Raw genomic sequence first — 144,179 nt, forward strand, 5'->3', positions numbered from 1 at the left:
TATCATTTTTAAGTCATTTTCTAAAAGCTTAAAATAAGAACATGAAAGGGCTGTATGGTCAGAATGTAGTGTGTGTGGTTTTTTTCTTTTAATGCAACAGAACCTTCCAAACTATAAATAACCTAAGTCCCCTGAATGGGCAATATGGAAGTGCTGGAAGTAGGAAGGTGCAGCTATGTGTATGGCATAGTAAGTTGCTGAATGTCTTCACAATCAAAATTATTTCAAATCCTATTAAAGATAAATTGCACATTTAGCATTTACACTTTGAACGTTCAAGGTTGCGATGAGAGAGCTGATATTGAAAGGCAGAGTTAGTAGATTTTCTAGCTGCTTAATTAACGGCCTCACTTGCCTCCAGCACCCTGCATGCCCCCCCACATGAACAAACACAAATCCACGTGCTGCCCAGGCATCTCCATCTTCAGCCAGAGACGAGGAAGGGAGGGGCTCTGCCTGTCAGAAATGAGAGAAGGTGAATGGAAAAGCAGGGACATAATTAAGTTTCTCTCTTTCCTCAGAATTTGGAAGCAGATGGATCCCGGAGGTGCTTTAGAAGAAGAGAGCATTCTTCTTCCCAGGGGAACAAGCTGCATTTGAGGAAGATCTAATACACATGTGTATTTAGGATTTAAATACATTTTGCATATTAACTTTTAAAGAAAAAATGTACTGAAGAGGAAACAAAATGTACTAAATAAGAAAAAAAATGCACTAAAGTATAGTTTCAGGGATGAGGTCACTGTTCCTATTTTTCATAGATGAGCCGGAATCATGGCATGACTTTGGTTTTAATTTTAGGTCCTTAAAACTCCAATGACTTTCTTACAATTGTCTGTGTATAAACAGAAAAACTACTGGGAATGTTAATGGGCAGGACACTAGGGTAAATACATATGAATGCAAATTTTTGCCAGAAAGTTTTGGAAATATAAGAGTTGTTTCTCTTTTTTTTTTTTTTGAGGAAGATTAGCCCTGAGCTAACTACTGCCAATCCTCCTCTTTTTGCTGAGGAAGACTGGCCCTGAGCTAACATCCATGCCCATCTTCCTCTACTTTATAAGTGGGATGCCTGCCACCGCATGGCTTGCCAAGCGGTGCCATGTCCGCACCCGGAATCTGAACCGGTGAACCCCGGGCCGCCGAAGCGGAATGTGCGCACTTAACCACTGCACCACCGGGCCGGCCCGAGAGTTGTTTCTCTTTATGAGTGCTTTTAACCTTTCAAGACCCATTAATTTCATAAACCAATTTGAGCAATTGTTGTTTCTATCACAAATAGATATTTTCTTCATGAATACAAAGACTTCCCCCCCCCCCATTTGTGCCTGAAACTACAACTTAACAACATGCTCAGTAGGACTTGGTTTAAATCTCAGGTCCTAGTCCTAACAAATTCAGAAGCCAGAAAAATTCTACGTTAAAACTGCCAGAATATCTTTCGTTCATTCTATTTTACTTTATTGTTACAATTTAAACAAATTCAGAAATTTGGGGAGTTTCTGGCTACTTGAGTAAGACACACTGCAAACCCACAGGGAACAAACGTAAATGAAAGAAATGCCTGATTCCTGAACTGCTCTGCTCCCAGGAACAGGATCCTTTTCATCCCAAACACTGGTTTCGAATACAGTGTTATCATCTGCTCCAAGGTGGTCCCCTGACACTGGAGCAAGTCAGAATAACTTAATTTCATGGCTTATTTAACAGCAGACAAGCAACTTTAACACAGACTTGAGGTTTAGGTAAATCTGACATTGTCTAGAATCCAAGCTTAAATTTTGTAAAAAGTTTCCAAATAGCAGAAGAAATTAAAACAGAGATACCAGAACTCAAAACGCCATGTAAGACAACAAAAAATATTTCCAGTCCTAACCAAACTGCAACCCTTTCAGTATAGCTTGAGGTATTTTTAAATATTTGTACAAGCTAAATACATTCACAGTTTCCAGAGTTGCTTTTTACTGAAATAGCTTCAAATTCTCACAATATTTGACTTTCAGACATGCTTCCATGTACCCAAGTCTCTGCCCTCAGACTCATGGAAATACCGAACGGCTATTTGGTGGCAGAAAATGGTTCTTGGAGTAATCAGGGCTCTATTTTCCAATTGCTGTGCTATTCTCAGGATGTGATTAAAAAATAAGAAATTTGCAATTCATATAAAAGGGAAAACTGTTTAAAATTCTGAAAGCAAATCCAGTCTGGTGGAGGTATATAAGACATTAAATAACAGAGTCAGAGTCTTTTTTAAAGATTCCAGATGAGTTTGACAGCAGAGAGTTCTGGTTCTCCAGCATTGTCTCCATTTTTTCTCCTCCAGTGGTTTTACTGATCTCTCTTTGCTTCTTACTGTGGATCCACGGGATAAAACAAAGGACAGCACTTCCAATAAGGGGGGGGGATTCCAGCGAGGTAGAATGCCACGTCATAGGAGCCCAGCTCATCACGAAGTAACCCTGGGGAGGGAGAAAACTGTCACCAAGAGAAAACAAGTGTGGCTCTTACGGGTCTCAGATCAGTCACACTGATGCTCTATTCCCTACCTGATAACTTCATCTCAGCAGCACTAGTTCAAACAACATCTCAGATATCAGACATTTTTTAGGAAAGGGGTCTGAAATAAAGCCTTTTCTGGTATGAGGAAGGAAAAGATCTCCTATCTTTAATCTTGTCACAGACTACAGGCCTCTGAGTTTCCATATCAAGATATTACATAGAAAAAAATCTTTGCAACCAAGCTTTGGCTTTCTCAAAACCCTTCAGAGGCCATTCAGGGTATTCTGACACGTAGTGTAAAGGTCCTTATTTCAGCTAAAAGTGGACGGACCACCAGCTGAAACTTCTCTCATACACACATATACCTCAAAATGCCTACATTTCAAACCTTTTTTGGGCCTGTTTATGAAATAAGATGAAACTATTTAAAATTATAACGCAAAATCATGAAAAATTATAACCCAAAATCATGAAAAATTATAAATCTGAGAGTTAGGATGAAAAGTTAGGTTGTTAAATACATTTTGGAGAGACAGTAAGGCATGTCAGCACTTGGAGGAAGAGAGAAGAATATAATGTGTGGCTCTCTAATAGGCCCTTGGGCTCTGCTTCTGAAAACTGTTATTTAGAGAACTTCTTACTTCTAATTTCTCTACCAAAATCCAGATTTTAAAAGTTATCTTAGTGTTTTTAAACTTCTGTAACTTTTACTATACAATATTTCAGTTACTATATATACTTCAGTTATCTGAAACGTCCAGGGAACACAGTGTACTGAATATCTGACTCTGCTGCATAAACAGCTGAGGACTCGTCCAGTGAAGTACCAACACATAAAAAAAAGTATACATTCATTTTGGATAAAAACTAAAATATGCAATATATCTAAATATAGGATTTTCCTCTCTCCTGAATCAGAATGTTCCCTATATAAGCGAACCTTTCATCCTTGTGAACACTACCATGTCTGGCTGTAATGCCGTGATCCCTCGCAGCCTCCTGGTGAGCAGGGGCTTTCTGGCGCCAGTTGCAGTGTGTTCCTCTATCTGCCCTGGAAGTTTCCTGTTACCTCCTTTATTCTTTGTCTGTTATCAGTTACTTCTAGTAGCAAACACCATTCCTACTAAAGTGCTGTGGGCTTGGAAACCCTAAGAAACTGAGCTTGTAAGGTATAAAAGTAATGTGAATAGTGTATTACCTGCGGCAGAAGGGAAGGACTGAGGGTTCTCCTACAGGGAGGCTGTAACCTTCAGAAGAACTTAAATTTTATCTGGTCTGCTCAGTAGTGACTCTGCTTGCTTGATTCATGACTAGGTTCCCAACCGGCAAAGTTGCTAGATATGTGTGGTGCTGGATATGAGAATGAACTGAGCTGAACTTCATGGAGCCCCTCACGTGCCACACACAGATGACGGTACATGAGGTAGTCACCCCCTTGTCTGAGGATTCACTTTCTGCAGTCTCAGTTACCCGTGCTCAACTGTGGTCCAAAAATATCAAATGGAAAATTCCAGAAATAAACAATTTTTAAGTTTTAAATCACCTGCCATTCTGAGTAGCGTGATGAAATCTTGCTCCCTCCTGCCCGGGACATGGATCATCCCTTGTCCAGAGTATCCACACTGTATATGCTACCTGCCCATTAGTCACTTAGAAGCCATTTGGTTATCAGATCAACTATCAAGGTATCACAGTGCTTGTGTTGACATAACTCTTATTTTAGTTAATAATGGCCCCAAGGTATAAGAGTAGTGATGCTGGCAATTCAGACTTGCCAAAGAGAAGCTGTGAAGTGCTTCCTTTAAGTGAAAAGAACATAGTATATATAGGGTTTGGTGCTATCTGCGGTTTCAGGCATCCGCTGGGGGTCTTGGTGCATATCCCCGTGGATAAGAGGGGACTACTGTACATGTAAATGTATTCATAATTTTATCAGATCTTATCATAGTAATTCATACTGTCACCCAAGTAATATTGAACATGAGACATGTCTATACTAAAGGTGAAATTCACATAACATAAAAGTAACCATTTTAGTGGCATTTAGTACATTCATAATGTTGTGCAACCACCACCTCTATCTAGTTCCAAAATATTTTCATCACACCAAAAGGAAACTCCATACCTATTAAGCAGTTACTCCCTCATCTCCCTTCCCTCCAGCCCCTGGCACCCACCAATCTGCCCTCTGTGTCTATGGATTCACCTATTCTGAATACTTCACATAAATGGAATCATACAATATGTGACCTTGGTATCTGGCTTCTTTCACTTAGCATGATGTTCTCAAGGTTCATCCACCTGGTGGCATGTATCAGCACAGTTCATTCCTTTTCATGGCTGAATAATAGTCCATTGTATGGATATACCACATTTTATTTATCCATTCATCTGATGGACACTTGGGTTGTTTCCACTAAATGTTATTTTGCATTATTTCTCAGGAGATATGTTATACAAAGCGTACATATTTAGAAATCTTTCAGAATCTTCATTTCTTTTAAAAAAGAAACCATGTTCCCTTTCCTCCAAAACACATACTAAGTGAAATATAGGAATTGTGAAAGCTTAAAGCCCAGAAGTTTACTAATACACATTTTATTGAGTATTTTAGGTATCAACAAGGATAAGAGAAACTCTTCAGCAAACTTTTTCAACATGCCATCCATAGCGGTCTTATTAAAAATGTTATAGATAAGGCATACAAAAGACCAGTAACCAATAAATCATAATACATTTTACCTATAAGTGAGACTTGGGACCTGCAGTAGAAAATGCTATGAATATAATTACCAGAGAATCATTACATTTACCTGCAATGGGTGGGCCCACAGTCATGGGTATAGACATGAATCCGAGCAGAAATCCAATTGCTTGAGAGACATCCCAGGTGTCAACTAACTCAAAGGCAGTGGGGGCCATAATGGAAATGAAGCATCCATCGAAGAGACCCATGATGAGACATACAGCAATGAGGGCCCCAAAGTCATTACACAGGGGAATCATCATGGACATGAGACCAATGAAGACAAAGGAAAGCACCTAGGACAGACAGCACAATGTCAACTCTGCTCTCAGGAAAAGAGAATGTTACTATTACTGAGCAACATGCTTAGGACTTTTAAGTGGTTATTGTTAGTCACCTCCCCAGCCCAGTGCACCTTGATTTTATATATATAATAACTTCCCATAATCATCGCCCCGAGTTCTCCTAGCACTTTCTCAATATTTCCAGTAAAGGACAAGAAGAAAGTAACTATTTTTATATACTTACTTTCCCTTCCAGCCTGTAAGCTCTTTGAGGTCAGAATCTGTACAGAAGTCATCTTTGAACTAGATATTATAAGGTTTAAGGATCTTATATCTGGTCAGTGCTCAATAAATATTGCCCTTTGAATATCAGTTCAAATTCATTCATCAAAATTTGATTTTTAAGGGGCTGGCCCCGTGGCCGAGTGGTTAAGTTCGCGCGCTCCGCTGCAGGCGGCCCAGTGTTTCGTCGGTTCGAATCCTGGGCGCGGACATGGCACTGCTCGTCAGACCACGCTGAGGCAGCGTCCCACATGCCACAACTAGAGGAACCCACAACGAAGAATACACAACTATGTACTGGGGGGCTTTGGGGAGAAAAAGGAAAAAATAAAATCTTTAAAAAAAAATTTTGATTTTTAAATTTTACCTTTGAAATTATATACACTTTATTGGTATTAGTCCTTTGCAAAATAAAAATATGCCAGCAAGTTCAGTTCTTCATATCACACAGTTTCCAGTTTGGGGAATACAGTGATCTAAGTTTTAGATATTTAAATAATCAATTTAAAACATACTGCCTGCTAATATTCCAGACATGATGAGCATATTCAGACCAAGTGAGAGAGATTAAAATGAGTAACTATGATTTGATATGTATTCAGGGTGGCGAGATGGATTAAAGAACAACACCCAACAGTAGGCTGCCTCCAGGACACAGCTCCAAAAACAAACACAGGCTCAGGGTGAAGGGGTGGAAGATGATACTCCAAGCTAATGGCAAACAAAAGAAAGCAGGTGTTGCAATACTTACAGCAGACAAAGTAGACTTCAAGACAAGACAGGTAAAGACAAACAAAGAGGAGCAGTATGTAATGATGAAAGAGACACTCCACCAAGAAGACCTAACCCTTATAAATATCTATACACTCAACACAGGAGCACCAAAGTACAAAAAGCAACTACTAACCTAAAAGGAGATATTAATAATGATTTGATATGTATGATATAAATATGTACTGAATTTTGATTATTCAGATTCCAATTAAGTTTGACTCTGTCATAGAAAATATATGATGCATAATATGCAATGAAAACAGTAAACATGTAAACATATTCTTCTATAACATGCTAAGAACTAATTTATGTAGTCCATTTTTATTACTTTGATAGTATAAATCAATATTATTATTATCAAAAAATATTCTCAAACATTATGTCTTCTGGTGGTGTATCACAGATACATCCTATTTAAACACCCCAGAGTTAAGGTTGAGAAATATTCTGAGTCATCGTCATTTTAGTGTTAGAGCAGTTAACAGAATCAAACACCCGATGTTGCCTGCCATTTGGCAGCTACTGTGCTACATGCTATGTACTATGCCATGTGAATAAGACCTGGCTCCTAACTTTGGGTTGTGGGAAAATGAACATGTAGAGAAACAAGCACACAGGAAGGATTCTAGATGTTGCCAGAGCTGTATATTCCAAGTATGACGGGTAGGAAAAAAGAAGGAGCAGACAATTCAATAACTTTTTAAGGCAAAGAATTAATTAAAACGAGACAGTTCACTAGTCAGCAGAAGAAATGTTTTAGAAAACAGGTTTTTTAAAGTATGCATAAAATAGCAACTATCGTTTATATAGTGTTTATTAAATGCCAACCATTTGTCTAAGCACCTTAGATGGTGATCCTAACAACAACTTTATGAAGTGGGTACTAATGTTATCCCCATTATAAAGATGAAGATAGTGATGCTGGGAGAGGTTTAGTAACGTGCCCAAAGCACAGATGGAGCCAACATGGAACCCATGGTCTGCATGGGCAGCAACAGGAAGCAGACGGAACTGTTCCTAGAGGGTCCCCTCCAACGACAGTGGGGCTGGAGAGGAAGAGAGAGACCATACAAAGCAGCCATCGGGATCACCATCTTCATCTGTTCTGTTTTTCCGAGGACCCACTAGGCACACCCATGGCATACCAAGCTTGGAAGCACACCTCAGGGCAGCCCCCCACAACCTTAGTGTGCATCAGGATGCCCTGAGGAGCTCCTGAAGATGCAGGGTGTGAGCGCCGAGATCCAGGAATGGTGGTTTTCACAAGCTCCCCAGGTGACTTTACAAGGGGTCCACTGACCCCACAATAAGAAAGATGCTCTTGAAAAGGGTTTCAAACTCCATGTTAGGTCTCTTTGTGACACCATTATACCATATAGCTGAGGAAGTTTTTCTTCTTCATTACTAAAATATGGCTTTATAGTAGAATTATAATTTCTTTAAGACTCTGAGTTGACTATTTGAAAAGTAAGTCTGGCACTTCTGGCACTTCACATTTTCTAAAGAACACAACCTCCCCATTCTGCTGATTTTTTATTTTCTGCTGAAACACCATTTCCTTCAACACAACTTCCAGGAGGCACAAGCATAATTTCTTAGCAGTGGGTGATGATTGGGTTTGCATCCTGGGGGATTGGAAAGAACTAAGGCTCAGAGGGACGAGACCAGGTCCTGGCTCTCTGTGACCTCGAGCAAGTAAAAAGACTTCCTGATGCTTCCCATCTAAACAAAAAGAGGTCTAAAGAGAAATCAAAATGGAGAAAGTGGTGTGAAATTAACAAGTAGGTAAAGATTTAAGGAGTTATTTTTATTGAAAAACTAACCAGACAAACCCTAATATTCTTAATAATAGTTACATTTGAAAACTCTACCTACAAACATAAAAGGAGATAAACATGGAAAGTCATTTGAATGTTTGAAACAATCTGTCATCACACACTCCAGAGAATCCAGCCTAAAACTTTAGGGCCCTATGGGGCCAGATTCAATGGGTTTAATTGGCAAAGCCACAGACCAAACATCCCCAGCACACCACTGTAGCTCTGTGAGGCCAGCTTTCAGGAAGATACCTGCTTCTCTGAACGTGCTTCCTATTCTTTTACTATTTTGTTTGGTGCACATCTCTTCCAAGATAAGAGAACCAGAGTGAACTGTTGGAAGCCCAGCACACTCCTTGGCACAAAGTCAATTTTGCTCAACAAATGAATGGTTTCTTGGACCAGTTTATATAACATGAGACCCAGGCACTTTACTTTTGGTAGTTACCCTGATTTTTCTATCCATTTTTGGCCCCTTCAAAATTTTGTTCTTTGGTCAGTTTTGTAAAAAGAAAATCATTCACTTAAGAGTTTCAAATTTATTACTATATTTTGAGCATATTACTTCTTTTTTTTTTTTTTAAAGATTTTATTTTTTCCTTTCCTCCCAAAGCCCCCCGGTACATAGTTGTATATTCTTCATTGTGGGTCCTTCTAGTTGTGGCATGTGGGACGCTGCCTCAGCGTGGTTTGATGAGCAGTGCCATGTCCGCACCCAGGATTCGAACCAACGAAACACTGGGCCGCCTGCAGCGGAGCATGCGAACTTAACCACTTGGCCACGGGGCCAGCCCTGAGCATATTACTTCTTGATACTTTACCTAACTGCAAGTTCTCCTTTTCTCAATTCAAAATATGTTAATTTATATTCTTTTTCAATTATTTGACAATAGTTCTTACTTAAAATTGTTAAACTTAATGGCAATTATTAAATAAAAATTGTTAGTTATTTAAAAGTAAAATTTCTTGGTTTTCTTTAAGGATTGAGTTCACAGGAGCCAGCCCGGTGGCACAGCAGTTAAGTGTGCATGTTCCGCTTTGGCGGCCCGGGGTTCGCTGGTTCAGATCCCAGGTGTGGACATGGCACCGCTTGGCAAGCCATGCTGTGGTAGGGGTCCCACATATAAAGTAGAGGAAGATGGGCATGGATGTTAGCTCAGGGCCAGTCTTCCTCAGCGAAACGAGGAGGATTGGCAGCAGATGTTAGCTCAGGGCTAATCTTCCTCAAAAAAAAAAAAAAAGAATTGAGTTCACAGAAATATACACATTTATTCTTTAGCATTTCTCAGAAAATAACTAGCTTCTTCTACCTTATTTTTAGCAATGCTAGTGAGAAACGGTGCTCTTTCTCAGCCGCTGTTACTCCCCAAAATGTAGCTAAATTAGGAGGTAAGTAGGCCAAGCTGGTGAGGACCTACCTATTTCTCACATGCAGGGACACTTGAGCCACAAGGAGCCACAAGGTTTAGCAAACTGTTCACAGAGGAGGCTCAGTACTTCCTCATCACTTCCCAAAATAAATATTGATCCACATATCAAATACTGATCTATAGGGGCCGGCCTGGTGGCGCAGCAGTTAAGTGCGCACATTCCATTTCAGAGGCCCAGGGTTGGCCAGTTCAGATCCCAGGTGCGGACATGGCACTGCTTGGCAAGCCATGCTGTGGTAGGCGTCCCACTTACAAAGTAGAGGAAGATGGGAATGAATGTTAGCTCAGGGCCAGTCTTCCTCAGCAAAAAGAGGAGGATTGGCAGTAGTTAGCTCAGGGCTAATCTTCCTCAAAAAAAAAAAATTTTTTTTAATTAAATAATAAAATAAATAAAAAAAAATAGTGATCTGTAGATATTGGACCCCAGTTTGAAAGGTGAGTAAATTTATTATTATATACAATATTTTTTTTCCTCCTCAAACACAGCAGTTCTGGTTGGATTTAAATAAGGGGTTCAAGGGTCCCTAATTCTCTTCTAGGCTCTATCTAGCACTGACATTTAATAAGGCATTGACAGTTGAGGTGTCTTTCTTGCTTTTGTTTCCTTAAAACCATCGGAGGAAATATCTTCTGTCATAACATTATAGGCTGTAGAAGAATAACCCCCTGCTTGAGCTAGTTTACATACCTAAGAACAAAAACATTTTTTTGCTATTGCCTTTCCCGTTTCTATCACAAAGAGAGCATTCTTGGAGAAATGTCACTTTAAGTTTTGCTCAGGAATCTAAGTATAACTCAAGAGGAAAAAGGAGCTGCACCTGAACAAGCAGAAGGCATTTTTCAGAGGCAGACACACAACTGGCCACAGTTAGATTTAAGTGTTGCTCCTGTAAATTTATTCAGTATAAAGTTTCCAGACTTTCAGAGCCTCTGGCTAGGAACCCAGGGCAGAAAGCAGTTGGCAGTAGAGATCTGCTGGTCCATCACCAATTAAAGGGAAGTGTTCAGGCAACAGCTGAGTGGCTGGCTTCTCCTAAAGCACACAGAGGCCACTGTCCTTTTAAAGTGCTTCACAGGGAGTCTGTGCCACTCTCTCCACGGCACATGAGTCCCGCATTTCTGCCTGATGGAGGAACTGGCTCCAGGGCACAGCCCAGGTGAGAAGAGGGCCTCGTGGTCTCATTCCTTGTTCAGGCTGGGGACTGGCTAAGTGCTTGGATACCACTTTGGAAATAGCTTACGTTTAGCAAAGCATATACCTTTATCCCAAGGCATCTTTAGGAAAGTGTAAAATGCTAAAAATGGAATGAAAAAAACCTGGGCGACACTATCACTTCATTCTACCTCAGCCAGAAGAGGAAGCTTACACAGGAAGACAGATAGAAAAGTGATTCATTTTTCTCAGTTACAAAAAAAACTTCTAAATTACAAAAGTAACTCATGAATATATTCTTTACAAAATTCAAACCTTAGAAAAACGTACACAGTAATATATGAAAGTCTCCCTTCAACCCCCTCCCACCCTCAACTCAGGCCCACTTTCCTGGTCAGGAACAACCCAGCGATGTGGTTTGCATCCTCCTAAACCTTCCCTGTGCACACACACATTATCTAGGTTTGTCTGCTTTACATCCATGGATATGATGTCCACACCTCAATGTCCATGTCACAGAGAAATACAACACAATGGGAAATGATCTAAATCCACAGTTCTCAATACTTTGATTATGGACCTATAACTTTCAAACCTTTGAAACACTCTCACACTTCTGAAACAGTTATATATTAAAGACACAAAACTGTAGTAATTTAACGGTGACTAGAAAGACAAGCCTCAAGTTAAGAAAGGTGGTAAGAAGATACGGGACACAGCCTTTCCTCTCCCAATAAAGTACACACTCTGGGGACCTTTGCAAAGATTTTTTTAACCATTGTTTATTCTATTTAATGCAGTTCGTTATCTCTTTGCTCAGCATTTAAAATTGTTAGGCTAAAAATACCTGGAATCCAGCCCTTGATGTAAGTTTAAATTGAGAACTCTTAAGCCAAAGTGTGAGATATACTCCTAAACTCTTTGTTACCTAGAAGGAAAGATCTCTAGTTCCGGATAACCAAGGTCTGCTTTCTTGAGCACTGTTGTAAATCTGGATCTGCCTCAGTATTTAATAGACTATTAAAACATAAAAGCAAGGACTCATCAGTCATCCACTCTCAGCCGGCACTGTACATAAGCTGTCACCATGAATCCCCACCACAGCCCTCTGTTGGTTCTGGAGACAAGTTGATGGCAGGACTAGGGTGAACTCATGTCTCACTCCAGAGCCTGTGCTCTTCTGCTCTGCAGGCTCCCAAACCCAAGATGACTGTGACCAGAAAAGAGACCACGTGGGAGGCCATGAGTGTTTCTGTACCTGGCTGCTACTCAGAAGCGGCTTCAAGAGGACAAGGAGTGGAGACAACTGTCACAGCCCCATGAGGTTGGGCTATAACAGATGAAAGCAGGGAAGTGGTTATATCTGAGAAAACATACCACCAATGAAAGGAAGGAGAGAAAGGTAAGCAGCAGGATTCCAACCCTTAAAGGCCGGGCCCAAAGGCAGCCAGCCAGGGAGGGAGAGAGAAAGAGGAATGAGCAAACAGGCAGAGCTGGAGTTGGTCGCAGCAGAGAAGAAAGAGCCAAGAATCAAAAGCACACTGAATGTTTGGGAGTTGGGGCAGGGGAGCGAGGAAAAAGGAGGGAGAGAGGGAGGGCAGGAAGAAGAAGAAGAGAGTGATTCAAGGAGCAAGTCCAGGAGCTCCCATGGGTTGGGCTTCATGGGCTCCTGAGCCACTGTGTTCACTAGATGGAGCCCAGTTGGTGGCTCCCAGCAGCCACAGGACACACTGAAGGCCTCTTTCCCCTTCACAGGCCTCTCTGAAATGAGTCATCTCACCTGTGACTCAGCATCAGCTATTGGCTGCCACAAAAACTGCACCACATTTGGATGAAAAAAACCAGCTAAGACCTAAACGAAGCCAGGTTGAAGCTAACCTTTCATCCAAAATGAAATTACCGACTTCCAACTGACTGCTGTGTAACTGCCTACCAAACATGGGACATATTAGGAAAGGCTATACTTTCTTTTGTAAATTACACAAAATATGTATTAAAATGTGACCCAAAAATGTTATAAATGACCTGAATGCCCCACCTGTAGTGAGGAAAACTTTCAAAAGTTGTTTTGGAGTAAAATGTTGATGTATAAAATATATCATGACTTCATCCTTAGGCTAGACTTCCATCCTCTCACCTGGACTACTGCACTGACCTCCTAATGGTCTTCCTCCCCTCTTGCACTCTTGCTTCCCTCTCAGTAATCCATCCTCCACACACACAGCAACCACAATGACTTTAAAATGTAAACTCAGACTGCATCATTCTCCCTCAAAGACCCGTTAGACCTAAAGTAATCTCTCTGCATCTTGGCTTTCAAAGCCCTGTATAATCTGGCCCCTCCTAACTTTCCAACCTCTTCCCATGCCACTCTCCTGTCTTCTTGAGTTCCCAAACATGCCTAGCTTTTTCCTGCCTCGAGTCTTGCTCCAGGAACTCAGGGACCATGTCTGTCTTGTTTGTATCACCCCCGCCAGGGTCTAGGCTGGTGCTCTGGGCACAGTAGGCACTCAGAATTTTTTGAATAAATGAGAGGAAGCCCAAAGTCCATAATGCAACAAACGTCCATTAGAGGGCTCCCTTGACACTTGAGAACAAGACCAAATGTTCTGCTAAATGTTCCACAAGGAAATCCACAAGTATTAACAGAAGGGGGAATGATCATAGTACAGGAAATACTTTAAAAAGTAGCACTCTACCAGCTGCCTACACTTCCTTCTAGCTGTGTAGACTGCTTCCCGAGGCTGTCTGCCTGGACCTGTACACACACAGACCCACAGTGAGGTGGCCTCTCTGTTCCTCCAGGTTCACAACTCTAAGAGGACAGAATGATGGTACCTTCCTCAAAGGGCCGGGGTGAGGAGTAGAGGAGATGATGCATGGGGAGCACTTAGTTCATCGTCTGGCCGGTAGAAGTGCTCAATAAATGGTGGCTGGTATTACTTCAAATCAATTGACGGAAGTTACTTTACCTGCAATAAATGCCTCTTCTAATCATTTTCCTGTGCCCGAATTCCACCTCTCCTTCCAGACCCTGTTCAAATACTGCCTCTCATCTATACTGTGAGCAGACACACTCAGTCCCCAGTCCCAAGTCCCCCTTTTGGCTCTCCTTTACCTTCCTTCCACAGCCAAGCTTTTGGGAAAAGTTGTCCTTATTTCCACTTATTCAACTGATCATGATCAGTCTTTTGCAGCTGCCACTCCACTGAAACTACCCTCCGTGGCTAAATCCAATGAAAACCTTTAAGCCTGTAAAGTGCCAGCCCTCTTACTAGCTAGTGACACTGCTGACCATTCCTGCGCCTGAAAACACGCAATGCCCTGCTTTTTCCTACCAATCTGGCCGCTCCCTTTCAGTCTCCCTTGCACACCCCTGGCCCTCCACTCACCCCCTACAGCCCAGGAATGCTAAAGTCCCACTCTTATCCAGATGCTTTCATGACCTTCGAACTCAACCTGTCTTTCCCACAAGCACCACAAACTTAACATGGCAAAATGAACTCATCATCTTACTTTGATTTTACTGTATTACTGATTTTGATAAAACAGTAAAACCATCCACTCTGTTACCCGAGCCGCAAATCTCACCCCAGCTCAGGTGGCTCCAGCAAACTCTCATTCCCTGTATCCCTGCTTCACTCCCTGTTTGATACTAGTATCTCTGCCTTGGTTCTTCCTGCCTAGACTACTTCAATAGTCTCCAACTAGTCTCTCTGCCTCCTCTCTCTCTTTTTTTTAAACAGCTTTATTAAGCTATAAATTCACATACCATAAAATTCATCCATTTAAAGTGAAAAATTCAGTGAGTTTTAGTTCATTAACAAGGCTGTACAACCATCATTATTGTCTAATTTTAGAATATTTATATCACCCCAAAAAGAAACCCCATACCCAGCAGCAGTTACTCCCCATTCCCTCCTCCCTTGGCTCCTTGCAACCACTAATCTACTTTCTGTCTCTATGGAGCTGCCTATTCTGGACATTTCATAAAATTGGAACCATACGATATGTGGCCTTTTGTGATTATCTCACCTCTTGCCTCCTCCTCCACTTCATTCTACCCTTCACAGTTACTGGATTAAGCTTTATAAGATACAACCCATGTCATGTCGCTCTCTTGCTTAAAATCCTTTAATGGCTCCTGGTAGATTTCAGGATAGAGTTCATCCACTTTTGTGCTCTTAAAGGCCCTTCTCAACCTGGCTCCTGCCTACCCACCCCAGCCAATCAACCTATTCTCTTTGTATTCTGCTCAAGCATTCAGTTTCCAAGATATAACATACGATGTTGCACCTCTGTCTCTTTGCCAGTGTGGTTTTCTCTGCTTGGGACACCCTTCTCTGTCTTCCTTATCTATCTAACTACTGCTTACCTCTTAACACCCCACCAGCTCAGGAAGCCTGCTCAGACCCTCACTAGTGATTCAGATGCTTGGCGCCTATGTTTCTATGGCGCCCATCTAGATACCCATCATTCCATGTGCTGCAACACTGTTTTATCTGTCTCCCCATGAGACCATTAACTACTGAGGGCACAGATCCTGTTTTATCTGCAGCATTTAGCACACTGTCTGGCATGGAGGAGTCACTTAAATACTTGTCTAATGAGTGTCAATATGCTCTTGGAATTGGCATTTGTTTAGTGCACACCTCACAACACCCAGGAGGCAATTTGCAATAAAGAAGTTCAAAAGATACACACCCCCTCGAATTTCACAAGATATTGAAAAAGGCACATGACTATGAGAACTATGCCAAAAATAAAACATTCCTCTTAGAAAAAGCAATGGGCAAAAAACATTTTGGTTTGGTGGAGTTCTATGACAAAACAGAGAAGATTGTTGTTTGATCACCAATTTCTCATGTTGAAAACCCAAAACCCGTAACTGATTTTGCCCTTGAAAAATGTGCTTATAGAAGTTAGGTTCTAGAAAATAGTTCTCATTTTTTATGGAAGAATTTATAGAGCCTTAGGCAATAAGGATAATTTTTCTGGGGAAAAAAGGCTTACGACAGTACCTGTAGGTAAACTTTCTTCACGCCAGGCACATAGTCTGCAATCCGGCCGAAGAGCAGCCGTCCAACTCCTGAAGTGATGCCGATGCACATGAGAACCACCTCTTTGTTTTTTCCATTTTCAAATCTTTCATTGACATATTTCATCTGTAGACCAAAGAGAAAGGAGCCACTCTACTAAATATGGTGGGAAACTTGACAAGTTTTGAGACTGTACAAATGCCTTTGTGTCTCTACAATGCTGTGGACTCTCACTCCCTTCCAAATTCAAATATTTATAAAATTTCCTGTGATAATTTTTCAGAAGAGCATATGAAGAAAAGCTAACACGACTTAGCTTGCATAAAAGAAATAGGAATTTGTATAAGATAAGGTTTTGAAGGCAACGTGACCAGGCAGATGTTATATCGGATGACAAAACAGGCAGCTCAGCACCAGCTGTCTGACATGAGCTTTGCTCCCACAGCCCTGCGGTCACAGTTTGCCACGCCTTTCTTAGCAGTTCCATGTTCTCAGTGATCACTTATCTGTGCTGATGGCAAGGAGAAAAAGCATGTCTGTACTCCCACGGCTTTCTCTGAAATCAATGAGATGTTATAACAAAAACAAACAGTTGTTTCAAACAGTCAGACTCACTGCCCCCGACACCAAACACTGGCCTGCATTCTGGAAGCCTGCAAAGCCAATTTCCCAGCAAGCTCAGTGGCCCAGATGTTTCCCACGTGGCACTAGCAGCCTTTCTGTATGACATCTCCTTGAGACTTCCATTCCCCATGTTTAAGCCCATTTCGATATGCCAACACCATAGTATCTATCTTTTCCCTTTCAAAACTGGTAACTGTTCTCCCTAAGATCTGTATTCTCACTCTGGTCCAGAATAATCCTCCTAAATACTGCTTTAATCTCATCAATCCTAAATACTGCTTTAATCTCATCAATTATTCATCAGTTGCCCATTGGCTACATTTATATTCCTTAGTTTGATATTAAAAGCCCTCCATAATCTGTCACTAGTCTATCTTTGTACCTTTATTACCTACTGATCCTTGACTCTAGTAGCAAACTCAAATGTCTAGAGGACCCAGGCAAGTAGCATAAAGGAATAAAACAGACTTACTGGAGAGAGGGAGCATACCCTTCAGTTGATTATTACCATATAGGGCCACTGGTGTTGCCAAGTCTACCTCCCGGCCTCCCTTTTATTTTAAGGAGAAGTCAGAAATCTGGATTTCCCTGTGGAAATGTTGGCGCCTCACTTAAATGTGGAACACTGCATGATCCAACCCCATGCAAGCCAATCATAGCATGCCTGCAAACTGCATTAGGCCGGCTCTGATCTCAGCCTAATGCCATCTGGCCTAGCAGGACAGATTTACTCACAGTGTCGCTTAAACATGTCTGCTATGTCCTCACCTCTCTCTGTTTCTGCTGTCTCTTCTACCTTCTTTGGCTTTCTAAATCTTACCCATTCTTTAAGACTCTGCTTAAATCCCACTTTTCCTGTAAAGCTGTCCTTGACTACCTCAGCCTTACATCCCCTTCTTGTTACTGCCTCAAGTTTTCACTGGCACCTTAAGTGTTGAGTGTTCCTACCCAGCCTTTCTAGCTTCTAACTCTACACATTCTCTTGAGTAAACTCTTCCATGTCAAACTAGACAGAGCTACCTGCCTGTTGCAAAGGCATCTCAAAGTCAGTACGCCCCATGCCAAACTCATCTCCCCTTACAACCTGCCCTGCCTCCATCTCAGTGAGCACGACTACTATTGGCTCAGCTACCCAAGGCAGAAACCGGATAACCATCCTACTCCCTTACTCCCTCTCCCTCTCTTCAAATCCAGTAGTCAACACCAAGTTCTGACCATTTTACCTCCTACGTCTCACTCACACACTTCCTTTGGTCCATGGTCCCTGGGGTTTTAGTTCGGGTTCTTACCACTCCTCACTGGGCTTATCACTGCAGCCCTTCTAACATGCTTCTTGCTTGAGCCCCTACTCCTCAATCTCTAATGAGACCGCCAAATTAAGTTCAAAATTAAAAATAACACTTCTCTGTTTAAGATCCTTCTATGGCTCCCATAGCCTCCAGGGTAAAGCTCAGTCTCTGGTTTGACAGGTAAAGGCTTCCTGCTTTGCTACGCCAGCCCCACTCCAGCTGCCTCCTTATACGCATGGCGTTAACACTGTGCTAATATGGTAGCTACGAGCCACGGTGGGCTGGTGAGCACTTGGACTGGGGCTAATTCAAACTGAGATGTGCTATGAGTATAAAATACACAGCAAATTTAGAAGCCTTAGTGGGAAAAAAGCACGCAAATATCTCATTAATAATTTTAAAATATTGATTCCATGTTGAAAGAGTATTTTGGCTATCTTGATTAAATAAAATATGAAACTAATTTGTGTGGGTTTTTTTTTTTACTATTGCTGAAAAAATAAGACAGATGTTGATGAGGGTGACTTCAAACTGGCTCATTCCTCCAGGCCCTTATCACTCCCCGTCAGGTGAGATTAGACAAGGTAGAAAGAGATGGATTCCAGTTCAATTCTGAAGAAAATGAATAACCTGGTCTAAGGCAGATGGGATATAATTATGTGTATTCATCAGCTTTACTTAGAATCTGAATCCAGACTCTAATATAATAATCCACTTCAGTAAGCACCCAAAGGATCTATTCTAACTTTTTAAAAGACATTCTTTAGTATTCAAAAAAGACTGAATTTATCAGGCATTCTTTTGATGAAACTAAGAACACCTGCCTGCCAAATTGCTATTATCCTTTATTAGTGGTTTATTTTTTCCCCTGCTCTACTTTATAATCCTAAAAAGGAATAATAAGGTGAAATGTTTTGCGTCTTTTGAAAGAGGGTAAATTAGGTAAATTCAAATTATGCCTAAGTGGAAACTTAGTTCTTCAACCATAAGGGGCATTATTTCATTGAACTTTGTTGTTGTCATTTAAATAAAGCAAAAACTTCAGCCTCTCATACCCACTCCCCACCTTCAGCCAAAATCTGCAAACTAAAAAAGTTTTCTTGGTCAGTAAGCAAGGGCATCTGGGGGGCTGGAGAACAGAATCTGGGGCTGCTGGCTCTCTGGGTCCTAGAGGTCGCTCCTCACTGAGCAGTGTGGTCTACTCAGCCTGGCCTCCCATGGTTGCTGTGGACTGTTTTAGGAATCCCTGCCTATCTCTCATGTTCTGGAGACTGGTATGCACTTTAGTTTAGCAGAAAGCATAAATATTGAGCCAAATTGATATTTCTAATAAGGGGTTACACAGATAAAGACATGAAAATGTTGAAGAGATGTTTCCATATTTAACCTAAGTTACTTAAACCAATACAAAGCTTTTGATAGAGGCTACTATCTAAATAGGAAATAACATTTTTTTTTAAAGATTTTATTTTTTCCTTTTTCTCCCCACAGCCCCCCAGTACATAGTTGTATATTCTTCATTGTGGGTCCTTCTAGTTGTGGCATGTGGGACGCTGCCTCAGTGTGGTTTGATAAGCAGTGCCATGTCTGTGCCCAGGATTCGAACCAACGAAATACTGGGCTGCCTGCAGCGGAGCGCGGGAACTTAACCACTCGGCCACGGGGCCAGCCCTGGAAATAACATTTTGTAGAGCAGTTGTTTAAAGTAGACTTTATTTGAATGTATATGTGCCTTTAGGGCAGGAATTAGTCCTTTTTTTGAGGAAGATTATCCCTGAGCTAACATCTACTGCCAATCCTCCTCTTTTTGCTGAGGAAGACTGGCCCTAACATCTGTGCCCATCTTCCTCTACTTTATATGTGGGACGCCTGCCACAGCATGGCTTGACAAGTGGTGCATAGGTCCATGCCCAGGATCCAAACTGGCGAACCGCAGGCCTCGGAAGTGGAGTGCAAGAACTTAACCACTGCGCCACCAAGCCAGACCCAGGAATTAGTCGTTTATTTATGTTCTCAAATATTTATTTACTCCAGAGCTGCACACTTCTTGGGGGTTGCCAGAGCCTGGCTGATTGACAGCTTGAACACTGCCTACTCCTGAAACATTGTCCATCCCTCAAGCAACGACGATTTTCACTAACCACAGAAGCCGTTTTTGGATTGTGTGAAACCCTATTTATTCTTTTGTTATCCAAAGATAGCCAAGAATTTATATCCCAAAATATCTGCTCATTCTGTATCCATGGGTGGAAGAAGGAAAAAAAGGCAAACTACTTCACAGTTTCTCCTTCCTCCTAACCGTCCCCACTTCAAGTAAATGGTGATACAGCCTCTCTCTATGGACGGCATGTTTCTGACCAGCCAACTGAAGGGAGAGTTTCCTCTCCCCTCACCAGATCCCAGGGGCAGATCTCTTTTTAAGAAGTCGAGGGCAGCAGCCTAAGAAAGCATTCATCTCGCTGGATTGGCCTCAGCCCTGCCTTCTCCCCTCCCCACACACGCCCTCCCCACCCTTTCAGGGGAACCACAGTGCCAGACATTTGGAGACATCAGATAGTATTCTTCCACTGAGAATCCAGACTGAGTCCTCTGGCTCTCAGAGAGTCAACTGTGAAGGAAGTCAAATGGGTGGCCATGGTATAAAACCAGCTCCAATAAAGTAAGTGGATTAAAAACTCAACCTTCTCCTAGACAAATGGTTTCACAACAGAAGAATGCCCAATAGAAGGGAATCCCAAATCACTTTATTTACGAATCCCTGTTTGTAACCCTTGAAAGCCCTTGAAGCCCAGTGTGGTACACACCTGCAAAGCAAGGAGGTCAGTGGTCAAAAGGTCCACTAATTACCTATGGTATTGTTTTCTAAGATTGTGTTATTTGGCCACGCCATCATGGTCATTAGCCTCAACTGGCCTTCTCTCTCACCTTTTTAAGGGGATGAGTGGGTTTTGCTTAATGTCTTTTATGTAATGTTTATATCATTTATTACTTACATGAAGCATATGATAAACTTGAGTGCAGACAAGTTAGACAAACATCCTTAGGGAACAGTAGTTAAAGAAAGGGAACCACGGGAGAATTAAAACAAAGATGACTTTGCTTCTGACGGTATACTTGAAGTTAGAGCTGTCTCGAGTACCAAGAGCTAACGAAGGCAGTGTTTCAGGGAGGCCGGGAAAGCAAGGGCAGAAACAGGCCCGAGTGCACTGCAGGCTATGGAACTAACAGAGCTACAGCTGCCTCTGCAGAACCGAGGGGAAAACCAACAATATTTATCATCCACTGCTATCGACGTTACCATGCCCTTTCAGGGATAAAGAGATTCCAGGCACACAGTCATCATCTGTCCTCATTTGTGATGATTTTGATTCCCTGATCCTCTGCCGTTCTTCTTCAGATCAAACTGAAAAGAGGTGTGGGCAACAGGTAGGCACATGCTCATTTTGTCTCTAGGTGCAGAAACTCTTCTGGCCAGGCCAGGGGACCTATATCTTTACATGGTACATCTAAAAACCAGGTAATACAGCTACACAGTATTTTCAGTGACTTTGGAATTCAGAATGATTTCTGCAGCCTCCTCCTTTCCAACAGGGATACTGAGTTCAGAGCACTTTGACTCACTTGCTAGTCACTCCAGCGATGAGCTGCTTCAGCTTGTTGCCAATCATCTGCATGCAGTTTAGAGTAATTTCTAAGAAGATAGTCATTCAACATTTGAAAAGCTGTTCCATAACTCTACAAGACCATTCTGCTTGAATATACCTTTTCAAAGGTAAACTCAAAGAAAAGAGCCTGGTCCCTTTAAAAATTAGACTTACATTTGAAAGGGAGTAGAAAGCCTGCTGGAGTGGTTAATGGATAATCTCAGAATTTGTTGCAAATCAAAACTTTACTCTACCCTTTGACTTCAAAGTAAGATGAACAGAAATCTTTTGAATGGAATGAGGGTTTGTTTTGTTTATTCTTTCTTTTTTAAACACCTGTGTTTTCTCTATCTCTGTTTTTGCTAAGCAAAGGAAAGGAAGTAGGTTAAACAAGCAGGGCATTCCTTTAGGGAATTTTACAGCACTGTACACCAGTAAGCCCAGGGAGGGGATTAAAGGCGGCAGGACATAACTCCAGAGATCTGGGCACATAAAATTAAGCCCTTTACATCATTCAGTATTGAAATAGGACTTTATGGCCATTAAGATAGACATTCATTGATTAGGTCAGCCTCAAACTGTCATTTTAGCTTGTTAAATTTGATCAGCTGTCCTTTGAGAATACAACAGCTCTAAAACATGCTTGAAGTGAAACACAAAATTTCTTCGCTTGCCAACGTTTTTAAGGACTAACATCTTTAGGTATCAATTTACTAATAATATAGTTTGCTGCAACTAAACTCGCGGTGCAGGTACCAACTGCCTCCTCAGCAGCTGACCCAGAGGAGAGCTGACCTTTGGCCTAACAGGACTCTAGGAAGCATGGTAGTTGGTTCTGTTTGTTTTTTTAAACGGCCAATCTTTCCATTGCATCAACATGGGTTTCCATGGTGTCAGTAATCACACCTGGCGCTGTGAAGACACATAAACGTCAGCACCGAGAAAAAAGGAAGGGAGAGTTTCCAGAGTGAACATTATTTAACGGCCACCAGGGAATAGAAAAAGAATTCAGAAGGAAGAAAGATGACTGATGGCTTGAAAAGCCTTGGTCTAATTTTGAAAACATTTTCTAACTCTACAAATTCTTCAAAGCCTTTGTTATCATTCCCTTTCCAGCTTTTTTTTTTTTTTCAGAAAATAATTTCCCTTAGATTAAAATAAATAGTCCATCCTTGACATAGCATTATTAAGGTCAGATTAAGATTTGGCAAAATGTTCTAGAGGAATTATCAATCAAAGCCAATATGGATTTAGATGCCAGTTCAAATAATCCTGAATTTTAGAAGTTAAGATGGACTTCATTTAAAATAGAAATAAATCACTAGGATTTTTAGGTAACTTGGAATTATTTAGTGACCCTGACAATTTCTGTGCCAGATATTTCACAAATTATGAAACATTGTTCTAGTCTTTCATGAACAATGAAGTGTTTAATTTGTTGGTTTAAATTTTTATTCATTCCACCCAAATCCAAATTTGATTCTTTTTTTTTTTTTGAGGAAGATTAGCCCTGAGCTAACATCTGCCGCCAATCCTCCTCTTTTTGCTGAGGAAGACTGGCCCTGAGCTAACATCTGTGCCCATCTTCCTCCACTTTATATGTGGGACGTCTACCACAGCATGACTTCCCAAGCGGTGCCATGTCCACACCCGGGATCCGAACCGGCGAACCCCGGGCCGCTGAAGCAGAATGTGCGCACTTAACCCCTGCGCCACAGGGCTGGCCCCTCAAATTTGATTCTGATAGTTTTTTTCTTGGAGTCTCATTCTTGGCACACAGAGTCACCACTCTCTCAGACCCGTGGCTCCTGGCTGGTTTGGATCAAGACAGTGGACTGTGCACTGTTAGTCAGTGCTGTCTGTGAAGGAGATAGACTGCCTCTACTCTGGGTATCAAGGTGGCTCCGGAGGCCTCAGGCACAGCCCACAGCCCACAGCCTGCCTCCATGACCGACTGACCACTTCAGTATAGCACTCTGAAGATCCATGGGGTTGCAAAAGTTCCAGGAATGGGGGCTCCTGTTTGTGATTAGTGCTGTTTTGAGGCAGCATGTGTTTCCACATTTGCATTTGTTTAAAAAAAAAAAAAAGGATATGCTCTTTTAAACTTACTCTGGATTTATCTGGTGATAAAGTCACCTATTGGCTAAATGTGCATGCAAATAAATAGACAAGTGTGGGTTATGGAGTCTAAGCAATAATTGAATTGCACGAATTTGGAAAAGTAGTCCAAAATGAACAAATGCACTCAACAACTTAAATTTTAGAAATTTAAGATAGACTTCATCTTAAAATAGGAAGGTATAATTTTTCAGAAAGTATTATTTAAACCACTAGGATTTGGGATAACGCTATTACTTATTCAATGACCCAGGCAATAATGTCAATAAGCCAGATATTTTGTAAATTATCAAACTTGGTTCTATTTCATCTTGAACAATGAAAGATGAGTAGACTGTTGGTTTACTGAAATTTTAATTTATTTAGTTTAAGGTTCATCTGAGTTTTGAGAGAAGCAAACTGAGCTTCTTAGTCTTGCCCTTAACTCTCAAGTGAAGAAAAATGGACCCTTCCATGAAAATTTTACCTTCTTCTAAGAGCCCATCAGACTAGTGATGTTTGTTAGAGAACTCCTTTACCAAAATCTTCTGTGCTTCTTTCTCCTCCAGTCTGGTTGAGAAGTCTAAGAATCACCTAATTGCTAACTCCCTAGTCTCACATCAAATTCAAAAATATTTTTTATTTGAACGAAGATTAAAAATTGTTAGGATTAACTTAGATCAGTTTTCTTTCCACTGTTGTCATTTCCACATCCTTTGGAGATTGTCTACCCCAACTTTCTACCCTTACTCAAGACATAAGACTATTTCAGGGCGGGCGCCCCGGGGGATGTGATTAACATTATTTTAAACATGTTCGGTTCTGTCTTGTGATTTTACAGTGTTCATGAGGAAAAAGGCCACACCCCTGGAGGAGGATAGATAAGAAGGCAGAAGGCCTGAGTGGGCTGGATTAAGGCAGGTGGCAGAGCAGAGAGAAAACTTTTGTGGACCGAGAGTAGGAAGGCCTAGGCATAGTAGGAAAAAAGTCTTTGGAGTCAAACATGAGCTCTACTCCTGACTGATCTAAGATCTGGGGCATCAGCTTCCTGATCTCAAACAAATACTACACGTCGGTTCACAATTTTGGTAGTACCATCCCCTTGGGTGTGTTTTGGAAATCTGTGGCGGCTATTTTTATGTTTCTGATATAGTTGTGCCTAAGCATTACCTTTTTTTAATTAACTTTTTTATTTTAATAAAATTTATATCACATAACATTTACCATTTTAACCATTTTGTGTGTGTGTGTGTGTGTAAGGAAGACTGGCCCTGAGCTAACATATATTGCCAAACTTCCTCTTTTTGCTTGAGGAAGATTGTCGCTGAGGTAACATCTGTGTCAATCTTCCTCTATTTTATGTGGGATGCCGCCACAGCATGGCTTGACGAGCGGTGCTAGGTCCGTGCCCAGGATCTGAATCTGCAAACCCCAGGCTGCCAAAGCAGAGCGCACAAACTTAACCACTATGCCACCAGACCAGCCCCCCATTTTAACCATTTTTAAGTGTACAGTTCAGTGGCATTAGGTACATTCACCTTCTTGTGCAACCATCACCACTGTCCATCTCCAGAAATTTTTCATTTTCCCAAACTGAAACTCTATACCCATTAAACAGTAACTCTCCATTTCTTCCCTTCCCCAAGCCTCTGGCAACTCCCATTCTACTTTCTGTCCCTATGAATTGGACTATTCTAGGTACCTCATCTAAGTGGAATCATACAGTATTTGACCTTTTGTGTCTGGCTTATTTCACTTAGCATAATGTCAAGTTTCATCCATCTTATAGCATGTATCTCAAGCATTACCTTTTAAGATACATATTTTTTCAAAAATTACTTCTTTTATTTCTCCTTTATGTTACAGGTGAGTCATTATAGAGTTTTTTAAAAAAAATTATGTGTACAAGTAGGCTTTATGATCTAGGAGGTTTTTTTTTTTGAGGAAGATTAGCCCTGAGCTAACTGCTGCCCATCCTCCTCTTTTTGCTGAGGAAGACTGGCCCTGAGCTAACATCCATGCTCATCTTCCTCTACTTTATATGTGGGACGTCTACCACAGCATGACTTCCCAAGCGGTGCCATGTCTGCACTCAGGATCCAAACCGGCAAACCAAAAGCAGAATGTGCACACTTAACTGCTGTGCCACTGGGCCGGCCCCTGATCTAGGAGTTTTATTTCAGGAGAGAAAAGAAGGCACTGGGTCTGACACACTGTTCTAGATACGTGACAGGGTTGCTGTGAAGGTGAACGGGATGCAAAGGTTAGAAAGCACCTCACAAGGAAGAGGTGGGACAGGGACATGAGGACTAGGATAGGCAATCCTGATCCCAGGATTCAGAGCAGCTGAGAACTGAAGAGTAGTAAGAAGGAAGACACCTGGCAGGGAATTGTGAAAAGTCCGAGGCAGCTCCTGAGAAGTAAGAAACATGTGAAAGAAAGCCTTGTGTTCACATAAGCAGAGATACAATTAAGTAAGACAGGGATGCTTGATATGTTGAGACTATTCTAATGCCTCATACATGCCATAATCAATATATGGCAGCATTCTAAATTCCACAGATGTGTGCATGGGTCAAGAGGAGTGTGGACGTCCGCTAGCCTACTTGCTGGGCTGTGGTCACCCTCAGGCATCTCATTCTTCTGGAAGCATCTGGGAGAATGTACAAAGCATAGGAGGTGTTATCTCACCTCAGCAGGGCTGACTACGTACCTCTTGCTACCCATTTCCATATGTTTAAATTTCTCCACATTGAAACTAGTCTAGGTAAGGATACTCTTATTTCTATTATTTAAGCTTTAAACCACACCTTGTGACTAACTATATGCATGTGACCAGAGAAAGTCTCTAAACCAACTAACTCCTTTCCCTGTAAGATGGAGATAAAACTGTTCTCACCTTCAGTGGTTACATATTGAAGAGCAAAGAAAGAAAGAACATGAGGAATATAAAGTGCTGTTAGAATGAAAAGGAGTCATGAAAAGGGAAATTAGCAGACCTGCTGCTTCACCAGTTCAACCAACCTGTAAGCTCAGCCTGAAATCGGTCAAAAACACAAGCGCCAGGCACAAGCTAGGTGCTGGGGATGGAGCAATGAAGAGGGGGGCTCAGTCCTTTCCTGTGCGAAGTGTCCAGTCTATCTCATCTGCTTCTTTATCATTTCCTGAGGTGTCAGGACACTTCCCACAAAAGTCCCCAATGTATCTTGTAGATAAATCCACAGTTTTCATTCACCAGCCTTTCTCATACTTACATTGAATACATTATACAGTATAAGGGCCTAACAAAAATACACTACTGCTGCTTTTCAATTTAGATATTTATTTCTAAATATATTAATTTATTTCAAATTAGATATTTAAAAATGTTTGTGGATTTCTTTCTCCCCCATAAATTTGTGGTTTGGGGCCTACTTTCTCAGGATAATTTTCATACCTGAATAAACCATGTGTCAGTTCTAAAAACTACTGTTGAATTGTCTATAAATACTTATTTTTGGCTAACTAAATATAATTTGGGACACATGGCAAACTTACTTTGCCTTACTAAAAGAAAAAGCTCTGTTTTAGTTTAATTATTTGTAAATGATTACTTTTCTAGATTACTCACGTATTAATTACGGCCTGTCCCATCATCAAGTTCCTATGCTAGTGTATTACAATTAAAAAAAACCAAACTCAAAAAAACCCCCAACTAGCTTGTTCTGATGAGAACGTTCTGTCGATATTTAACTTCACCATTAATGAGTTACAGGTGGCCAGAGAAGTAAAGATCCTCATTCATCTCACGTAGGGGAATGCTGGTGAATGCTGCCTAAGCACAAACTGATAAATGGGCAAATGTTCACTAACCTGAGTAGTCAAATTGCAGCAGATGTTGAGATCTGCAGGGAAATAAATGCAAGGTTAGAAAAGCAAGAAAAGCATAGACACCATTGAAAAAAATCTGAAAAAAGGGGGGATAAAGTGAAGGAGAGAAGATGTCTAATCATTCACGTAATAACCACATGAGAACTGAGGAATAATAGTATATTATTAAAAGATATAAATAGTGAATAAAATACCTGAAGAAAAAGCAATGCTTGCGTCCTATGCAAGAATTTTTAATTTTCAACATGCAGATTTTAATATAATACATTGGACAAAAAAATTCATTAACTGTTAGCTGGTCTTAAAGATAGAAACTAGAGAAATTCTATGTCACAGGCTTCCTGAGAGCAACAGGAAGCTGCCTTGTTTTTGTATTTTCCAAATACCTAATGCTGCCCTTCACCCACAGAAGGCATTCACTGTCACCTCCTCAAAGCGGTTTCTGGTTTCCCAAACTGAAGTCACCTCCCACCATCAACTTCCATCTCATTTTATTTTCTTCAAAGATAATATTACTATTTGAAAACTACCTTGTTTATTTATGTGTTTACTTATTTATGGAGCTTTGTGAGAGCAGAGACTACATCTGTTCTCACCGCTGTGTCCCCACACCTAGAACACTTGGGAAGCCCAACAGGTGCTCAGTGACTATCAAATGAATGGATGCTTGAATCTGTTCAACTGAGCTGTAATTAAAGGAAGTCACACACATGCAAGGGAAAAAAACCGTGACAATGGATTAACCCATTCTAATTCTATTCTAACAACACCCCTGCCACTTACTGTGCTACCATGAGCAAAATAAAACCTCTCTGATCCTCATAGTTCTTATCTATTAGTAGGAGAACTGGTATCAGTGCTGCTTTCCTCATAAAAGGTTAGCATGAGAGTGGAATCAGAAAATGTATGTATGGCAGAGGAATCCTGAGAAAGAACAAAGCCAGAAGTATCACACTTCCCAATTTCAAAGTATACTACAAAGTTATAGTAATCAAAACAGCATGGTACTGACACAAAAACAGACACGCAGATCAGTAGAACAAAATTGAGAGCCCAAAACCACACATCTATGGACAGCGAATTTTCAACAAGGGAGCCAAGAACATAAAATGGAGAAAGGAAAGTCTTTTCTTTTTTCTTTTTTTTTTAAAGATTTTACTTTTCCTTTTCTCCCCAAAGCCCCCTGGTACATAGTTGTCTATTTTTAGTTGTGGGTCCTTCTAGTTGTAGCATGTGGGATGCCACCTCAGCATGGCCTGATGAGCGATGCCATGTCCACGCCCAGGATTCGAACTGGTGAAACCTTGGGCCACTGAAGTGGAGCACGCAAACTTAACCACTCGGCCATGGCCAGCCCTGGAAAGTCTTTTCAATAAATGATGTTGAGGTAATTGGACAGCCACATGCAAAAGAATGAAAGTAGACCATTATCTTATACCATACACAAAAATTAACTCAAAATGGATCAAAGACTTGAATGTAAGACCTGAAACCATAAAATTCCTCGAAGAAAATATAAGCAGTATACTTTTTGACACTGGTCTTAGCAGCATCCTTTCGAATACCATCTACTTAGGCAAGGGAAACAAAAGAAAAAATAAACAAATGGGACTACATCAGACTAAAGAGCTTCTGCAAGGCAAAGGAAACCATGAACATAACGAAAAGACAACCCACCAACTGGGAAAAATATTTCCAAATCATATATCTGATAAGGGGTTAATATCCAAAATATATAAAGAACTCATACATCTCAATAACAAACAAACAACACAATTAAAAAATGGGCAAAAGATCTGAACAGACACTTTTCCAAAGAAAATAAGACAGATGGCCAACAGGCATATGAAAAGACGTTCAACATCACTAATTATTAGGGAAATGCAAATCAAAACTACAACGAGATATCACCTCATGCCTGTCAGAATGGCTGTAATTAACAAGACAAGAAATAACAAGTGTGGGGGCCGGCCCAGTGGTGCAGTGGTTAAGTGCGCGCATTCCACTTTGGCAGCCCGGGGTTCACCGGTTTGGATCCCGGCTGCAGACATGGCACCACTTGGCAAGCCATGCTGTGGTAGGCATCCTACACATAAAGTGGAGGAAGATGGGCACAGATGTTAGCTTAGGGCCAGTCTTCCTCAGAAAAAAAGAGGAGGATTGGCAGCAGATGTTAGCTCAGGACTAATCTTCCTCAAAAAAAAAAAAAGAAGTAACAAGTGTTGGAGAGGATGTGGAGAAAAGGGAACTCTCATACACTGCTGGTGGGAATGTAAACTGGTGCAGCCACTATGGAAAACACTATGGAGATTCCTCAAAAAATTAAGAATAGAACTACTATATGATCTAGGTATTTCACTTCTGGGTATTTATCCAAAGAACACACAAATATGTAGAGATATGTGCACCCCTATGTTCACTGCAGCATTATTCACAATGGCCAAGACTTGGAAACAACCTAAGTGCCCATCAACAGATGAATGGATTGATAAGTAAATGGCAAGCAATAGGATCTACTGGAGGATATGAGGAAGTGATTTGGCATAAAACTAATTCGGCTTGACCTTGTTTTTCCAAAAGAGCCTGACATGGACATTGAGCATGCATTGTATCTCTGCTTTTAAGCATTTGCTATGTCCCAAAGGCAAGAACAAATGCCCTTAAGATAAAGATGTAACTTCCCCCACACTGGCATTTCCTTAAGGATAAGCATCTCTCTAATTGCTGCGCTCACCTGTGACCTCCCAGCTCAAGAGCACAGACCTGCTACCTGCCGTGTCCATCACTCGCTGTGCCAACATGGCAATCTCATGACTATTGTAAAAGGGACATTCCTAACATATATGACGTATGCTCTTTGTTCCAAGACTGTCTATAATCACTCTGTACACCCCACTTCTTTGGTGACCTTCCTTCACTGGGGAAGGAAGGCCCCAGGCTAGTCCTCAGATCTGGCTCACACTCACCCCAATTTTGATTTATACATTGGTGGTGGACTATTTGCATCGACAGGATAAAGAAGATGTGGCAGGGGCCGGCCCAGTGGCGCAGCAGTTAAGTGCACATGTTCTGCTTCGGCGGCCCGGGGTTCACCAGTTCGGATCCCAGGTGCGGACATGGCACTGCTTGGCACGCCATGCTGTGGTAGGCATCCCATGTATAAAGTGGAGGAAGATGGGCACGGATATTAGCTCAGGGCCAGTCTTCCTCAGCGAAAAGAGGAGGATTGGCAGCAGATGTTAGCTCAGGGCTAATCTTCCTCAAAAAAAAAAAAAAAAGATATATACTACTCGTAAAAAAAGATGAAATCTTGCTATTTGCAACAACATTGATGGACCCTGAGGGTGTTACGCTGAGTGAAATAAGTCAGATGCAGAAAGTTGAATACCATATGATTTCACTCATAAGTAAAAGATAAAAACAACAACAAACACACACATAGATACCGAGATTAGACTGGTGGTTACGAGAGGGAAGTGGGGAGGGCAAAAGGGGTAATAGGGCACATGTGTATGGTGATGGATGGTAATTAGCCTTTGGGTGGTGAACATGCTGTAGTCTACACAGAAATAGAAATAGAATGATGTACACCTGAAATTTATATAAACCAATGTTACCTCAATAAAAAAAAAAGTGTGTCAAGTAAAGAGCTTCATAACCTTTTTTGGAAGTTTACTGGGAATGAATGAAATGAAAATGAATGAATGAATGAAAAAAATATTTTCAGACCACATAACAACAAAAAATACAAGAAATGTATGTAGGGGTTGTGCACGTGTATGTGCACACAGCAAATCTCACTGGATAAATTCTGCCATTTGAATTAATACACTACACAAAGAAATATCCTGTGTCAAAGAAATTTTATAAGCCTGTTTTTGAATGAAAAATAGAAAAAAATAACCTAAATTAGAAAATCTTAGTGAAAAAGCAATGGGATTACTTTTTCCTCTGCAAAGTACCAAAACATTCTGCCTAGCTAATAAATGTCAAAGTAACAATCAACACAATCAGAATAATAAACCAAAACCAAGAATAGAAAAAGAAAGAAAGAAGGGAGGGAGAAAATGAAGCCTTCAGACCCTAGGATTTAGCCTTCAGTGTTTAGCTTTTAGGCTAAAAACAAAATTAAAATGTTAACTCTACCTCTTCAATCTGGTTGTCCCGCCAACAAGACTGAGATAGGACAACTCTTCAGATTATAGAGCTCCACTGTAAATCAACTTAAAAATGTTTCCAAAACTCTGTACTCATCATCCCCAAGGATGGTGACTTGTAATGGATCCCAAGACTTTTATCCTGTCAGAACCTTCCAGTGAGCAGAAAAAAGGCAGCAGGAGACGTCAGCTCAGCAGCCCAGTCCGGGCCCAACATACAGTGACCTTGGTTTACAAGGATCCTACCAGGAGCCTGCATCCTCAGGGCTCTGCCGCACAACAACTGCAACCCTGAGCTCCAAATATTTCCACAAAAGAAAGGCCACAAAGCCAGCACATCTGCTACTTGCAATTTGAAGAACGGGACAGTGTCAAAATGGCAAAGCAGCCTCCTGACTGGGAAACAAACCCTGTGAGTTGACCAGGGTTATGTTAGGTGAGAAAATTTCATTCCTCTAACAATTCTGTTTCTACTATGTACACATTTACATTTTAAGCTCCGATAAGTTTCTATTTATTTTCCATGGATGTTCTTGGACATTACCTCTCGTTCTGCCACTTTTCTAAGCATGTGACTTTTGGCAAGCAACTTGAGCTTTCTGTGCCTTAGTTCCTTTACCGGTCTAAAAAGAAACCCGAGTGCAATCACAGTGACCTGTGCCATCCCTTACAACTTCTAAATTACTGTTATACTTTTTTTGCAGGTATTTAAATATTTTATTTAAAAGCCACACTCTTAAGAAAACCCAGCCACCAGCCTTGCAACCCTGAGCAAGTTGTCTCACCACCCACGTCCTCTCCTGCTAAATGGAAACACTGATCATGCCCATCTCATAGGGTGGCCCCGAGACTCCAATGAGAGAGAATGCTTGTGGGAGCTTCTTGTAAACTAAATGTTAATAAAAGTGTGGGAAATAAATAAATGTTACATTTGTTTAAAAGAAACTTCCAGTTTAAAATATACCCAGGCAGGGCTGTGAGGTCTGGGTCTGTAGCATCTTACGCTTGCCCTGGAGCTTGGATGCGGCGGTGGTTCTTGCCATGATACTCCAGGAACGAATCAGTTCAATCTGACAGGGATGCAGATACATCTCAAGTGCACAACTGCACACCAGCTGCCCATCTGCAATTTTGTCTCCAAATGGTAAGCACTGCCTACCAGTAAAGAAGCTTTTCTCCAATTTGTTAGGAGGGAATATAAACTTCCCAGACAGGTAGGGGGAGCTAGATAGAGATAATAGCGATAGAAAGGGGGAAAGGCAGAGGGGAAAATGGACAGCAGCATGGGCATCTGGGGCTAACACACGAGAGATGTGCAGCCCTCAAACCTCCTTTGGGGGCTAAAGACTCTTCGCTACAGCATGAATAGGAACCAAGGCCTGTTCCCCTTATGCTCTGCAAGCCTTGGAGTTAGTGTCTGTAAGGGCTTCTCCAAAGAGATGCCCGAGAACTTGGAGATAAGGTTAAACTAGCAGCAATGAATCAGACAGCTCTCTCCACCTGCCAGAGCCACCTGGGAAAGGTGGGGTAACAGCCAAGTATGATTCTTTAAGATTTCTATTTCTATTCATCCACTTATACAACAATTTTCATTTTCTAGTTGGTATAAGAATCATGAGAGGACCCTTATCAGCTAATTTAGGTTCCTTAAATTTGAACAAACTTTAATTTGATAGTAATCTAAGGATTTGAGGGATAAGTAAATATCTATATTACAATTCAACTTTGAGATTATTCAAAAGTATATTATATTTTACCAAATAAACCCTGAGATACTTAAAAACAAAATCAAACAAAAACCTGGTGAAATTTACACATTAACAAGAAAGAAGGAACAGCTTTCCAACACACTAACTCTTTAGGGCCTTCTCAGGACACTACTGATCCATGAGTGGCCTCAAAGAGTTAATATGTAAGTCTAAAATTCGAGCAAGTTACTTTTTTCTTTTTTCCTCCCCAAAGCCCCAGTGCATAGTTGTATATCCTAGCTGTAAGTCCTTCTAGTTCTTCTATGTGAGCTGCTGCGTCAGCATGGAAACTGACAAACAGGTGGTGTGATTCCAAGACTGGGACATTAACCCAGGCCATCGAAGCGGTGACAGCACCAAACTTCAACCACTGGCCATCAGGGCCAGTTGAGCAAGTTACTTTTTTCCATTTTCCTATAATAGTACTTACGTCAATTGAATATACGATAGACCTTGCTACAAATTTGTACATCTGTCCATTTTTGTCTTCTGCTATACTTAACGTTTATTGTAGAAAACCAAGTTGAACATAGAACTGTATATTCCTAGGGGGCTATAAAACATCTCTTGAGATACTACATGCCCCATTTATTGGCTTCTATGCCCTGAAATTTCATGTCTAGTTTAAAAATACAACTTGTTTGTTCCCAATTACAACTGATTTTGGTGTCCATTTAACTGCCCAGTCAGCAGGCAAATGATTGTGTCTTTAATCATAGCATCAGGTAAATGAGATCACTCTACCAGACCAAGTTTCTTTTGAGAACAATTACTATCTACCACAAAACCAACACACTGGGCCGGCCCCATGGCCAAGTGGTTGAATTCGTGTGCTCCGCTTCGGCGGCCCAGGGTTTTGCTAGTTCGGATCCTGGGCAAGGACATGGCACCACTCGTCGGGCCATGCTGAGGCGTTGTCCCATATAGCAGAATTAGAAGGACCTGCAACTGGAATACACAACTATGTACCTGGGAGGCTTTGGGGAGAAGAAGAAAGAGGGAAAAAAAAAAAGAAGATTGGCAACAGATGTTAGCCCATGAGCCAATCTTTAAAAAAAAAAAACCGACACACTTATATCATGGAGTTTTTTTTGAAAACAGGCTAATAAACACATATATTGCAGATTTCAACACGAGTCAGTCATCTTCTCTTTGATAAGAGAACTATGTAGGTCTAAAGCTTAAAACTAAAACTTATCCCAACTATCACGTGTTCTGGAGCCAAAGGACACGGGTACTAAATAGCTGCTTTTCAAAGGTGATTAGTGGTGGAGAGACATGAAGCAATTAAAAGTAAATCATCACCCTTATATTAAGGATAGAGCATTTCATGCCACTGAGAAAAGTTAGAACATCACTGCCATTCGTAGGCATTTATCTGTCATCTGACTGACGTGACCCTGTTGTCACTGCTCTACCAAAGCTGTGTAGACTTGTGTTCAGGCTATGGCTCCTGCATCCTCATCCTATTCTTACACACACCACCCAGGGCTCTCTGAGATTTTTAGTTGCTACACAGTAGGGTAGACACCAATTGCCTAGCTTTCCTTGTTAATGAGGATGGCCACCAAGAGTTGCTACTCCCTCCTTCTGTATACTTACAGTAGTGACAGAGACATAGAAATTTCTTCTATTTATCAAGTTATAATTTCAATTATGCATATAAAGCTGTGGTTCAAAGCAAAACACGTCAACTCTTTTCTCCATCAAGAAATGGCATCAGTGCAATTATTCTCAGGTTTGCTAAGTTTGAGCTTATTTGTTAAAATGTGTTTAATGACAATGAATACCATCATGTCCTTTAAGTACAAAACGTAAAAGATCATTATGGCATCAAAGCAGAGAATTTTAAAGATTAAGATGATGAGAAAATGAATCTTGCTTATATAGTGTCACTTTAGACTTATTCATAATATATTTAGTCATTCAACAGATATTTGATCACCCGCTGTGCATCAGGCACTGTGCCAGGTGCTGGGGATCTATCACTGAACAAAACAGAGAAAGATCCTTAGCCTCGTGAGGTTTCCATTCTAGCAGAGGTATACACACAGATGGCAAACAAACATCATGATGAGTAAATTATGGAATACGTTAGGAGGTAGTAAGTGCTATGGGAAAAGAGAAAAAGCAGTGTGAGAGGGCTTGGGAATGCTGTGGAAGGGAGAAGAGGAAGGGAGTTCTAACCAGGTGGTCAGGCTAAGCCTCATTAAAAGGTGAAGAGCAAAGAGGCCAGTGTAGCAGGAGCAAAGTAAGTGATGGGGACAGGGACAAAAGATGAGATCAGAGAGGCAGGAGGGGCCAGATGATGGAGGACCTTTAGGTCACGATAATGACATTAGCTTTTACTCTCAGAGAAAGGAGGCTTTGAAGGATTTTGAGCAGAGTGACTCATGTGTTAAAGGAATACCTGTGGCTTTTGTGTAGAGAACAGCCTGCAAAGGGCAGGGAAAGAAGCAGGGGGCCCAGTTAGGAGGCTACTGCAGTGACCCAGGCAAGGGATGATGGTGGCCTGGTCCAAAGTGTAGCAGAGAGGAGGATGAGAGGTGGTTAGATCTTGGATATGTTTTGAAAGGAGAACCGCCAGGATTTCCAGTCTGGACCAGGAATGTGGTGTCATAGAAAGAAGAGCCAAGGTTGGCTCCAAGGTCTTGGGCCTGATCAACTAGAACGATGGAATTGCCATCTCCCAAGATGAGGATGGCTGGGGGCAGAGCAGGTTTTGAGAGAGTAAGATCAGGACCTCAGGGTTGGACATGTCAAACGTGAAACATTTAGCAGTCATCCAAGTGGAGACATTAAGTAAGCAGTTGGCTTTAAAAGTTTGGTGGAAAATTCAGGAAAGAGGTCTGGGCTAGAAATATAAATTCAGGTCTGGCATATATATGATGCTTGAACTCAGGAGACTGGATGAAAGCACCAGTGGAATGAGTAGATAAAAAGATCAAGGGGCAAAACCCTGGGACACACTGATACTCAGGGTGAGGGTGAAAAAGAAGGAACCAGCAAAGAAACTAAGAAGGAGTGATGGAGAGGAAAAATGAAAACTAAGAGAAACTTATGCTTCTGAAGAAAAACTGGATAACGAGGAACCATAAAAACTTCACCCAAAAAACAAAAAAAAACCTCTCAGGCAAAGGGGGCAATTCAGGAGACGGCCCCATGGCCGAGTGGTTAAGTTCACGTGCTCCTCTTCGGTGACCCAGAGTTTTGCCAGTTCAAGTCCTGGACGTGGACATGACACCGCTCATCAAGCCACACTGAGGCAGCATCCCACATGCCACAACTAGAAGGACCCACAGCTAAAAATACACAACTATGTACCAGGGGACTTTGGGGAGAAAAAGGAAAAATAAAATCTTTTTTTAAAAAAAGGGGGCAATTCATAAAAACTGAAGCAGCTTTTACAAGGAATGGTTATTTAGAAAGTTAGGTCTCACCTAAATTGATCTTATGATTTGTAACCTTACAATGGAGATTATAAGTGGGTAGGCCTGAAAGACAGATCACACAACAGCTTCCAACAAGCAAATGAAATAATTCTTCATTTTTAAAAGTCAACTACTAAAAAGATAAACTTCCAACCTTGTTGTTTTTTTTCCCTGCTTTTTCTCCCCAAATCTCCCCAGACATAGTTGTATATTCTAGTTGTGGGTCCTTCTAGTTGTGGCATGTGGGACGCCATCTCAGCATGCCCTGATGAGTGGTGCCATGTCCGCGCCCAGGATCCAAACTGACAAAACCCTGAGCTTCCGAAGCAGAGCGCATAAACTTAACCACTTGGCCACAGGGCTGGGCCCCCAAACCTTGTTTTGAGAACAAGATTGCCACAGAGCATACACATTCTCTCTCAAATCATCATGTATAGTCTAATTAATAAGTTCTTAGAATTTTTAGCATAACCATGAGAGTACTTCATTATACTTCTGAATCTTCAAAGAAGACCTAGATAAATTAGTTCCCTAGTTGATTAAGGATCTGATTTTAACACCAAATCTCACGCTCAGGGCCCAACTCCAATCCTGTGAAGCTTTTACTAACCACTTCTCCAAGTGGATCATCATCTTTCTCTTTTGACTCTTCTATAGACTACCCCCCAAACCACTCAATTGGCAATCGCATTGTCTTTATCAAAATAACTCATTTTTATACCAGAATTGGATCAATGCTTTACATACATTCTCTCTAATCCTTACAACAACTCTGCAAAATTGTATTTATCCCTATTTTATAGATGAAGAAACTGATGCTTGGAGAGATCATCCAAGGTTATGCAACTAGTAAGGGACAAAACCAGGATTTAAACCCAGATCTGTCTTACTTCAGAGCTTTCCGTTCACCCACTATACATACTGCCTCTTGCACAGAAGTACTATCCTAATAATCATCAGTCACTATCTCTGGGACCCTGGGCAAGTTTTTAAACCTCTCAGAGCCTCAGTCTTCTCATCCATGAAATAAGGAGGATACACCACATTGTTACGAAGATTAAATAAGATAATGCATGTAAAAGTCCATATAATGGTCTTCATTATTACACATATTAGATTTTATGCTCCTTCGGGAGAGGTTCTTATGCCGCTCATGTGATTCCCCTTCAACACCCAATAAAGGGTTTAATATAAATTGAACATTATCTACTAGTCTTGGAAAGATTTCCTAAGGAGCAAAGTGGTGTCCCTTTCCAAGACGCCTGGATTAAGTATCCATAATCCAAACCTTAAGCTACAAGACAGTGACAAAGTCAGTGCACCCATCAGCCTGCACAGCATTTAACTGGTGTTTCCTCTCCAACGTGGCCTTCAGTGCCATAACAGTTTGACAAAGAAAAAAGCCCAAATGAAAAATATGAACACGTTTTGTAAGAAAACATTCCTGGAAGGAGGGAGGACAGAAAGAAGGCCTGGTTTGTTATCAGTTAACAGAGACGGCATTGTTCTGTGTACCCTCTGATTTACAGCCTCCTGATAACAATAGTATCTAAAACACTGTCTAACTCATCACTCACTATGAAATTTGGTCTACTTTAGGAAAAGGCGCAATAAAATATTTACTAAACTTCCTTTACCCCCAGTAAGATGGACATGTCTGGTGGTATATCCAGGGAGGTGTACTAGATTTGCTACCAGGTAAGCACAGTGGATGGGAGTCAACCCCTGCTCTGCTGTTATGTGATTCACTTAACATCTCTGTTAATGACGGATGTTTTCCAGTTTGTAAAACATGGGCTAATACTATTTATTTTGCCTACTTCACAGTTTATTGTGAAGGACAAATGAAATAATATATGTGAAATTAATTTACAAATTACAAATATATTACCAGAAATAGACAATCACCTACCACTTGTCCTTTGGTAAATGTCTGGTATTAGCAAAGCTGAGAGACTGATTTCTCTGGATGTGTTCACCTTGTAGTACCAAAGAAAATTAAAAAAAAAAAAAAAACTATACATCTTTTAAAAGAACATAACAAATGTTTTCTTAACTACAGAAGCTAGGGAAAAAGGTAGTTGGTTAAGTTGATCCTTCCACAGAAAAAATAGCCTCAGATGGTTCAGATATGGCTTCCTAACTAAAAGTGTGAAAATGGACTATCAGGTCCAGATGTAGGTACACACTGCATATGTGGCAGGGCTCACATACTAGGTCATTTCACCTAGCACCTCAGTCTCTGCAAAATGCCAAGTGGCTCAGAGTATGAAAAACTAGTCCTTCTCCTTCTCTCCCCAGTGGTCATCCCAGTTGCTTCCTCAACACCTCTGGCAAAAAGAGGAAAAGGAGAAATGAGAAATCAAAACTATTCTTAGATGCAGGACATGCCTACCATCTCTCTTCGTGTTTCCTTGACCTAAATCCTTTCTGAACTAAGCATGGAACCCACAAAGAGCTGATGATGCAGTTTACTAGCTGACCCCCTGAGCCCAGTAATTCTTTGAATTGTGTCACCAACTTTCACCAAAACTTTTTTTTTTTTGAGGAAGATTAGCCCTGAGCTAACATCCACCACCAATCCTCCTCTTTTTGCTGAGGAAGATTGGCCCTGAGCTAACATTGTGCCCATCTTCCTCTATTTTATATGTGGGATGCCTGCCACAGCATGGCTTGATGAGTGGTGCATAGGTCTGTGCACAGGATCCAAACTGGTGAACCCCGGGCCGCCGAAGCGTAGCATGCAAACTTAACCACTACACCACTGGGCCAGCCTCTAAAACTTTTAAATAAAGAAAAATAGCACGAATGTCCAGAATTAGACTGCAAGCTAGCAAAGATCCAAGTTCACACACATACTATACACACACACACAAAATTTACCCTAGTATCATTTTTGTTTATCATTTATCAACTATATCGAACTAGAAATATATTTTCAGCTACAATAGTAAGAAAAAGGGAAGAAACATAATAAGCACTTCTGAGAAAATTTTGTTAGAGGCAAATACTTTAGACGCTGCTTATTCTTGTTTCAGTATAAAAAGGCTGAAATTTGCCTTTGAAATAAGCAATATATAAATTGCTTGAGCACTTGAAATCCTAATTTTCTATGAAACCCTTGCTCTCTCCCCTCATTTGAAACTTGCTAACATTTCTCAAATAATCCTCTGAATAGAATTCCCATTTTCCCAGAAGTGTCCCACAAGTGGATGTAATGCTTCCTTGTGTCAAGGCCATTGGCTTTTACGATGTAACTAACTTCTGCACCTTTTATTGAAAATTTATTCATTTATTTATTTATTTATTTATTTTAAGGAAGATTAGCCCTGAGCTAACTGCTGTCAATCCTCCTCTTTTCACTGAGGAAGACTGACTCTGAGCTAACATCCATGCCCATCTTCCTCTACTTTATATGTGGGACGCCTACCACAGCATGGTGTGCCAAGCAGTGCCATGTCTGCACCTGGGATCCAAACCCTCAAACCTCGGGCCACCGAAGTGGAACGTGCACACTTAACCGCTGCGCACCAGGCCAGCCCTGAAAAATAACTTATTGATGTTGGCAAAATCATTGCACCGTCTTTGTCCCTGATTATGGGTTGTAAGCCACTTAAAGAAAAAGCGACCTATCAAGTTTTTTGTATTGACGACATTTATTCCAACATTTTAATTTTAGCCTTTCTCTTGTTTTTTAAGTTGTTTTTGTTTTTTAAGTTTGGTTATTTTTTAAATACCCAAAGCACACCATGAAACATATGCTCCGTTTAATGATCTGATGGATGTGTTGGCCTTGTCTTAAGAGACCTTGAATTTCATGAGTCCCTAAATTACAACCAGGATAATGTTTAAGGTCAACTTCAAACTGATCTCTCTTGCTCTTCTAAGAAGTTTTCTGTATGAAATAATAATATCCATTACCAGCAAAGCCAAAGAAGCATACTCACCAAGTGTACATAAGGCACAAAGTATCCAAAAAGTGCAAGTGGTATTCCAACGGCCCACACTGCATAAGCTGTCACCTTGAAGATGGCAAAATTGAAAAATTTTTTTGGAGGACTGAACTTTCTCCTGGAAAAGAGGGAGAATCTGTTGCTTCCTTCGGTTCCACTCTCTTTATCTTTGGCACTGGAAGCAAGAGGTCGGTAGGTGAAGCTAGCCAGAAAGAGAACAAACATGAAGATGGAGAGGATCCTCAGTGTATAAAAGAGGCCCACGCTGTCAGTCAGAACCCTTAAAAGGAAAGGCAGCAAAATTGTAAAGATACTGCTGCCAGCAGTGACAATGCCATTCACCAGTCCAAGGCGCTTCTTGAAATAGTGTCCCAGAATGACCAGTGAAGGCTGGTATGCAAAGGAGCAGCCACAGGCAAATATGATTCCATAGGTAAGGTACAGAGGCTCGATGGAACTGTAAAAAGATGAAAAGCAGCTTTCATTATTTTCATCATGTTCTTGGCAGAATAAAATCTTATCGTGAAATTGGCTTTTAGTTAATCAATGTATCTTCTACAAATAAAAATTAACCAAAAACAGAGGCAAAAAACTTAGTCAAGAATGTAGCATGAAAAATATTTTAATTTAATCTGAATGGTTAATAAAAATGCCTTGAGTATGTGAAAAACAACCATTAAGGTCATAAGGGATTTTGTTCCTCCTCCTCTATCCATGGATTTTGGGTGAACCAGGCAGCACTGGGTAAGAACTGCTGGCTCTCCACAACTCAGAAAGAAAGGATGGTGCCAGGAAGGGCCTCAGGACAAGTGAGAGTGATTAAGCTAACAAACAAAAAAGCTAGTCTCAATAAAAGTTAAAAAAAATTATAAGTTAACTATGAAAACTCATTATTTCATGGAGTTTCCCCAGGTACTTAGTAAGCAATCTATTCAAAGCAAAAGCTGCATTTGATATTTCCTCCCCAAGGTTATGTCAGGAACATTCACAGAGAGAAGCGGCAGGCTTTCATTTTTGCTGGCCTAAGGGCTGCAGACCAACCTTCGCCCTGTATTACGCTGTTCTCAGCGTTATGCAAGATAACAAAAAATCATATTGTGATTGCAGAAAGACTAAATGAAGTGTGTTCATTAGTGATTCTAGTTTGCAAGCTTTAAGGCCATGTATGTCTCAAAAGAATAATAAAGGATTAAGAATTTTATAGTTTAATCAAATAACTATACATTTCTTATGAAAGTAAAGGATTATATCATTAATATTCGTGGAAACAAGGTAATGAGTAAAAGAAAACTGGTTAAAGTTTCTTCTCTTGAAAAATCCAATTCAAAAGGCTATTTATCAGCCATAAAGGCAAACTATTTATCAGAAACCAAGATAGATAAAGTTGATTAGTAACTAAATTTTGGACAATATTGGTCTAGCAATATGCTGAGGTAATCACAAGCACTCTAGAATCTGATCAAGTAAAGGCATGTTGGGGGGCCAGCCCAGTGGCATAGTGGTTAAGTTCACGTGCTCTGCATTGGCAGTCCGGGATTCATAGGTTCAGATCCCAAGCATGGACCTAGCACCGCTCATCAAGGCACACTGTGGCAGCATCCCACATAAAACAGAGGAAAACTGGCACAGATGTTAGCTCAGCAACAGTCTTCCTCGGGCAAAAAGAAGAAGACTGGCAACAGATGTTAGCTCAGGGCCAATCTTCCTCTCACACATACACACAAAAGGCACGTCAGCAATCCCCGCTCTGAGATGCTCTCCCCCTTCTGTTAATCCACAGCTAGCACCACCTTCAATGCAGCCTCAAGAGTTGCTCCTAGGCTTTTCCAGATTAACCTCATCCTCACTCGGACCACCCTTGACTGAATCCTAACTCTTTACTCAATAAACACATATTGAGAACAGTTACTATGTTCCGGGTACTTGGTGATAAAAAATTTTTTTTAATGTGGTTATACCTGACTCATAGTCAGCTTAGTGAAACAAGATATCTACCCCAAATAATAAGAATATAATACAGAACAAGATATAAATAATACTCTGTTCATTCTGCACCAGTTTTCCCACGTAAGCAGTTTTCCAGATAACTGAAACTTACTTAACAATTTTTAAGGAAAAATCTAAGTCTGTTATATATTTCTCAGCCTTCTTCAAAGCACATATTAAAAATAGTATTGGCAACACAGTATCACCATGAACATCAATTTCTGTACAATTTACCACAGTATACTGAAGCTGTCAGTGGAAAACCAGAGAGCCCTGTGTATGAATGGGAACATTCTTTCGCACACAATTTTAAACACTAAGTGCTGGGTGAGATTCTCTTGGTCTCCCTCCTACAAAGGAAAGGCTTTGGGATGTTCACTGCTGCTGAGGCTTTTTCAGTTACTTCTAAAGGCTCACCTCAGTAACAGATGGTTCAAACCGCTGAAGTCCAACCACTGAATAAGTGCAGAGTAATCAGGGAGATACCAACCATGTATGCAAAAAGGATTCCGAGAAGGGGCACTGAGGTGACCTGTGGTTGGTAGAGAAGGCTTCCCAGAAAGGCAGAACTCGGGCGAGAAGAAAAGTGGGTCCACTGTTCAACACCTGGAATTTATACCACATTCCCCCTCACTCTTATAATTACTCTGAAATTTTGGTAGCTTTGATCAGTGCATTAAATAATGAAATTGAATAGAAAATATGAGAACATGTAGCAAGGTCAATATGCTTTCAAATAGTTTTGTTTCAGTTGGGGAGAGAGAGAGAACTGGGTCACAATGTAGAATATATTTCATAATATTTATTTCTCAATGGTAGAAAAAGCTTGAAAAACACTGCTCGCTTTAAGTAGGGTTGTAGGTATGTGTTTTGTCCACCACAGAAGGCAATAGTTACACAGGTTTTCGGCCTCTGAGTCCTTTTTCATCAAGGCCTGAGTGCTGACACATTCAGTAAGTGCCACGGCCACAGGAACTACAACAGGCACCCAGAGGCTCCGAGACCAAAGCAGCTATCTCACGATGCAATAACAAACGATGCTGTATTACTGATAAAAAAGAACTAAAAGTAAATGATCTCACAGAATTACCTAACCAGAATCTTAATCCAAACAAAACTGTTTTTTTCCCTTTAAAAAACAACTTTTGAGAGGAAAAATATCATAAAGGCACTTTAAAGATAGAATATCTATTTTCTACCAAGAAATAAAAATAATTGTTTAGAATCCAAATAAAATTTCTAAGTTAAGTGAAAGAAAGAAGCTCAGTTCAGAGTTGGGGAAGGGGTGTATGTGGTGGGGGGTGGAGGGGTCGAATTAGTGAAACCAAGGATTCTCTTGATCTCCCAAAGTAAAAATAAACAGGGCAAGAAATGTAAGTTGGATTTTTTTTCCTAATGATCACAATAATGCTTTTCAACTAGAGCATGAAGATAGCTAGGGAAGGGAAAGAGGCAGGAAATGAAGATAAACCACTAAAGTAGAGACAGAGGATGGAAATCATCTTCAGAGGTTTTCTTGTTTATCACTCCTCTTAGCCAGAGCTACATATTAACCAGTGTTTCTCTGCCTGGGGATTATTCTGACAATGAGAGGGATTTACTAGTAGAATTGGAGGTGGAAGGAGAGGTGCCTCAAACAGTAATGTGCCCATCAGCTCTTTGCAGTTAGTCCCTCTTCAGTGCACGACATCTTTTAATAGGCACAGGGAAACTGTATTGATATTAAGTTTTATTTTAAGCTGCATTTGACAACTTCATTTTCCTCATGATCTTTTAAATTTGAACATGTTCTTTTTTAAAGAATGTAGACGGGGGCCAGCCTGGTGGCATGGTGGTTGGGTTTGCACACTTGCTTCGATGGCCTGGGGTTCACAGGGTCCAATCCTGGGCATGGACCTACATACCACTCACTGGACCATGCTGTGGTGATGTCATACATACAAAATAGAGGAAGACTGGAACAGATGTTAGCTCATCGACAACCTTCCTCAAGCAAAAAGAGGAAGACTGGCAAGAGATGTGAGCTCATGACCAATCTTCCTCACACACACGCACAGACACAAAATGTAGATGGGAATTCTCTACTTGAGTTGAAATAAATAGCAAAGTTGTTTTTTTTCTAACTCCCCAAACCCCAGTATATAGTTGTATATCCTAGTTATAGGTCCTTCTAGGTCTTCTATGTGGGACACCGCCACAGCATGGCTTGACGAGCAGTGTGTAGGTCCACGTCCAGGATCCAAACTGGCAAGCCCCAGGCTACCGAAGCAGAGCATGGGAATTTAACCACTCAGCCCTGGGGCTGGCCCCAAAAGCAAAGTTTTGATCTCATTAATAAAAATATTTCAAATTGAGCTTATGAACAACTGCTTCAAAACACCACTTACTGTACACTTTGGGCCTCAGACTGAGCTATCTTTAACTAAGGCCATTGCTTTAGACAACTCACTGTTATAACTTGAGTTCTTTTAGGATTTTTATGTGAATAGAAACAAACAAAGGAGAGCCCTTTTGCTTGGCTCCAGGGAACACATATATCCTGATGACCTCTAACTCAGGGGCGGCAAGCAAAAGTATTTAAATTTAAAAGATTCTCAAGCTCTATGAGCTGCTATGGATAACAATATGTAAGTCATACTGCTTAAAGTCTTAAGCAATGAAAAGGAGGATTTTTCTTTGGAAACAGCAAAGTTCCTGAAAGGAAAACTTTGAAGTATCTAATAGTTCTTGAAAAGCAACATGAAGAAACTGAGTACTTACCTTACAAAAGAACTGGACAAGAGTCCAATGAACGCAACAGCAGCACCCACGACGGCTGTTTTCCGACAACCAAATATGTCTGTGAAGACGCTGACTATCGGGCAGCAAAAGAAAATCATCCCCATGGAGAGAGAACTTACCCATGCTGTAAGAGAGTAAAAAGGGACACTATGACATGGTAAACTATATTTGTACTTATCTCACAGTATATAATGCATACTTAGAAAAATATTAATGCAGAAAAGGTACTGTGATGAATGGGAAGAGGATGGGATAAATTAGTAACAAATCTAAATTATAGTTCAAAGGATCAGCCAATACTAAATGTAAACAGCAATTATTTGTGTTTAATAAATTCTTGAAAAGTCTGTAGTCTTAAATAAATCAAACATTCTCCTATGATGCAAACACTATTAATCTCTAATCTGTTATCCATGATTTTAAGCAACTTCTACTCTATGGAAAGAAAATTTACTTAAAAAAGAATAACGAGATACGTTTAGAAATCATGCCTAGGTGGTCAAACTGCAAAGGAATGATGACCACTGAAGACAGGATAGTGGTTAACTCTTGGGGAGAGGAAAGAGAATTATAATCATTTGGACCCAGTAGTTAAGAATTGATCATCTGCATAGACTCTGGGCTTAGTTCTTTTGTTAAGGGAATCCAGTCATACTCTTAGTAGACTAGTTGTTGACCCAGATAATAGTTACTGGGTATTCACTTTACTTATAAAACCATAAATACACTTTATCTTCTTTTCTGAGAGTATGTTATTTTTCACAATAAAAAAAACAGCAAGAATCAGAAGTCATAATTTCCTGTTCTGATGCTGTAAAAATCACAACTGCTGTAAAAAAAAGAAATACTGAGGAAAAATTATCATAATTTGGTACCCAAAGAAATGAGTGATCTCATAGGATATCAAGTCTGTAAATTCTTCTTAAAAAGAATAATAAACTAATGGGGAGTAAGTGACAGTGGGTTCAGAACAAACAGACCTGGCCCAAATCCCCCAGCTCTAACTATAATGCATCCGTGGGCAAGTCATTTCCCCTAAGTCTGTTTGCTTATCTTGAAAGAGGCTCAAACACATACCTTTCCAGAATTATTAAGGATTAGAGAAAATCTATCTAAACCTCAGTATCTAGCACAGAAGCTCTTAATAATTTAGAGTTTTAACAACAACAAGTTGTAGTATAAATTGAAGTAGATGATCTCTAGAGTTCCATTCAGCTCTGGAAGTCTACTAGGCTGTTACTCTATTTCCTCAGCAAAGGAAGTAAGTCCAGACCTTATGCAAATAATTACTTCTTAGTGATGGGGTCCAAATGAAGCTTTACCAGACTAACAATTTCATTTAATTCATTGCCTTCTTACATTTTAAATTACTTTTTAAATTATGTATATTTTAATCAGCCATAGTTCCTTTCTTCCCTTACTGGAAACAAGAGAGACAATAATCTTAAAACACAATGAGGAGATTGTGCCAACAATGTGATCTTGACTTAGGTGTTGGTGGGGGGATTCAGAAGTGGACAGTAGAAAGAAGCGACTGGCCACATGAGCTAGTACCACCCTAGCCCCAGATGTGCAGAGCCGTTCAGGATGGGTCTGCTTAAGGAGAAGTAGGATTTTTTAGTCTACTATCTAATATAAAAATGTCACTGATTTATAATAATTTAATCTCATTCAAAAAAGTTTAGTCATCTATCATGTTTAAGAAACGATCTAAACAATTTAGGCAGACTAGAAGAATAACATCCTAACATCTATTTTTGGATAAAGGCAGTTTTACAATTAAGTAAAAAGACAACACTAATGGACCACATTAAGAAATCCAAGAACATACACTTATATTGCACTTAATGCTGATATAAGTCAAGGCATTTTCAAGAATAAAGACAAGTCTTTATGCATTACTGTCCATTTTGATTTGCTATACCAAATATGAACAATTTTACAGATTTTTATGTCCACCAAACAAGCACTAAATGCAGGATATAATCAAACACAACTTTATTTTTGTCTCAACTATCCTCTTTTTATTTTTGAGGAAGATTAGCTCTGAGCTAACATCCGCTGCCAATCCTCCTCTTTTTGCTGAGGAAGACTGGCCCTGAGCTAACATGTATGCCTATCTTCCTCTACTTTTCATATGTGGGATGCTTGGCACTGCGTGGCTCGATAAGCAGAGCATAGGTCCGCACCCAGGATCCAAACTGGAGAAGCTGGGCTGCCAAAGCAGAGTTCGTGAACTTAACCACTACGCCACCAGCCCAGCCCTCAACTATCCTCTTAAAATTTATGTGGTAGGTAAAAATGTTCCTGTGCCACTGCATGACCACTTGGGCAGACCCACAGGATTCTTCTGGCCAGTGTTAAATAACAGAAAGGCCTATGGCCACTTTAGGTAACAAACCAAGCTTCACTTGGTAATCAAATATATTTTCCCAGCCCCAGCTGGGAAGGGACTGACATGAGCTTTGTCTCTTTGCCATGACCTCCCTCCCTGTCCCTAGCTGTCAGTACTCTCCAAGGTGGGCATGGGATGGGGGGGGAAGGAAGGAAGGAGATTCCAACTTAAGTGGTCCTGCCAAAAAAAGGCCTGTCTGATGTTTGAAGCTGACTCTTTTTTCTCAGATTCACTTCTGTGGGTTCTTCAGAGTCTCACCTCAGAGTTCCTTCTGGCTGTAGCTCCACTGACATGGATAATTCATTCTCCTTCTGGCTTTCTGAGTGTCACTTAAAAGACTCACTGTTGGAGCCTCATTGCCCTTCTGGGCAGTTTACTTGGGCAGGAGTCAAAACAGCTCAGGCTGTCCCCCTTCCTCCAGCAGGCCTGTCTCTGAGCTGTAGGAAACACTCATCTTGCCTTTGCCCTGACAAACCCTGGAGTGTAGGCAAATTCCAACACAGCCACATCTTGGGTAGCTCTTGCTGTGGGAGCGGTTAGCCAGCTACAGTTCTCTCCTTGTTGGATTTCTCAGGGGATTCAGACCCTAGTCCTCTGCACCCCCTAACTGAAGAGAATTCTTTAAATCTCTAAGTGGTCCCTTGAAAGCTCCTCTCACTAGTTATCAAGTGAAAGAGCATGCACCCCCACTTCTCTCATGGGGTGGGGAGAAGCCACAGCATAACCTTCTCAAAGAATCCTCATAAAGTGCTCTTCCTTGACCCATAAGCATCCTCTTTATGGGTTTTAGAGCTTCTAACCAGTTCTTGAACATGAACTATCTCACCTTTGAATTATACACTATTGTCCCTTAGTGTCTCAGCTAAAATTCCAATAGCATATTCTGTTATACTAATAATTAGCAACAGACAAAATTGGGTCTATCTTCTGATCACATTTGAAAAGAAATTAATTCTTGAATGAGTAATTACTTGCCCTTGTAAACTCACAAAATTTCAAGTTTTTGTAAAGTTTTAACATGGCATCCCAAAGAATTCAAGGTCTTAAGGGTTATGAAATACACCAAAAAATAAAATGGGCTGTTATTCTTTCACCTCTTCCAAGTCTGTGTGGTTATTATTAATAATAAAAACTCAACAGGGTTAGCTGTTGAGGTAACAATATATTTGCTGTGCTCAGAGATGACCTCATTTAATCTTCAAAACCCTAAAGGATAGGTACTTTTATTAAGTTCATTTAACAATCGAGAAACTGAAGTACATAGTCGCTAAATCCAGCATGGTAAAACTTTTATTTAAAAAATGCAAACTAGCCCTAGTCCCTCTATGTAATTCAACCAAACACCCCCACAGGGTTTCCTAATATTGTTGAAGAAACAAGTCTTTTTCAACGGAAGCAGTGCTATTTAAATTACGGAATAACAACATTCTCTCTCTTCCTATTAAAAGTGCCTATTATGTTCTAGGCATTATCCTAGGCTGTTGAGAATACAAAAACAACTGAGATTCCTCCACCTTCCACTAATTTTCAGTCTAGTAACCTACATGCAAATAAAGGTCCACTAGAACACCACACAGAATGTGCTAAATGTTTTGAGAGATAGAGATGTCAAAAAATGTAAATTAAAGAAAGGCTTTAGAACATGCTTGTATACTCTAATTGGAATATGTGTGTGTCTTCGATGTTATAGAGAGACACATCCATGAAAACTATGCTGGGAAATCTTTTTAAAAAAATACCAGGAAGCTTTCCAATTTCCCCATCCAGATCCTCCTTGTTTCTTACTCCATACGGAGAACAAATCCTCAGCCTCAGTGTTTGGCCAAATAAAAATGCAAATCACTCCAAGGAAGTGGTTAAGTTTAATATTTAAGAAGATTTTCCTGAGCCAGCCCTGATGGCTTAATGGTTAAAGTTTGGCACTGTCCACTTCGGCAGCACAGGCTCAGTTCCCAGGCGCAGAACCACACCAGTCCTCTGTCAGTAGCCATGCTGCAGCAGCAGTTCACATAGAAGGACTTACAACTAGAATATACAACCATGTACTGGGGTTTTGGGGAGGGAAAAAAAAAGAGGAAGATTGGCAACAGTTGTTAGCTCAGGGTGAATCTTTCCCAGCAAAAAAAAAAAAAAAAAAAAGGAAAAAAGAAAAAGAAGATTTTCCTGCATATTAAGAAAAATAAAGGTGTTGTAATTATGCAGATGTAAATGATGGCAAGGGCAAAGTGTTCATAAATGTTCTTTTGCCCCTTTTTGGTAGCTTGAACCCCCATTTCCACCTGATCTTGGCTTTTTTCAAGACATCTTTGCTCTGTAATATCTCAACATTGGTCTAATAGCCTTAAATGAAATGAAGTGAAACTATATTATACAAAATTGAGATTAAAATGCAAAGTATTATGTAGCAAAGTCCTAACAAGTCTTGGGGCATGGAGCTGTCTGGCAACTACACACAAATTCAAGACTGAGTAGACTGTACTTGCCTTGACCATTTTATTGCCAATCTAAAGGTTATTTGGTAGTTATACTTCACTCAGGAATGGTTTCAAAATTATTTGCTATCAACTTCTATTAATGGCCTCAGGGTGAAGTGGTTAAGCAAACCCTCCTGCAGACAACAATGTTAAAATCTGTGTGGGGAGAAAAAAGTATATTTAACCACATTGGAAAATGCCTAAAAACAGACAAAAGTCAGAGGAGAGTTAACTCTTAAAAAGCTGAAGCTGGAAGAACTGCAAGTTTGTGGGCTGTCTTGAGGGTCAACAAACTATGCAGGCGCTAGGTAGACTGGAAAGGGGACAGACTAAAGAGAAGCAGCAGCTGGAAGCTGTAAGAACTGAGCAGAGGTATCAGCTGCTGCGCATCACAGAGCAAGAGACTTCACAGCTGGAGTCCAGGCACGCTAACTGCCTACTAGGAACAAAAACTCAATGATCCTTGGAAGAACGTAATAGAATCAGAGCTGTTTCAAAATATTATCTGCAATGTCCAAGTTTCAACCTAAAATTACTAGACATGCAAAGAAACAGGTAATCAATATTTATTGACTCTGAATGACCTCAGGTGTTGAATTTAGTAGACAAAGACTTCAAAATGTCTATTATAAATACATTAGAAGTAGTAAAGGACAACCTTTTCAAAGAATAAAAAGTGGTCTCATTGAGTGAACAGATAGAGAATCTCAACAACAAAAAGGAAACTACAAAAAAAAAAAAAGGAAATTCTGGAGGTGAAAATAACTGAAAAATGCATTTGCTAGGTCCAGTAGGGCAGACTGGAGATATAAAATAAAAGAGAATCTAGGAATCTGAAGACAGAAATTACCTGATCCAAAGAACAGAGAGAAAAATAATATTAAACAAAAATGAATATAAAGTCTTAGAGATCTGTGGGACAAAAATCAGGAGGCATAAACATAAGTATAATTGAGGTCCTAGAAGAATGGAGAAGACATAAGAATGGAAAAAAGATATATGAAGAAACAGTGGTCCTCCCAAAATCACAAATTTTATGAAAAACATTAACCTACAGATCTAAGAAGCACAAAGATCCTCAATCAGGACAAACACTAAGCAAACCACTGCTAAGCACATCATAGTTAAAGTTCTGAATGCCAAAATTATGAAAGCAGCCAGAGAAAAAATGACATATTATATCCAGGGAGAACAATGATAACATTATCAGTTTACCTCTCACAAAAACTAAAAATAATGGAGGACAGACGACATTGGAACTGTCATATTCAAACTGCTGAAAGAGGAAAAAGCTGTCAACCAAGAATTCTATATCCAGCTAAACTAGCCTTCAAAAAATGAATGCAAAATAAAGATATTTTCAGACAATAAAAACAAGAGAATTTGTCACTAGGAGATTTCCACTACAAGAAATATTAAAGAAACTTCTTCAGACTGAAGGGAAATGACACCAGCAAGATCCAAGAAATACACACATACACTTCTTCCACATAAGTTCTTTACAAGATATATGATTGTTTAAAGCAAAAATTATAACACTGTATACAGATGTATTACATGTATGATAACAATAGCCTTAGATGGAGGTAGATGAAAATAATCTATTGAAAGGTTCCTGTATTTTACCTGAAGCAATTCTGTATTAACTTAAAATATAGGATAGCTCAAAGATGCATACTGTAATCCCTAGAAAAAGCATTAAAATATAACACAAAGAGATACAGCTAGAAAGCCAATAGAGGAATTAAAATTAATTACTAAAAATTATTTGACTAATGCAAAGGAAGGCAGAAGAGAATGAATAAAAAAACAAAAAGCAAAGAGACAAATAGAAAATAGTAAAATGTAAAATCTAAATATGACCATATCAGTAATTTCATTAAATAAAATAGACTAGGGGCCGGCCTGGTGGTGCAGCAGTTAAGTTTGCATGTTCTGCTTCTCAGCAGCCCAGGGTTCGCCAGTTCAGATCCCGGGTGTGGACATGGCACCGCTTGGCAAAAGCCATGCTATGGTAGGTGTCCCACATATAAAGTAGAGGAAGATGGGCATGGATGTTAGCTCAGGGCCAGTCTTCCTCAGCAAAAAGAGGAGGATTGGCAGTAGTTAGCTCAGGGCTAATCTTCCTCAAATAAATAAATTAATTAATTAAATAAATAAAATAGACTAAAGACTCCAATCAAATGGCAAAGATTGTTTGACTGATAAAAAAGAATCAATTACATTCTCTTTAAAGAGATGTGCTTTAACTACAAATATACTAATAAGTTGAACATAAAAAGATATACCCTGTTAAAAACAACCCTAAGAAGGCCAGAGTGGCTATATTAATATTAGACAAAATAGACTTCAAGACAAAAAGTATTACTAGAAACAAAAAGGGATACTTCATAATGATAAAAGTGTCAATGCATCAGGAAGATGTAACAACTATAAATTCATATACACCTACTAACATAGCTTCAGAATACAGGAAGCAATAAAATTTGATCCCTACCTCACACCATATTGAAAAATTACCTCAAAATGGAGCATAAAACTTAAATGTAAAACTGAAAACTATAAAATGTTTAGAAGAAAACACTGGAGAAAATCTTTGTGACCCTGATTTAGGCAAAGAGTTCTCAGATACAACATCAAAAACACAATCCATACAAGCAAAAAACTGATAAACTAAACTTCATCAAAACTAAGAACTTCTCTTATGGAAGCACTGTTAAGAAAATGAAAAGTAAAGGGGAACAGAATTTGTCACCCCAAAATATGCCTCTTTGGCATGAGGATTATTTTAGGCTGATTATTTGTAAGAAACAACAGACACAGGAGAAGCTCTCTGAAAACCTGAGTAGAAGTTACACTTTTGTAAGAGAAGTTTATTTAAGGGAAATCTCCATTTGTAAGGGTATCTTCCTTTTTGCACCAGAAGAGGGGGATGGCTAAATTTCCAGAAACTTTTATCAAGGGAGAAGGCAGAGACTTAAATCTTCATAGCAACCTTACCCTTATTACTGTGCTTTTCCTGATAACCTCCCATAACTGGCTCCCTGTGACTCCAACCTCTTTTGTCTTTAGCTGGAGATGGTATTTAAGGTGATGGCTTAGGGCATTTCAGGAACTTACTCAGTTTTCCTGGGTATCTCCCATGTATATAGGAGGTATACACGTTATTAAACTTCTGTTTGTTTTTCTCCTGTTCAACTGTCTTTTATTACCAGGGGGTCTCAGCCAAGAACCTAGTAGGGTATAGGGAAAATCATTTTTCCTCTCCTACAAAAGAGAAGTCACAAACTGAGAGAAAAGATTTGCAAATTACATATCTAATAAAGAAATTGTATCTAGATTATATAAAGAATTCTCAAAACTCAATAAAAACCAAGCAACCCCATTAAAAAAGGGGCAAAAGATTTCAACAGTCACTTTACAAAAAAATATATGTAAATGAAAAAATGTTCAATATAATTAGTCATCAGGGAAATGTAAATTAAAATAACAATGAAAAAACACACATACCTATTAGAATGGCTAAAATGAAAAAGACTAATCATACCAAGTATTGGTGAAGATGGAAAGCAAGTGGAACTGTCATACACTGCTACTGGGAACAGAAAATAGTACAGCCACTTTGGAAAACATTTTAGGAGCTTTTTTAAAGTTAAACATACCCCAGTATGACCCAGCCATTCTACTCCTAAGTATTTACTTAACAGAAACAAGAGTATATGTCCATACAAAACTTTATATACAGACGCTTATAGCTGCTTTATTTCTAATAGTCAAAAACTGGAAAGAATCCAAATGTCCAGAACTAAGTGACTGGATAAACAAATTACAGTGTGTTAAAAAAAAGAACAGGCCAAAATGGAGTTACTTATGCTAAGCCCCACCAAGACTTCACACCTAACCTAAATTCAGTTTCAGTCTCTCCCAGGAATCGCATTTTAAACCAATCAGTCTGGAATTTCCTGATCAACACTAGTAAGATAACCTACCTGACAAGACCTTAGGGAAGGCAATCTTCTCTGAAATAATCTACCCTTCTAACTTCATTGTCCCGCCCTCTTTCTGCCTCAAAAACCTTTGATTTTGTACAACTCCTCAGAGCTCCTATTTGCTGGACGGGAGGCAGCCTGATTCATGAATCGCTGAATATATAATAAAGCCAGTTAGATCTCTAAATTTACTCAGGGGTTGATTTTTTGTTGTTTAACAAGTGTATTCATAATGGAATACTACCCAGTAATAAACAGGAGTGAACTACCGATAAATACAACATGGATGAATACCAAAAGAATCCTGCTCAGGGAAAGAAGTCAAACCCAATACATAAGTATGATTCCATTTACAAAAAACTCTAAAAAATAGAAATTAATCTATAGTAACAGGAGGCATATCGGTGTTTACCTGATGGGAGGGAGGGAGCTGGAGGGAAGGATTACAAAGGGGCACAAAGAAACTTTTGGGAGCGATGGATATGTTCATTATCTTGACTGTAGTAATGGTTTCACTGGTATATACATATGACAAAATTCATAAAATTGTATCCTTAAAATACGCAGTTTATTATATGTCAATTATATCTCAATAATGCTGATAAATAATCTCCATGGAAGATTTCAACAACAACAACAAATAGATGTCATAAAAAACAAATATGAAACACAAAGTGACGGAACTAGAGGGAGAACTAAACAAATCCACAATCATAGTTGCATATTTTAGCACACCTCTCTCTGTAAATAGTAGAACAGGCAGACCAAAATAAAATCAGTAAAATAAAGAAGGCTGGATGACTCTACCTACCATCTTAACCTAACTGACATTTATAGAATGCTATACCCAACAACAATTGCAGAAAATTGTTTGCTCTGCCAGGAAAATTGTGAATCACTGACGAGGGTGGGGTGGAGACAGATGGAGGAGAGAACTAACATTTCTACAGTGCCTCCTAATCCATGGAAAGGACCTGGCACAAAATTGTCATTAGATCTTCAGGCAATCCTGTGAAGCAATATCTTCATTTTAAAGGTGGGAAAAAAGAGATAAGAGGTGTTAAGCAACTTGCCAATGTCATGCAAATTTGGTGTGGTGCAAACTAAACATTGCAGGTAGAAACAGGAATAAGAAGACATGCCCAAGAGTTTTCACGCACCCACAGCCAGGCACCACGCCTGAGGTTGTTAATAAAAAATATCCCTCCCTGGAGAAGCTAATCTAGCTAAATTAAGACAAAATCCAAGCTTCAGTCAAGATGACACAGTGAATTCACACTTCCATCCATCATCCTGTGTTCCAAAGACAAAGTAATAACATATTTAGAATATACAAAAAAGAAAAAAAGAAGAAGAAGAAGATACAAAAAAGACCTGGTCATAAGCTACAGATGAGGTGCAAAAAGGGATGGGCTGGGTTAGGCCTGCTTTCTGGGGTCCGGATCTGGAAGCAAGCATTGGCAGCTGTAAAGAGGACTTAAAAGTGTTGCTTGTGAGACATGAAAGGAGAACGAAGCTCATTGTCTGAAGGCCACAACTGGAACTCCCTCACATCTTGTGAAAGGAGGCTGGAGGCGAGAGTGAGCTGAATGGGAATTTAGCAATTTCCATACAGATTAAAGATTTAGAACCCTACAAGCCTCTAGGGGAAGGAGGAGGATGCACACTCAGCCTCATGGTCAGGCCCTGCAACAAGGTCCCCGCTGGCTCTCTGCCTGGGATTTTCAGTGTTACTATGAAGAAACTTAAAAGGCCTGGTTCTAAACTGGGAATTCAGGGAGAGAGGTGGAAGACAGTGCAAACTGTTAGGGAGGAAGGGTGACGATGGAGAGAATCGAACAAACAAAACAATATACTTCTCACTCGGAATGATTCTGTAACTCGAATTCCAAAAACCGACACCAATCCAATGCTGAGAAAGACAGCCAACAAAATCATCAATCAGCAAATACGGTCACTCTGGGTGGAATTAACTCTACAGACCAGTCTAACGACCACTCCAAGGCGCTATGTTTAGAACTTTGAAAGAAATAAAAGGAGGAACAATTTTCATTTGAAAAACAAATTAAGAAACAAATGAGAAAAAACTGAAAGAAGGGCAAGTGCATAAAAAAGAGTACTAATTAGAAATCCTGTATATAAAAAAAAGTCACAAATTAAAAAATTTAGTAGATGGAGAAAATTGTTTATTCCAGATTACACAGCTAAATATGACAAAAAATTAAGGATCTTAAAGGAGAATATTTTGACTTTATGATAGAAAAGTATTTCAAGACATAATCACAAACCATGAAGACCTCATTAAAATTTACAACTTCTATGCAACAAAAGACACTAGAATCAAAGCGAAAAGAGATGAGCCACAGAATGGGAGACCACTGCAGTGCATATAACCAGTGAAGCATTCTCACCTTGCAACTATAAAGACAGCCTATGAGTCAAGAAAAATACAACCCAACAGAAAAATGGGCAAAAGAGTTGGGAGAAAATATACAGAAAAGAAAACCCAATGTCCAATTGACATTTACAAACACGCTCACTAGTAAACAGAAAAATGCAAGCTAAAAAAATAAATCACCACAATTTAGCAAAAATTAAGAAGTCTGACCATACCAAATTTTAGTGAGGCTATGGGGCAATGGGGACTTTTTTATGCATGCCAACATAAATGGGAATAACCATTGTGAACAGCAATTTCACACCATCTAGAAAAACCAAAGATATGCCTACCCCACATTCTAGCAATTCCACTCCCACGTACATACTCCAGAGAAACTTTACACATGTGCACAAGGAGACATGAACAAGACTGTTCACTGAAGCATCGTTTGTAATAGCAAAAACTGCAAAGAACCTAAATGACCATCAGCATTAGAACAAAAAAAGAAACGTAGGTATTTACCACGGACTATGAATTCACACATATGTAATAACAATATAAAACATAATGGGAACAATAAAAACAAATTCAGGATATTGAGTACCTCTAGGAAGGCATGGATGAAGGAGATTAGGAATGGAGAAAGGTAAACAGGGGACTAGAATTGAGTCTGTAACATGTTACATCTTTTAAAAGCTAAGAAAATATTAGGATCTGAGTAGTGGGTATATGGAACATGCCTTTGTTATACTGTTCTCTACATTTTTCTGTTTGAAATACTGAATAGTAAAAAAAGATCTATAAAGTTAGTTTTAAGATCCTCAAAATGTTATTCCAGAGGAGGCAGAACAGTTCTACAAAAAAGGGTCAAAAATAGGGAAAATAATTTCAAACTCCTTCCATTATAAAGCTCACTTTAAAAATGAAAGAGACGATTTTGGCAAAATTGAAATCTTCAACTCCCATATATTCCACTGTTCTGGAATTAGAGCTTCTCTTGTCATTTTATTATTAATAGTTCTTTTAAAACACAAATGAAAATACAATAGAAAGCTCTCTATTAGCCCCCTCCTCCAGCACTTCGGTATACTGATAGCATTTCATGATGCATGCAGATGGGAAAGGCACCTCTTTTGACTACACTTGTAGCCAAAAAAGATGCTCAGGTGCTGGCAGTTAGGATCACAGTTTTGACACTTGCTGTGTCACATACACCTGCCTTAAAACTACAGGTGGTTTGAAGTTATAGTCTATGATTTCATGATGCTGATGGTCTAGCTAACTTGTATCTACAATTCTCAGAAACCTTATTCTCAGATGAAAATACCCAGGTCTTATCTCAATGGTAGGATCAAATCTTGAGATTTCCCTACTTTTTAAAAAATAAACTTTTACTTTATTTATTTATTTTTAATTACTCTCTCTCCCTTATTTTCTTTCTTTCTTTCTTTCTTTTTTGGTGAGGAAGACTGTCCCTGTTGCCAATCTTCCTCTTTTAGCTTGAGGAAGACTTTTGCTGAGCTAACGTCTGGCCAATCTTCCTCTACTTTGTATGTGGGATGCTGCCCTAGCATGGCCTGATGAGCAGTGTATAGGTCCATGTCTAGGATCCAAACCCGCAAACCGTGGGCCACTGAAGCAGAGTGCACAAACTTAACCACTACTCCACCATGCCAGCCACTTTGATTTTAGAAAGTGTTCGATTTACAGAAAAATTGTGAAGATAGTACAGAGAGTGCCCATATACCCCACATCCAGTTTCCCCTATTATTAACATCTCACATTAGTATGGTACATTTGTCACAATTAATGAATCAATACTGACACATTATTCAGTCTATACTAAAGTCCATACTTTATTCAGATTTCCTTAGCTTTTACCTAACGTCCCTTTTCTGCTCTAGGATCCCATCCAGGGTACCACACTATACGATCAGGTATGTCGTAGAATGTCCCTCAATTGGGAATTGTCTGATGTTTTTCTCATGATTAGACTGCAGTTAGGAGTTTTCTTTTGGAAGGAAGACCGCAGAAGTAAAGTGCCATTTCATCACACCATATCAGGAAAACATAGTTCCAACATGACTTACCACTTTTGATATTAACCTTGGTCACCTGGCTGAGGTAGTGTTTATCAGTTTTCCCCACTGTAAAGTTCACCTTTTTTCTCCCCTTTTTCATACTGCATTCCTGGAAGTCACTAAGCAAAGCCCACACTTAAGGAGTGGAGAATTATGTTCTACTTCCTTGAGGGCAAAGTATCTACCTACATAAATTATTTTAAATTCTTCAGCATGGGAGATTTGTCTATTCTCCCACACTTACTTATTTATCCAATCATTTATTTATATCAGTATGAACTCACGGATATTTATTTTATACTGTGACTTATAATCCAGTACTACTTGATTTTATTGGCCAGTGGGAGCTCTTTCATTTGGCTTGACAAATAAAAATGGCAAGCAATAGGATATATTGGAGTACATGAGGAAGCCATTTGGTATAAACCTAATTCGGCCTGACTTTGTTTTTCCAAAAGGGCCTGACTGTGGCTATTGAGCACGCATTGCATATCTGGTTAGACATTTCCTATGGCCAGAACAAAGGCCCTTGAGATAAAGGTGCAACTTCCCCCTACGTTAGCATTTTTCCTTAGGCTAGGAACTGATTGCTGCACTCACCTTTGACCACCCAGCTCACCTGTGACCACTCAGCTGGACACAACAGACTGCCACCCTGCTGTGTTCACTGAGACAGAAGACCTACCTGCTGTTTCCATCAATCTCTGTGCCGACAGAGCAGTCTCGCGACTATTGTAAAAGGGACATTTCAATCCTATGTGAAACATCCTCTCTGGGGGTATATAACCAGTCTGTGCACCCCACTTCTTTGGTGCCCTTTCTTCCTTTGGGAAGAAAGGCCCCGGGTTATAATCCTCAGATTTAAGCTCAGAATAAACTCACCCAAATTTTCATTTATAGATTGGTTATGGATTATTTTCGTCAACAGGCTCCTGTGACCCTTTGACATACTCTAACTATTGTGGAGGAGAGTTATTTGTGGATTGGTTTTTTAGTACTTCCTAGCTTTCTGGTACTATGGGATGCTCCAGGCTCATCTTGTATATTTCCTACCCCAGTCCTAGAATCAGCCATTTCCCAAAGAGCCCTGGTTCCTTCTATCAGAGAACAGTACTATATTAGAAACCAAGACCTAGGTGCTAGGTGTGCTTGTTGCTACACAGGTGTCATTGCTTCTGGGCCCTCTCAGCTGAGAGAGCTAGGAAATACAGGTATGTACCTAACCCACATATCTATAAATATTTTCCATATGTAACCATCTATATCTATACTAAACTAAATATGAATTCACACTGATATCTCCAACTCTAACCCAGTATCACATGAGTCATTCTAGCCTTCTCCCTTGTCTGTAACCTAACATTCCTATAGTGAAAAATCTGGGAAACTCCTACTTTTCACCTCAGAAAGTTACATAAATAAAAGGAGAAATAGGGGCCAGCCCCGTGGCATAGCGGTTAAGTTCACACGTTCCGCGTTGGCAGCCCAGGGTTCGTTGGTTCGGATCCAGGGCGCAGACATGGCACCGCTTGGCAAGCCATGCTGTGGCAGGTGTCCCACATATAAAGTAAAGGAAGATGGGCACGGATGTTAGCTCAGGGCCAGTCTTCCTCAGCAAAAAGAGGAGGATTGGCAGTAGATGTTAGCTCAGGGCTAATCTTCCTCAAAAAAAAAAAAGGAGAAATAAACTTATGCTTCGAGAGGAAATCACTTCTCCAAATAACCATACTTTTCTGTTTTGTTCATAATATCAAGACTCTATAAATAAAGCACTTTAAGGTAATACTAAGTTCACTCAGATATAATGCTTCACTTCCCAATATTTTCCAGGTCATGGCATACACAGAAAATAATAAGACTCACACAGTCTACTGACGTAAAATAGGCAAGGTTGCTCATGCCTGGAGGCGATGGCTCAGGGACTTGGGACTCAGGAGTGCTGAGGGGATCAACACCTACCTATAACCATTCACCTCCCTTGCAAAGCACTGAACTCAAGTAACATGGCTCTACCAACCACAGGGGTTTCTGGGATTGTGTACTATACACTACTCCTAAAATATGAAAAGTAACAAAGTCTGAGGTTAAAAAAATCACAATACAGCATAAACATATCAACTGCTGAGTCTCCAGGGTTCACCTTTAATTTACAGCTCTCAGAAATTCAGAGTAGTTCACACACAGTTTTGAGTTTGGGTTTGGTTTTTTTTTCACTTCTAACCTAGATTCACAGTTCTGGCCCCTAAGGCAAAGCTCCTTGCTCCTCATTTACTAAAATTCAGAGTAATGAGCATTCTCTAACCTTACCATTGTTCAAAGCAGAAGATAAAATCTCTCAGCCCAATGTCCATAAGGCTGTGTGACAGTCATCCAGCTAAATGTGAGTCTTGAACAGGCTTCTCAGTTTCCAGGAGAGGATGCCAACCTGACAGTCCTCTAGTTTGATCTCTAATGGAGATGAGTCCAGTGTAATTCAACAATAAAATATGCACAATATAGGTCCTTATCAAAGCCCTGCTGAAAGCCATGGTATTTACGGAAGATGGTCAAATTGTGGAGTGCACTCTCTGGAGCATCACCCTCAGGTTAGGCCAGCCCTGGAACCTATGAACTCACATCAGCTCACACTGGCCCCTGGCAGAACTGCTTTCAGAGTTGTCTCGATGTCACAGCCTCGGCTTTCAGCAAGAGACACCTGGAGAAACTGCCTGCTAAAATCCATTACCATATCTACCAGGAAGGTAATGCCAATCTTCACTCACTACTGAGGGCTTCCTACAAGAAGCTAGGGGTTAGGAAACACTTTGCTTCCTAAGTAATAGGTACATTTTCTCCTCTTTAACCACCTCCATCATGCTTCCCTTTTCATTTTGGTTGCCAGGAAGCTTAAAGTCAAATCTGTTATTGCATTGTAACAAGACAGGCCCTTACGATTTATGTATCGGCTACTGTTTTCCCCCTGGCCTTAACCACATACCATATATATTCAATGGTTCCTGATTTCTTATTTTCTGTTTCTGTCATACCATTTTATTGGTTTTATCCCTGAAAACAACCTCAAATCCTCTGTGGAATAAGGTAGTATAAATTAATATACATATAATCCTATTATTACTATAGTTGTTTAAACTCTGCAGTAATAACAGGATTAATGGCCTATAGCGGGAAACTTAGTTAAGGGGAAAATTTTTTACTAAATTCTTATATAAAATATTGAAAATAGTTTCCAAAACAGAGAGGAAATAAACAACTATACTCCTCTAAACATCATTTTCTCATAAGACTCAATGACATACTTTTAAATTCCGGGCCATCAAGAAAAATACCTTCTGAATTAGATCCCCTTCAAACATCCATTTTCCCTACACCCATGTCCGTGCACCTCTTCTCCCTCATGGTGAACCTCTGTCTTTCTTCTTGACTATACAAACTGAACCATGTGGGTAATGGCTATGCCAAAAATTAAAATCATAACTAATAATGGCCAGTAAGAACACTAAAAATATACTCAGAGCAAGCATCTCGTCTTTGTAACATTTACTGAGCACCTACCAGATGGCAGACAGTATGTGGGGCACTTTACCTATACCACTTCATTCAATCTTCAAAGCAACTCCAGGAGATAGACAATATCCTTACATTACATTATTGGAAGCAGCCAAAGGTCAGAGATTAAGTGATTTGCCTAAGGGTGCCCAGCTATTAAGTGGAAGCCTCTAGATTTATACTGCCTGGTCCAAAGCTCTGCTCTGTCTACTCCTTCACCCCTTGTAAACAAACATACTGCTTTTATAACCTCTTGTAAGTGCACCTAAGCTGGGGAAGCTTTTAAAGAACAAGTTAGTAACCCTTTCAACAGGATAATAAGGACCCAATAAAGCTCCTTAAAATGCCCTTCTATGGAGGAATATGCTAGAACCAAGCTCTTCCAGAAATGTTCCATCATATTGGCTGTCAGTGTTCTCTCCCTCTGAGCTTCTCCAGCACTTACCATGGTGCCACTGTCACTGACCCAAGGTTCTTTACCATGTTTAATGTCTTTTTACACACACACACACACACACCCCTGGTCTAAGTCTCTTAAATGCCATCATTATGCCTTATACATGCTTTCCCCTCTTCTATTCTTCATCTCATAGTAGATACTCAAAACATACCAAGTATATGAATGAATGGGAACATTCAATCCTTGAAGGGAAGTTACTGCTGGACATAGATCTCTCTATCCTTCTCGAAGAGGAGTAGATCCAAATCCACCTCCTCTGTCCACAGTAAGCTGTTCCTCCCTTACTCCGGCAGCATGCTTTCTGAAAAGCCAGAAAAGAATACTTGCATGTACAATTAAAACTACTTACAGTATGGTATCAGTTGTTGCTAGAATACTTCTCTCACAATGAAATAGCCCTAATTAGTCATTAAGACTTTCCCTGAATTTCTTAGTCCAGCCTTGTTCTGCTGTAAGATTCACAGGACTAAGCCAAGACTTAAAAGGAAACATGAGTTCTATTTATCAAATTTGTACACGACACATTCATTCATACAACAAAAATTTATTGCATGCCTATAACATACATGCAGGTACTGTTCTAAAAGCTGAGTAGACAGCAGTGAAAACAGACACACATCCCCGCCCTCATGGAGTTGCCATCCTAGTTGGGGACAAAAAGCTAGGAAGAATGGTTCATATGCTAATTGGCAAAATCAGAACTCAAAATCTCTAAGAAAAGGAGACTCAAAGCAACAAAATCAAATCTAACAGAGAAAAGATATAGCATTTTACACAAAGAGTCCAGGAAATTAGATGGACACATATGAATGGGAAGGGGATACATAGCTTTACTCACACAATAAACATGTATTGAGTCTAGACTCTGCTGAGGACTGGGGATCTCAATCCCTAACCTCAAGAAGCTCATGTGCAAGAGAGACAGACAAAGACAGAGCAGTGTACAGCGTGAAAACTGACCAAGGTGTGAACCATGTATTATGGGACCACTTAGGAGGGGTGCCCACCCCAGACGTGGGAGGGAAGGAGCTGTCAGACACTCTTTCCTCAGGGTAGCACTCAAACTTACGTGAAGGATGAACAGGCCCTAATCAGGCAAGGAAGGAGGAAAGAGGAGGCAGAAACACTCCCTGTAGAGGGAAGAGCATGTACAAAATTAATATCTGTAAGTGGTTATCTAAGGGTGCAGCCAGAATCACAACGCAGCCTTGTCTGCCATCCCAAGAAATATGCTTTATCCTTTATTTTATTTTATTTTTTTAAAGATTGGCACCTGAGCTAACAACTGTTGCCAATCTTCTTTTTTTTTTCCTTTGCTGCTTTTTCTCCCCAAATCCCCTCAGTACATAGTCGTATATTTCAGTTGTGGGACCTTCTAGTTGTGGCATGTAGGACACCGCCTCAACATAGCCTGACAAGCAGTGCCATGTCTGCGCCCAGGATCCAAACCGGTGAAAACCTTGGGCCGCAGAAGCGGAGTGTGTGAACTTAACCACTCGGCCACGGGGCCAGGTCCTTGCTCTATCCTTTAGATGTTAAGGAGTCATCACTAGGTTTTAACCCAGAAATTACACGATCGGATGGTATTTTAGAAACTTCACTCTGCCACCATTTTGGAGAGTGAACTATCCAGGGGGGAGCCTGAGAGGGATGCAGTTGGAAGGCTGCTACAAGTGACAAACGACAATGGTCCCAATTCAGAAGTAGCAGAGTATCCAAAGGGACAGACTGGAGAGATGTGAGTGATGGACTCAACAGAACTTATCATTTATTAGATATAAAAAAATGAAGGAAGTGGCAATAAGGTTGACTCTTACAAGATCTGGCTATGTGACAAAGTGGGGGAAGAGCAGAGGCAGAGTCTAAGAATAAAGAAAACGAATCAGTTTGGGGAGTGGGGAAAGCAGAAGATGGTGAATTTGTTTGAAAATGCCAGCAACTTACTCACTATGCCTGAGTGTAAGGCAAGTTTCTTTTCCCAAAATTATTCCTCAGGGAAGAAGTAGTTGCTTTATATTAAATTCTCTTTCAAAGGTTTCCATATCATGGGGCACTCTCTCAATTTCTGTATTTTGAACAAATTATTATTGGGGAAGACAAATAAGCCAGAAACTACCTCTACTGTTGCTGGGTTTGGATGCTACTAGAGGTCACCTGATGGATGGACTTGGTTAAAAAGGAACAAAGAAATTTAACACAGATTCATAATTTTCCTGGGAGCATACCTCACACTGGCATGTTTGGATGTTACAAATTTCAAAAGGCAATATGGTGCGTACGCACTTATGTTGTCGAGATCATAAATATGCACCCACAGGACAAACTCATCTGTCCTAATGTTGTGCGAGTTAAGACTTGCCACAGGGAACTTTCCACATTCCCTGGCCTCTTGTTTCCCTCAGGAGCTTTCCCTGGAGGCAACTCAAGGCTTGTCTCCACCCCCCTAGAGACTACTCCTGGGGAAGATGACTTTCTGACTGGTGCTGTTGGTAGAAGGAATGGAGCATGCTCAGTTAGCCCCTTCTGGGCTCTTCTCTTCCTTAGTAAGTGGCCTGTCCTCAGGAGGTCCAAATTCTCTGAGCATCCATGACAAAAGCTTACAGGGTCAAGCCTGCAGGAGAGATTTACAGCTAACCAGTTCACCTGTAACTGCCACACCAGCCCCGTCCTTTAAATGCAGAGGGAGATATGAGATGGCCATAGATCATAATGATATTGAAGATTATGACAGCTGGAGTTGATTTAAAAGTCACTATGTGCCAGACACTCCAGATGCTTCATGTGTACTAAGTCACGCAATATTCACAGCAATCCTAGGAGGTAGATTATTCTTGAGGAAACTGAGGCACCAAGATTAAAAAACTTGCCCCAAATCACAAAAATCCAGTGGTTGGTGAGGCTAGAATTGGAGCCCAGAGCCCTCACTATGCTATACTGCTTTGAAGTGATTTAACCAAAAATTGTAATATGGGCTATATTAAGAAGCTGAGAAAAGGGATAGTATAAAAGAGTTCAATCTTCATCTTCCACAGAGGGAAGTCTGTAGATAAGTTTGAAACTTCAAAATATAGCCATATAAGCATTTTGTTTAGAAATATGAAGAGTTGGAAGCAGCTGCCTTTGGAGCAGGGTGCCCAGGGTGAGGGGAGTGTGACAGGGGAATGCGGCTTTTTATTATAAGCCTCAGAGAACTTTATCTTTTATGCTCTATACATATGTGACTTTGATAATCATAAAAATTAATTTTAGAAAGAAAACTGATACCAACTTTATTAGAATGAATCAGGACATATAACCAAGTCCCTGCTTTTAAAAAATCATACAATCCCATTATGATGAAATAACTTAAAACTTCACAGCAAACAGCCTAAGCCAAGAATGACACCAACAGGAATAGAGTCGTGATGGCAGTGTGGCCTGGCTCAAGACTTGAGAATTCTGATCCAAATTCCCAGGAATAGAATGAATCTGTGGGTCAGATATTAAAGATAGAGGTAGGTTCCCCAAGCTCAGTTACAACACAGCTTCTCCTGATTGGGGTGGAGGAAGATTAAAAAAAAAAAAAGTCTTATGCTTATAACTAGTTTTGTCTGACCTAGAATCCTAGTTCAATTGCTAAGTGGCCAGAACATCAGACCCTTGAAGGCATAAAGCCAACTAACCCTCCCTTAACAATGAGAATATTCGCAATGTGAAGAGAAAATGGAATGTTAAAGTAACAGCTACAGAGCAAACTGAAGAAGGGTCCCGACTATGAACAGGGCCCCCTGCCAGGCACTGTCAGTTCTGCCGAAGAAGGTAAAACTCGGGCCAGCCTAAGGAGAGGACGACCATTATTCCAAAAACGTCCTTTGAGAGATTTTGGAGCATTTAAAAGTGATTTAAAATAATAAAGCTTCATCTTGCTATTTAATACTTAATAGCAGCATGTGTTGTTTTAAAAAGTAAAAAGGAATATTATACCTCATGGAGCTCAGAGTGATAAAGTCACTGCAGACAGCTCCAATATCCCCATTCCCTTCAAGAGGGAAGAAAGAACTGTTAACTCCATTCAAAGGGGTTTATCAGAGTACAACTAAGTTAGGGAGGGCTGGGACAAACTCCGAGGGAACATTTCCAGTTAATCTCAAACTGTCATACCTCCTGTAGCCCAGCACAGAACTATGTATACATTTCCTATAGTTTCATGCTAAGTAACACTGATGGAGTGCTTTATATGCATTACTCATTGAATCCTTTCAACAACCGTGATTCATGTACCCTTATTATCCTTGTACAGATAAGGAAACTGAGGCAAAGAATGGTTAAACAACTTGCCCAAGGCCACAAAGATACACAGTGGAGGAAGGGAACTCAGACAGTCTGGAGGCTGTGTTCTTAACAACTACATATGACCCACCAGAAGCAGCCCAACTTCTGTAAAGAGCCACAGCAAACCTCTGGAGACACACTGGAGCACTTCCTCCTAAAACTGTCATGCAGAAACAAGCCTTGATATTCTCATGGTGCGGAGGTTTTTTTGTTTTTTGGTTTTTTGCTGAGGAAGATTGGCCCTGAGCTAACATCTGCTGCCAATCTTCCTCTTTTTGCTTGAGGAAGATTCGCCGTGATCTAACATCTGTGCCGATCTGCCTCTGTTTTGTATGTGGGATGCCACCACAGCATGGCTTGATGAGCAGCATGAAGGTCTGTGCCCAGGATCTGAACCCATGAACCCTGGGCTGCCAAAGCAGAGTGCGCAAACTTAACCACTGTGCTACCAAGCTGCCCCTAGTCTTGATACTGTAAGAAAGCAACAACCCAGACACACGTTTCTACCTAAAGGTGGATTTCTATCTCAGTGAATCCAGTGCCTCCTTGCCGTGTCCTAAGTACCACTAAACTAAGATGTTCTGATAACAGCATTCCTAGCCATAAGTAATTCTTCCAGGGAGTTACCTACTATTGAATAGCAGGAAACTAAGAGAGAACATTTAAACTGCCAGGGTCAACCATAAACTGCATATGTAGGCAAGTTCCAAGCCAAGCCTCTCACTCACATTCCTCCTTATCAGTGGATATTGGACCCAGATCATCTTTTATACAGAAGAATTTATTAAGATAAGTTGAGTTGATGAATAACTGAGAAAGAAAACAGCTTAAAAGAAAGACAGGAAGGACACCAAAACCATTCAATCTTTGCTCCACTCTACTATATTCTAGAAATCTCAGTCTTCTTGCCAAAGCATGAAGGGAAAGATTGATTTATCTTAGCCAAATCAAAATTATATTGCTGTTCTGTTTAATTTCAAAATCAAATTTAAATAACAGGCATCTATTGAAAGTATAACAGTGAAAAGGTAGACTGGTGATCAAGTCAGGTCTAAAGATGCACGTGATGTGACCAGCAGCCTTCCTTACACCCCACAGGAAGGAGCCCTGCCCTGGACCCCTGCAGATCACAGACGCAGACTCTCTTCTGCCTTATTAAAAAATATGTGGCCGCTCAGCACTGACATGGTGAGACTTGTAACTCTAAATACCAGCTCGTGTTCAGGCCTCAGAGAAGCACATCTCCACATCTGTTATCCTACATTCACAAAACAAAAGGGGATCTCATCTAAATGCCATGAAGTTGTGGCTATGCCACTGCCAAACTCAGAGACTGGCACAGCCAAGGACATGAGCAGCAGAAGCACATAGGTAAGAGAAGAACAAATTAACTTATCAAAGCCTTCCTCTAAGAGAGCGTGAATGCAATGGATTTTTACATGGTGAAGTTTCACTTCCAAGTAGTGCTGAGTGTTCATTTTCTTGCTTTTCTTCTTGTGCCAACTTACGGTTCTGGAGCACTCACTAATTAGCCTGGTATTCACAGTCAATGCACACACAGAAACACTTTGCAGTATTAAACAACTCACATTACTCTTAAATACATACATATGTTGGTGGACCTAAGATGAGTGAAACATGACTGAGTGCTTATATTGGGAATTAATAGACACTGAAAGCTAGAACAGTTTTGGCTTTATAAAACTACTTAATAAGATTTTATTAAATTTCAAAAGTAAATAAAATTCAGCTATAAGTATTTTGTGCTTAAAAATTAAAATTCTTGATTTATAGTCTGTATTTTTGCCTTTTGATATTTTTCTCATGTAACTATTTTAATGAGATAAAATTCACATACTAGAAAATTTGACCTTTTAAAATATCCAAGTCAGTGGTTTTAGTATATTCAAACTTGTGCAATCATCATCATCTAATTACAGAACATTTTCTCACCCCAAAAAGAAACCCTGTACCCATTAGCAGTCATTCTTATTCCTCCCTCCCCGCAGTCCCTGACAACCACTAATCTACTTTCTATCTTTATGGAATTACCTATTCTGGACATTTTATATAAATGGAAGCATACAATATGTGGCCTTTTGTGTCCAGCTTCTTTCACTTAGTATAATGTTTTCAAGTTCATCCAAGTCGTAGCATGTATGAGTACTTCATTCCTTTTTTTGTCGCTAACATTTCATTTATGGATATACCACATTTTGTTTATCCATTCATTCACCAACAGACATTTGAGTTCTTCCTACTTTCGGCTATTATGAATAATGCCACCATGAACATTTGTGTACAAGGTTCTGTGTGCCCATATCTTTTCAATTGGATAGAACTGCTGCACCATAAGGTAACTTTCTGAATAACTGCCAGACTATTTTCCAAAGTGGTTGTGCCATTTTACATTCCCTCCAGTAATGTATGAAGGTTCCAGTTTTTCCACATCCTTGTCAACATTTGTTATTGTTCGTCTTTTTTATTATAGCTACCCTAGTGGGAGTGAAATGGCATTTTGCTGTGATTTCTATTTTGCATGTCCTTAATGACTAATGATGCTGAGCATCTCTGTAAATGCTCCTTGGCCATCTCTGCATCTTTTTTGGAGAAAGGTCTATTCAAATTCTTTGCCCATTTTTTTTTTATTGAGTTAATGATAGGTCATTCGTGTTGTAGGTGCACCACTTCACCCTTTGTGCCCACCCCCCACCCCACCTTTCCCCAGGTATCCACTAAACTGTTCTTAGTCCATAATTTTAAATTCCTCATATGAGTGGAGTCATACACAGATTATCCTTCTCTCGCTGGCGTATTTCACTTAACATAATTCCCTCAAGGTCCATCCATGTTATTGCAAATGGAATGATTTTGTTCTGTTTTACAGCTGAGTAGTATTCCATTGTATATATGTACCACATTTTCTTTATCCATTCGTCTGTTGCTGGGCGCTTAGGTTGCTTCCATGTCTTGGCTATTGTAAATAATGCTGCAATAAACATTGGGGTGCATAGGACTTTGGGATTGCTGACTTCAAGCTCTTTGGATAAATACCCAGTAGTGGGATGGCTGGATCGTATGGTAGTTCTATTTTTAATTTTTTGAGGAATCTCCATACTGTTTTCCATAGTGGCTGCATCAGTTTGCATTCCCACCAGCAGTGTATGAGGGTTCCTTTTTCTCCACAACCTCTCCAACATTTGTTACTATTAGTTTTAGATATTTTTGTCATTCTAACGGGTGTAAGGTGATATCTTAGTGTAGTTTTGATTCGCATTTCCCTGATGATCAGCGATGATGAGCATCTTTTCATGTGCCTATTGCTAATTCTTTGCCCATTTTTAAACTGTGTTACTTATCTTTCTATTGTTGCGTTGTAAGAGTTCTTTATATATTCTGGATACTAGTGCTTTAAGATGTATGATTTGCAAAAAATTTTCTCCCTCTCTGTACATTCTCTTTTCACTTTCTTTTTTTTTTTTTAAAGATTTTTTTAATTTAATTTAATTTTTTTCCTTTTTTCTCCCCAAAGCCCCCCGGTACATAGTTGTATATTCTTCGTTGTGGGTCCTTCTAGTTGTGATATGTGGGACGCCACCTCAGCATGGTTCGATGAGCAGTGCCATGTCTGCACCCAGGATTTGAACCAACGAAACACTGGGCCGCCTGCAGCAGAGCGTGCTAACTTAACCACTCGGCCACGGGGCCAGCCCCCTCTTTTCACTTTCTTGATGGTGTCCTTGGAAGCAGAAACATTTTTAATTTTGATGAAGCTCAATTTATCTACTTTTTTCTTTTGTTTCTTGTGCTTCTGATGTCATATTTAAGAAACCACTGCCTAATCCAAGGTCACGAAGATTTACACCTATGTTTTCTTCTAAGAGTTTTATAGTTTTAGCTCTTATATTTGGATCTTGGGTCATTTGGAATTAATTTTTGTATATGGTGTGAGATAAGAGCCCACTGCATTCTTCATCATGTGGCTATCCAGTTGTGGCAGCACCATTAATTTAAAAGACTGTTCTTTCCCCCATTCAATTGTCTCGACTTGCTTTTTTATCTTAATAATCTTAATATCTTAATAATTTTTAATATTTAGTGTTCAGAATTAACCTTCAAACTATACAAGTATGTTTTGCACTTTTCTCTACATAGGTATATATTTCACAGCAAAAGGAAGAGGAAAATGAACAGGAAAAATCTTCTCAGAAGGTCACAATATGTGATTGTGAATCTTCCAACTAAACTTGGTGTAAAGTATGGGTGAAAGAGAGTGAGTCCCCTCACTTTGTTTACACATGAATTCAGCTTGTGGAGGATGTGAGTTGAGCCACACATCTCTCCAGGACACTGACTCCCTGAGGCAAGTAGGGACCCTCTACATACATCAGCTCCAGGACTGTCAGAAGAGCTGGGAAAGAACATCCAAACAGTACCCCGGCACAGGGCCAAGGGCTTTCCATATACATACGTCATTTAATCCTTGCAGCAACTCTGAGAGACAAGAAGTACTAACTCCATTTCACTGGTAGGAAAGGTGAAGCTCACAAAGATTAAATAAGTCTCCAAAAGGCCACAGAGCTAGTTAGGAGAGGGCTGGCTCAAGGCCAGTTCACTGAAGATTCACTCATCAAATATACCAAATGTACTGATTTATCAATGGTGGAGGAAAGATCTAAGAACTGGAAAAACAAGCGAACCATCATGATGCATACGACAACGAGGCTAGGGGTTCAAAGACCAGATACTAGTCTCAGCTCCTTGACATCACACACCTGGCTGCCTGAAACACGCTCCTGCCATCCTGACTACTCCATTTACTTATTCATTCCAACTCTTAATAAATAATACAACTTTTCTGAGTTCTCCAAGTTTTCTACAAGGTTAGTGTATTACTTTTATAATTAGAAAAAAAGCATTTGTTTTATTTTATGTTTATATAATGCTTACCATAAAACAGACACAATTCTAAGTGTTTTATAAATATCAACCCATTTAATTCTTGTAACAGCCCTATAAGGAGGACATTATTAGTATCCCCCCCTTTTTTTTTCTGAGGAAGATTAGCCCTGAGCTAACTACTGCTGATCCCCCTCTCTTTGCTGAGGAAGACTGGCCCTGAGCTAACATCCATGCCCCTCTTCCTCTACTTTATAGGTAGGACGCCTACCACAGCATGGCGTGCCAAGCGGTGCCATGTCCGCACCCGGGATCCAAACCGGTGAACCCCAGGCTGCCGAGAAGCGGAATGTGTGAACTTAACCACTGCGCCACTTGGCCGGCCCCTATTATCCCCTTTTTACCTAAGGAGACCAAGGTCCAGAGAGATTAAGCCACTTGCCCAGGATTACATAGCTAGTAAGTAACCCAGCCAGGATTCAAACATAGGCAGTTGGGATGGTGCTCTTGATACTGTACAATGCTGCCTATCTACTAAAAACCAGATTATCCTGGTGGGAAAAAGCTACTCTATTATCCTATTGGATTTGATCAGAGCAGAGATGGGCAGATGAGAGCATGGATGATGGCTAAATGGAACCCAAGACCAGGAGCCAGGGAGAAGAGGAGGGAGGGTGTGCACTTGCAGAAACAAAGGTCCCTGGTAAAGCGCAGCAGCAAACACGAGTGGCCTTTCCGTCTGGCAAGGCTGGAGCCTCCCTGAGGGCAGATGTAATGCCTTCCAGGCCAGGAGGCGGCTCTACCCACACACAGCAGCATGTCAGTGCTGAGAGGTCATTCAACTGGAGCACCCATAAAAAGTCAGAGACCACCAAAAAAAGAATGCCTTGGGGAAAGATGCTTCTTTCTAGGCATATATGTGTTATACATACATACATACATATATATATATATATATATATATATATATATATGTAATATACATACATTATATGTAAACACAAAGGAAATGGCCACACTTCAGTGTCAAGTTCACTGAAGACTGTCACACAAACAAGTTTTTTTTTTTTAAAGATTGGCACCTGAGCTAACAACTGTTGCCAATCTTTTTTTTTCTTTCTTTTTTCTCCCCAAATCCCCCCAGCACATAGTTGTATATTTTTAGCTGTGGGTCCTTCCAGTTGTGGCATGTGGGACGCCGCCTCAACGTGGCCTGATGAGCAGTGCCATGTCTGCATCCAGGATCTGAACCGGCAAAACCCTGGGCCACTGCAGCGCGAACTTAACCACTGGGTCACAGGGCCGGCCCCAACAAGTTTCCATAGTAAAGAAACTCTTTACGTGAATTTAACAAGAAGACCTGCTCCCTGTGAAATGTCACTGTACTGACTCCACTGTGGTGGCATTTCATTTAGAATATCTTCCCCCTGACACACATATACACTCTAGTACCAATGTTTGTCTCACATTTTTATGACAAAAGTAGGAGGGGGAAACGTCTAAGAGCAAACAATGAAGTGTGTTAAAGCAAACTCCATATTCTGATACGATGATGTGTCTCAATTAAATATTCAGTTCATAACTCAAATGAAGGCTTCCTTGAAGTGTGATGGCCTAAACTTAACATAAAACCTGATTTTGGAATTCTAGTTTGTGTAAATTATTACTTTCCCAGGGATTCACCATATAAAATGACCTCAATCAGATTAAACCCAACGTGCCAAAGCTAAAGAAAAAAATTACTTTGAATTTTACTTATCTTATGAAGGCGAAAAGAGGAAACAAGAATCTCTATCAATTTTCTCAGGCCTTCTCCAAACAGGTTTAACAGGATTTCTACTTTGTCCCATTGCCTTTCACAAATTACCTCTTATCACATCCAGAGACCCAAGAGAACAAAGGCAATTTGGATGGGGGAGCTATCAGTAAAGATCTTGAATATGGGATTCCATCCTCAGGGCGTTTGGCTTTAGACCACAGAGGCCTTTGAATACCAACTGGCTAGTCTATAGTTACACAAATTTGAAACTTAAAAACCACTTTGAATTAAAATACAGAATAACAGCTTTATCTCTAAAATAGCATTTGTCAAGTACTTTGTTCTTCCGCTCTGATAAAACTGGTTTTATAACCAAGCATATAACTAAGTAATTATTAAAGTCACTGGAAAGAGCACAACATTGGTAATTCTGACAAATTCTGAGGCACTGCCTACTCACTGAAGCAAACTCTCAGTTAAAGCACTGCATCAGGTGGGGTCTGCTTTTCCTCTTTTCCACCACTGAACTCAACCACCTTGTTCGTTCCACATCGGTTCCAAATCACTGTATTTTTCCATTTCCTCCCAGCTTTCTGGGAAGCCTGACAGACTGCATGGAAAGATGAAGGCTTTCCAAGGTCCAAGTACACAGCTGCTCCTTCCAAGGCCAGCTCCTAACTGATATGGCTGCCTGGTAGGCATCAGCCCAATCAATTATTAATGCCCCGTAGCCTTTTCACACTCCGTTCTTTGCCCTTTCACTGGAGAGACGTAATCCTTAATTTTAAAATCCTTTGTAACATAATGTTAAATGAAAAGTTAATACTCGGTAACTATGTACAAATTATACACAAATAAACACAGAAACTGAAGGGAATGAAAAAATAAAAACAGCTAATTTGTTGGGATAAAGATTTTTCTTGACTTATAAATTATTATTAATATTATTATTATTATATTGTTTGTACAATAAAAAAACAGTGAAGAGGTAATAATCACAATCTGTCACTGGTAAGCCCCCTTCTATAATGGACAACACATCCTCTTTCGAAGAGACAGAGGTATCATTTCTGTCCTCAATAAACAGCCTTCCTCAATGCATTTCACTTAAAGTGGTATACAGGTGGAGCTCTTCGGAACACAAAGATTTACTGTATGGTGCTATGGAATTAACTTCTGTTCTATTTCTTCTTAAAACCAAGTGGTATTGTCTTGATCAGCTACTCTACTTTCTCCAATAGAAGAGCACCACCCCCCCTTCTTATCAGACCACTACATAACCAATAAATAACTGTTAAATATACGCATGTGAAGGAGCAATTAAGAGCATAGTCTCCAGTCTAGAATTAAGCATAACTTTGAGCCCTGGCTTCAATTACCTGCTCTGGGACCACAAGCAGATTAACTAACCTCTCTGTGCTTCATTTTCCTCATAGGTAAAATGAGAAGGACCACAGCACCCACCTTGGAGGGTTTAAGGATTAGTAGAATAATGCAAGTGAAAGAGCTTATAACTAGCCCTCAATAAGCATGCAGTAAATGTGAGCTACTATAATAATTATACATGATGATTATCACAGCTAAACTGACAGAATGATTCAAAGAAACAAACTTCCCTGAGAAGAAAACACAAGGGTATCTATCACTGCCCCTTTTGGCCTCAGTGGAGATGAGAAAAGCTACTAACAGTCTCAGGCTCGAGTCAAGGCGGCAGCATGGGGTTGCGCTGCAGGGATTCACCATGAACCTGGGAGAGACAGGGCCCAGACCATGCAGGGGCACCCACGCCACCTCAAGGAGCCACAATTTCAACAGCATCCTCATCTCTGTGCACAACGGGATCTTCCTTTTCCCCTTCACTCCCATCTCCCTCTTTCCTAATCTCTATTTTATATCCAGCGTTCAGAAATAGCCTCTTTACCCTCTTCCCCCACTCTGTCTCCACCCTCCATGCCTTTTTAGACTGTTGGAGAAACAGATACGTTGATAGATAACAAGAACCATAGTGTCACTTGAGAGATGAGCGCTGTGAGAACACCTGATAAGAGCACCCATTATCAGACGAGGAGCACCCCAGCAGGAACACTACGCAGTGCTCCAACTGCTCACCAGCCACACGCTAGTTTACGACACAGAAGACTCTAACTATAGGAAGAAAGAAAGGTTTCATCTACACCTCTGTTTCCTTCACAGCACCTGGCCTAGCGCTTGCCCCAAACTGGACAGATCCCCCGCTGCTCAAAACTCACACTTAGCAGAAACTCAAGCTCTGTACCCTGGCCTAGCAGCCCTACACAGTCCAGCCACTCCACCTCGCCACACTGGACAGTCTTCCTGTCCTGTGCCATCCTTATCCTGTCTCTCAGCCTTTGCACCCGTGTCTTCCTCCTCTGGGAGGCCGTTCCTCCAGATCTTCAATAGCTATGGCCACTCGGGTCTCAGATCAAATGCCACTTTCTCCAACAGGACTTCCCAACTAAGAACGCCCTTCTCAAGCACTCTCCCATTCTATTTTACTCAAAGTCCTTGTCACTCCATGAAATTCTTATTGACTCATTTACCATTTCTACCACTAAAATGAAAGCTCTATTAGAGTAAGAATCCTATCTGTCTAGTTCGCTACCACGTCCCTGACGCTTAACCCAGTGACTAGCACATAGAAGGGGCTCTCAATTTGCATTGAATTAAATAAATGAGTAATAACCTCTGAAGACGACAATGCTACCTAACATTTACTGACTGCCTACTATATACCGTCACTGTTCTAAACACTTTCTAGTCGTTATCTCATTTAAACTCTCCAACAACCTTATAAGACCCCCCCCATTTTACAGATTAGAATACAAGGTTTGGAGAGATTAACTTTCTGTAAGGTCACCAAGGTAGTAACTGGCAGAGCCAGGATTCTGGTCTGATTCATAAAAGAATATGTAAGAATATAAAAACCTATATTCTTAACCACAGTGCTACAGTATCTCCAAGTCAGATTTCTTTATTTGTAATCTGCTAATAACCATGTCATCTCACTTCACCTGACAGGTTTATTGTGAGGAGCAAATACACACACAAAAAAAAACAGATTAAAAAGTACAAAGTGCTATGCAGATGTATTACAATATCCTAAAACAGTTATGGACTGCCTAACATGAATCTAACTAGGTCAAAAAGAAATGCAGTAAGCAATAAAATTCTTTAATCTCACACCTCACCTCTGGCAGCTGTCAGTAGCAGTGTGAATCTGACACACCATGTAGTCATATTTCAACCTAAATCAATGCAAGTTCTACCCACCTATTCTTCAGCCACAACTGCATAAGTATGAAGCATGTGAAGAAGCTAACCAAAGGATTAGCATCAAAAAGAGGACCTATAAATACCAAGAAAATACTCTTGGTGAGGTCAGCTTTACCTTTATAATCAAACACCAGTACAACTGGCTCCTCATTCATCACATGGAAAAAAATGAAGATAATACCCAATATGGAACACTATTTTTAACAGTCTGCAAAATGTTAACACAGTCGGCCTTCCATACTTGCATGTTTTGGATCTGTAGTTACTGAGGGCAGCCTGTATTCACTGTACTACACCATTTTATATAAGGGACTCGAGCATGTGCAGGTTTTGGTAACTGCAGGGGTTCCTGGAACCAATCCCTGGTGGATACTGAGGGACAACTGTTATCCCTTATTCTAGGACTTGAAGATAATTCCCACTATAATAGTAAGTGGTTCTCAACTGTAAATCTAAAAATAAGGCAATATTATAATTCTGAATTTAGGAAAATATTACATAGAAACATATACCATAAAAAATGCACGTGCCTGAGTTTGAACAAAGCCACCACTGATTCAAGCTACTAACTGCCGTGTTTGTCTTCACTAAGAATTTGTAATGTACACCAGTATACAACAGCATTCAGCATAGAGCAGGAGAAGGAACCCAGAGTTTGGAGATCAAAGATCTACGTTTGCATCCTAGGTTTTCCGGGTACATCTTGCTTGATATAGTCAATCTGAGCTTCAGTTTCCTCATCTGTACATTTGAGGATAATAATAATAATAACAATACCACCATCCCTCATGTTGGTCAAGTGAGGATTAAAGGTGTTATTTAAAAAACATCAGAAAATGTAAAGCAGTAAACAGACTTTACATTTTTTATACAGCAATTGACAGCGATTCTAACAGCAAATACATAGTATAAATATAAACTCTTATTGATATTCAGGAATGAAGAGAGTCGTAAGAAATACTCATTTAACCATATACATATCCAAGAAATTACACTCCCTTATTTAGACTGTCTAGAAAAACTTAACAGTGGCAAAGGGATTTCAAGGGCAGTTTGATGAGACATGGAGAGAGTAGTTTTTTGGTGAACTCATCAAGTCAGGTAGTTTTTCAATGAGTCTCAATCATAACATCTTTCTGTAAATGTGTCCCAGTTTTCTAGAACATGCCTTTCCAGAAATTTCACAGGAGGTAAGTGATAACCACTCCATGCCTATACACACTTATCAAAACATACTACCATTTTTACAAAAGTTCGACTCAAACTACTCCCATTAGCCCTGGAGATGAACTAATAAATTATCTGTAATTTAATAATACTGCTTTTAATGTTGATAACATGAGCTTTAGTATGGTTAGTTTTAGAAGCAGAAAGATCTTTGGATTAAAATAAGTCTATGCAGATTTCACAATCTATTTAGATCTAGCCGAGGAATTTAGAAACAAAAAGACTAATTCAGGGTTAAAAATAATTTTATTAATAAAATTTAAGATATTTTAATATTTTCCTAATTGTATTTTGTCTTCGCAGTAGAATAGTACTACGGTTAAAGTATGGCTATCGTTAATGAACTGTGCCATTTAGCCATCAGCACTTATGAGTCTAACTAATTAACTGTGAGGAACATTTCCAGATACGATACAATGAACTTGAACTCTGACAGCCTCTGACAGCTTTTTTTTTTTTGAGAAAGATTAGCCCTGAGCTAACATCTGCTGCCAATCCTCCTCTTTTTGCTGAGGCAGATTGGCCTTGAGCTAACATCCATGCCCATCTTCCTCCACTTTATACGTGGGACGCCTACCACAGCATGGCTTGCCGGGCAGTGCCATGACCACACCCAGGATCCAAACCAGTGAACCCCAGGCCGCCGAAGTGGAACGTGCGAACTTAACTGCTGCGCCACCGGGCAGGCTCCCGACAGTTATTAATGGATGAAAGTGCAGAGGTAGGAAAAACAAACAGTTGATAAACAGAGTTTATACACATTTTTTTCCTACAGAAAGTCTATAAAAAACATTTTCTATTTCATGTTTCAGAGATTAATTTTTACATCATACTAAAGACCACATTAAAAATTATTACCTCTGCCAATCTCACAAAATAACCTAAGCAAAAATAAAGTTTTAGGGATGCAATGAAGGAAAAGCATTCTATTGGGGAAAATAAAAAACTTAAAAACATTTTTTTTGGAACTGTAAGTACAAAGGTCCACTTCTCAGCCATCAACCAACCCCAAATAATCAGGATCAGAAAAAGCAGATAAAAGGCCTTAACTTAAGAAGAGTTGGAAGCACAGGATCCTTTGTATTTCTCTGGCCAACCCCACCACGCAAAGTTTACTTACTTTGTGGCAACTAAAAGCCCACTGCTAATCAAGAACCCCTCTAGCTTACATTTTAGGATGAAATCATCCTGGATTTAGAACAATTTTCTCTTGGGACCTAAGAGTGCTTGATTTGCCCTTTCTTTTTTTTTTTTTAAAGATTGGTACCTGAGCTAACATCTGTTGCCAATCTTTTTTTTTCTCCTTCTTCTCCCCAAGGCCCCCAAAGTACACAGTTGTATATTCTAGTTGTAGGTCCTTCTGGCTCTGCTATGTGGGATGCCGCCTCAGCATGGCCTGAGGAGCACTGCTAGGTCCGTGCCCAGGAGCCGAACTGGTGAAACCCTGGGCCACTGAAGCGGAGCACGCGAACCCAACCACTCAGCCACAGGCTGGCCCCTTAGTTTGTTCTTAACGCAGCCTCTCAAAACACCTGGAGCCCATGGCCCTTTCCCACTCTGACTGGCTAACTTTCCTGCTGCTTCTGATGCAGTACTGACTCCTAACTCTGGGACTTCTTGGAGATTTAAAAAGGAAAAAAATGGCAGAAGTGGTGGGACTTTAAGCCAGTGTCTCCCTGATGTAACATAACACAAACTCTACTGCTCTTTTTCTGATGAATACTGGGCACTTCTTTCAGGGCCTCTAGGTGGGAAAGGACACTTTGAACGGAGAGTCACAGAAGTTAGTATTAAGGAGGACAAAGACTCAAACCCAGCACCCCCGGGAAACCATCCCTGATGAGGGGCTCCGATTCACACTCCTATTTGCCCCTTAGATCTATATCAGAATATTCAGGAACTTTTATGGGTTATTAGTCTATTGGAACACAATGGAATCAGACAAGGTTACTGTCACCTCCTGGCTCTGGGGCTCAAACAGTGAACCAAATAACTGAGGGAGTAGCGAGTCTCAGCCAGTAGGTCTTCTCATAATTTGGTCCTCATTAAATTAGACACTGAAGAAGGAGGCTAAAATCAGACAGAGATCCTTCTCCAGAGGGAGCCATAGTCTCAGAGCTACACTAAGACATACCTGAGCGCGGACATGAATTACACAAGTAAATAAATAATTGGTCCAGTAAGCAATGAGAGGCTAAAAAGGAAAGGATTCTTTTACGCTGTAGTAATCTGAAGAGACTTTCTTGCAAGCATTAAAACATCCTGGGCCTCTACATTGGGATTATCAGGCACAGTTGCACACTAGAAAATTATATTTGACAGGGGAGGCAAGAGTAAGTAAGGAGAAGAAACAAAAATCCAAAAGCAAAGTCACTGTGGAACCAGGCAGAGATCAGTCTGATAGAATGAAGACAGGTGGGAGGGACTGGCTAGAGTCCGAGGAAGAGCCTGATGATAAAAACATACATGGGGTAATTCAATCCAGATCACACCAGGCTCCAAGAGCATGCTGATCTTTTCAGAAGGAAAGTTAATATGCAACATGTGAGTGAAAGGCAAGTGTAAAAATATTGTGCCATAAACAGGTGAGGCAATGTTTATTTTCTAAATGTAATGATTCTCAGTAATGATGAATTTACTGGTAGTAAATAAAACACCAACAGCAGTATCTAGTGATTATGCTCAGCTCCCCTCTCCCAGGAGATGGGTGACGGTTGGCAAGTGAGGGTGAACTCCAACCGTAAACAACAACGTAAAACAGAGCCCATCAGTTCTCTCCGGGGAAGCAGGAAGCAGGAGCTGTGCTGAGTTTGATAAGAACTTGATAAGAACCTGGCAACGAGAGCCCTTACCTCAACCAGGTGCTAGGTATGCATGGAGGAGCTGCGCCTGAAGGATCTCAGTTGTGCCCTGGAAGCTTTAAAGAGCACAGCTAGATGAAAGGCCAGGGCTCCTCCCCAGCCAGCCCACTGTGGAGAAAGGAGTTCTCACTGGTGGACAGTCCAACAAACATTGACACTTCTCTTCCCTGGAAAAACGTTGACCCAGGCCAGCCAGAACCTGAACTCCTTTCTGATAGTTAGTATATTGGGTTCCATCTTCAAAATCCCAATCCTTCTTCATCTATGCAGCTGAAGTGGGTTTCTAGGGAGTGCTGAGACGGGGACTAGACTAAAGCCAAGGAGTAGAGTTAGGGGCAGGTCACACAAGAGTAAGACACAGAGGCTGTTGATGAGGGGAATGGATGAATGAAGGGCCATATCTATCAAGGCTGGGGGACTCAAAAGCAACAATAAGGGTGTCACAGTCAAAAAGCCCATGGGCTCCCAAACTCAGAAACCAGAAAGCTGACAGGCACAAGGACAGGAAAGAAACTCTGTTTGGAGCAGAAATCATTCCTGGCATTACATGCTCACATAAAACCACACACTTAGTATAGTAAAGATGTGCTCTGGGCCAGCCCCAATGGCCTAGTGGTTAAGTTCAGTACACGCTGCTTCGGTGGCCCAGGTTCGGATCCCAGGCCCAGAACTACACCACTCATCTATTAGTGGCCATGCTGTGGCAGAGGCCCACATAAAACAGAAAAAAGGGGATGATTGGCAATGGATGTTAGCTCAGGGCAAATCTTCCTCAGAAAAAAAACCAAAGATATGTTCTGGCAGAATGTACTGTATATAGTGAGACCATAGAATATTTAGTGGCATCACTTCTCTGACCAAAAGGTCACAGGCCCACTTTATCACATATCAGATTTCATGCATGTTGGTTTGATCCAACTATGAAGAAAGCTTATCTTTCTATTTGAAACAAATCAACAGAGGCCACTGACTGACACTGTGTAGTCACAGTAAAGAAAAATAAAAATGTTTAATTATTAACATGAATTTTACCATTATTTTTATGCTGTACAATGCCAGTTTTAAATGCAAATATAAGAGCATTTAACACGTATGCAAAATCACTGAAATGACACAATTTGTATTTCATAGCTCATGCCCAGAGGGTACCTCAAGTCACACAGAAGAAACAAATTCAAGCTAGAGTCCACAAAGTTGGAAAGAGAAGAGAGGGTGCCCCCAGGCATGTAGCCAACCCAAGGGAGCACTCCTTTGGACACAAGGATACTCATGGGTAAAGTATAGACCCTTACAGATGGGGGAGTCCTGCAAGTATACGCTCAGGCCTGATGACTGCCAGGTTTTCTCTTCGGACCACACAGTGTGCTGCCAGCCTGGGACGGAGTTGGCTACCACCACTCCTCACAACACTGCAAGACATAGGCACTTGGCCCCAACCCTCCCTAAGTCTGTATCCAGGTCCCAACAGGAGGTGAAGGGTGACAGAGAACATGGGCCTCCTCCTCCCCAACATAACCAAGTCACCACCCCAGGTGAAGAGCGGCAATGGACATGGGGCAGTGATTGAGACAACCCTAATATTTTGTTCACGTACTAATAATCAGCACTATGACATGATGTCCATCTTCTTTTTAAAAAGGCTGTCACATAATCTACAGTGCCTGTTGGCTCACAGCATAAGTTAAAGTCATCGAGACCAACGTTTAAAGTGGTCCACAGATAGGTGCAGGTCTATGAACTATTTATTACCAGCTCACGACAAGATAACGAAAGAAACTGAGAGTGTTTAGAAATGTTTACGGCAATTTGAAAGGAAAATTTTATGTCTGATAAATCTAATAATCTAAAATACAAATACAAAATCAATATGTAACTGCTTCCTTTTTCTTTTTTAGTAATTCTGGACTGGATATATGCACACAATAACAGATTCCAACTGGCATTTTACTTTCCTTCCATTTAAGGTATAAAATTTATATTGTGTAGAAACTCATAACTATAGAAAAGCATACCTGAAAATGCAAAGGCTGCCAGAGTTATCAAGCCCTAAACTAGTTCATAAGCTAAGTAAAATCTCTAAAACAGTGACCTGTAGGAAAACTGCCATTTATCAACTAACCTCTGATTTAGGGGCCCATTTTTGTGTGCTTGTGTATATTTTAAAACAATGTTGATGAGCACTTTTCACACAATGTGTACACTAATAATTATAAGTAGACCCAGAGGAAATGTCTTGATTATTTTTCCAAGAATCTGAGACAGTATTATACACAGAAAAAGGAGAAATGGAAAAAAATGCTTCATGAAACCCAAACTAAGGATGTTGGAAGAACAATCAGCATGTTTCTCTGAATACCAGTGTGATTCTGCAATGTGAAGACATGTGCAAATCAGCTTTTATGGAAATAGACACAGGCATTACATTTATGAGCTCATTTGCTACATTTCTAAATATTTTAAGTTAATTTCTATGATAGATGTCCCCGTTAATACTACTTAATGGTTTAAACCAACTTCACATTTAAAAACTGTACCTAATCAGCTTTAAAAGAAATTCCTTTATCACAGAAATTATGAGTTTGGATCCATAAAATATTTGAAGGAAGACATCCAATAATAAAGCCCAGAATTCCTACCAGCACTATGGTTTCCAAACCAGTAAGTTTATAGTGTTCTTCTGCAGTGTTGTTTAGTTTCCAAAATTCCAAGTCCTCGGTAAGGCCTGGGTATGATCAAGTTTCAGACAACATTAAACATCTTCACCATAACTCTTCTTTGATGTTTTCCTTTGAGAGCCAGAGATAACAGCCCATGGCACAGAGAGGTTGGTAGCAATTAAGTCCAAAATAAATGTGTCCTGTTTTATTTGGTTTACTCACTCCATTATACCAAGAAGTGAAAACCTGCCTCTTCCTTTCTTATATTGCTCTACTGATATCCTAAGCACATTTGTGGATTTGATTATGAAATCTAAATATAATACAAAATATTCACAATTCATCTGCCATTACATCATAGTTTCAAAATGCCCCAAATGAAAACAAATGGCAGCAATAACAAAAAACCCACCATGAACAAGGACAAAGAGTAAATGACCAACTGGGGAAAATATTTGTAACTGACACCACTGACAAATGGCTGATTTATTCAATAAATTAGAAATGCTTACAAATCAATTAAAAATGTTAACATTCCAGTAGAAAAATAGACAAAGGATATAACAGAGAGTTCACAAAAAGAAAATACAAATAAGTGACTCTTTATACACAAGAGATCTCCCACCTGACCCATAATAAGAGAAATGCAAGTTATAAGGAAATGACATTCTTTCTGTCACAGATTGTCAAAAAGTGTTAACACACTGTGTTGGTGAAGTTGAGGGTAAATTGCACATTCTCATGTACCACTCTTGGGAATGTAAAGTGGCACCACCTCTATGGAGACAAAAATTTTTAATTTTTATTAAAATTAAAAATATATACCAAAAAGGACATTATTGGGTCAAATGACAAAATTGGAACAGACAGTATAAAATAAAGAAATGTATCCACATTCAATTTATTGAAGTTATAACTTATCAGGGTTTTACAAAAGAATATCCTTATTTTCATGAAATACATACTTAAGCATTTAGGGAGAAAGGGCCATAATATACTCAACTTATTCTTAAATGATTTGGAAAATTCTTTTTTCTCAAACATACATGTGTGTGTATATATGTATATACACAAGAGAGAGCAAGCGCACATGATAAAGCAAATGGAGTAAAATGTTAACAAGAGGTGACAAAGGATTTACAGGTATTCTTTATACTAATCTCATTCTTTCAACTATTTCTAAATTAAAAAGCTTTTAAAAGTGTGAAAAAGTGCACATATCCTTTGACCCAGAACTTTCACTTTTAGGAATGTATCTACAAATTTACCAACACGTTAACTTAATTTATATGTATAAAAATATTCATTATAATATTGTTCATAAAAGCAAAAGATTGGAAGCCACCTATGGTCCATCAATGGAAACCAGTTAATTATGGTACATCCATACAATGAAACTTTGCAGAGTTGCACTATATAATCTAGTAGCCATCAGCCACATGTGGTTATTGAGCGCTTGAAAATTAAACAAATCTGATATTCAGTTCAATTATTGGGAAACTTTAAAGTATGTGTGGAACAACTGTGTACCATGTGAATCTACTTTTTCCAACTGTACATTTTAAGAAATCTAAACCTAGATACGAAATATCTCAGGCTCAAGCACCCAAATTGAAATGTGCTATAAATGTAAAACACATAAAGAATTTCAAAGACTTAATATGAAACAAAAAGAATGCAGGAGCCAGCCCTGATGGCCTAGCAGTTAAAGTCCGGTGCTCTCACCACTTCAGCGGCTCAGGTTTGCTTCCTGGGTGTGGATCCACACCACTTGTCTGTCAGCAGCCATGCCGTGGTGGTGGCTCACATAGAAGAACTAGTAGGACTTACAACTAGAATATACAACTATGTACTGGGGCTTTGGGGAGGGGGTAAAAAAGAGAAGAAGATTGTCAACAGATGTAAGCTCAGGGCAAATCTTTTCTGGCAAAAAAATAAAAAAAAGAATGCAAAATATCTCACTAGTAATTTTTTACATTGATTAGTGAAATAATAGCATTGAGATATATTAGGTTAACTAAAATATATTATTAAAGTTAATTTTACTGGCTTCTACTTTTTTAAATATGGTTACTAAAAGACCTTGATTTACATAGCATATGGCTTGCCTTATAGTTCAACTGCATAGAGCAGCGGTCAACAGGCAATCACCTGCAGGCCAAATCTGGCCTGCTGACTGTTTTTGTATAGCTCACAAGCTAAAAATAGTTTTTACATTTCTAAATGGTTGAAAAAAAAATCTAAGGAAGTATACGTCACAGTAAATGAAAATTATCTAAAATTCAAATGTTAGTGTCCAATCAGGTTTTACTGAAACTCAGTGATACCCATTCACTTACATGTTGCGTATGGTGCTTTCATGCTGTAACAGCAGAGCTGAGCAGTGGTGAGAGAGACTGTCTGGTCTACACTAAAATATTTACTATATGGCTCTTTACAGAGAGCATTTGCCAACTGTTGCTACAGAGGATTAAAAAGAACGAGACATCTCTATATGGTCTGATTGGGCCCACTTCTAAAATATATAATTAAGTTTAAAAAATAACATTGATTATTTATTACTTTTACCCTGTTTACTTCCAAGTAGGATTTCAGGGGATCTTTTTTTTTAAATTATTTTATTGAGGTCACATTGGTTTATAACATTGTGTAAATTTCAGGTGTACATTATTATATTTTGGCTTCTGTATAGACTGCATCCTGTTCACCATTAAAAATCTAGTTTCCATCCACCACCATATGTGCCCCTTTACCCCTTTCACCCTCCCCCACCCTCTTCCCCTCTGGTAACCACCAATCTGTTCTCCTTACCTATGTGTTTGTTTATCTTCCACATATGAGTGAAATTATACAGCATTCGTCTCTCTCTGTCTGACTTATTTTGCTTAGCATAATACTTGAAGGGAACTATGTTTGTGTCAGTATTATTAAGTTCAGACCTCTTGTAAGAACTCCCGTGCTGGTCTGGCGAAGGTGATAAGGTGTGTTCAGAAGACTCGGCACATGGTTGCCAAGGACAGTCCCCTTAAACTTAGCTTCACTGAACCACATTTGGCTTCAGAGTCACGGCAAAGTCCCACCCCTGTCTTTTTCAGCATGACACCCTCCAGTAATTGTGCTTGCCTGTGGTCCTGCTCCTGTTTGGATTATTCTCATTCCTTGGGATCCTGTAGTATCTTGTGAATAGGGATGAGGACATTTCCTTAGTTAGATCTGAACCAGCCTCTCTGCTTGTGTGGGTCAGGAGAGGAAGGTAAAATAAAGTGCTGATACCTATTCTCAACTGCTTTGAGCCCTTCACAACTTCCTTCCTAGTGGTCCACTGTCAGCAAACACCCACTATGGGAGCCAGACAGGACTGAGTGAATGAGTAAAAAGAGGTTTAAAGCTACCACAGCTTTCATGAAATTTATTGACCAGGTTGTACTTTGTCTTTTACCATTTGCATCAGTTTTTTCCATTCTAATTACATTTCCAAAAATTAGAGTAGATTGTCAACAAGAAGCCCCATAAGGCGAATGGTCTGAATAATAAAGTTCATATGTAAATATTTTACCTTGAGTAAGCAACATGAATTTATTTTATTATTTACATTTCTTCAACTACATGGCATATTTTTTAATGTTTATTGTACATCTTCTTTGGTGAATTATCTGTTCGTGTCTTTTACCTATTTTTGCTTGGGATAGCAGTCTCTGTAAAAACTATAACTTAGGGGCCAGCTCCATGGCCGAGAGGGTAAGTTCGTGAAGTTCGCGCACTACACTTCGGTGGCCCAGGGTTTCACCAGTTCAGATCCTGGGCACAGACATGGCACCGCTCATCAGGCCATGTTGAGGCAGCGTCCCACATGCCACAACTAGAAGAACCCACAACTAAAACAAATAATAAACAACTATATACTGGGGGGTTTTGGGGAGAAAAAAGCAGAAAAAAAAAAGAAGATTGGCAACAGTTGTTAGCTCAGGTGCCAATCTTTAAAACAAAAAAAACCCCTATAACTTAAGATGATAATGACATCAAGTCCAATGTTTCATCCTGAAAAAACAGCCCTTAAAATGTCAACAGTTTGGCTCTGCTCTTCCTTTCCCTCCTTCCCTCCTTGCAGGACAATAGAAAGGGCACTGGATTTGGAGTCCTAACACATGGGTTCATTGCTGAGTCCCTGGGACTTAATTATTTACCTGTAAAGTGAAGGGACTGGATTAATTGGTCAGCAAGGCCCTAGAGGTCTAAAATTCTTTTAGTCTATTAGTCTTTTTCTGTTTTCTCCCCAGTCATCATCAGCCCCATTCTACCTATGATGGCGAGATGATTTAACTGTGAGTTAATTATGGGACTTTTTTTTTTTGGTAGCCATAAGTCAATGCTGATGTGAAAATCAAAAAGAAGTTTAGAGAAAAGAAATGGTCCTTCACGTCCTTAAAAGATTTCTATATAAATGATAAAATTAGTTAAGATTCTACCATCTCAGGGTCAGACTTTGGCTCTGTTGAGATGTTAATGGCATTATTGCAAACAAATAGCTTCAAAGCAAATAACTAAATATTGACTAACACAAACGCAGTCCAAAAATTTCGTTGATTTGGTGGTACAAAAGAATAAGCCAGTCACATCGGCTTTGATCTGCCCACTTTTTTTTACCAATCCTCTTCAATACTCTGATTTCCACACAGCTGCACTAGGCCAACTTTCTTCTAAAAGACAAAATTAAATAATCAATATGTGCATTGCTAAAGCAATCCTGGTTTAAAATGTTTTAGTTTTATCTTCAAAAGGGCCGCTACTTTTAGTTTTCTAGTATCCCTCATCCTTCTATCTGTCATTTTCTTAAAGAGAAATTCAAGTTTTTCTTTAAAAGATCTGGTCCCCCCAAAAACAAGGACAAAATTTTTTACAAACGGTGAGGGGAGAAATCCACTCAAAATTCTACCATTCTAATGCAACTTTTTTTTGTTGTCTTCCATATTCCCTTCATCTTTCTTCACATTCGTGCACATTTTTAGAGTCATAATCATGTGTTACGCCCTGCTCTTTTCACCATCAAACATCTTCCATGTTGCTAGGAGCAATCATTATCATTTATAGTTGCAACATAATCCATAAAGTAGATTGCCATCATTTATTTAACCATTTCTGTATTGGGGGGCACTTAAGTTGACTCCAAAGTTTTACTTTGTCATAGTAATGGTATAGTGAAGATCTTTATGCATATAGCTTTTTTTTCTTATGAGTAGTTAGGCAAGATCCTAGGGAATGAGATTCTGGTTCAAGTGACTAAATTTGGATTTTTCTTTAGATTTTGCCAAATTATTTTTTTAATCTAACAGTAAGTACTATTAAATACCTAAGTGAGATACTAACATAATATTATGGGACACGAGAAATATTCCTTTTTCATGGAAGTAGGAGATGAAGGGTCTCTAAAGGTAGTGTGATACGACAAATATCCCTTTCAGCCCCTGGATTCCTCACTGCTTAGGGCATAATAAGCAAACACCCTATGTACAGACCTTCCATCTGGTGGTAGGAGGGCAAAACTGACACATTCTTTTTAGGTTTCAGTAAGACGGTAAAAAAAGTTCATAAGCTTCATGACTATTTTAAAAGTGTCTATCAGATTTCCAGACATGATAGTACTTATTTTTCTTCAACTTGTACAATAATTCTTTTTCTCAAGACTTAACCCCTCTCTAGACACCATATGACTAAGAAAAAATAAATGAGGAAGCAACCAGAGAAATGGTTTCAAAGAAACAAATAATGAAAACATTTTTCTTACTACTTATTAATAGCAAGAAATAATGCCAGCCAATCCTATTCATTCTGTGACATTATATCATTAAGTACTTTCGCCTCTTTTTATCATTACTAAGACAACACATGACACATCTTTTAATTTACATAAAAATGGAGATGTAGAAAGCCCCTCACCTTCCAACAATAACAGAAACTCCACTGCTTCGGTATGATAAACATAGGAAGAAGTGTGAAAGAACACAAAATCAACTACTACCAGAAAATAAAATAGGATCTACTATTTTTGCAGGCTTTTGCAACTTGCTTTTTATGTAGCTTTTAAATATATAATTTTTATTATGAAATATTTACAGCATACAGAAAATTATAGGAACTCACCAGTCAACCTTGTTTAATCTTAAGTTTCTGCAATATTTGCTTTAGATTTTTAAAAATAAATTATAGGGGCAACCCCATGGGCGAGTGTTTGGGTTCATGTGCTCCGCTTCCACAGTCCAGGGTTTTGCTGGTTTGGATCCTGAGCGCGGACCTAGCACCTCTCATCAGGGCATGCTGAGTCAGTGTCCCACATAGCACAACTAGAAAGACCTACAACTAGAATATACAACCATGTACTGGGGGGCTTTGGAGAGAAGAAGAAAAAAAGAAGACTGGCAAGAGATGTTAGCTCAGGGCCAATCTTTAAAAAAAAAGCAAAAATAAAAATAAATTATAGAGTTGAAGCCTTTGATGTGGCCCCGTCCTCTATTCCCCTCCCTCCCTTCATAGACGAAGACCACTTCCCTAATTGGCTATACATACATGATTTCTATGCATGTTTTATATTTTTATTACATAAGTATGTTTCAATATAATATATTTACCTTATTTCTTCAATTCTATGATGCCTCTTTTGTTCACATTATAACATCTCAAAAACTGGGATGCATCTCACAAACCATAATGAAGCATTATATCACAATTTCATCTGCAGGTTTTCCCCTCTTCTCAGTGTACATAAAATAATGGTGCATCTTAGCATCAGTAATGTTTTAGATTCTATGAAATGGGGCAGTATTGTTTTACATGGTTTTTTAAATAAAATGTAAATAGAATCATTAAACATTCTACAACTTCATATTTTCACACCATACTATGTTGTCTTTTTTTTGAGGAAGACGGGCCCTGAGCTAACATCTGTGCCCATCTTCCTCTTCTTTATAAGTGGGACGCCTACCACAGCATGGCTTGCCAAGTCGTGCCATGTCCACACCTGGGATCCAAACCCACAAACCCCAGGCCACCAAAGCGGAACACGCGAACTTAACCGCTGTGCCACCAGGCCAGCCCCACTACACTATGATCTTGAGGTTTAACGATGTTGTTACATGTATGCAACATCTTTAAATGTCTTGATTCACCATTACACACCACAGAATTAGGAGTCCTTTAGGTAAGGAGGAAGCCCTGCGCTGGCTAGTGGAAACAGTCACAATTATGTTCAAATGTGTGAGCTTGACTAAAATAAAGGAATAACAAACAAGATGGAAATAAGAAAAAAAGGAAGAAAGGAGAGAAACAGAAAAAGCTGCTTGCTTGATTTGCAAGTAGCTGGGGAGAGCAGACGTCTGAATAACTAAACCTGTTGACTCTGGAATAAAAATGATGACAGGAGGAACTGTTTCCTGGAAATCTGGGCTGTTGCTACTCCAGCGCCCAGCCAGAGATGCAACCTGCTCATGTCAGCCAAGAAGGCACTAAGACCCCAGATCCTCCTTTACAAAGCCAACTCCTCTCACTCAAAGCGCGCTGAACACCAGCATCATCACAGGGCAGGCCACCGTGATGGAGAGACAAACAAGCAGCATTTACACAACCAAGACTGCAGCCTGAGTCTTTGCTTCCTCTGATTCTGCTCCTCCCTGCCCCACCACCTCCCCTCATCTCTCCTCTGCCCTCTCTCCCTGCTCACTGATATTCCTCTATTACCTTAGTTGAGGAAGTCCACTTCAAAGACCTATGTCCATTGTCTCTCTGTCTGTTCTCCTACTACTCACACATCACACAATGAAAAGCCATAGTAACCACTCAGTCCTAGATTTTGCTGACGGTACAGAAGAAAATTTCCATTATTGGTTCCTAAAACCAAAGTTCAGTTTTAGCTTATTGAGAGTTAAAAGGGGCAAGAGAATGATAGAACTAGAACTCCTGACAGCTTTTTCTTTTCTCTTTCCATATGATCCAAAAATACTTCGCTGGGGGCAGATTTTATTTTTTTTAAAAAGGCCTCAGTGGGTTTTTCTACAAACACACACACAGAGCCATTACCTTTCAGAATCAGAGGACGTGTTGTGATTTTTCTTATAGGGATATATTATATTGTAAATTAATTATTATATGTGTATTTTGCCGCTTTACCTCCATGTAACCATAGGCCATTGAAAAAAATACTACTTTCATATCAGCTAATGGAGAAATGCCCATATTTAAACATATTTCTTAAATAATTAAAAGTATTACTGAATTTGTTAATAAACTGTAAGAGAGAAATAGAATTCCTAAATTATTTAATTTATTAATAAACTATCTTTTTATCTCTAACAAAGGTAATGTTTTAAACTCTAGTGTATTTTATTTAATAGAGGGTAATAGAATCAAACAGCTCCAAAAAATTTTACTGGTTTTCTTTCTCCAAAACATTACTGTAAGGCATAAAATCCACTGGTGTTTTGGAGCATTATACAACTAAAGTTCTTGTTACCTGCTGATATATTTGAAGTGTGTTTGAACATAAATTATTGGAACATTCTTTTAACTCTCAAATTTGATTAACTCACTTGCTGTCAAGTGATCCTAATTAACCTACAGCCTTCCAGCTTTGAGATTATTGCTGCCAATTCTGTACAGTCTGCTCTAATACCCTCCAAGGTGAAATTACAACTATAAACCCTTTTTGACTTTTACTAATTAACTAGACACTGGAATGTGCCATGCCCTATAATCTGTATTAATGTGTGAATACAAGGTTTGCCTATTTCATACAAGGCATTCAGAAAGAACTTATTAAACAAACAAATTCTTCCAGTGAAGGACTGATTTGTTCAAAAACTTCACTGAATGCCAGTCTGTGCCAAGCACTGTGCTGGAGAGTACAGATATAACTGTAAATACAACAGACATAGATAGCCCCTGCACTCATGGACCTTATGTGTCTAGTAGGGAAGACATATGTTAACAAATAATTACAACCAAATAGTGAGAAAAGTAATGCCATAATTTGTGTCTTGCACAGCACCTGCCAAAGTTAAGCTCAGTACATACTGTTACCAATACCTCAATTTCAAAAATACAAATACTGTATCCAGTAAAGAACAATGTTGAATTTACAGATCAGGAGTGATACAAGGGGAAGAAAAGAGATGACAAAGCCTTGCTTCAAATTAAAACTGTAGTATAGTGGTGAGGTGTACAGCATTGTGAATGTACTTGATGCCACTGAATTATTTACTTAAACATGGTTAAAATGGGGGCCGGGCCAGTGGCATAACAGTTGGGTTCACGTGCTCCACTTCAGCAGCCCTGGGTTCACCAGTTCGGGTCCCAGGCGCAGATCTATACACTGCTTGTCAAGCCATGCTGTGGCAGGCATCCCATATAGAAAGTGGAGGAAGATGGGCACGGACGTTAGATCAGGGCCAATCTTCCTCAGCAAAAAAGAGGAGGGTTGGCAGTGGATGTTAGCTTAGGGATAATCTTCCTAAAAAAAAAAAAGGTTAAAATGATAGCTTTTATGTTATAAATATTTTACTACAATATAAAAATATTGTAAAAAAATACATCCAGTTTACCAAAGACTTAAAACCCATGAGTACTTTCCAGTCTCAGAATGGGGTATAAAAAGGTGGAGAGGAGAGGAAGCCACACAACACCCAGCTGAAAACAGAAAGAAAATGTGAAATTACTTTGCTCCATTCTCTTCTAACCTTACATCAAGTGTCCAGGTCACCTTTCCTGCTCACATATCAGCCTGCAGAGCACAGCTGGAAAAAAAATCCACAATCTTAGAAACTGGTTTCACTGCAAATTCACAGTTTTCAGTCTTGATGGAGTTCTCAAACTGTTATGAATCCTTTTCCTTATCACGAATCAGCTCCCAAACCTTTGCCGTGCTCTTCGGATCTGCTTCTCAACCCCACATGCCACACTTAAATAACTTCTCCCTAGAGAAAACAAAGGCCCCCTCAGCTTCCAGATCCTCACCAACCCTCCCTCCACTTGCTCCATTCTTACTTTCTTCTCTCCAGGCCCTTACTACACGGCACCTCTGGCAAACCCCCACCACCTGCTGTGCTCTGGATTGCCTGTCTCTGAGCTGCTCATGACCCTTATTCCATCAATTAGCCAATTGGTAACTTCACCTTCTCCCTCTCTACAGGCTCCTTCTCCTCAGCTCCTCCCATCTTTAAAACAATTAATTATTACCCTCCCTTGACCCTATTTCTCTTCTAGCTACCACCCTATTTCTCCCCTTGATGTCACTTCCTCACTTCCTAGCCTGCACCCCCTGTCTACCTTGTAGTCACTGCTCCACACACTATAATCAGGCCCCACTCCCTGCACACCCAGGCCAATGAAGGTACCCTGGCTGAAGTCATCAGTGATTTCACTGACTCATTTCAATGGACCCTCTTCAGTCTTTTTTAAAAATAGTAAATCTTAGGGGCAGGCTTGGTGGCATAGAGGTTAAGTTCACACACTCCCCTTTGGCAGCCTGGGGTTCACGGGTTCAGATCCCAGGCACGGATCTATGCACTGCTCATCAAGCCATGCTGTGGTAGCGTCCCACATACAAAACAGAAGACGACTAGCAGAAGATGTTAGCTCAGGAACAATCTTCCTCAAGCAAAAAGAAGAAGATTGGAGACAGCTGTTAGCTCAGGGCCAATCTTCCTCACCAAAAAAAAAAGAAAAAGAAAAAAAAAATTTTAGCCTTATTTGACTCTCTTGATGGACAGTACCACCATTCACCCAATCACCCATATGAAAACCTATCTTTCCAGAGTCCTCCCACTCTATTTCACCTCCTCATTCAGTAACAATTTCTTTTAATTAAAAAAAATACATAGTATTACCCTCTTGTGAAATTAAAAATACAGATAAGCATATAAAATTAAATTAAAATAAAAACAAGGTACACAGGAGAAATGAAAGTGTATGTCTACACAAAGACTTGCACACAAATGTTCACAGAAGCACTATTCATAACAGGTAAAAACTTGAAGCAACCCAAATGTTCATCAACATGTGAATGGATAAAAAATTAGGTATAGGAATGGAATACTACTCAGCAATAAAAAGAGAAGAACTGCTAATACACACAACAAGATGGGTCAATCTTGAAAGCATCAAGCTGAGTGAAAATCAGACACAAAACACTGTATGATTCCACTTACAGAAAATTTCAGAAAAAGCAAAACTATAGTGATGGAAAGCAGATCAATGGCTGCCAGGAGCCGAGGTGTAGGGGAATACTGCACAGGAGATCAAGGGAACATCTTGGGGTGACGGAAACGCTCCACATCACGAGCGTAACGGTGGTTGATGACTGTATACATTTGTCAGAACTCATCAAATTGTAGGCTTAAAATTGGTGAATTTTATCATATGTAAACTATCCCTCACTAAAGTTGACCTTTAAAAATTAAAGTGAGTCTTCTAAAATGCGTCCTAGTTTAGATTTCTAAATCTGCATTTGTATTCTAAAGTCCTAAGTTGTATTTTAGCTCTAAGGTAATTCAATCCCAAAAATAGCATATGTAGTGTTTCTCACAATGACAGACATCCTTCTCTACTGATTGGCAGCAATACATAGCAGAATTATGTTTTATTTCCAGAAACCTTATCAAGGCAACAATTGATAATGTAAGTAGGTGAATTTTGTTATTATTAAAACGGTAGGATTTTGTTTTGTTTTGTTTTTTAAAGATTTTATTTTTCCTTTTTCCCCCCAAAGCCTCCCAGTATACAGTTGTCTATTTTCTTTTAGTTGTGGGTCCTTCTAGTTGCGGCATGTGGGATGCCACCTCAGCATGGCTTGATGAGCGGTGCCATATCCGCACCCAGGATCCAAAGTGGCAAAACTCTGCGCCACCAAAGCAGAGCGCACGAACTTCACCACTCCGCCACAGGGCCAGCCCCGAAAATGACAGGATTTTGATTGTGATAAATAAGTAGTATGTCTCTGATTCCACCTGCATTGCAACCTCATTTGCTCTCAAATATAAAGATTCTTTGAGAATCTCCTGAATGAAGACCTCAAACTCCAAAAGGTAGACACTGGTCTGCCTTTGAAACACTGTCCTCATGTGGAAAACACAAGGCAAGGACTTCCTCCTTTTTTTTTTCCTTGGAATTTAAATGTACATTTTTCTTTATTCCCACTCACACCCATACCATCTAATAAATACAGTATTTAAACAATGTTGACTCCTTCAAAATATTTATTTATTTAATGCATAAATAAATAGAATCGCTGTCACCCAAAGACTCACTTCCTAAACAATCTATATTCAAACCTATTCTATGGTGTTATTAACTTGCCTAATTCTAGTAACCAAAAACACATGAACAGGTTGCAAGCCTTTACCTGTTAAGGCTGCTCTGTTAATCCTCAGCTGGGATAAGGCTTTGAATGCCTACCTGAAAATCACAAGGTATTGTATTAATGTACTTTCTCTGTGGGTCCACATGCAGTTTCCAGAGTTATAGAATGATCATGCTACACCACAGGGGAGAAAAGGTTGAAGGCAGCTGGTTTCCCCTCACTTATTGTTAGACTTAGAAAAGCTGATCAATTTTGACAGTTCTACTAACTCACTCACTCGCTTTCCAAAAAACTAAGGATATTTCCAGCTACATAGAGTAATTATCCAAAGATTAGTGACCAATGATTAATTTATCCTCTTAAGTGACCATAAATAATGGGGAATACATTGCCTTGATGTTTTTCCATAACCCATTCTCAGTTGCCACCAGACACCCAAAGTCATCATAATGAATTAGAGGTAGAAGACAGATTAATTGAACTAAGCATTAATTTGTACCCAATGTTTTTCCAAAAAGAGTAATAGTCTGCCTTTTGATTTAAACGGCTCAGCATGTGTTTCCTAGTCAGTTACAAAAACCAACTACCACATATACAAAACTAATTATTATAACTTACACACAACAAACACTAAGTTACAGGAAACAATGTGTTTTGAAGTCAATACCAAAACATACATGGCTCTTTTGCCATCCCTGACCTTGGCTCTCAGCAAGTCTCTGTGTCTGGTGTCTTTGTGTCTGTGATGGCATGGGATTTAAAAGGCTATATGGCTTCTGCTTCTCAAACTCTGAGGAAACAATGCTTCAGCTGGACTTTTTTCCTCCTCTCTCCATAATTGTTAGATATCAAATTTACTCGTGAGTGAGCCAGTACTTCCGTTCATCCCAACAAGCACAACAACACACAAGCATGGCCCAAATACTGCCCTCACCCCTGCCAACTGCTAATACAGACCTCCTAAATGAAGCCAAATGATATTAAAAGACGAAACAGTTACTGCAAGAGGAAGGGTGTCTGGACTTGCAAAAAAAGGCAGATATCCTCTTCCTGCACAACTATCGATTCCCTTTTCTCCACCTCTGCCTTTACTGGTTCTGCCTCCAGGGTCACTGCACTTCCAGCACCTGCAGCTGGGCTTCAATCACAAGACAGCAATTCAGGACGTGAGAGTTTACAGCGCAGCACGTGAGTGAGCACACACGCCCGCATACAGGCACCGTGCCAACCTGCTCAGTAACAACAGTGTCTGACATATCTGTAGTGCTTTATGCGTTTAAAAGCACTTGACATTCCATTATCTTACTTGAGTCCCACTGCTAAGCTGTGTGACAGGAAACTAAGGCAAAACACATCTGTGTGTAGCCAGTGCCCACTTATTTTCTCAACTAGGACCGAGTCTGTTCCTGGCCAGTGAGCACAAGGTGACACCTCCTCCTCCCCCTGTCAAACCTCAGATGTCTAGCGTGAGCGTGCAAAAAAGCAAGTCATGTTTTTTAACAAACTGTACAATATTCCACCCCAGTGCTAGTCAACAGAGAACGTAATTTCATTTATTCTAGTTTTCTAGTACCTTTCCTACACAACATTTTAGAGTAAGCCTACATTCAAAAGTTAGCCGTTTTCATTATGAGTTGTGAACAAAGCAGCTGACTCAGTTACTAAACTCTGCAAAGACTGATCTACAAGATAATACCATCTACCTGTTGAACGAGTTTTCTACCACTGTCAATACTTTCAATTTAGAGGCTGGCCCCGTGGCCAAGTGGCTGGGTTCACAGGCTCCACTTTGGCGGCCCAGAGTTTTTCTCCAGTTCGGATCCTGGGGGCAGACATGACACCACTCCTCAGGCCATGCTGAGGCAGTGTCCCACACAGCACAACCAGAAGGATCTACAACTAGAATATACAACTATGTACTGGAGGGCTTTGGGGAGAAGAAGGAAAAATAAAAAAATAAAATCTTAAAAGAAAATACTTTAAATTTGAAGTACATAAATTAATTGGAATTATTCTAAGCTATTTGCACAGTCTCTTTGTCTAGAACATCTTGAAAATAAGACTTTCAGGGCCGGCCCCCTGGCTGAGGGGTTAAGTTCATGCACTCTGCTTTGGTGGCCCAGGGTTTGGCCAGTTCGGATCCTGGGCGCAGACCTGGCACTGCTCATCCGGCCATGCTGAGGCAACGTCCCACATAACACAACCAGAAGGACCTACAACTAGAACATAGAACTAAGTACTGGGGGGCTTTGGGGAGAAGAAGAAAAAAAAAAGAAGACTGGCAACAGATGTTAGCTCAAGTGCCAATCTTTAAAAACAAAAAAGACTTACAGATTGGCTTAATTACATCATGAAGGAAAGAGTAAATGCCAATAGTCTTAGAGGCTGTGTTAAAAGGAAAAAATAACTAAGTCTTAGGACTAAATTTTAGAAATATTTAAGACAATGATAGTAAAAATACAATTCTGACCTTTGGAAAGTTGCAAATCTAAATTAGAGAAATCTAAATGCTGGAAAGATTTTTTTTTTTTCTTTGAGGAAGATTAGCCCTGAGCTAACATCTGCCACCAATCCTCCTCTTTTTGCTGAGGAAGACTGGCCCTGAGCTAACATGTGTGCCCACTTCCTCTACTTTATACATAGGACACCTGCCACAGCATGGCTTGACAAGTGGTGCTAGGTCTGCACCTGTGATCCGAACCGGCAAACCCCAGGCCACGGAAGCAGAACATGCAAACTTAACCGTTGTGCCACTGGGCCAGCCCATGGGAAGATTTTTAAGGAATGAAGTTTTGTTACTTTTAAAGATGATGATTTCAATGGAAACTAACTAAACTACCTAGAAGCAGCCCCAGGGTATGCCTGAGACAGAATTTCTGGCTTTCTGTTGTTACATCGTGCTCCTCTTAGAGACGTATGTTCTTTCTAAAGCTCTACCCCTGGCTTCAGCTTCACTCTGAGGCTTCAGGTTTGCATTTTCAGTTATGTGCCTGACATCATCCTCTCATCATAGAGGATGCCTATTGGCATTTAACACTCTACATGTCTAACAGCTGTGTCAGACTTTCCCTGTCAACTCATCCTCCTCATGCCCCTGGTCCTGACAACAGCACCATCCAGGAGTGTCTAGGTAACTAGTAGGGCCCAGGACAAAATGAAAATGTGGGGATCCCAGCTCAAAAAGTATTAAAATGCATGGGGCCGGCCCAGTGGCGTAGCAGTTAATTTCGCACGTTCCGTTTCTCAGTGGCCAGGGGTCCACCGGTTTGGATCCCGGGTACGGATATGGCACCGCTTGGCATGCCATGCTGTGGTAGGCGTCCCACATATGGGGTAGAGGAAGAGAGGAAGACGGGCACGGATGTTAGCTCAGGGTGAGGCTTCCTCGGCAAAAAGGAGGAGGACTGGTGGTAGTTAGCTCAGGGCTAATCTTCCTCAAAAAAAAAAAGAAAAAAGAAAGTATTAAAAAGCAGGCTCCAGATGCAGGCATCTCTGTTTACGTATCACCGTCCACACCCACCATTTGCCAAAATTCCCCCAGTCTGTCCTTTGAAATGTCTCATCTGTCCCTTCCTTTACCTTTACCTTCCCTATTACCACTTCTGTACCTCAAATCTCACCCAGCTCTCAGCCAAGGACTTTGTAATTGACGTTCCTCCTATTTCACTCCCTCTGCAACCCAGTCACATCTTTCTGAGGCATACGTCAGAAACCTTTGCTATCTCCCCATTGCCTGTCTATTAAATAATGTCCAAACCTCTTAACTCGGGATTCAAAGTCTCCATTCCTCAGCTCCATCATTCTTTTCCAGCCTATCTTCTGTGACTTTCCACTTTACGTCCTTGGCTCTAGCCAAACCAAACTCTTTGTCACTCACTTAATAAGTCCAGTGTGTAGCTGGGTATAAAGAACCTGGGACCTGAAGCCAGACTTAAGTTCAAATCCAGCCCCACCACTTCCCAGCCTCGGTTGCCCATCTAAAACACGAGGATCACAACAGCAGTTACATCAGAGGATTACTGGATAGATAAAACAAGACAATATAAAATACACAGTAAAGCACAGTATGACATTCGTTGTTAGACTGCCTCCTAGCCTTTGCCAGGCCTTGTACCTTCACCTGGTATATCTTTTTCTGCTAAATCTGCTGAGGAAAGTGTACCAATCCTTTAAAGCCTAACCCAAAAGCTTCCTCCAAGAAGCCTTCCCACATCAGCTCAGTCAGAAGTCATTTTGCCTTCCTCTAAAATTCTCTGTCTTGTTACACTGCATTTGGCATGTGTAGCATGTTGCTGTAGAATTATTTATGCCATATCATTTTGTCTCCCCTCATAACCTCCCAAGAGTATGGAATAGGTCAAATTCATTTGTTTCTTGCATGGCCCCTAGCACATAGTTTGTGCTCAATAAGTTAAATGTTTTCTATATCTCTTTTAGAAATAAGTAAAAGCAAAAAGTAATTTTAAACACACATACACCCAAATTAATTAATTAAAGCTATTTTCAACAGAATTAGCTGGGTCCAGAGGAGGTTGAGGCAAGGCAACAACACAGAGAGAGAAGACACCAGGCTGCCTTGCAGACTTGAAGGGTGAGTTGTCACCTGGAAGAGTCAGGAAGTCCTCATGGCCAAGTGTCCTGATGGTTAATTTACATCCCCACTCTCAAGCCCCAAGAAAGGCCTTGATCAACATCTGGGCTAAGAGAGCAGAGGAAAGGGGACAAGGGTGTGCTCCACCTGCCAAGGTATGTCACCTGAGAATCTAAGGGCTAGGATAACCTCAGGCCTTCCTCATATTCCCACCTGTGATAAGAAAGTTTTACTCTAATATTCACTGGTATGTTTCCACTTGTATTCCCAGATATTATATAAAATTGCCAAGCCATTTGCTGCTTCTGAAGGGCTCAAAAACTGGGAAAACACACAGCCCTAAAAGCAATAAAATACGATTTAAAACTAATTTTTAAAAATACCATTGGCACTTATCAAATTAGCAAATATTAATAAAAATAAAACCTAACATTGGTAAGGCTTTCAGGAAGCCAGTGTATTATTGCTGGTGAACAGTAAACTAGTTCAAGTTCTCTAAAGAACAATCTGGCAATGTGTAACAAGTGTCATAAAGTTGTTCATACCCTTTGAACCAGTAATCGTACTTTTGGATGTACACCCCAAGGAAGCAATCCAAAGGAGAAAAAAAAATTTGTTCAGGGGCCGGCCTGGTGGTGCAGCAGTTAAGTGCGCACGTTCCGCTTTGGCGGCCCGGGGTTCACCAGTTCAGATCCCAGGTGCGGACATGGCACCACTTGGCAAGCCATGCTGTGGTAGGCATCCCACATATAAAGTAGAGGAAGATGGGCACGGATGTGAGCTCAGGGCCAGTCTTCCTCAGCCAAAAGAGGAGGATTGGCAGATGTTAGTTCAGGGCTAATCTTCCTTAAAAAAAGAAAAAAATTTGTTCAAAGATGTATATAGATATGCTACTTACATTGCGTAAGACTGTCTGACATTCAAACACCCAGCAAAGGAAGCCTGGTTGAGTAACTAGGGTAGACCAGTATATGGTAGAATACCACACTTACTGAAAACATTACATAGGTACATTACGTGATATGAAGAGCATTCAATGAGAAACAGAAAACAAAAGTAAATATTTATGTATAAATCTACAATTTCTTATTTGTAATTCTGAAATCCCAAATCTAAAGTTTTTTCTAAGATGGTATCAACACTCACTTGGAAGCAAAACATGATCTGAACTGATATGAGGCTATTTATGTCCTCCACGTGTCCCACTTACTCTGAATAGCTATATATTTTGCTGCATAAATATCAGTGTATTTGATTACAGGGTGCTGCCTCAGACTCCCCTGGGGGATGTTAAAAAATATAGGTGTATGGACCTGGTTACTTTTTTTAAATCAAAAAAAATCTGAATCTCAAAACATATATGGCCCCAAGAGTTTCAGATAAGGGATTATGGCCCTGTACTGATGACATCTATACACACATGACAACATGCATATGTATGCATAAGTTGAAAATTTAAAGTAAAAGAGTTAAAGCTTGATATTCCTTGGCTTCGTTGAAAAAAGTGCTTGAAAGGAGTGTGTTCTTTCAGGAAGGCTCCTTATAATGCTTCATCTGTAGGAATGTGTGAAAAACACAAATAACTCTAGATAAAACAAATCCCTCTCCAAATAATTACAAATTCTAAACTAATAAAACTGAACTTACTACAATTTCTTTTTTCATTAGATACAGGTAGATTTCTGTAGACAATTTCACAGCATTTCTGGAAAAGGGTCAGTCTTCAGTCCCACTGAGTATCATCCACAGATACAAGTTTATTGAAAGAAATAATACACTCTCATGTTTTAAAAAGAATCTTCTAGGTGGCCCTTAAACATACTGATAGAAAATTTACATCACTAAAAAGCATTACTTCAAATCTTTTAGTTTAAATAAACATTTAAAATATAATCATTTTTTTATCCAGGCAAGGACCCTCTGAGATTTTTTTCTGGTGGCCAGCAACAAAATGTGGGGAAATGGTCTATTTGCCTTTGACCCACATACAAGCAGCCTGTGTACCAGAAACACATAAGAACCACCAAAATAAGATGATTTTAGGTTAAACGCTATTTATCAACTCTGGATTTAATGTTTCCTATGTAGTTATGCATACAAACACAATCATGAGTCTATTATCTCTTCCGAGCCTTCTCTATCACTTTTACACCCCGAAAAAGAAAAGTACCAGCCAGAGTCTGGCTGGGGCTCAGGGCGGTTAGCACTGCATGGTCTAGCTCTTAATGATTGTCCCTTTGATGTTAAATACCTCCGTTTTGATCCAAAAACAAAATGCAGCCAAATAACCTGATCTTATTTAAAATCAGGTCCCTTTATTAGTTCCAGCCTATTCCATAATTAACATTTTTCTCTGAGTACAAGGAGACAAAACATAATACCTACAACTGAAACTCCATAAATCTATCATTTATCCCTACAAAACAGTTTCTTAGGACAAGTTTACTATTACAGTTATGAAAGTTAATATTTCTAATGCTAATGGTGAGTTTTTTATAATATTAATATTTTTACCATTATAAAAGCAACACTTATTCAACGTAGAAAAATTAGAAGCTATATAGACAAACCATCAGAAAGTAAAAAACCCAAAAACCTGGCATTCAGGGATAACTACGGAGTTGGGGGCATTGCTGCCAAGGTTTGGGTATTACATTATGACAGGACAACAATGACAACTTTCTGCCCCCCCATTTGCACTAAAACATCAATGAACTTTGTGGAATGTTGTTGTTTAAACATCCATTGACAAATGCGAATCCTCTGAGATGCTGCCATTCAACACTGGAACATGAAGTCAAAACTAATAAAAAGGATAATTAAGCAAGATGAAAAGGTTTTCGCTATTAAAAACAGTTACCAGACTAACCCACCCGACTTGGCATTAACACCTATCTAACCAGAAAAGTCAATAAATATCTCCACTTAATGAGTAGGGGTTTTCTATTTTTATAAAACGTATCTCACAATTGGTTTTTGGAGCCAGTCTAAGTTTGTCACAAGAATAAATTTGACTTTCTGAACACAAACAGAATACTGTTGATACAATTTACTCTTTAGCAAAAAATGTGTAATAGCTAAACTGCAGACCAGTGCATCTTTCCCTTTTATCCACTAATTTCACTTAGATTTAATTATCTAGTGATGTAAAAGCCTTGAACTGAGTTTAAATGCTTCTCAAGCAGGGGGACTGCAGGAGGAATGCAGCACAGTTCCCCCTCACCAGGAGGAGCTATCAGAAGTTCCAGGGAGGCATAGTTTCAAAAACCATATTCAAGGGGCTGGGCCCGTGGCCGAGCGGTTGGTTCACGCGTTCCACTTCAGCGGCCCAGGGTTCACTGGTTCGGATCCCGGGCGCAGACCTACACACTGCTCATCAAGATACGCTGCGGCAGCGTCCCACGGAGAACTAGAATGACCTACAACTAGGATATACAGCTAGGTACTGGGGCTTTGGGGAGAAAAACAAAAAAGCATATTCAATATCATAATTTTGAGTTTAAGAAACAAAAAAAGAATCCTAATTATTTCCATAATACAACTAAAAGTAAAGTGACAAAATCTTAGTTGGTGGATAAATACAGAAGCATGGCTTTATATTCTGAATATTAGGGATTCTCACTCAAAAGGTAAACTATCCTTGGAGGTATGTATCAAAATTTTCAAGGACTATGAAACTGTTATGTTTATCAAGAGGGAACAAAGGGGGTTAGAAACACTGCTTTGGTCCACAAACATTATTTCACATATATCCCCATAATTAAAAAGGAAAAAAACTTCCAACTTGGGAATAAAGCAAATCAGTTCCTCAGCTCTTTAGTTCTAGCTCTGTTCACAAGGTGGGGAATTATCTTTGCTGTTAATGCTAACCTTAGCAAAGAAGGTAAGATCGTGCATACTCAGTACATGTACATTTGAAAGCACTGTTTTCTCCATCACTCCAGTGTCAGTGGGGCTGGCTCTTGTGTGGTGGGTCTGTCCAGCTCCCAGAGAATGCTGGAAGTGCTCCTTCTGAATCACTGCCAATAAAAACACCCACAGTTCCTGCGTGGGTGGCACCAGGCTAGGCAGGTACACACAGCTGTGGTGAGCTGACTGTTCCAGTAGTGTCTGGGGTTTAGTTTGTTTTTGTTAAGGTTTGTTTGCTTAATTTGAATGAGATCAGATCTGTAGTTAGTTTGTAATAACACTAAATGGAATGCTATTCCAAAAACAACTTCAAAGGATTTGTGATAACTTGTGTAGAGACACTATTAAGGTTCTAGAGAACATATAGGTAAATATGCAGAAAATAGTTAAAAGGGGAAAAAAAGGCAGGGTTCTACATTTCAGGACAACTTTGACCTAAGTACAAACTTTTACCCAGCTAAAAAAAGATGCTCCTAAATTCAACATAATGGATGTGAACACTGATATCATGTGGCCCAACTCTAAACTGTGCAAGCTGCAACTTCCTTATCTATAAATGGAGGTAATGACACACTACAAGGCTACTCTAAAAGATAAAATTAAGTAATGTATATGAAAGCCCTTTCTTTATGGTAAACCATGCAAATTATCACTTAAGCAAATATGTATCATCTTTAAAATGCCTTTCACAGAATGCTAGATTAGACTAGGTTGAAATTAGTTCTCTGTCTTCCACTTCAAGCTTAATTCATAGCTCATTTGAATTCATGCTACCCCCAAAACATTCTGAGGGCATCAAAAATCTAACAACAGTTGCATAAAATCATTTTGTCCCACCATTGTGACAAAAGGAATAAAATGGCCAGCCACTTCATCAGAATCTTACAAGGACTAACGAGCACAGTGAAGAGAAGAGTGGTACAGATAAAGGCACGGACACAAAACGCAGCAGAACAAATTCCAGAAAGTGCAAAGGACCCTCAGCTTTCTGGAACATAAAGAGCAAGAAGAGAGCATGGTAAGAGTGAGGCTAGAAGGTCAGGTGAGGGTCAAGCTTGAAAGCCTTCGGCGTAAGGAGTTCGACATTTTCCTAGAAGTAATGGGTATCACTGACAGCTTTGCAACAGAAAAATGATGCAGTCCAATGTTTAGAAAAATCACTCAGGTGCATAACAAAGGCCAGGTAGACAAGAGAAAGGGTATGACAACAGTTGAGGCCAAGAGTAATGAAGGCACAAATTAAGAGACAGCAGTAAAGGAAAAGAAGGGATTGGTTTATGAGGTATTAAGAAAGTAAACACAAAAGGACTTTGTCTAATGTAATAATATAGGTAAGGAAAGGGGAGAAATAAAGAATTAAGATGAATTCCAGGTTTCTAACTTAAGCACCAGAGATGTCATGCACTGAGAGAATTCAGAAGATATGTTATGTCTATTTGCAGGTGGGCTGTTGTTTTTCGGTGATAAGTGAAGATTATATGGGGCGGCTAAAAACTGAGTTCATTTTAGTTGAGTACGATGCATCCAAATGGAACTGACCAGAAACAGTAAGTATGGGTCTTGAACACAGAGAAAAGATTTCAAACTAAGAACCCCAAGATAGGGGCTTGAGCCACAGGGTGTATGAGACACCCAAGGAAGGCAGGAAAAGTGAAGCAAGGACATGGCCTGGGACTAAGCCTCAAGGAACCGCACCATGGATTCAATAAGGACCGCATAAAAAGATCCAGCAAGTCACACCAAGAGCACAGAGGACAATTTATTCTAAAAGACACCTCAAAAGCTCTCCTGACATAATTCTGTTATGCTTTTATTTTAGGTTGATTTGGTCCTTTTGGCAGTTAATTTTATTGATAAAAATCCCATGATAAAACACCACAGGAATACTAATATTGTTATATTTAATTAAAATTCACAATACACTATTCACACTATTCAGTCTTGCTCTGAATTCACAAACATTCTGGAAATGGAATATGAAATGCTCATACCACACTCATTTCTTTATTATTCCAAAATCCTGGAACCGTTTTTATGTCCTAATGACTTATTTTAGCAGGCAGTTTAGATGAATTTACATGGAATATAAGGTTGGATCTTTTAAGATGGAGGAGAACGAAGGAAATTCAAGCATAACAGCTGCCATAAGTGAGTTCTCTTAGCTTTTCAACCTCTCTTCCGGTGCAAACAAGGTCAGGTATTTATCTTACAGTGAAAGATGGACAGGACCATGAACCTGATCATTCATTCACTGTAACCAGCTCCACAAAGAACCATTACTAAAAACTTTCCTAAGATTTAGAGATGGTTATACAGACAGCTTTCCACACACACACAAAAAGCCCTTAGCATAAAGGCCAGACATAGCAGATCAGTTGTGAACTACAGCCAAAACCTCCTGTGTTAAGTTTAGGTGTAACATACAACTACAGTATGTAGATAGCAGCATAACTGTAAACGTGGAGACTTTTTCTAAAAAAAAACTTTCAGGAAGCACTAACTGACTTGAAGTTTCAGAGGTGCTGGTAAGACTATATGGAGAGGTGCTGCAAGATGCATTCATCGCTACATGCTATTAAAAATCCTACTTTATGATTACATCTGAAGAGCAATCTACCTCCACACAGGGAAGGCAGAGTTGCGTTAAAGATTGCAGCCAAAGAGCATCCCTTTGGGGACCTTTCTGATAGTCCATTTTTCTTTAAAACTAGTGAATTTTTTTTTTATTGAGTTAATAGGTTACACTCTTGTGAAATTTCAGTTGTACATTAATGTTTGTCATTCGTGTTGTAGGTGCACCACTTCACACTTTGTGCTCACCCCCCACCCCACCTTTCCCCTGGTATCCACTAAACTGTTGTCTTAGTCCACATTTTTAAATTTTTCATATGAGGGGAGTCATACACAGATTATCCTTCTCTAGCTGGCTTATTTCACTTAACATAATTCCCTCAAGGTCCATCCATGTTATTGCAAATGGAATGATTTTGTTCTGTTTTGCAGCTGAGTAGTATTCCATTGTATATATGTACCACATTTTCTTTATCCATTCGTCTGTTGATGGGCACTTGGGTTGCTTCCATGTCTTGGCTATTGTAAATAATGCTGCAATGAACATTGGGGTGCATGGGACTTTTGGGATTGCTGACTTCAAGCTCTTTGGATAGATACCCAGTAGTGGGATGGCTGGATCGTATGGTAGTTCTATTTTTAATATTTTGAGGAATCTCCATACTGTTTTCCATAGTGGCTGTACTAGTTTGCATTCCCACCAGCAGTATATGAGGGTTCCTTTTTCTCCACAACCTCTCCAACATTTGCTACTATTAGTTTTAGATATTTTTGTCATTCTAATGGGTATAAGGTGACATTTTAGTGTAGTTTTGATTTGCATTTCCCTGATGATCAGCGATGATGAGCATCTTTTCATGTGCCTATTGGCCATCCGTATATCTTCTTTGGAGAAATATCTGTTCATGTCTCCTGCCCATTTTTTGATTGGGTTGTTTGATTTTCTGTTGTTGAGTTGTGAGAGTTCTTTATATATTATGGATATTAAGCCTTTGTCAGATATATGACTTGCAAATATTTTTTCCCAGTTAGTGGGTTGTTTTTTTGTTTCAATCCTGTTTTCATTTGCCTTGAAGAAGCTCTTTAGTCTGATGAAGTCCATTTGTTTTTCTATTGTTTCCCTTGTCTGAGAAGACATGGTGTCCGAAAAGATCCTTTTAATACTGATGTCACAGAGTGTACTGCCTACGTTTTCTTCTCGAAGCCTTATGGTTTCAGGTCTCAGCTTTAGGTCTTTGATCCATTTTGAGTTTATTTTGGTGAATGGTGAAAAAGAATGGTCAATTTTCATTCTTTTACATATGGCTTTCCAGTTTTCCCAGCACCATTTGTTGAAAAGACTTTCTTTTCTCCTTTGTATGCCCTCAGCTCCTTTGTCGAAGATAAGCTCTCCAAAGATGTGTGGTTTTATTTCTGGGCTTTCAATTCTGTTCCATTGATGTGTGCACCTGTTTTTGTACCAGTACCATGCTGTTTTGATTACTGCAGCTTTGTAGTATGTTTTGAAGTCAGGGATTGTGATGCCTCCCATTTTGTTCTTTTTTCTCAGGATTGCTTTAGCAATTCGGGGTCTTTTGTTGCCCCATATGCATTTTAGGATTCTTTGTTCCATTTCTGTAAAGAATGTCATTGGGATTCTGATTGGGATAGCGTTGAATCTGTAGATTGCTTTAAGTAGAACGGACATTTTAACTATGTTTATTCTTCCAATCCATGTACATGAAATGTCTTTCCATCTCCTTATGTCGTCATCCAATTCTCTCAGAAAGGCCTTGTAATTTTCATTATATAGGTCCTTCACTTGCTCAGTTAAATTTACCCGGAGGTATTTTATTCTTTTTGTTGTGATTGTGAATGGTATTGCATTCTTGATAAAACTAGTGAATTTTTAATACCTTGATTTGTCCTTTAAATATCCAAGAGATGAGGACAACGTGCAGTGTTTCCCAAACTTATTTAACCATAGACCTCTACTTTAAAGAAAGGCTATTAAGGAGCACATTTTGGTAATTACTGAGAGAAGCAGAAGTCTTCCTGATAAAGCCTCTGGACCACGAAGACGTAATTTCTTCAAAAGGATACCACAAACTACCCTAAAAACTGATTCTGAAAACATAGTTGTTTTAAACAGATATTTTTAAAGAGCCAATATACCACTGAAATATATTTCTTTCTCCAGGAAGAAAGCAGGTGAGTAAACTAGATTAATATCCTAGTAAGATTCCAGAGAGCGTCCACAGCACTGCATCAAGAAGATAAAAGAACCCTAGGCTCTTAATCAGGTCCATGGAGGAGCTAAAAATGGCGCTTCCAATATCTTGCAAAGTTAAAGCAAAGTTGCAATTTCTAAGAGAAAACAACGTTCAGTTTATTGTACTATGTGTTTTAGTTTTCCCAAAAGTGTCTGATTCTCCTCCACCCAGGCAAGAAGCTGCACATATGAACAGGTAAAAACTTGACCAAAAAGAGACAACTCAAGCTCAGCCTGCTCCCTCTGACCGACAGGACTGCCGCAGCAGTAGGAGCGAGGCATATCTGAGTACCATGTCACTGGCAGCCAGGATAACATAGCGGGGCTGTGATGCACTCAACATTTTTCATTGCTTCTACTGCCTAACTTGGAGTTCAGCTTGCTTGCCCTTTCCAAAGTCTTAATTTCACAAAGTGAGATTTATTACCATGGAGAAAGAAGCCATCAAACATCTTTCCCAGCCCCCACCATTGCCTGGAATTTCCTTAGAATTTCAGCCGTATGGAATAAGATTGAGTCCCAGTATGTTGAAAATGTCAGAGAGAAGTATTCTGTCTTTTTTACTTATTTGCATCCCACAGCAGATCGAAGGCTCTTTGGGAACAGCAGACTTTGTCCCTTCAGTTACCATCCATCTTCAGCGCCCAGCATAGAGGCTGTCACATATTTGGTAAGCATTGTAGAATGAATGAGGAGTAACATTAAGACATGTGAACTCACTTATATCTTAGTATGAATGAATTTCTTCAGGCCCTTTCCTGAGAAGTTTTGGGTGGATCATCAGTTACTAAGAAGAGTTAAGTGAGCCCTGCAGAGGCGAGGTGAGCCTGGGAAAGGTTCCTCTCCACTTCTGCCTGGAAACACTGCCCTGCTTTGGATCAGTCATCGTGGTTCCTCAAAGGAAACCCCAGACTTCTGCCCGAATGCCATAGGCAGTTATGTTGTTTCTCCAGGGAAGTCGCTCTATGCTTCAAAAATCTATTTTAGTGAGACATCAACAATTGCCAATTGTGTTTTGGTTTGTATTGTTTTGTTTTTGGGGAAGAAGATTTGCCCTGAGCAAACATATTTTGCCAATCCTCCTCTTTTTTTGTTTGAGGAAGATTAGCTCTCAGCTAACATCTGTGCCAAGCTTCCTCTACTTTGTATGTGGGATGACTCCATAGTGTGGCCGATGAGTGGAGTAGGTCCACATCTGGGATCAGAACCCACAAACCCCGGGCCCCCAAAGCAGAGCACATGGAACTTTAACCACTCGGCCACATGGCTGGCCCGGCAATTGTTTATTGACAGCAAAGTAAGATGAAGAAACAGGGTCCCTAATCTTTCAGACTTCTTTTCTAACCCCAGAAATTCAGGTATAGCACTCAATCAATTGCTAATATTGAATTAATCAACAACATAAAGAACACAGGATTAGCAGACAGGCTTATCTGGCCAATGCAATATGATCAATCGTTAAAAATCCAGCTTCTGGAGTCAGACAAACCTGAGGTTGAATCCTGGCTCCACTGCTTACTTAAATTCTGTAAGCCTGAGTTTCCACATCTGAAAAGAAAGATATTACATAAAGCCTATCTCACAGGGTTGCAGGAAGGTTTAAATAGGACTGCCTGTAAAGTGCTTAGCACTGGGCCCGGCACATAGGAAGTTCTCAAGAAATATGAACCAGGGGCCGGCCCCGTGGCCGAGTGGTTAAGTTCGAGTGCTCCGCTTTGGCGGCCCAGGGTTTCACTGGTTTGGGTCCTGGGCGTGGACATGGCGCCACTCACCAGGCCATGCTGAGGCGGCATCCCAAATGCCACAACTAGAGGGACCCACAAGTAAAATATACAACTATGTACTGAGGGAACTTGGGGAGAAGCAGCAGGAAAAAAAAAAAGAGAAGATTGGTAACACTTGTTAGCTCAGGCACCAATCTTTAAAATAAATAAATAAACAAAAGAAACGTGAACCATCATTTGGAAACTTAGGTTCCCATTCCATTACCACCTCCCTGTGTATCCTTGAGCTACTCACTATGAAGAAGCTAATGAAAACATGCAGACAGAATTAACTGCCCTCTAACGCCAGGATTATCAATCAAGAATAAGGTAATAGAAAATGGACCAAAACTTTGACAAAGAAAAGCCTTAAACAATTCCAGATATTTTTTGCGTTGTACTTGAAGCTTGCACATGTTTGATCACAGATGACTCAGCATTAGAATATCAAAGTGAAAAAGCCTGAACAAACTTCAAAGCAGGTATTTTCAAATACTTCAGTGCCTGTTATAGATGATGGACTTTATGAAACACCCGTGTGGGCAGCAGTGGGAAGCACAGATATCTCAACATTAACTGGCTTAAAGACTATCTTGTCACCCTTTTTGCACAAATGAGGTTAAATCTGTTTTCTTCCTCAGACCTAAAATGTGTCTGCTGCACATGTCTTACACAGCATCCAAGTAAAGGCCATTGTTCGCTCTAGCTGCTGGATTGTACGAGCCCGTCACAAGTGCATAGGGCTCCTTTGTAGGACTTAGATAAAGGGCACCCAGAGCACAGGCTGGTTTTCAGACTCCACTTACCCCGAGTTGGGCACCTTTGAGCAAGGGCACACCCATACATGGCAGTCATGCAGATAAGCACAAAGATCTTCAGTATTCAATTGGCCTACCTGTATAACTGCTGATACGATTTATATGATATACATCCACGCCTATACAAACATAACTGAAAGCTGTCAAGGATTTAGCAGTAAAGTAAATGGAGAAAGATTTTCATCAAAACTGAAAATATGCAGTTTCAAAAAGTTCAAGAGAACAGGTTCCCATCCCTTCCCTCCCCTTCAGCTACCCAGTACTGGGACACTATAGCCAAGAGGAACTTTGGAGATGGAAGGTAGGTAGAGGCTTCAACACTGCAAACTCTGCTCCCTGGCAAAACGATGGTCTTTCTCCAGCAGTTGCTCACTCTCTCTCTCAAAAAAAAGGAAGGAAGGAAGGAGGAAAAAAAAACCCACAGACACCAATGGATTTACTCATCTGAGTTTGCAAAAACAATGGTAAACAAAAGACTGTTGTCTTGTTGCTTTGACTGCATTAAGAATCTGTAATCCCAGGCAAGAATACTGCTAGATGCCGAAGAATATGCTAAATGCTGCAGGACCTAGTCATAAAATGTTAACTCTGTCAATCTGGCCTCCTTGAGCTTTTCCCTCCCAGATACCTGACACTCATACAGAAAACGCACAAAATTATTTTTGTTTACTATTGTATATGCATATCTATCCTGCTAAACTTTCCAATGGCTGCCTTCCTTAAAAAGTAAGCATATGATATTACATTTTTAACGCTTTCAAACGTAGCCCTGTGACCTGCATAACACAGCAGCTTCAAGAGCTATTTATGGAACAGAAATTCCAGGTTAAATATGGTACCTTATTCAATACATGCGCAAAGAGACAATGTACCAGAATATTCATTGCAGCATTCTTTATAGCAAGTGTGGAAGTAACCTAAATGTCTATTAAAGGGAGAATGCATAAATAAAGTATATATAATATGGTCATACAACAGAAAACCACGAGTTAAAATGTAAAGAATTTAAGCTACCAGCTCAAATTCAGGTATTATGTGAATAAATCACAGACATAACACAGAGTAGAAGAGCCAATTGCAGAATGATACATATAGTACAATACTATTTACACAAGGTTTTAAAACTCTGAATATTACCTCTGCCTTAGAATTTGTTATAACAGTCTTGCATATTCCTTGTACACACGCTAAAGACCTAAGGAACATTCACTCTAAGAATAATAGAAAATTAAGGTTAAAAAAAAGACTATTAATCATATAAAGTTCCCCAAATGGCAGGAAGGGAGCCTGATTTATCATGGAAATCACTTAGCCCTTTAAGTTATGTGTGTTCTGTCTCCATTCTGCTACTCACCAAAACACATTATTTCACCAAGCTTCAGTGGTCGCACCTGAATGGGGTCGACCATGCCTGCCTCGCAGGATGAAGTGAACTAATGTACGTAAACGAGTTACACAGAAGGTCTTGGACTTGTTTTTTGCCTCATTAGTCAACAGATCGTGTAATAACGCTCTACCGGGGAAAAAATGTTGAGTCTGCACCTTTTTCACTGGCATATGGTTAAATATGACAAAGAACCCAGCAGGAAAGGGCAACCCCTCACTTTCCTTTTCCCAGCCCCTAACCCGGCTGCCTCCTACGCTTTCCAAGTTTAGCACAAAGTGCACCTCGCGCCCCCCCCCCCCCCCAAAAAAAACACGAAACCGTGGCTCTTGCAGGGCTCCCTTCGGAACTCCCGTGACCTTGGCATATTAAATCTCTTGCACCTCGCCAACCCGGCGGCCCCCCAACACATACACCCCTCTGCAGCCCCAGAGGCAGACGAACAAAAACCCAACCGTCACGGTCACGAAACAGACCGTAAAAATGACAGTGCGGTGTCGCTGGGTTTGGAAGGTTCCGTCCGTTTTCAAAAATTAAGAGGAAAGTCTGCTGTAGACTCTCAGCGCCTCCTCTGCAGAGAGAAAAGCAGGAAGATCAAGGCAAATAAGTTCTGCGACTTGTTTCCAAACACACAGTCCCTGCATCTGGAGTCCACAGAGAGACAGGCACCCCGAGGCCCCGGGAGCGGCAGGCTGCGGGCGCCCCGGCGCAGACCCACCTCTCCCGCGCCCCCGCCCCGGGCACCCACCGCGCGCCCGGACGGCGCGCACACTCCGCACGCGGGATGCGCTCGGGGCCCCGCGCCCGCCTCCCGGGGCCGCCCGCGGCCGGCGCCGCCGCTCACCTGTCTTAAAGACCATCAGGTCATCGTCCGTGGAGCCCAGGGTCTTCAGCATGGACACGAAGAGCACCCCGCAGGAGTTCTGGATGCCGAACACCGACCCGTTACACCACATGGCCGCCAGCATCACCAACCAGCCGCGGCCGCCTTCAGGAGGCTGAGGGGGCTCGGCGCCCGCCGGCCCCGCCAGATCTAACTCCACCTTCTCGGCGGCCGCCTCGGGGCCGGGCGGCTGCGTCTCGCTCGGCCCCCGCTCGGCGGCGGGCTCCTCCTGAGAGGTCACCATAGCCCGAGGCGGCCACCTCGGGCGCCGGGGGAGCAGCGCGAGGGACGCGGGCTCCCGGCGGGCGCGCGGAGGAGCTGCGAGCGCCGGGCCGGCGGGCTAGCGCGGCGGAGGCGAGGGCGGTGGAGCCCCCGGCGGGCGGGCGGCGCGAGGCGCAGGCGGCGGCGAGCGCCTCAGGAACAATCCCCGGGCCTCCAGGCGCTCAGCCCGACCGAGCGGGCGGCGGCGGCGGGCTCTTAAAGACGCCCCCCGCCCCCCGCTGGGGGTGTGGCCGCAGACGCTGAGGTGACGGGGTTTGCGAGAGTGGAGGCGGGGCCGCCTCCCCCACACACCCCCGCGGCGCCGCGACCCAGTGCGGGCGAGTGACTGCGCGCGCGCCCGCCACGGGGCCTCCTCCTGGCCGGCTGGGCCCGCGGAGGTGGGTACCCAGCCTCCACGTGTTATCGGCGAGGGCGCGTCTCCTCCAGGTGCAGGCCACGTGGGTCATCGGGACAGCAGGACGGGAACTTCTCTAGCCTCAGCCCACTGACACAGCGTGCCGGCCAAACTGACGTTGTCTCTTTGTTTTGTTCCTGTTTTGTTTTTTGACATTCACCTCTTATTACTAATGATAATATGTAAGATACGTTATGCCACCTGCTTACTTACAAAGCGAGTCGGAAGGATCAGAGGCCTTATTTAATTACCTTATTTCTTCTGCATTATTATACAATTTCCTATGAATCTTTGGCACATTGAAGATGCTCATTTGGGAAGACACAGACTGTTGTCTTCAAATAACGTGTTTGACGACAGCTAGAAAGCATTCCTTTTAAACTACAGCATAGTTTGCGCTTTAAACGAAAGCTAACACCTGTATTCAACTCCTCCGGTTCCCTAAAGCTTGGAGCAACCATGTAAAAGAAAGAAAGAGTAGCTAGCTGTGCAATATTGAGCACAATTCTTAATTTCGCAGTTACTCAGATCTTTCGCTTTAGAGTCAAAATTATGCTAGTTATTTTATGTGCCCACCCCTGTGATGGAATAAACAGATGAGCGTGACTGATCACGTTTCTGCCCCTACCAGTTCATAAACGAGTAGAAAGAAGTCCTGGGATAGAGTAGTAGGCTCAGATGATAAGTAGAAGTGGGATTGTAGCATTAAATTCTCATCAAAACACTAGAGAAGTGCTCCTACAGCGAGGAGACTTTGAACTGAGCCCTGAATCATGCAGGGAACTTCAGTGGGCAAAGACGGGGAGAGCATTTTAGGTAGAGAAAATAGCGTGGGAAAGCAGGGCGTGCTTGAGGAACAGGGAACAAAGCTCAGATGTATACAATATGTCTTAGGGATTATGGGATTAAAAGAGTAAACTCAGGATAGTCACCCACGTGCACAAAAATGAATGTACAAGGATGTTATGCCAGGGGCCAGTCCGGTGGTGCAGCGGTTAAGTTCGCACGTTCCACTTCGGTGGCCCAGGGTTCACCAGTTAGAATCCCGGGTGCGGACATAGCACCGCTTGGCACGCCATGCTGTGGTAGGCGTCCCATGTATAAAGTAGAGAAAGATGGGCACGATGTTAGCTCAGGGCCAGGCTTCCTCAGCAAAAAAGAGGAGGACTGGCAGTAGTTAGCTCAGAGCTAAGCTTTCTCAAAAAAAGAAAAAAAAAAAAGGATGTTATGCCAGCATTGTTGGAAATAAGGAAAAAGTGGAAGCAAAAATGTGCATCAGTAGAGGATTGATTCAATTCACACTGTATAACCTCTAAAAGGTATGATGTCCGCCTCTATTGACTTTGAAAGTTGGCTACAACATTTTATTGGGCAAAGAAAGCACATTACAAAAAAAAGGGATGGATTATAACCCAAAATATAAAATAAATATCTGTGAGTTGATACTGATATAAGTAAGTGATTAAGTACATAAATGGGATCGGGGAGAATAGACAAATCTCTCCTGCAGACAAATTCCCAGTGATTTGTGTAGATACTCCAGCCTCAAGGAGGTGAAGGACAACGCCTCACTCTTTAAGTGTGGACTGTGCATAGTGGCTTCCTTCCAAAGGGTACAGTATGAAAAAGGGAAAGCAGAGTGGCCCCTAGACTGAAGAAACTGGCAAATACCACTTCAGCCAGATGGTCAGGTGTGTATCCCTCATACGATGAGAAGAAAATGGCACTTTACCTCTGTGGTTTTCCTCCCCAAAACCCATAATCCCAGTCTCATCATGAAAAAAATCAGACATATCCCAATTGAGGGACATTCTACAATGCCTCACCAGTATTTCTCAATACTGTCAAGGTCATCAACACGGAAAATCTGAGAAACTGTCACCACCGAGAAGAACTGAAAGAGACATAATTAAATGTAATGTGATATCCTGGCCTGGATCCTGGAACAGTAAAAGGATGTTAGGTAAAAACTAAGGAAATCTGACTAAAATATGGACTTTAGGTAATTATTAGTATTAGCTCATTCATTGTAACAAATGCGGCATACTAATTAAGATGTTAATAATAGGAGAAACTGGATGAAGGGATATGGGACCTCTGTTCTAGCCTTGCAATTTTTTAATAAATCTAAAACTGCTCTAAAAATAAGCTTTATTTTTAAAAGAATATATGTATCATGATGCCATTCTTGTAAAAATGTATATATGTGTGCATAAAATGTATTAATAGAATACATTTATTTTTAAAGTTTCATTTTATATGTAACTGTTATGTATAATATTTGTACAACGAGCCTATGAAATGGTATCTTTGAATGTATAGCTCATTCTCAAAATTCTTTTCTATTTATGTGTCAACATGATTTCTAAGTGTTATGTACTGTACACTGTTTTCAGATTAACGTTTGACACTTTTCAGAGGAGACTGGTTTAGGAGCAGCTTGGATTTAAAGGATTAAGGAATCAATACCCACAAAGCATTTAGCACAGTGCCTGGCACACAGCACGCTCTTAGGAAATGTTAGCAGTTATTCTTACTATTGATGACGTCGATGTTGTTTTCTAATGACTCCCTGTCACTACTGTTTTATTGGAATCAAAATATATAATTCAAACATTTTTATAAATACAACCTTTAATCACAAATATATCAGGTTGGGGAATTAAAATATAAAAACTTTTAAATTTAGGAACTTAGACATCCTTGACCTCAACGATTATATTTATTCATCAAACAGAAATTTTTTATTTTCCACCAGTTCCTCTTTCCCCAACTCAGAAAAGGCACCACTTACAAAATCGGATACAAAATCTCTCTGTCATCGCTAACTTGATCTTTATGGTAAGGTTGGCTCAGTCACTCCAGGGTGAAGTATTCTTCCAGATTATGGTCTGAGTGAAGGATGTATGCTCAAGTTTACTAATAAAAACTGAAGTTTCTGTCCAGTTCCACTCGGGTTACTCGAGGGATTGGCTTTGCTTCCACCTCCACTGCTTTCCTTTGCTTTTCTCAAATTTCTAAGTCCATGAAAGAAAAGATGTTACGACGTGAAATGAAATAATAAAACGACAGCACTTTGAAAACTATAAAGTTCCTTAAACATTAAAATTAAAGTGTTACTTTAGGTTTCTCTGCTCCGTGAAAACGATTTTCTGGACCCCAAATTGGATTCTGGGCTGAATATCTTCTTATTAAATCAGCCAAGTTTGTGTTTGCTTTTTCTTTCTTTTTTTTTTTTGAGGAAGATTAGCCCTGAGCTGACATCTGCCGCCAAACCTCCTTGTTTTGCTGAGGAAGACTGGCCCTGAGCTGACATCCATGCCCATCTTCCTCTACTTTATATGTGGGACGCCTACCACAGCATGGCTTGCCAAGCAGTGGCATGTCCACACCTGGGATCCGAACCAGTGAACCCTGGGCTGCCGGAGCAGAACGTGTGAAGTGAACTGCTGCGCCACCAGGCTGGCTCCTGTGTTTGCATTTTTGTTTTGCTAATATTAAAGGGAAAAAAATTAAATCAGATTTTTTGTTAGAATGTTTTTTAAAAGAAAGTGTTTACTTCTAAATGCCAATAAGCTATTGAATGAAACAAAGTTTTGGGTGCCAAGAGAAACTACATTCTATTTCTATGTCTACACCTGCCACTAACTTATACTGTGTTACTGGATTGACCTCTTGCTTCACCTTCTCATCTGAAAATATAAAACTATTTATATATAACTACCTCATAGTGATGGTATGGTCTTTAATGAGTTTCTATTTAAGTGCTTTGAGATTATGAGATGAAAGGATTTATAAAATATAAAAAGATAAAACAACAACAAAACACGTAGATATAGAGATTAGACTGGTGGTTCCCAGAGGGGAAAAGGGCAGGGCGGGGAGGGCAGGAAAAATAAATTTAAAAAACAAAGTTGAAAATAAAAGATATGTGTTCCTTAGGTCTGAGTGCCAACAGTAGCTTTACATTTGTGTAAGCCTTTTCCTCTGTAGTTTGTATTTAAACTTATTATTTATTAACTAAAATATCCTTACTTGACTCCTTACTCTATTTAGAAAAGCTGATGTTTCCTATTTAGGACAGTCTCATTTTTTAGCTAAATATTAACACTTTTCTGCCTTCCAGGAAATTTTCTCCATCTAGTCCAGTTCAGCATAGATGCTCATTAAACATTTGAGTTAAATTGAATATACCAAATACTAAACTGCTAAATTATGTGGTTATGGATTTCAAGTTATGCTCTATGTAATCTAATACATGATACTTGTCTTGCTACCATTTTAATTAATGTTTTAAATTAAGTGGCCAACAAGTAGCTTTATATTACCTTAGTGGCTATGGACAAATTCTAAAGCATAATCTGTCTGTGTCTCTAGTCTCCAAAGCATAAAATAGGAATAGTATTATAATAGTGAGTGTTTGCTAGACAGCTGGAGTGCTACTGAACTATATGACAAAATAAAATTGAAACACACATGCACATACACTCGTGACCTGGAAACCTTAATTGTGAATGCTTTGGTTACAAACACATGCACAGGGGTTCTTCAGCATTGACTTGTACAAATGGTAAATGAGGAATTTGTTGTGAAAATCTGCACTTTAGAAATGAGACTGAATTAACTCTCTGACTTCCACCCCCTCACCTCTTTCAGAAATCTCCTCAACCAGCTGCTCCCCTGGTATTCCCTTTAATCCTGCCACGTCCAGGCTGACAAGCTGGGGCTCCTTTGATATAACTCTTCCCTACTTGCCCCAAATACAGTTTTGCCATCTCTAGCTCCAGAAGGTCTTCTGACTGGCCCCCAACTCTCCATCTAGCTGCTGGTTCCCTAACGGTATTTTATCGTTACTCATGGGCCATCATAATGACTTCCTAACTAGTCTTGCTGCCAAAAACTCTGCCTCCACCAATTCCCCGTCCACCATGTCGCTGCCCAAACTCTGTTCTCCAGACTTAAGGTCTGCTCCTCACTTCAGGAACCGATATAAACACCTCCATGCCTACCTCCCTGCAGACCCCAATTTTGAAATGACCTCCTTTCCCCTTTTCTGAATAGTGAAATCGTACTCTGTCTTCAAGATTTAACTCTAAAACAGGAGTCACCTCTGCAAAGCCTTTATCGGTTCTTCCTCTGGGCTTCCATGTTTTGTCTATTGCAGTTTTCACAGTCAGCAGAGGGGTTTTCAGTCACCTTAACTGGAGTAAGAATTTTCAGACCGGTCAGATGGTGTCTCGCGAAGCTTTGAACCACAGCACCAAGCACAGTGTAGGTGTGCGACAAATGTTTGTTGAACCAGATTGAATCGAATTCAAAAAAACTTTTTAAAGAATCACAAAGCATGAAATCGAGGACAGCAAGTTTGGTCCCATAATTTTCAGGTGGAAATTTTTCAATATTTTTTAAACAACATGGGTTTGTTTCCCATGCTTATTATAGCACATATGATAAAAACAATAAAGTTAAAATAATTTACTACCACACCATTCAGATAACCTTTCTTAACCTTTAATATTTTTTACTATTTATATATTTATAGGGGATAGAGCATCAGTTTTGCAAATACCTTTGTAGCATATTTCCCCAATAAAATATGGTATGGTATCACCAAAAAAATTCAGTGACTCTTTCAACCCCTAATGAAAGTTGCCCCATCTAAGATAATAACTGAAACATAAAGAAGCCTGAGGAGAGGCAGATGCCCAATGGGCAGCTAGAGTTACTTACTAAATAGGGCTTCTTATTAAATGTCACTCAGATTTGTACGTCAACGAAGTTATTTACCAATTACCACGTTATGAATCTTCGGGATCACTCACAAAGCCACAGGTCTACTATATTTCCTTCCAGTCTTTTTTTCTTCTGTGCATTTTAAACAAAATCAGAATCATAGTGTTATGGCTAAATTGTGTTCCCCCCACCCCCAAAATTCATATATTGAAGCCGTAATCATCAGTACCTTAGAAGGTGACTGTATTTGGAGATAAGGCCTATAAAAGAGTAATTAAGTTAGAATGAGGCCATGAGAGTGGGCCCTAAACCAATCTAACTGGTATCCTTATAAGAAGAAGAGATTAGGATAAACAGAGAGACAACAGGGAAATGCCATGTGAAGATAAAGGAGGAAGACAAGTCATCTGCAAGACAAGGAGAGAGGCCTCAGAAGAAACCAAGCCTGCTGACACCTTGATCTTGGACTTCTTGCCTCCAGATTTCTGCTATTTGAGCCACCCAGACTGTGACATTTTGTTATGCCAGCCCTAGCAAACTAACACATCATAAAGCACGATTTTGTATCCTGTGCTTTTTGCACTTAACCCTTCGCATCATAAATAATTTCATATGTTATTAAATATTCTTCAAAAACATGATGTTTAGTGGCTATAAAGGATTCTACTATAGAGATAGACCATAATTTATTTAATCAGTTCCTATCATTGCACACATAAGTTAGTTCAGGTTTTTTGCCATTATAAATAATTCTTTTTTTTCTAAAGATTGGCACCTGGGCTAACAACTGTTGCCAATCTTTTTTTTTTTTTTTCTGCTTTATCTCCCCAAACTCCCCCTGTACACAGTTGTATATCTTGGTTGCAGGTCCTTCTAGTTGTGGGATGTGGGACGCCGCCTCAACGTGGCCTGATGAGCAGTGCCAGGTCCGCACCCAGGATCCGAACCCGGGTTGCGGCAGCGGAGCGCGCGAACTTAACCACTTGGCCACGGAGCCGGCCCCAAATAATTCTGCAATAAACATCCTTACACACAAATCTTTGTCTGCATCCCCAATAATTTTTTAGGATTGAGTTCTGGATGTGGGATTACTGGTGAAAAGCATACGAATACTTTAAGGTGCTTAACACATTGCTAAATTTGAAAGCAACTTTGTTAATTTACTCTCCCACCAGTGCTATACAAGAATGTCCGTATTAGTGCACCTCAGGAAGAACTGAATAATGTGATTAGTTTTAAATCCTGCCAATTTAGTATCAAAATGAAATCTCATTGTTAGCTTATTTTTCAAATCTTTGGTTATAAGCAAGATAGAGCATATTTATTAGACCATCTGTATATTCTTTTTTTATAAATTGTCTCTTGATAGTCATTCTTCACATTTCCAATAGGGAAACTGATGATTTTCCTATTGATGTTTATTGATATTTCTCCGTATGGGTCCCATGCACTTCTTGTTAGGATTATTCTCAGGCATTTCATTATCATGTTGTTGTTGCTGCTAATGTTGTCACTGTTTTTGTGAAGAAATTTTTTTCCATGAGAACTTCTAACTGGTTATTGCTAATATAGTAAAAAGCAATTAAGATTTTACATAGCTGTTGGACCCCACCACTCTAGCATATTATATTTTTGAGAAATCTGGAGAAAGTTAAATACAGCATTTCAATTATAATTAAATGGTTAGTCTTACTTTGGTCTAACTCTGACAGTGAAGCGTGCTTTACTAGATTAAGATAATTAATACAAGCCTAATAAAAAACTTACTTTTTTTTTTTTTTGAGGAAGATTAGCCCTGAGCTAACTACTGCCAATCCTCCTCTTTTTCCTGAGGAAGACTGGCCCTGAGCTAACATCCATGCCCATCTTCCTCTACTTTATACGTGGGACGCCTACCACAGCATGGCTTGCCAAGCAGCGCCATGTCCGCAACCGGGATCAGAACTGGCGAATCCTGGGCCCCCGAGAAGTGGAATGTGCGAACTTAACCACTATGCCACCAGGCCAGCCCCAACTTTTACCATTTTATAGCTTATGGTAGATCCTAATTCTACACCTTAAACGGATAAGTTTTCACTGTGTGTACATATTTACCCATTTTACATTTCTAATTGAAAATAACTTCAATATTTCCTTTTTTCTAATTCAATGACTTCTGCCTTCAAATATTTTGTTTTTATATGAAGCGTCTTTAAAAGCAAAATATTGTGCATCCGTGTTTATACTGTCGATTGTCCCGCCAGCCTTCTCAAACCTTGTGCTGTGGTAATTCTGCAGGACAGGGCAGAGACTAGCCCGGGGCCCCCCAGACACTGCTCAGGCTAGAATCTGGACACCTCTTCCCTGGTGAGTTTGAGTCTGGTCTTCAGCTCTTTGTGCTCCAGAATTAAATTATTTCCCCTCACAAGGGCCATTTGGCCTCTAGGAAATGATTCAATCAAAGCAAATCCACAATAAAACTAATTGAGAAACTGGGATATAGTTTTTTGATGCAATTTCATATACTTTCAGGGCAACTTGAATATTCTTGTGGGTTGCACAGTGCCTTATTTTCCCAAGGGGAAAACTCTGTGTATCAAAACCTATTACTATCAAAAGGCTATTAGAGGATCCTAAACTAGGTTAAGAAGGTTGAAAAATCTTCAGAGGAAATGTCTCCAAACTATGCTACCTTGATGCCCCCTAATTCCACTCCAGAAGGCACAGGCTATTGTGGCAAGAGCTCTTAAATCAGAAGATGAGCTTCTGTTACTTCACCACCTGTGTGACCTTGGCCCAATCACTTGCTTTCAAGAGCCTAGCTGCGGGTCAGTGCTGGAGACCCAAGCACAGTACCACAGCGTCTAACCCCAATCCATGCATCCCACACTCCATCCTTCCATTCTGACAGCATTGCCTCAGGCATGCTGCAGTGTGTCTCAGATATATTTTTGTATCACTGAAGAGGTTTGGGGAAACCCATTTAGTAGCATTGTCTTTGCAAATATTCTGGAATGAGAACTGCAGGTTACTTAGCTTCGTTTGCCAATAGTAACATTGTCCAACCCTATCTCAAATTTTAGGATTGTGTCCTGTTGGTGGCTCGTGGCTTCCCATGCTTTGTCCATCTATACCAAGTATTCCTACAGCATGGCTGTTCAACAAAGATCTGTCAAGTGCAGCGTCCCACCTTTAGCACAGGCATTACTAATGTTTGTTGAAGGGTACTGAATGGAATTAAATTTAGTTTCATGAGAAGAAAAAATACACTTGATAATTTAAATTTGCTAACAATAATCCCTTTCCACATGGTACAATCGAATTTAAGAGGGTTTTTAAGGAAGGAGATTTGAGCTCAAGTCCTGACTTGACCCCTCACAAGCTGCCAACCCAGGGTCACAGGACTGTTGAGGAGATGAAGTGGGATGATGACCAGAAGTGCTCTGTAACCTGTGCCTCACTGTGGAGGGGCTGATGTCATTACTGTTGCAGGAAGAATGTCCTTAGTTATAAATATTCCTTGAAATTTTGTATTCATGGAATCATGCAATATTACCTCTAGAGATGGGATCTTATTATTTTGTTCAACTTTCTGCTTAAAGTAAGAACTCTTCTAAAGCATCATAATGAAACCAAATGGTCTACAATGTGTGAGAAACTGTGTCCATCATGTAAAATCTCACAAGGTGTCATGGAATCAGTCTTGTTTAACAATCTGGCTCAGCCCTCCTCACCTTCTGAGGAGCTATGCATGTCACAGGATCAATACAAACACTGCCTGGTTGGGTTGGGGGTTTGGGATGGCATCATGGAAACTTGTTCTCCCAAATCACCGTGGAGGTGATTCCCTAAGGAGTGCCTTCTGCAGACACGGGGAAACCAAAAACACCAGGCAGAAGGAACCTCAGGAATCATGAATCCCTGTGTTTTAAAAACCTATTTTACTGTGTGACCCACAGTTGGAAACACATTTGATGTCGTAACCCAATACACACACACTCACACACAAATTGGCACAAAAGTTTAACAAAACAGTTACTAAGTATAATGGCACATTCTGATCTATTTTATTTCATTAAAAAAAAAAAAACCTTCTCTTGAATACTCTAACTTGATTCAAAATCTACCAATGAATTTTGATTTGAGGATTAAAAAACACTGATCCAGTCCAATGTACCCATCTTACAAATGAAGAAACTGAGGCTGGGAAAAAGGCAATGACTGTGTTTTGACTATTCCACAAACCCACTTATATCTACAGCATGACAGTAACAAGATCCCAAGCTTCCTGATCCTCCTCGTAGCCTTCCTTCAGAACCTCCTAACACTTCTCCTGTCTTCGTGTATAGAGACATATTTCCTAGTTCTATTTTAAAAGCAAGATATCAGTCCTCTTCTCTTTTCCCAGTGACCCATCAACATGGGCCGCCTTCGCATCAGAACTGTGAAGAAGGCGGCCTGGGTCATCATTGAGAAGTACCACATACACCTGGGCAACAACTTCCACACCAACAAGCACATGTACAAGGAAATAGCTATTATTCCCAGCAAAAAGCTCTGCAACAAGGTCGCAGGCCATGTCACATGTCTGACGAAGCAGATTCAGAGAGGCCCCGTGAGAAGTGTCTCCATCAAGCTGCAGGAGGAGGAGAGAGAAAGGAGAGATCATTATGTTCCTGAGATCTCAGCCCTGGGTCAGGAGACCACTGAAGTGGGTCCTGACACTAAGGAAACGCTGAAACTCTTGGACTTTGGCAGTCTGTCCAAACTGCAGTTCACTCAGACTACAGTTGGGATGAATTTCAAAACACCACGTGGAGCTGTTCGAATCTTTCTGCTGTGCTGTAATACTTTTGATAAACCTTGGATAACAGCAAGAACAACAATGAAGATATCAGTCCTCGACGAGAGAGGGGTGAGGCGGGCCTTCTTTCCCCTCCATATGCCCTGGATACCCCCCCATTGCTGTGGCTGCAGTTAGCGGCCCCTAGAAGCTCTTCTTCCAAAGGCCTAACATAGCGTTGACCACAGAAGAGAGCACCCTACTGGGGCAATACTGGTGTTTTTTTCCCTCTTCTCTTATGTTTGTGGGGAATTTTTCCTTGGATTAGTCAGCCAACCCTGGGAAGGGTTACCTGAAAGGCTGGCCTCAGGAAGTTAAGATAAAGGATAGTTCCTTTCCATAGAGAGAGATAGGATGTGGGGAGAATCTTGCAGAAAACTGGTCCATGACTAACTCTGGTTGATCAAGAGCTGTTTGGGACAATATGGTAGTATTGATGGAAATATACGGCCAAAGTTGTGAGAACCCATCCCTTGGAACTAGCTGTGATGGACTTCAGAAAAGCAAAGAAGACCTATTTCCCTGAGGGCAGATAGCTTCTTCTGCCCTCTTTCCCTGAGACCACCCCATTTCCTCACTCTGCTCCCCTTTGCCTCACCTGGATGAGGGTCTATTTTTCAATCAATAAGCTCCTGATGAGATGGGCACTATTTTATATACAAAATAAGATAGAAAGAATTATTGCCTGGCCTTAGTTATTTAAAGAAGTCAGGAAACAAAATCAAGAGAGTCTTTTTTAGAGAGAAAGCACAAATAAACAAAATCAGAAATGAAAGAGGAGAAATAACAACAGACTCTGCAGAAATACAACAGATTATAAGAGAATACTATGAAAAACTATATGCCAATGAAATGGATAACCTAGAGGAAACGGATAAATTCTTGGACTCCTACAATCTCCCAAAGCTTAGTCAAGAAGAAGCAGACAATTTGAACAGACCAATCACAAGGAAAGAGATTGAAACAGCAATCAAAAGCATCCCAAAGAATGAAACCCCAGGACTAGATGGCTTTCCTGGGGAATTCTACCAAACTTTCAGAGAGGATTTAATACCTATCCTTTTCAAGCTATTCCAAAAGATTAGGGAGGATGGAACACTACCTAACACATTCTATGAGGCCAACATCATGCTGATACCAAAGCCTGACAAGGACAGCACAAAAAAAGAGAACTACAGGCCAATATTGCTGATGAACATAGATGCAAAAATTCTCAACAAAATTTTGGCAACCCGAATTCAGCAATTCATCAAAAGGATCATACATCATGATCAAGTGGGATTCATACCAGGGACACAGGGATGGTTCAACATCCACAAATCAATCAACGTGATACACCATATCAACAAATTGAGGAATAAGAACCACATGATCATCTCAATAGATGCAGAGAAAGCATTTGACAAGATCCAACAGCCATTTATGATAAAAATTCTGAACAAAATGGGGATAGAAGGGAACTATCTCAACATAATAAAGGCCATATATGACAAACCCACAGCCAACATCATACTCAATGGGCAAAAACTGAGCGCCATCCCCCTGAAAACAGGAATGAGACAAGGATGCCCTCTATCACCACTCTTATTTAATATAGTACTGGAGGTCCTAGCCAGAGCAATCAGTCAAGAAAAAGGAATAAAAGGAATCCAAATAGGGAGGGAAGAAGTGAAACTCTCGCTGTTTGCAGACGACATGATCTTATATACAGAAAACCCCAAAGAATCCATTGGAAAACTTTTAGAAGTAATCAACAACTACAGCAAAGTTGCAGGGTATAAAATCAATTTACATAAATCAGTAGCATTTCTATACTCTAATAATGAACTAACAGAAAAAGAACTCAAAAACACAATACCATTCACAATCGCAACAAAAAGAATAAAATACCTTGGGGTAAATTTAACTAAGGAAGTGAAAGACCTATACAATGAAAATTGCAAGGCTTTTCTGCAAGAATTGGATGATGACATAAAGAGATGGAAAGACATTTCATGCACACGGATTGGAAGAATAAACATAGTTAAAATGTCCATTCTACCTAAAGCAATCTACAGATTCAATGCCATCCCAATCAGAATCCCAATGACATTCTTTACAGAAATGGAACAAAAAATCCTAAAATTCATATGGGGCAACAAAAGACCCCGAATTGCTAAAGCAATCCTGAGAAAAAAGAACAAAATGGGAGGCATCACAATCCCTGACTTTGAAACATACTACAAAGCTACAGTAATCAAAACAGCATGGGACTGGTACAAAAACAGGTACACACATCAATGGAACAGAATTGAAAGCCCAGAAATAAAACCACACATCTGTGGACAGCTAATCTTCGACAAAGGAGCTGAGGGCATACAAGGGAGAAAAGAAAGTCTTTTCAACAAATGGTGCTGGGAAAACTGGAAAGCCATATGTAAAAGAATGAAAATTGACCATTCTTTTTCACCATTCACCAAAATAAACTCAAAATGGATCAAAGACCTAAAGCTGAGACCTGAAACCATAAGGCTTCTAGAAGAAAATGTAGGCAGTACACTCTTTGACATCAGTATTAAAAGGATCTTTTCGGACACCATGTCTTCTCAGACAAGGGAAACAATAGAAAAAATAAACAAATGGACTTCATCAGACTAAAGAGCTTCTTCAAGGCAAGGGAAAACAGGAGTGAAACAAAAAGACAACTCACTAACTGGGAAAAAATATTTGCAAGTCATACATCTGACAAAGGCTTAATATCCATAATATATAAAGAACTCACACAACTCAATAACAAAAAATTAAACAACCCAATCAAAAAATGGGCAGGAGACATGAACAGATATTTCTCCAAAGAAGATATACAGATGGCCAATAGGCACATGAAAAGATGCTCATCATCGCTGATCATCAGGGAAATGCAAATCAAAACTACACTAAGATATCACCTTATACCCATTGGAATGACAAAAATAACTAAAACAAATAGTAACAAATGTTGGAGAGGTTGTGGAGAAAAAGGAACCCTCATTTACTGCCGGTGGGAATGCAAACTAGTGCAGCCACTATGGAAAACAGTATGGAGATTCCTCAAAAAATTAAAAATAGAACTACCGTATGATCCAGCTATCCCACTACTGGGTATCTATCCAAAGAGCTGGAAGTCAGCAATTCCAAAAGTCCCATGCACCCCAATGTTCATTGCAGCATTATTTACAATAGCCAAGATATGGAAGCAACCTAAGTGCCCATCAACAGATAAAAGGATAAAGAAGATATGGTATATATATACAATGGAATACTACTCAGCTGTGAAAAAGAACAAAATTGTCCCCTCTGCAACAACATGGATAGACCTCGAGGGAATTATGTTAAGTGAAATAAGCCAGATAGAGAAGGACAATCTCTGTATGACTCCACTCATATGAGGAATTTAAACATGTGGACAAAGAGAACAGATTAGTAGCTACCAGGCAAAAGGGGGTGTGGGGGGTGGACACAAAGGGTGAAGGGTTGCACCTACAATATGACTGACAAACAATAATGTACAACTGAAATTTCACAAGATTGTAACCTATCATTAACTCAACAAAAAATTTAAAAAAAAAAAAGAAAAGAAAAAGCCTGGGAAAGTCACAAATATGTGGAGATTAAACAACATGCTACTGAACAACCACTAAATCAATGAAGAAATCAAAAGAAAAATAAAAAAATACCTGGAAGCGAATGAAAATGAAAACACATCATACCAACTCGTATGGGATGCAGGAAAAATGATCCTAAGAGGGAAATTCATTGCAATACAGGCCTACCTCAACAAATAAAAAAAATCTCAAATAAGTAATCTTAAACTACAGCTAACAGAGCTGAAAAAAGAAGAACAAACTCACTCCAAGGTCAGCAGAAGAAGGGAAATAGTAAAAATTAGAGCAGAAATAAATGAAATAGAGACTGAAAAAACAATAGAAAGAATCAATGAAACTAACAGCTGGTTCTTTGAGAAAAATAAAATTGATAAACTGTTAGCCAAACTCACTAAGAAAAAAAGAGAGAAGCCTCAAATAAACAAAATTAAAAATTAAAGAGGAGAAATTACAACAGATACCACAGAAATACAAAGGATTATAAGAGAATACTATGAAAAACTATATGCCAACAAACCAGGTAACCTAGAAGAAATAGATAAATTCTTAGACTCATACGACATCCCAACTGAATCTTGAAGAAATAGAGAATATGAATAGACCAATTACAAGTAAAGAGATTGAAACAGTAATCAAAAACCTGCCAAAAAATAAACTGTATTGTAAGAGGCATAACATCTACAATTGTGGGGCCAGCCCAGTGGCACAGTGGTTAAGCTTGCATGTTCTGCTTCAGTGGCCTGGGGTTCACCGGTTCATATCCCAGGTTGTGGGCATGGCACCACGTGGCAAGCCATGCTGTGGTAGGTGTCCCACATATAAAGTAGAGGAAGATGGGCATGGATGTTAGCTCAGGGCCAGTCTTCCTCAGCAAAAAGAGGAGGATTCGCAGATGTTAGCTCAGGGCTAATCTTCCTCAGAAAATAAATAAATAAATAAATAAAAATCCATCTACAATTGTGCTGTTCAATGTGATAGCCATGAGCCATGTGCAGCTATTTATGTTTAAATAAATAAATTAAATTAAATTAAAAATTCAGTTCCTCATTTTCTTTTTTAAAGATTGACGCCTGAGCTAACAGCTGTTGCCAATCTTCTCTTCTTTTTTTTTCCTGCTTTTTCTCCCGAAATCCCCCCATTACACAGCTGTATATTTTTTTTGGTTGTGGGTCCTTCTAGCTGTGGCACGTGGGATGCCGCCTCAACATGGCCTGATCAGTGGTGCTATGTCCGCACCCAGGATTCAAACCAGTGAAACCCTGGGCCACTGAAGTGGAGTGTGCAAACTTAACCACTCAGCCCCGGGGCCAGCCTCTCAGTTCCTCATTTTTGATAGTCACATTCAGATGCTTAACAACTACATGTGGCTGGTGACTACCATATTAGACAGCACAGATATAGAACATTTGCATCATAACAGAAAGTTCTATTAGATAGTGCTGAGCTAATAAATAAGGTAACAGTACTTCTCTGCTCTGGTGCATTCAGTCAGTCCTGGGCATGACTCTTCAAACGAAACATAGACAAACAGAAAGATAAAATTCAGAAGAGGATAACCACAAAACTAAAAGACATCATTTGAGGAATAGTTCAAAGGATTAGAGATATATATTATAGGGCCTGCCTGGTGGTGCAGCAGTTATGCGCGCATGTTCTGCTTCGGTGGCCCAGAGTTTGCCAGTTAGGATCCCGGGTGCAGACACGGCACCGATTGGCATGCCATGCTGTGGTAGGCGTCCCACGTATAAAGTAGAGGAAGATGGGCACAGATGTTAGCTCAGGATCAGCCTTCCTCAGCAAAATGAGGAGAATTGGCAACAGTTAGCTCAGGGCTAATCTTCCTCAAAAAAAGAAAAGATATTTAGCCTAGAGAAGAGGAAAATTCATTGTAAATGTGAAGATTACTTTCAAATATCGAAGGACTGTCATGGAGAAAGAATTAGTATTGTTCCATGTGACTTAAGGGATAGAATTAAACCCATGGGTCAGAGTTAGAGGAAAAAAGATTCTAGCTCAACAGAGGGAAGAACTTCTTCGACATCAGAGCTGACCAAAGGCGGAATGGATTGCCTCATACAGGAAGGAGCGCTCCGTTCTGGGGATGTTCAAGCAAAGGCTGAGGACATGCTTGACACACAGGGATTTAAAACAACAAGAACAGCAACAACAAAAAATGTGCAGAAGAAAGGAAGTTATTTGTCAAGTATATCAAGGAGGAGGTATGAATTCAAACATGAGTGGAGAGTTGTACTCGGTGATGAAACCCCTTCAACTCTGAGGACCTCTGACTCCTCCAATTGGTTTTCAGCCACTGGGTCAGAAGTTCTGGAGAGCTCAGGTGAAGTAGGGAAATTGTCTGGACTATTTTGAGCAAGATCAAGTGGAAACTCAAGAATACAACAGGGTGAGAGAGAGTTCCAGAGAAAAAGAGAGGAAGATGAATAAGGAGGATGATTAAGCAATTCCACAGGAATTACATGGAGCAGAGGAACAAAAAAGGTGTAGGAAGAAAGAGAGATCTTGAGAAAGACAAACAGAAGTAAGAATTGGGATGAGGAGAAAGAATGGGACATGTGGGAGGTTTGTGATAAAAGGCACAAATAGAAGCTTCAATTTTGACTCTCCCTGACTCAGAAAGTGACCTGAGAAGCTCTTTATAAGACAGTTTTCTTTTGCTTAAATAGGAGTAGAGAAAATAAGAATGGGCTATGTAACCAGAGAGCTTGATAGAAGGAGAGACAAAAACAGGTGAACATGATAAACACAGAACATGACAAACCTTTTGAAATACCAAATGGAAAATATTTGACAACCCACAGAGCAAAAAGGATTTCTTCTGCCACCTATCCACCCTCCAGTCCTTCAATAGCGTAGTAAAAAATAATAGATTAGAACCATTTTGAAAGGAAGATTGCATTCGTTTCCTATTACTGCTGTTACCAGTAATTTGTACCACAAATTTAGTGGCTCAAAACAAGACAAATTGATTTTCTTATGGTTTGGAGATCAAAAGTCTGAAATGAGTCTTACTGGGCTAAAATCAAGATGTCATTTGGCCTGGTGCCTTCTGGAGACTCCAAGGCAAAATCTGTCCCTTGCCTCTTCCAACTTCTCAAGGCTGCCGGTATTCCTTGGCTCATGGCTATACCACTCCAATCTTTGGTTTCTGCGATCATATCTCCTTTTCTGACTCTGACACTCTTGATCCTTGTGATTTCTTTGGGCCCATCCAAGTAACCCAGAATAATCTCCCCATTCAAAATGCTTAACTCAATCACATTTGTGAAGTTCCTTTTGCCGTGTAAGGTAACATATTCACAGGATCTGAGGATTCAGATGTGGACTTCTTTGGGAGGTCATTATTCTGGCTACCAAAAGGATAGTAAGCATTTGCTTTTCATAGTTAGAAATATGGTGTGAAAGTATTCAAAGCTGAGGGGACTGGCCCAGCGTTTGTAGGACATCTGCTCTTAGGGAGCATGATGGTAGAACAAGCAATGAATGAGGACTCAGGGAACCTGGGTTCTAGTCCTACCACTGCCATTAGCTAGGTGAATGACCTTGAGCAAGTCACTCCCACTTCTCTGGAATTCTCCTTACCTGTTAAATAAACTCTATCATTCTCTGATGGGGAATTGTTGAATCAATGCTCTTGGCCTATTCTTTCTTTCTTGTGATAAAAAGCATAAATCTTACCTAAAAGTTAGCAGTTCATTCGTTGTCGCATTAAGAAAATTTTTCTCTTGGTAGCCAAATGGTCCAGGCTTCCAGACAAACTCTGGGGCGCTTCCTGAAGCATGCCATTTAGTCTCTGTAGTGGTGTCTGTCTGCACTGTGTGTGTGTCAATCGAATCTTTTCAGAGAACAGTATTCTGAAGTTAAGGTAAGATCTATGAACTCTATGTGAGTGCAACATCCTAGGCTTGTTCTCTCAAATAATATTTGAAACTGTGATTAAACACATATATTCACTTAGCCAACAAACATTCATTGAGTACCTAATAGGAGCCAAGTACTATGCCAGGTTGATTCCTAGCAAGCTTGCTTCTGAGTATAATAAAGACTATTTGGAGCCGGCTCCGTGGCCGACTGGTGAAGTTTGTGCGCTCTGCTGCGGCGGCCCAGGGTTCAGATCCTGGGCGCAGACATGGCACCGCTCGTCAGGCCACGTTGAGGTGGCATCCCACATCCCACAACTAGAAGGACCTACAACTAAGATATACAACTGTGTACGGGGCGGGAGTGGGGTGGGGTGGGGTGAGGGGTTTGGGGAGATAAAGCAGGAAAAAAAAAAAAAGATTGGCAACAGTTGTTAGCCCAGGTGCCAATCTTTAAAAAAAAAAAGAGGAAGATTGGCAACAGTTGTTTGTTAGCCCAGGTGCCAATCTTAAAAAAAAAAGACTATTATACCTAATAGCTTGAACAGAACACTTGAACATGACCAGTCAGCAAACAATTCTATAAACATTTATGAAGACTAAGCACAAGAAATAAGGAACTCAAATTCTCTGACCTCAAGTAAAACTACACAAATATAAGGCAACATATGAAACATGACTTAAGTTCAGGCTTTTTTTCCAAAGTTTTAATTTTCCTTTGTATTTATACCTTCTAAAACAAGTGCCACCCTCCACCTCGAGCCCTTTCTACATGCTGCTCCTCCTAGAACAGGAATGTGAAAGCAGAAGTTTTGATCTTAGGTTCTGAGTATTTTTCCTGTTACAAATAGTATAGGCCCATTTTTTAATTTTAAAAAAGTATGTGTGCAGTTTTTCCCTATAAGATGGGTTTTTTCTCTTTTTCATTTATCTGCTTTTCTAATTTTTCAATAATGAACATTTATTTATCATATAATGAAATATGTCAAAATGTTTTAATGGAAAATAGATCCTTACCACTTATGAGGAATTTACCCTCAAGGTAATCTCTCGTTAGAAATCTTAGACATACTAGTCAATTCACAATAGGAGCACATGCCTATACCACCTGATAGCTTCAAGTAATAATTGTAGTCGTAAACACTTATGAGATTGTAAGATTAAATTTTGACTCCTCTCCAACCCATTTTGGAACTTGGGGAATTGTTAAACTTCTCTGCACTGTGGTTTCTGGCCACATTTCAATCTGGGATTTCTTCCCTGACCTGGCACAAATTGAGTGATAAGGGCTTTGATGGTCAAACAGCCTTTGAAAACTTTCTATTTATCATATTTATATCCACTAGTGGTCACTTTATGATATAAAAACTTGAGGGAGTTAATTTGGCATAATTATTGTAAATCTCTCAAAACTAGTAAGTCTCAACACTTGACAAGCTAATTAATTTCCAAATTAGATACCAAATCCTCATTGCAGGTTCCTGAAAGTCAGCAGGACGAAGACAGGTGCTGACGTAAGCACCAGCGTAAGGTTATAATTTAACCAGTGGTTCCCATTTGAGATGGCCACATTCCTACGCAGAAAAGGAAATGTTTGTTCTACAGTTTTATCTGTTTTCTTACATGGGGTTTGAAGAGATTTAAAACTGAGAAGCAGTAATGTATTATTCTAACTCTAGCTACTTTCTTTCACAAACTCCAGGATGAAGTTCAATTCACAGATAAAGCATTCAAAGGTGGTAGTCTGATGATATGGTTGTACATACTCCTTTACTCAACCCCACAGAGAGTAAGTCGCCCAAGGTCACAGGATGACGAGAAGAGGAGGGTTTGGAACATTGAGTTCCCAGTCTCTGGAATAATCAAGGAGCCCCATTTGGTGTTTTACTGAATCACACAGAACTCCTTTTTAGTTTTCATGCCCAACAGTCTCCAGTTCTCACATATTATAGCTTATTTTTTCAGTCCCATTCCTTATTCATCATTCAACAACCATTTTTGAGCACCTGCTCGAGTCCAGCCACTGTATTAAGTGTTGGAAGAATAAGCAACACATTGCAGTGTCGAGCCATTCACAAGCCACTTTCACAAACGCCATATCATTTGGCCATGTAATGTGAGCTATTTAAAGTCAAGAACGAGCACTCATTCATCCTTGCATCATCTGGGACTGAGTTTGGTACCTGCTCAATGCACCAAATGTTTGTTGAATGGATGCATAAATATAGGAGAGAATAAAAGAGTGTGTGAATATAGAAAGCCTCATATCCCTGGTCTATGCTATTTTTTGTCTTCATAGGATTGTCAAACATTCGCTTTTCTCCTTAACTCTTTTTTCCTCTGGAAAAGCTTTCTGGTTCCTCCTTATTTTTCACTCCTCTGTAGAGCGCCTCCTAATGATGCTCAGAGGAAACACCTGGGCTCTCCAGAAGTCCCTAAACCTGCTGCCTCTGTCCCTTGGCTGGGACCCTTGCCATTGGCTGCCAACAATCTCTGGGTGAGGGGACACTGTGGGTCGGCCCCATTCTGGCCTCTTGTTGAAACTGCCCAACTCTTCATGAAGAGTTTGGCAACTGGATTATGATATAAATTTTGTCACTCCTCTTACTGCTATTGTAGAATACTTTTAATTGGGATAAAAGCTATGTAACTAGGTTTTCCTTGTTAGATTGGAAATCAAGAAAGCAACATGTCAAAAAACCTAGAAAACAGCAGTGGAAACCAGAAGCTGAACTGATGTGCATTTAGTGCTCAGAGTCGGGGCAACAGGTAGAATCAGGAAATGGTTGGTGTCCAAGGATTGCTAAAAATAGTTCAAGCAATTTTCTACCAGCCTCACAAAGGGAAAGGGTTTTTTCTCCTATTTTTTTTTTAAGTACCTTCCAGATGAACCAAAAATCTAAAACTTTTCAGATCATCACCTTGAAAACAGCCCCAAAGACAGACAAGACTCCAAGAAGGCAAAACCTACCTTTCCCACCTAAAGTGGCAATTTGCCAGTTCCTTCCTGCACTCAGTCAACAACTACCTACTAAACATCTATTTGTCAGGCACTCTTGGGGATACAGTGGTTAAAAAAAGAAAAGGCGGGGGCCAGCCCAGTGGTGCAGTGGTTAAGTGTGCACGTTCCACTTTGGTGGCCCGGGTTCGCCGGTTCGGATCCTGGGTGCGGGCATGGCACTGCTTGGCAAACCATGCTGTGGTAGGCGTCCCACATATAAAGCAGAGGAAGATGGGCACAGATGTTAGCTCAGGGCCAGTCTTCCTCAGCAAAAAGAGGAGGATTGGCAGCAGATGTCAGCTCAGGGCTAATCTTCCTCAAAAAAATAAATAAATAAATAAATAAATAAAAGGCAGACAAGGACACTGCTGGGTGGTCAGGGAAGATGACACTTCAACTCAGTTCTGAAGGACGAGAGGGAACAGCACATGCAGAGCTCCTAAGGCAAAAGGTTCTGGTCTGCTCTCCCAGCCAAGAGACCAGAGAGGGAGAGGGTATGAGATGAGATCTGAAATGGAGGCAGGAGCCAGATGAAGCCGGGCCTGACGTTGGAGGAGGCAGTTGAGTTTTATTCTGAGTTTGACGGACAGCCGTAAGAGAAGTGGAGGGGCAGGCTCTGATGTGTTTTTATCTGTGCCACACACAGCGGCAGGAAGAAGGTTAAGGTGAAATGATCCCCTGAAGTGGCCCAAAGTGAGCGCCCTCTTTGCCTCATGCATTTGGACCCTGCTTTGGAGGGTGACTTACGCGAATGTACGTTTTGTACTTTACTAAACAATTCCCTTTCAATAAGGACCGTGCTAGGTTTTACCCAGATTATCACGCTAAATCTTCATGAAAACTTTATGTCAAAACCATCTGCAAGTCTCGGACAACAGTCTTCAAAGACCTCCCTAACCCAGGTCACCGACCGCGTTGTCCTTTGTTGGGATGACATTCCCGTAATGCAGTGGGAGGACAGTCGAGATGAGGGTCTGCTTCCACGACATCTTTTACCACCAAGGCAAATAAATATGCTGAAAGATTTTGATCGAGAGTAAAAGTTTCTTCTTCACTCAGGACACATTTATGGTCACTAGAGATATGAAACCGGTAGAATATAGCCCCAATCCTTGCCCTTAGTCAAGTAGGACAGAGTCCAGTGAGAGCTCATGTCTGTTGCCCCTTTTTAAGCGCTCGCTCTCCACCTGTACTCTTCATGGATTTCTGTGATAGATAACGGAAGAGAGGGCCAGCCGGTGAGCCACACGGGAAGAGGGAGAATTGTGTCATTCGGGCAGCTAACACCCTGTAAACGCACCCCAGAACCACTAGGCATGAGATCAGGTGAAGGCTGACATCAAGGCTGGCCTCTGGATAAACAAGGCTGGCCGGGGTGGTGGCCATGAGCCTGGGCTTTGGCATCGTAAAGGCCAGGGCTCGGTGGCACGTTCTGCCACTGACTAGCAGGGCAACTCTGGGCAAATTATTTAACTCTTAGTTTCTCAATTAACTGTTAATTTCTCTAATTTCTTAAGTCCTAATTTCTCACCTGTAAAGTGAGAAAACTAGTACCTACCTCACTCGGTTGCGGTTGCTGCAAGGACTAGAGGGAAGTGGTATGTGAAGCACCCAGCTCAGAGTCTGACATTTTGTTTAATAATTGATGACTATCATTGCCCGGAGAGCACCAGAAGAGACCTGCATGTGGAGAGGAGGAGGCTGACCCACTGCTGCACTGCGGAGGCACAGGAGGGGGGATGGGCTGGCAGAGCCTGGGCTCATACAGCCACACAGAAAGTGAAATTCATGCTTCCTACTCCACCTTGTGCATATGTAAGCCTCAGTGCAGAGGGGAGGTAAGCAGCGTATTGCCACTGTTAGAAGAGCTGCCCTCTCAGTACCTTCCCCGCCTTTCCCTGCCCAAATTGTCACTAGTGCTGCTCGTTGAAGGTGGTGACGGTAGCAGTGGCAACATCCACAGGGAGACCCTGGGAGACAAGGTCTGTTTACTCGTTCTGATAAGTTGCTATCTCCCTCAGCCCATGTGGCCCACTCTATTCATCCGGCCACGCTAAGGAAATGGACACCTTAACTGGGCCTAGGGGAACAGAGTGTGGCCCAGAACCAGCGGACTTTATAGTCTTTACACATGCCACAAATAGTTATTGAATGTCTGTGATGTGCGATGTCTGTGATGTCACCCTGCTCCGAATCTGGAAGATACGAGGATACCAACAGCGCAGGTACAAACAGAACACTAGGGCTTAGGGGAACGAGGGAGGGAGGAGTGACTGCATCCCAGTGAGGAGTCTGAGGATGCTCCATGAATCAGGTGGCTTCTGAGAGAATAGCAAGAGGGACGTGTAGACCACAGAGACTATTTTTCAAGCAGCTTAGCTAATTAGAGAGAGAGAAAGAGAAAGAGAGAGAGAGAAAGAGAGAGAAGGCATCAGCTAGAGAGAAACAGGGGATCAGAGAGAGGAGGTTGTGTGTTTTAAGACAGGAGTGACATGAGCACGGGTGTGGGCTGAGGGGGAGAGCAGAGATGGCTGAAGGGGCAAGCTCCCAAAGGGGCTGTGAGGGGCTGGACCAGCCTGAGCAGAGAGGGCAGCTCATCCTATGACATGGGGAGAGGAGATGAGGTTAACTGTAAATGTAAGTAAAATAGACGGGGAACGGGTTGTTCAGGTCTTTGAAGCTTCGGGGCTCAATTTTCTCAATGAAGCAGAGAGTCAATTTCTGAGACTGAAGGAGAGTTGGGTGCAGCTTGGGGAGAGAGGTGAAGCTCTGCAAGAGTCACTGAAGACTTCTGATTTTCATGGAGGGCCTGGCTGCAGTTGCAGACAGGTTTAGTCGTGGCCATAGTCCTCACGGGTTTGCAGTTTCTTTTAGCAAATGACAGAAGCCTGTGTGTCCCATGGAGGGAGGCTGATTGTAGACTGAGCAACAGAATGTCTGAGGAAGGGGTGGAAAGGTTCAGGTCATCAACTCTGTGGTCAAGGCTGGGGTCAGAAGTCACCAGAGGACTGACATACCCGGACAAAGTAGGGAGACAGTAAGACTGGAGATCCCCATGAGGGGAAAGAGGAAGTGGGAAGAGTGAGACTGTGATAGCTGGAAAAACTGTACTGGGTTGAACAATGTCCTCCAAAAGTTCATGTCCACCGGGAACCTCAGGAGGTGAACTTATTTAGAAATAGGGTCTTTGCAGATGCAATTAGATAAGATGAAATCATACTGCATTAGGGCAGGCCCTAAATCCAATGACTGGTGTCCTTATAAGAAAACAGAGACGCAGAGATACACACAGAGAGGATAATGCCCTATAAAGACAGAGGCAGAGACTGGAGTGATCTGTCTAGGAACTAAGGAATACCAAGGATTGCTGGCAACCTTCAGAAGCTAGGGCTCCCAGAAGGAATGCACCCTGCTGACACCTTGATTTTGGACTTCTAGCCTCCAGAACCATGAGACAATAAGTTTCTGTTGTTCTAAGGCCCTTGGTTTGTGGTATTTGTTATGGTAACCCTAGGAAACTAATACAGACAGGAAGAAGGTCATGGTTGGAGAGCTGGGGTTGAAAGATGGCAGGGTGCCCACTTCCACTTTTGTGCTCCATCTCAGCAGTGAGGATTAAGAGGGTTGGTAGATGCTAGAGAGATCCTGTGAGGTGGACTTGGTGGGACTTGGCAACTCATTAGATCATGGGCTGACGAGGGAGAGAGAATGTGCACAAAGTGGCCAAGATGAGTCCAAGGTTTCACAGCCAGTAAAGGAGAGACCACCTACCTCCTGATCTCCTTATTCTGTGAATGGCAGTACCATTCTCCCAGAGAAGAAGACGCAGTGTGAGAAGATACGGGTATCTTGGTGTCTTCTCTGTCCCCACTCTGTCCACGTAATGATCTCCCTCTAGAGGAGTGTGGACAGCAGCTGCCTTCAGGAAGTCCTGGGCCTGATTTTCCTCCGGTCAGCAGGGGCTGAGGCTCCAGGGAAGCTGGTTACCTGTACTCAGGGATTACCTCCTCCCCTGTTTCTAGATCACATCCAGGGCTGCTCCTACTTCTCATCTCTGCTGCATAAGGACCCATCCTTAACATTGTGTTATGTCTGACTCTGACAGCAATGTGTTGTTGTTATTCTTTTCTGTTTCTAAGTAGACTCCTTGGTCTACATTCCTGGCATAGAAACAAAGAGCTGGTTGAAGCTAATACCTTGTTCTAACAGAGCCCTAGAGATCAAAGCCAGAGGATCCGGGTGGGCAACTCTCTTCCAAGAGCCCGAAAGGCATCTTCCTTCCAGCACAGTTTTGAGACTCCTCTTTCCTGTTTGCTCACATGATTCTTAGCTGTAAGAGAATTCTCTTGCTCCAGTTGCAGCCTGATGCCCAGAAAGAATTCATGCTTATTTATTAAACCTTTACAAAGAATGGAGTTGAATAGGATGAAAATTAAGAAGAGAATCAAACCAAAGGCTTAAATGTTTTATTATGCATACCATCACCCACAGAGCCCAGGTCTCCCGATTAAGAGATAAAGGGCAAAGGGCTGGAGGGGGAGTACCAGGAAAACTGGTAAAAGGGAAGGTTTTTTTGCTAAAGGCTCCTCTGTCCGCAGCTCTGTGTCACCCAGTGATCTGACAACATATGAGGGCCAGTATAACAGAGTAGGAGCACAGAAGAAACACAAACCTTTCATTAATTCATTCAACGTTTTGAGCACCTACTGTGGGCTGGGCGTTGTTCAAGGAATGTTCTGGGTATATAAGGAAGAAGAATATACAACCCCTGTTCTTGTGTAGTGGTGAGGGTTAAAGATTAAGGCCTGTCCACGCCCACAGAGGAGGGAGTTGCAGACACCATCTGGGGAAGCTGGGAAGGCTTTAGGGAGGAGGTGATAATTCCGGTAATTCTGCAGGGATGAGTAGGAGATCGATAAGTGTTAGAAACAGTATAGACTAAGTACAGAGTTGTGAAGCAAGATTTTGTTCAAAGAACATTAAGAAGCTGAAGGCTGGTGTAATTTAGGCAGTGGCAGGGGCTGCGGCCAGAGGGGCAGGCTAGGAAGATGGTATGAAGAACCTTTTCTATCACATAAGAAATCATGTGAATGGAGCTCTGCTGGGAGTCTCTAAGACGGAAAGCTGCTTGGTGAGGTTTCCATTCTGAAAAGATAGATTGGACTCAAGGCTGGGAGACCAAGGATGAAGGGTAACGGGCAAGGGTGTGGAGAGAAGAGGAGACCAGCAGAAGAGAGGCAGAGGAGAGAGGTGTGGGGGACAGGAATTGGCCACCCCAAGATATGTCTCTTTGGCATGAGGATTATTTGGGCCTGGTTACTTTTAAAAACTGCAGACATGAGAGAAACTGGAAAGTAGAATTTATTCACCCTTTGTTAAGAGACATTTACATTTGTAAGGGAAATCTCCATCTGTAAAGGTGTCTCCCTCTCTGTACCTGGAAGGAGGGGGGATGACCTTATCTCTAGAAACTCTTATCAATGCAGAAGGCAAGGACGTAAATCTACATAATAACCTTACTCTTGTTTACTGTGCTTTTCTGGTAATCTCCCACTACTGACTCCCCTTACCCCCAACATCCTCCTTTCCCTTTAGCTGAGGGTTGCATTTAAGGTGAGAGCTTCCACCCTTTTGGCGAGTTACTCAGTTTTTCTGGGTCTCTCCCACGTACATACGTTATAAATCTTTGTTTGATTTTCTCCTGTTATTCTGTCTCATGTGAATTTAATTTGTAGCTTGGCCAGCAGAAGGACCTAGGGTGGGTAGAGGAAATGTCTTCTTCCCCTACAGAGTCAAGGTTGCTGGCTGGGTGACAGGGTGGGTGGCAGTACTCTCAACAGAGAGAGGAGCACGAGGTGGGCAGCAGGTGTGGCAGGGGAACCACACGTTCACCTCAAACCTGTTTAATATACATCAGAGCTCTTCAGGAGAAGAGACTCATGAGGCAGTTGACAATACATAGAGCAGAAGGTCGGGATTTTTAGCACAGGTGGAGATGCACCCACAGGTGACAGTCAAACTGGACACTACCAGATGTATAGGAGGTAGGTGTGAAATTATGAGCTACAAACTGGAAAGAACTTAGAGGAGTTGGTGATCCAAGAGATGGGAGCACAGTAGATGGAGAAAGCTTTAAGGAGTAGGTACACCCAGCCAGGAACACCTGACTCTCTCACTGGACAAACGTCCGTGGTGAAGGTGAAGAAAATCCCTCAGGTGGAAGGAGCTGAGACCCTTCTTGTCTTTTTCTTTGTTGGACTTTGCCCACTGCCTCTCAGCCTCATCTCTAGTCCAAATCTAACCCTTCAAGCCACAAGGGGAGTCAAGACCATGTGGATGGATTAGTCTTCTTCTGGACACTTCAGTTGCTGCAACCAGGGAAGGAAAAGCAATTTATTTTCTTTTTGTTATAAGGTTTGTTTATTTTTTTTCACCATGATGAAATAAAAGGTATAATAAAAGAAAATTTGGAAATAATGAAAAAAGAATAGAATAGCTATAGTTTCAGAAACCACTGTTAACTTTGTGGTGCATGTCCTTCCAGTCTTTTTCTATATACGTAGGGGTTTTGCCTATTTCTACATTTGTTTGTTTTATACATACATATAATGGTTCCTTTAAAATAATATTATAAGCTGTGTTATACATATTTCATAAAGATCATTTTTACGGGCTGCATAAATTGCTTTGATTGGAAATAATTTATTTGAATAGGTTATAACATGTACATGGCAAAAAGTTCAAAATGCAAAAAGGCCATACATGAAAAATAAGTCTTCCTGGGGCCAGCCCGCTTGCTGAATGGTGAAGTTCACATCCTCCGCTTCGGCGGCCCAGGGTTTCACTGGTTCGAAACCTGGGCGCATCAGGCCATGCTGAGGTAGTGTCCCACATGCCACAACCAGAAGGACCCACAACTAAAACAATATACAACTATATCCTGGGGGGATTTGGGGTGAAAAGGCAGAAAGAAAAAAAAAGATTGGCAACAGTTGTTAGCTCAGGTGTGAATAAAAAAATAAATAAAAATAAGTCTTCCTATCTCCCAGCCAAGCAATTCTCCTCAAACATAATATACCGCCTTCCAGAGAGATTCTACATATATGCAAATCTGTATTTACAAATAAATATTCTTCCTTCTTCTCCCCCTAGTTGTAGCCTATTATACACACTGGCTGCACTCTGTCTTTTTCACTTTACAGTGTATCTTAGAGCCTGTTCCAGACTGCCAAATTAAACCTGCCTTGTTCTTTGTATGGGAGAAGCAATTTCTTAGCAGGCAACAAACAGTGGTTCTTCCAGCAGCAGCCAGATCCTCCCTTCAGCCAAAGTGACAGGAAGCAAGTGGCCTGCCTGACAGTGCTGCCCAGGTGAGCCAGCAATGTCAAGCCTGAGATTTCCATCTCCCGCTCTTGGGGTAAGGACACTCAGAAGCCCAGGAGGCAGTAATGTCCCTTGTTAATAAATGGAGGCAGCAAGTACTGAGAAAAGACTGGAGGAGTGAACTTTGCTCCAGAAACAAGGTTGCTTTCTGTCTCATGTTCACTGGTTTGTGCAAATCTACATGCTCCCGGAAACCTCCCCAGACCTTCAGTCTCTCCAATGCCTCAAACGCAGACCAGCTGCTCTGAGGATGTTGTGACAACCTTACCCACATATACCGGCCCCCCCATCTCCTTCCCATAGCTCTTTTCTCTTAGTTTTCTTGAAATTTCTCAGTTAGAGGAATAGCCTTCTGCCCTAGTTCTATCCTTCTAGCATTTTAGGGCATGTTACCTTACCAGATCAACTAGTCCATGCGTTGAATACTCAGAAAGACACCCAAAATCTAAGGTTGGATATAATAATAATATTAAGAGTCCTAGGGCCAGCCCTGGTGGTCTAGTGGTTAAGTTTGGCATGCTCTGCTTCTTGGGTGTGGACCTACACCACTCATTGGTCAGTGGCTGTGCTGTGGTGGCAACTCATATACAAAAAGAGGAAGATTTGTAGC

At 40.5% G+C, this 144,179-nt stretch overlaps 2 protein-coding genes across 2 annotated transcripts; one reads left to right on the forward strand and one right to left on the reverse strand.

The window, feature by feature from the left end:
- Positions 1-1,734: 1,734 nt before the first annotated feature.
- On the reverse strand, positions 1,735-115,071 carry SLC16A10 (solute carrier family 16 member 10). The gene is given in 7 exon segments (XM_046674272.1): positions 1,735-2,402; positions 2,404-2,459; positions 5,313-5,541; positions 16,007-16,150; positions 40,835-41,297; positions 45,587-45,731; positions 114,415-115,071. Coding segments are annotated over 7 exon segments (1,497 nt in total). The 5' UTR covers positions 114,698-115,071; the 3' UTR covers positions 1,735-2,225.
- A 10,190-nt stretch (positions 115,072-125,261) lies between these two features.
- LOC124246703 (40S ribosomal protein S17-like) lies at positions 125,262-125,822 on the forward strand. Its single transcript, XM_046675147.1, has one exon. The coding sequence runs from the start codon at positions 125,262-125,264 to the stop codon at positions 125,820-125,822; it is 561 nt and encodes a 186-aa protein (XP_046531103.1).
- Positions 125,823-144,179: the final 18,357 nt, after the last annotated feature.

This window comes from Equus quagga, chromosome 11 (assembly GCF_021613505.1).
Source record: "Equus quagga isolate Etosha38 chromosome 11, UCLA_HA_Equagga_1.0, whole genome shotgun sequence".
Lineage (NCBI taxonomy): Eukaryota > Metazoa > Chordata > Mammalia > Perissodactyla > Equidae > Equus > Equus quagga.

Excerpts from the sequence above, each read along its gene's own strand:
- LOC124246703 (XM_046675147.1), top strand. The coding sequence starts at position 125,262 with ATGGGCCGCCTTCGCATCAGAACTGTGAAGAAGGCGGCCTGGGTCATC.